Source organism: Crocodylus siamensis, chromosome 4 (genome assembly GCF_052110815.1).
Source record: "Crocodylus siamensis isolate JL-2025a chromosome 4, ASM5211081v1, whole genome shotgun sequence".
NCBI lineage: Eukaryota > Metazoa > Chordata > Crocodylia > Crocodylidae > Crocodylus > Crocodylus siamensis.
In genome coordinates, this window is record NC_143398.1 from 156,764,235 (window position 1) to 156,904,398 (window position 140,164).

Sequence of the window (140,164 nt, forward strand, 5' to 3'; positions counted from 1 at the left end):
TGGATGCCCCTGTGTCTCGCTTGCTTATAGGCCAAAGGAGCAAGCTAGGGAAAATCCCCCATTTCCATAAAATTAAATATGTAGCTGAGATCCTGCCACTGGGAGGGCTATAGTAAGACTCTTGTAGGGGGGCCTGCATGTAGTGCATTGGACAAATCTCCACCCTTAACCGCACAATGCCATTTAAGGTGATCTTAGCCCACAAGAGGCTGAGTATTTCCCCTGCCAGCTCCTATCTGGAGTCTCTGCTCCTCCCCACAAGTTAGTGCAGCCAGGTGTAGATGGGTGACAGGGCATGGTGGAGACACCTCTGGGATATGATGAGGTGAAAGAGACTGGTGGTTTTGTCATAATTAAAAGGAATGAAAACATGTGGGACAGAGAAGCCTTGCACATCTGAAGGGAGGGTGGGGTGGGTTAGCTGTGGCCTGGAACTGGGGGGACGCTGGCAGAGCTGGGTGGGGGAGAGGCCAGGCCTGGGAGTTGGGACAGAGGCACCAGCGAAGCTGGGTTGGTGGGGAGCCGAGGGCTGGGATAATAGGGGCTGCAGCTTGAGCCTGAGATTTACCAAGGTGATTAGTAGCCAGGAAGCCAATAGCTACCAGGCAGGAGCTGGTCAGTCTATGCCTTAAAAAATCCTGTGATCCCTTGGCACACGTGCCAGGCAGCCTGCGAACCCAGCCCCCCAGATGCTGAGCAGGGCTCCCCCTGCGCCCTCTGGTGGCTGATATTTTTTGGGCCCTGATGGTCATGCCTTGGTTCTCCCTGCACCACCTCCACTCCTCTCACCTCTTACACCCGCCAGCTGCCCCACTGTACTAAGAGCGGTGGCAGCCTAGGTCACCCTGTGGTCTCCACAGGGCTGAGCCAGCTCCACACTCAGCCTCAACTGGACACCACCAATGGACATCTTGGGCTGGGCATCCCTAGCCAGGAAAGCTACTCCTTGGGTCTGTAACCCCTTCCTGGGGTTTGGGGATTGACACAGTTTTCTGTGAAAGTAGCCAAGGGTTGTGAAAGCCTTACAGAGACATGGGTGGCCTGGTGTCTCAAGCACGGGGAGTGGGGAACCAGGATTCGGGCTGCATGCCCAATCCTCGATGGACTGTTGTAATGCCTGGTTCTTTCTCCCCAGGTGTGGGACGAAGAGGGGATCCTGCAACTGCTCAGAGCCCCATCACTGCTTCTGGGTGCAGGGGGGCAGGGCTGTACTCCACACATGGCAGCTGGCTCCCCCTTGTAAACGCCAGCCAAACTGGACACCTCGGGACCGTGTGAGGCACTCTTTGGCCAGGGCCCACCTGCCCCCCACCTCCTCCTCAGCCAGGACTTGCCTGCAGCTACCCTGCTTCATGCCAGCCAGGACCCAAGTGGTTCTTCTGTGGGCAGATGCCACGATGCCACCACCATCACCGGTGGGTAGAGCCAGGATGCAGCAGGGGGTGGGGAGAGCCGTGGAGCAAGCCTTGGGGTCGGGGGGCTGTTGGGCTGTTTCAGGAGGCTGGGGAGTTCAGTGTGTGGGGGAGGGACAGGAGGTGCTGGGACCCATGGGACAGGCCTGACCTTAGGACAGGAGGGTTCCCTCTGCATTGTTCCCTTTGTACTGTGGAGAAGGGGCTGGGTCCTCATGCTGCCATCCCAGCCCCCAGGGAGCCAGGCACCTGTCAGCGGGTTAGAAGCAGAATAGCCTGTGTCCTGGCCAGGCTGCTTGGGCTTTGTTTTCCAGCTGCTGTCCTTCTTCCCCATCTCCTTTTTAGCTGGGTTGGTCTAAGGACATAGGCAGACAAGGTTCTTTGGGTAGATATGATATCTTTTATTAGACCAATTAAATAATTGGAAAAAATGTTCGTTGCAGACTTTCGGGCACAAACACCCCTCTTTAGGCATAGGGAGAGTCTGCTGGTGTTTGTGCCCTCCCTGGGTATAATAGAAGCCAATATGAAAAATGCAGGTCTGTGAAAATGCAAATGCCTGGCAATAACGATCTTAGGGAATGGGGGACAAGAGGTGAGAGACATGTTGGCAGGAGGAATGTAGAACTGATGACACAATGTAGCTGGTAAAATGCAGATGGGTTACCTGAGGTTGTCAGATGGCAGGCAGGTTATAATGTGCCCATAAGCGGCATTAGAAGATATTATTTGGGGGGCCTGGGCGGTGCAGCGCGCACCTGCCCGACCTCACCCTTCCCTCCTGCAAGGTCGTTCTGGGGCCAGCGTGTGCCGGTGCTGTGTGTGCAGTGGCAGAGGAGCACACGATGGTGGCACTGGGCACAGCACTGCAGCGGCAGTGGCGCTGGAGCCGCTGTCACTGGCTCAGTTTGTGGGGGGCTAGGCCCCATTAGTTCCGGCCTTCTACCTCTTATGTTCCGTAAATCCAATGTCTATATTAAGTCCATGATTTTTTATATCCAGTAGATTTATGAAGGGAAGTTTGTAGGCTCGTCTATGAAAGGTGTTTTTTAAATTCCCTTTGAGGATTAGAAGTGAGAGATTGGACAGAGCGTGGTTATTTTGAGAGAAGTGTGCACCCACTGATAATTGGGTATTTTTGTCTTTGATAGATTTTCGGTGTGTGTTCATTCTGGTGCGCAGTTGTTGTTTGGTTTCTCTTACATATTTTGCATCAGGGCATTTAGTGCACTGGATGAGATCCTCAAACAATTGCAACCCATACTAGAAGAAGACCCAGTTCTGAGAGATCTTTCCAGAACCACCCATCCTAGCCTTTAAACAAGCACCGAACCTTGCCAGTGTCATCACCAGAAGCAAACTTCCTATGGCTCAAAGCACACTGGATCCAGACCATGCTGGGACAAAAATGTAAAACCTGGCAACACATCTCCACCAGTCCCACAATAACTACACCCCACAACAGAACCATCACCATTCCTGGATCTTACACCTGCACCTCTAGAAATCTAATATAGCTCATTCAGTGCAGTGAATGCCCTGATGGAAAATATGTAGGAGAAACTAGACAATTGCATACCAGAATGAATGCACACCAAAAAGCTATCAAAGACAAGAATACCCAATTACCTGTGGGTGTCCACTTCTCTCAAGGTAGTTACTCTGTCTCCGATCTCTCAGTTCTAATCCTCAAAGGGAATTTACAAAACACCTTTCATAGAAGAGCCTATGAACTTCACTTCATAAATCTACTGGATACAAAAAATCATGGACTAAATATAGACATTGGATTTATGGCACATTATAACCTGCCTGCCATCTGACAACCCCAGGTAACCTGTCCACATCTTACCAGCTACATTGTGTCACCAGTTTTACATTCCTTCTCCCCCATCACACCTGTCTCTCACCTTTTGTCCCTCTTTCCCTCAGATCCTTACTGCCACACATTTGCATTGTCACAGACCTGCATTTTGCATATTGGTTTCTACTCTACCCAGGAGAGCACACAAACACCAACAAATTCTCCTTATGCCTGAAGAAGGGGGTTTGTTCCCCGAAAGCTTACAAAGAACAATTTTTCCAACTATTTAGTTGGTCTAATAAAAGATATCACATCTGCCCAAAGAACCTTGTCTGCCCTTCCCCTTCTTGGCACTTTCTCTACCAGTCTGCCTGTGTCTGGCCAGTAGGTGGCAGCAGGTTTGTTCTTCCTGGAAGAACCAGGGGAGAAAGGATGGGAAGGAGTAGGGGTATGTGCTCCCATGCAGGAAGGGGAAGGGATATGTGCTCAGGGCTCTGTCCCTGGGGTCTCTCATCTCACGTGCACCACAGGGAAGAATGGCAGAAGCTGGACTGACTCACAGATGTGAGAACCTGTTCCCTCGAGGGAGCGCCAGCTGTGATCTAATCCCCATGTGGGGGAACCAGCTGGCCCAGGGGAATGGGGCATGGAAACTTTTAAAGGTGCTGGCTTGGATCTTGCCCCAGGGCAGGGGGCTCACTGGTTCAAGGAGAGAGGGAAATGGGCTCCTCATACTTGGAGCTCTGCTGATACTCCTCCATCTTAACCCAGAGGTCCCTGCTATCCAGGCTCTGAGATGCCCCTAAGATGTATTGATGTCCCTCAAAATCTTGATCCAGAGCCCCCCAAACCCGCAGCCCCCTTCTGTGTTAGCCCTGGACTCTCACCAGGCTCTACTGCCAATATCCTGCCCTGCAGCTCCCTGCCATCCTAGAACCGGGCTTCACCACCACAGCTTTGCTGGTGCCCCTCTGTCCTAACCCAGAACCCCTCAAATGCTGCTCCCCCTCCTATTGCAGCCTTCCCTTTCAGCTCCGTGGCTGCACCCTGATCCCCTCACTGACTTGGGTTCCCCCTTGTGCTTCCAGACCTGTGTAACAGTGGCAATATCCCTGAGGTGGAGATCATCAGCTTGCTGGGGGAGCAGCTGCCCCGCTACACATTGCGGGCAGACACGGTATTCGGCTACGACCACGATGACTGGTTGCACGTACCCCTGGTGCCCCCTGAGGTGCCTGCCCACCTGACGCCCCAGCAGATTGAGGAGACCCTTCAGTACTTCCGTGAGTGCCAATGGGTGAGGGACTTGGGGATCATCAAGAGGATGTGAGGAGGGCTGGGGATAAAGGGTCCTACTGTGGGGTGTAAGGGGCTGTGAGGGAGATGGAGGTTGGGGCTATTTAGCTAGGCTGTGTGGTGGCGGTCGGGTGCCTGGCCCATGCCGTCCTCCCAGCCCACCTGCTGGCCTGTTTCATGGGGCCAGTGTTTTCTGTGTCTGGGATGCATGGGCAGTGGGGGAGCTACTCACAGGTAATGAGCAGCTGGGTGGAGTTCCAGGCCCAGAACATCCCCAGCTAATTCTAAGACAGCTTCTGCTGGGCTGAGCCAGAGCCTCTTAGAGCTGCAGGTTCATCATCCTGGAGGGCCCCCCTGCCCTGGATGTTCCCCTCCCACACACACATATGCACACACACTGCACTTGTGCAGCTCACATGGGCCAGGATCAGGTGCTGCTGAGCCCCAGCCCCGGGGAGGAGAGTGCGGGAAGATGTACGCTGGGAGCTGGGGTTGTGGGGAGTATGTGGTCACTGCATGTGAACTTCTGGGGAACTCTCTGCTCCCTTTGTCCACACCTTGGCTGGGGGCCAGTGTGCTTTCCCTGCAGATTGGGCCACTTCTCACAGTGATCCAAGCAGGATATTCCAGTATGTGCCAGCTGGTGCCAAGTGTGCCTGATAGGGTAGTTGCCCTAGGCAGGGGGAACATGCCAGCCCAGGGCTGCACCTGTCCCAGGTGGGAGATTCCTTCTGCCAGGGGTACTCTCTCCTTCCCTCATGCCTGGTGGAGTCCTCTGCCCCCCAGAAATACAAAAGCGTTTGCAATGATGGATGGGGAAGAATTCATGTATCCGAGACCCTCAGAAGGCCTTGGGCTGTGTTTGAATTGTGAGTCCAAAGGAGTCCTGCCCACTTTCCCAGCCAAACCTGAGCCTGTGCCAGTCAGTGACCTGGATAGGTGCGTGTATCTTCTTCCCATGTGAAAGGCTGTTCCCCTGGGAAGGGTCAAATCCAGCCCAAGGAACATGGTCTCTGATGCCCCACTCCACTCCCCGCCCTGTCAGTGATGGGTGTGATGGGAGCGTGCAGTGGGGATGCTGGGCTTTGCTCCTTGATTGCCTGACCTGGGACTTTAAGCTACCATCAGAAATAGCCCCCTGTGTAATCTGATTATGGAAAGAGGCAGACACCTAAAGCAGGGAGCAAATCCTCTGACCAAGGATTACAGGGAGGCTGCACCTCCTGTCCTGTGGCAAGAAGTGTCAGAGCCTCTGTCCTTGGGCACATGTGCCTGCCTGGAGTCTGCAGTGGGTTGGACTTGGAGGGCTCCCTTGCCCATCAGGCTGGGGCTAACCTGTGTCCTAACCTGTGGGGAAGGACACTGAAATGTTACCACAGGCTGGACACAGCCAAGCCCTGAGATGGTCCAGTGGTTCTGGCAGAGGGACTGGTAGCCAATACTCCTGGGTTCCCCCTTGAGCTCTGGGAACGGGACTTAATAGTTAGAGCAGGCAAGGCTTGGGATGCAGGACTCCTGGGTGCTATACTCAGCTCCGGATTGCAAGTGCAGTGGTTGTCAGGGAGTTGGCACCCTGTCACGGACTCCCCCCATGACAGCAGCCAAGCCACTTCACTTCTTTGTGCCTCAGTTTCCCTTTGGTTTAGTGTTACTTCATGAAATGGAAGGAATTGACCAGTGGCCAAGAAGAAACATTAGTTGGGGGACAGGCAGTGCCGATTCCTGTGCTTTCCCCTCCGGAAGAGAAGGGAGGCCAAGACCCCAGAGGAGGAGGGTACATCTAAGGGAGAATTGAACCTGCTGCATGGTGCAGAGACATCACCTGTGTGCGCCTGTCAGAGTCACCCAGTTGGACTCCTGTTTCCTCCCTGCTGCCCTGCCTCTCCCTCCTCCCATCTCCAAAGGCTTCAACACATGCTGGCGAAAGCTCTTCTATTATTAAAGTCTTGGTATTAATTATTCAGGCCTCCCCCTCCCTTGGGTCCTCCTTGTTACCTCTGCAGAACTGCGTTTATGGAGGACCTGCCAAAAGAGCCAGACTGACTACGGGTACAGCTGCCGGCCAGCCAGGGACCGTAGGACACTGCAGTGTAGGCATGTGGGTCTGTGGTGGGGGAGGTGGGGCATTCGGGCTCTGCATAAGGGTCTGTCTGCGCCTTGCAACACAGCCGATTACCAGCTCCGAAGCAGCCCTTCCATAGCTTGCTAATTCCTTGGTTGCAAGCACCGCCGTGAGCATACAAGCCCTGCAGGACTTGCTCCCTGCCTCTGGTTGTGGCGCCCACTCTACCCATTGCTTTAGGCACATCCGTGCAGCTAAGGGGATTCCTAAATGAGACATTCTCAGGCAGAGCAGGAGGCCCAGGGCTTATTCTCTCAGTTTTGGAGGTTGGGGGGGGGGTTGCCCAAGGGACAGACTGGGGTTTGGGCTGCTTTGTTTTTCAGTGATAAGGACTGAATGGGCAGGGGGTCTGGGAGCAGGTAGCCCCTACCGCCCCTCCTGCCCAGGTAGAGCTCTAATCCCCTTCACCCCACCTCCAGATTCAGGGGCAAGAGACCTGATATCGTCTCCCAGTGTCTTGCTTATGGCCCCTTCTGCATGGCTTGCCCAGTACACCTCATCCTGGGTCCAGCCACCTCTTCCTTCTGCTGGGGACCAGAGGTCTCCCTGCACACCTCTAACCCCATCAAGCAGGGGCTTTCAACCTTTTTTCATTTGCAGCCCCCTAAAAAATGTTGCATGGAGGTGCACACCCCTTTGAATGGCGAGCGTGGGCCTTCCCATGCTTTTGATTGATCACAGTCATCTTTTGCGGACTCCTTAGACCAGTGGTTCCCAAACTTTGCCTCAGCACGACCCCATTTGTGGCCCCGTTTCCTCAGCCCGGCCCCTCACTCCCAGCCCCCATCTGCTGATGTAGGGTGGGGCAGGGAGGGGGCTTGGCAACTGCGGCCTTAGAGATAGTCTGGCTCTGGGAAACCACTGTGGTGGCTGCATACTGGCCTACTTCCCCCACAGCCCCCAACACCCGCCCAGGTGACACTTTAGGCCAGGGGTCGGGTGAGGGCTGGTGGGGCCAGTGGCCGGGGCCAGTTCTTCCATCAGCCCAGCCTAGGAAGCCCTCCGCACGCCGGCGCTGGGCAAGGGCAGCTCCTGTGCCCACATCCTGGTCTCACAGGACCACTGCCTAGGAGCGAGCTCCAGAGCAGGGCTGCGCCCCCCGCCCCGCCAGCCGCGCTCGGGAGCGCACTTCCAGGCCCCCCCGCGGGCGAGGAGCACGGGGAGGCCGGGGCCGGCCAGAGCCGGTCCATTGCGCAGGGGAGGGGGGCGGGCTCCCTCCCCGCAGGCAGAGCCCCTCGCGGAGCTGCGGGCTCCCCCGGCTTGGCCACCCCCGCTCGAATGAGCCCGGCCCAGCCAGGTGCGCCCGCAGCCCCTCCACACCCTATAAATAGCGGCGGCGGCGGCGGCGGCGCTGCGCGGAGCCGGGCATGGAGCTGTGGGGCGGCCGGGCCGCGTACGCGCGGGGCAGGGGCAAGGCGGAGCCGCGCGGAGCCGCCGACATCCTGGCCCGGGAGCTGGAGGAGGGTGAGCGCCCGGGGGGCTGGGGGTGCAGCGGTCCCGCTTGCCCCGGCCCGGAGCAGCCACGGTGGCACTGCAGGGGGGTGACTGTGGCTGTGGCTGTGGCTGGGGGCTCTGCTGCGGCACCCAGGCAAGGCCTGAGGGGTGCCCGCTGCTGGGCACCCTGCTCTCCTCCCCACCCAGGGCTGCCAGCCGCAGCAGGGGAGCCCCTACTTGTGGTGCCAGCTCTCCCGGGAGGATGTGAGGGGGGTGCTAAGTGCTCTGGAGGCTGCGGGGTGCTTGGATGCTGCTGGGCTGGTCTAAGGACAGTAGGAGACCAGGTTCTTTGGGTCCATGTGATTCTCCCGTGCTTGCTCCTGCGGCTGTACAACTGAGGGCAAGCAAAACTCAGGGACATCTGAACCCCGAGTCTCTGGAGTTGGGCCTGCAAGTAGGATGCCTGCTAAAGGTTTTGGAAATATCTGAACACCCAGGTGCAGGTGGAGGATGTTTGCTGGTACTAGGGCCATTTATGGTTCTGGACTCACGGATTTGGAATTGGTTTTGGCTAATTTGGTCTTGTATACAAATAAAAAAAGAAAAGGGGGGAATCTCTTTTATCAGATTGACTAAATAGCTGGAAGAACTTTGCAGGCTTTCGGGTGCAAATGTTCTTTGCAGGCTTTCGGGTGCAAATGCCCCTCTTCAGGCATAGGGAGAGTTTGCTGGTGTAATGTGTGCCCTCCTGGGTAGATTAGGAGCCAATATGCAAAATGCAGGTTTGTGAAAGTGTAAATGTGTGGCAGTGGGAATGTGATGCAGCTTGCAAAGAGCAATTTTCCCAGATATTTAGTCAGTCTAATAAAAGAGAGCACATCTACCCAAAAAACCCTGTCTGGAGGGTGTGGGTTTTTTTGGGGACTTCCTTATACAGGTTGGGGGGGGGAGGTACTTCATTTCTGGGGCCGGTGTGGCAGCTTTTGCAGTGCCAGGGTTGATGGAAGCTGGGGTGATGTGTATGTGTAGGGGGTGCCTGCGATGCCATGCTAGCTGCAAGGGTGGTGGCCTGCCCCAGAATGGGTCAGGTCCATGGGTGCCTCAGCTTGGGGTCTGGCACTGCTTCTTAACAGCTCTGGCTGTTTGTATCTCCTTTTTGAAATACCTGGAAAAGTGGGGAGGGTGGCATTGCTTTCTGAAGTATGCAGGCAAGCTGGCAACATGCAGCCCTGGGGTACAGCATAGGTAAGCAGAGATGGATATCTGGGTAGGGAGTGTGGGGCAAAGCTGGGGACTGGCTGGCAGGATGCTTGTTTACTTGGCTTGGCCACTGATTTCCTCCCCCCCAAATGTTTCCTCTCGCAAGTCAGCCCCTCCTTGTACCTCAGTTTTTCCATCCTGAGAATGGGTCCTCTCCTGAATTCTGAAGTGCTCAGAGACCTTGTGATGCTGTAGCAGGGGGTAGGTTTGGTGGCAGGCTGGGGAGCAGTAGCCCCAGTTCTCACTCTGGCTCATTGTGAAGGCAAGATGCCAAGGTGGGTGATAGGGTCTCTGATGTGCTCTGTGATCTCTGCTGCCCCAGCTTGGTACGGGTGGGACGCAGTGTCCAATCTGGCTGGAGTGTGGGCACTGCCTGATGTAGTATTGGCATCATGTGCCAAATCCAGGTTAAGCAGTGTCAAAGTAGAGCCTCAGCTGCTTCCGTTTCTTGCTCCCTTGGCAGGCAAGGTAAGTAGAGGTGCCATGCTGGCCCCAGGGATGAAGGGGTGCTTCCTTATTGCTTATAGTATCTCTAGGGTAGGATGATACTTTCCCTATTCCCTTGGTATGGCTGGCTGTGTAGTGTGGCACTGTCTCCCCTGCCCTTGGCTGGGAGGGGCTGTGCTGGTTGCCCAGCAGAAAGACATGGGGCTGAGGTAGGCACTGCTGGGTGCCTCTTATGCATCTCCCTTTGGGTGCCACTGCCCCTCCCTTTGAGTGGGGTGTTGGCCAAGAGCTAGAGGAGCAGCCTGGGGATGAAGGATGTTTTATGACTGAAGACAAATACTTCTTACAGTTCTGGGACCAGGATGGGAGAGGCCTGGCAGAGCACAGCAGGGGGTGGGGTCAATCTCTGGAGATTGTCGTGTAAGGTCAGATACTAGTTTGCAGTATGAAGCCCCCTCTCTGCTTTTCCCCAAGGGTTTGGACCTCCCAATGTCCTGGTTTCTGAGACAAGGCTATGGGGCAGATGCCCACCCTTGTGTCCATCCTACTCTGAAGCAAGCAGAAAGGGGGAGGATGCACGTTTTGCAGGCTGCAGACCTCAGCTGGCTCCCAAGGGCCTGTCACTCACTCACGCCTTAACGAAGCTCATGCTCTAATTATTTCCAATTACAGTTCAGCTGCCTGATGAGGTGCTGGTGGGGACCCCTGCAGAGACCGAGCCCCTGTTGGAGGAGGGGGGAGAGGGTTGAGGTCTTGAAGCTGGCCCCGCCTGCCATGTGGACGTGCCAGCTTGCACGCAGTCCTGGCACTGGGAGTGTGGGGTGCATTGTCAGGCAGGGAGGGGGTGGTGGGATTAGCCAGGCTGTTGACAAGACAATGGCTGGGCAGAACCGGACAGGAGGCTAACAAGGCCAGCGGGGCAAGGGCTTTGGGAGGGGGCAGACCCAGGGCTTCCCTATGGCAATGCACCTGCCATGGCTTAACCCCTGGCTGGGCCAATGTAATGGGATTTGTATGATCTCCAAGCTGTTCCTGCTGACCCATTTTACACCCCACTCCATGTCTGCATCAGCCCAGGGAGCACAGAGCCAGGGTACAGGGGTAGCCAGGCTTCACACAGAGGGTAGGACAAAGCAATCCTAATTCTCTGCACCCTTCCTCTACCCTGCCCCACCTTATTCCTGGATGGAGCTCCTCCTTGTATTGCCCAGGGCTGGGAGGGACCTCTTTCATGATCAGAGGTCAGGAAAACAGATTTTATGATGACAGGCTGAGAGCCATGGGACTCTTTAGCCTTGAAAAGCGTAGGCTCAGGGGTGATCTGATGGCCACCTATAAGTGTATCGGGGGTGACCACCAGGATCTGGGGGAACGTTTGTTCACCAGAGCGCCCCAAAGGATGACAAGGTCGAGCAGTCACAAACTCCTGCAAGACCGTTTCAGGCTGGACATAAGGAAGAATTTCTTTACTGTCCGAGCCCCCAAGGTCTGGAACAGTCTGCCAGCGGAGGTGGTTCAAGCACCTACATTGAACACCTTCAAGAGTAAATTGGATGCTTATCTTGCTGGGATCCTATGACCCCAGCTGACTTCCTGCCCTTTGGGCAGGGGGCTGGACTCGATGATCTCCCGAGGTCCTTTCCCGCCCTAATGTCTATGAAATCTGTGAAATCTTATGTTACAGGGTAAAGTCCCTCTCCTATGGCAAGTCCTGCATCATAAAACTCTGGTCTTAACCTGCCTGAGCTCCATCTCTGAATCAGCTTGGTTTCTTGCCTCTGTGTTTCTCCAGTACCCTCATCAGGTGGGAACAAGACATGCCTGTGCTGGTATCCTCTGTAGAGCCAGCGCTTGTGTATCAGAGGCACTCCCCACCTCCTACCCATGTTCTGCCAGTCCCCTTTACTTCCTTTCCCCTTGTGGGGGCGTCTCTCCTGCCGGAGGATCTGGGTCTCTCTGAGTTCAGGGCTTCTGCTGAGGACACAGTGTTTGCAGACCTGTAATGGCAAGCGGCTGCCCGTTGCTTAGGTAACCTTGCCAGGGCTGCCTGTACCCTGGGCAGCTCCAGGGGCTGTGTTGGCCAGCAAGTCTTGCTACTTTGCAGTAACAAGTAGATAGGTGTTGGGTGTTGCGGATGCAGAAGGGTGTGGGGCTTCATGGTCAAGTGTAACAGGCAGCAGGAAATAGATGTGGTTTGCAAAAGGGCAACTTTTTCTTGGAGGGTCCTCCTTTGAGCTGTGAGCTAGCAGGGCTTGGGGGTGGGTGGGGGGAGGGAGGGACAGCTCCCAGCCTCCAACTTGGTGTAATGTAACAGCAGAAGAATGTCAGGTGATTGATTTGTTGCTAGCCACTAGCTGATAGAGCTACAGTCCCCTGGGGTGCAGCACAAGTAAGAAAAGAGATGGGTATGTGGGTAGGGAGTATGGGACAAGCAGAGGACTGTCAGCCAGGACTTGTTTTGCTTGGCTCTGCCACTGATCAGCCTTCTTCTTTTTGCACGTCAGTCCCACCTCTTGTTCCTCAGTTTCCCCATCCTTATCTGGCCCATGGGGAATGGCCCCTTCTGAACTGAGGTGCTCCGAGTCCCTGTAATGCTCTAGCTTAGGTTTAGGTTTGGCTGTGGGCTAGGGAATAGGACAGGAATACCTTTCCCCACTTTGCTATGTTGCATATCTAATGGCAGCAAGCAGACTTCACAGCCTGCTTGTCAGAGTTCCTTTGGACTCTGCTCCAGCTCTCACATGTTCAAGGGGTCCAGTGTCAGGGCCCAGGAAGACCTACTGAGCCCAGCTTGTATTTACAGCTGAGATCCTCCTGAAGGAGGGCGGGTGGGAGTCTTGGCCATGGAAAGTGTGAGGAGCATAACCCAGCAGCAGCTGGGGACACAGTCCTTCATGGGAACCTCGGAAGGTCCTTTTAACTGTTCTTTCCTTCCAGTGCTTAGATTCACATGGCCAGTGGCAATAAGGTCCTGCCCTGTCATAGGCAGCTCTGTGCAAGGTCTGTGCTCCCCAGTAGGTAACACTGGAGGGGATGGCAGCTTTGCTACTAGGGCAGGGACTGCAGGGAAACGATCATGCTGGTGCACAAAGGGATCTGCTAGCTTTCTGTTGCCTCTGCTACAAGCGCTTCTTTTAGTCCTGAGTAGAGAGCAGCATTGGAGCTGAGCTGCAGGACCTCGGCTGGCACCTGCTCAAGTTCATAGCATATCTCGGTCGGATCCCAGTGCTGCTGGGTGGAATCTCCTGGCTGCTCCATCTTGCATTTCCAAGGATAGATGGAGATTAAGTTGATGCCTCCTGAAGGAGAAGAGGCAGGGGGAGTGAGCAGGAGCCTGAAGACAGATTGGCGGTGACGCCAAAGCCGGGCGCCAAGGGCAGTAGAACTGGAGAGGAATAAGTGGAGCTGAGCAGAGCTTTCCAGTCAAGCCCTGTGCTGGAAATGTCACTTTCAATCTCATCACCGTGGCCTGGATTTTTCCATTTCCCCCTCTCGCAGCCTGATTAGCATCTTGCAAGGTAGACCCAACACCCTGTCATGGTCTGGCAGGGATCACTGGTGAATGTGGGGACTGGTAGCTTCTAGGATGGAGGAGCTGAATAAATCTTGTGCAGCCCCACATGGGGAGGGGGATAGGGGAGCAAAGAATGGATTTTTGGGGCCCTTGCTGGGTTTTGCTGGTGCTTACATGGTTTGGTTTAGTTCCTGAGGTGCCCTGTGTGACTGTCTCTTGAGGGATGCCTCCTTGTCCACTTGGTTAACATTTGGCTCATGCCTCAAGAAGACCGTTCATGTCCTACAAGGAATAAGTATATAATACAGCAGTGGGTGTCCTCAATGGCCACACCCACTGCTGAACCCATGTCCCCCCCTTGCTTTTTGCTGCTTTGTAACAGTGTGTTTCCTCAGATGAATTGCGTCCTGTACCAATAAGCAGTCCTTTACTACTTCAGTTAGAGCTGCTGTCTGTTCATCTCAGCTGCTTATCCTTGCATTGTACCAGTGTAGTTCCCCTTTGCTTCCCTTTGTGCAATCAGGAAGTGCTGTTTTGGTGGTGCGGAGCCTGAGGCCCTGAGCCAAATGACTTCCTTGTGGTTGCACAGGGAGTTTGTTGCAGAACTAAGCCAGAGTCTCCTGGGCCAGAACTGAGTGCACCTCTTCCAAGCATGGGCTTCACTGAATGCCCTGGCTATGGGGCTTGCATGGGGGAGTGCCTTGCTCCCAATACAGGTAGTTACTTTTTGCCTCCCCGGATTCTCTTGCCTCTTTCACTTCCTGTCCTAAATCCCATTGTTTTTTGAGACTGGTATGTCTTGCTGGCTTCACCCCTTGGGTGGTGGCATATTGGAGGCAGGTAGAGCAACCCCTGGTGGGTAGAAGTGGTAGGCCCTAACTACACAGAGCGGCTGGGGCAGAATACCAACGCTCCTTCTCTTCCTTGCAGTTCTCTGCTCCGAGCGGGTCAGCAGGATCACAAAAACCTACCATGATATCGATGCAGTGACTAGCCTGCTGGATGAGGTATGTAGAGCTGCTCCCCTCCCTCACTTTCCCCTGCAAGTGAGGGCAGGTGGCACCTGGTTGCCTGGGTTTCTTGGAAATCTGGTGGGAAGCTCCTGGTTTGGAGCTGGGGTGGTCCCTGGCTGTGAGGGTAGTTTGGGGGGGGGGGATGAGGGCAGAGGTCAGGCTGGTGATGATTAGGGGTGGATGGCAGGGAGGGGAAGCAGGCAGGCTGGGTGGCAAGGAAAAGAGGGTAAGGCATAGGTGCTAGTTGGCCTAACCCAGTCAGCTGCAGACTGTGTCCCCTCTACAGAAAGAGCGGGACCTGGAGCTGGCTGCACGGATTGGGCAGTCTCTGCTGAAGCATAACCAGAGCCTGACAGAGCGCAATGAGCTCTTGGAGGAGCAGCTGGATGTGGCCAAAGAGGAGGTAATGGGCAAGCGAGTTACTCTGTCCTTGCTCCTGAGCCCATCCTGTGCTGCAGCCCCCAGCAGAAGGAAAGAGCAGCTGAGCCTGTTCTCCCTGGGCTACCATGCCACTTACCTCTGCAGAGCTCTGTCCCTGGGGCTCATCCCTCCTAGGCTGTTTGGAGGTCTAGGCCCCAGGTAGAACTGCACAAAGATGTACTAAATCCTATGTCCTCCCCTGGCATCCATGGGGTTGAGGTCTGGCTGGGGCCCTGGCCCAGCTGGGGTGGCTTGCATTTCCAGTGTCCCATCCTTTGCCTTGCCCACCTGGTGCCCCATGACCCCCATACCCCTGAGGAGCCCTGTTTTCTCCCAGATTGCTCAGCTGCGGCATGAGGTCTCTATGCGGGATGACCTGCTCCACATCTACACCGATACTACAGATGAGAGTGAGCTTGTCTCAGCTGCATCCATGCCGTGAGTGACTCAGATTGGGGGTGAGGGCAAGGGATGGATACAGGAGGGGTGACTGTTTAGCACACTTGGTGAGGTCTGTTGTGCTTTACACAAAGGAACTTTCAGCTTCTGCCAATGCTGCATCTTATTAAGGCCAGAGCTGGGGAACTCAATTTCCCTATAAGCTCTCTGCCCTGGAGTTCACTTAGCCAGGGTTGATGCCCTTTCATGGGAGATAGCAAATAGGACCAATGTTGTGCTGTCCCCACTAATGACTGCAGGCTGGTGCAGGATGGGGTAGAGGTCTGTTTCACTTCCTTGCCTGGCCTGCTGTCCTGGTCCATCTTTGCCAGCTGTGGCTGTGTGGATGGTGCCTGCTAGGAGCCATGCCTGGCTAGGGGCTCTGGGTTCTAGAGGTGTAGATGTCTCCTCCCTGCCAGAGCCATGGGCTGCCTTGGCACGGGGCTGGACTGGGTGGCTGCTCCCTGTTCCTGTTCCAGTTGCTATATGCTGTGACTGCTCAAAGACTCTCTGTCCCCAACCCAGGCTGCCCCGCACGGAGTCTTCACTGTCCCTGCAGCAGTATTTCCAGTATGACACCCTGCAGCAGAAGCTCAAGGTCTTGGAGGAGGAGAACCAGAAGCTGCGGTTGGAGGTAAGTGGGGTGTGCCTGTGGGGTGGGGTAGGGGCTCCATGCCAAACTCTTGCAACCTACTGCAAGAAAAGCTCAGTGCCCTGGGGTGGAGCTAGTGCCTTAGAACTGGCTACACTCCTAGCCCATCAGGCTGCCCTTGTTTTTACCTTTGGAGTTGTGCAGAAGTGTGTGTCTGAGACCTCTAAGGCTAGACAGGAGCAGGGGGCTTGACTCAGCACTACACTGTTACCCTCCCCTTGCACAGCCCATGCTCACATTCTGCCCTGCTCAATCTTTGTCTCTTCTGTTCTCTCCCAGGCCACCAACATTGCCACAGAAACCTGTCATTATGAGGACCAGGAGCAGCAGCTGATGATCGATTGTGTGGAACAGTTCTGTATGTTGGCTTCCCTTGCCTTGGTCCTGTTGGGACAGGTTGTCTGTAGGGACTTAGGGTGGCTTCCACACAAATGTCCCCAACCCTGGCTAGAAACGGGAGACTGGGCTGTGCATATCCTATGGGGGGAGGGGGGGAGGGGGGGAGCAGAGAGTGGAGCATACCTTTCCATGGGTCTCTGCTGGCCCCTATTTCTGTAGTAGTCACTAACCCCATTCTGTCCTCTTGGCAGCTGAAGCCAGCCAGCAGGTGGCGTTCCTCTCTGAGGAGCTGGCCCGTAAAGTGGAGGACACTGCTCGACAGCAGGAAGAGATCAGCCAGCTCCTGGCTCAGGTGGTAGATCTCCAGCAGAAGTGCCGTGTGGTGAGTGCCAGGACTAGGATGCTCCCTGGACCTGGACCTGGCCTGCTGTGACCCTTCCTGCTTCCCGGATCCCATCCTCTGTGGGTTCTGGAGGTGGCCTCTCAGGCTTCCAGTACTAGGAGTGGGGCGTGGATGTGTAGGAAGGGGTGGTGTTGCAGCTAGTTGCCCAGGGGAAGATGGCTATGGACATGCCTCTGATTAGCCTGTGTTCATTCCCCAGCATGGTACAGAGATGGAGGAGCTGCAGCAGCATCTGGCCACGGCAAAAGAGATTCAGCAGCAGCTCAGTACTGAGGTGAGACCCTGATCAGGGGACGGTAGGGCTGCCGTGGTTCTCCTGCCTTACCTATCCTGTGTTTCATAGATTTCATAGACAGTAGGGCTGGAAGGGACCTCGGAAGATCGAGTCCAGCCCCCTGCCCAAAGGGCAGGAAGTCAGCTGGGGTCATAGGATCCCAGCAAAATAAGCATCCAATTTGCTCTTGAAGGTGTTCAGAGTAGGTGCTTGAACCACCTCCGCTGGCAGACTGTTCCAGACCTTGGGGGCTCGGACAGTAAAGAAATTCTTCCTTATGTCCAGCCTGAAATGGTCTTGCAGTAGTTTATGACCGTTTGACCTCGTCATCCCTTGGGGCGCTCTGGTGAACAAACGTTCCCCCAGATCCTGGTGGTCACCCCTGATAAATTTATAGGTGGCCATCAGATCATCCCTGAGCCTGCGCTTTTCCAGGCTAAAGAGTCCCATGGCTCTCAGCCTGTTGGCGTAAGGTCTGTTTTCCTGACCTCTGATCATGTGCGTGGCTCTCCTCTGGACTCTCTCAAGCTTCTCCACATCCTTTTTGAATTGTGGAGCCCAAAACTGGATGCAGACCTCCAGCTGCGGCCTCACCAAGGCCGAGTACAAGGGAGAATGATGTCCTGGGATTTGCTTGAGAAGCATCTATGGATGCAAGCCAGCATTTTGGTCGCTTTACGAGCTGCAGCATCACATTGCAGGCTCATGTTCATCTTGTGGTCAATGATGACCCCCAAGTCTCTTTTTTCCATAGTGCTAGCCAGCATAGCACTGCCGAGCCTATAAGGATGCTGCAGGTTTTTCTTCCCAAGGTGGAGAACCTTGCATTTTTCAGTGTTCAACACCATCAGGTTCTCGCCTGCCCATTTGCTGAGCCCATCCAGGTCAGTCTGGATCACCCACCTGTCTTCTGGCGTGGATGCTTTGCATCGGCGAACTTGGCCAGTCCACTCCTGACTCCAATGTCCACATCATTAATGAAGATGTTGAACAACATAGGTCCAAGGACAGAGCCTTGAGGGACCCCACTGGTCACAGGACAGCATGATGACTGACTGCCATCAGTTACAACTCTCTGGGTCCGAACACAGAGCCAGTTTCCCAGCCAGCAGATCCTGGTGGACCCAAGGCCACCGTTGGCTTGTTTTGCCAAGAGGTGATCATGGAATATCAGATCAAAGGCATTTTTGAAGTCAAGATATATGACATCAATCTCATCTCCCTTGTCCAGGGGATAGGTCACCTGGTGTTGTCAGGGTTGAGGATAGTCTTATACAGGGTTTAGATCAGGGGTGGGTAAAATTTGGCCCATGGGCCGGATTCGGCCTATGTTGGGTCCCTTGTCCTGCCTGGTCCAGGCACTGTCCTAGCCTATAGTGTGGGCATAGGGTGCCTGGGCATGTGGTAGGCCTGGGACAGCTCTGCAGGTAGACTGTCTTGCTCTGGGCTTGCCTGCCCACCACGGGGAGGGGGTGTTGTGTGGAAAAGTAGCCCTTCTCCTTTGCTGCCAGGCCTTCTTGCTGCAGCTGCCCAGAGCCTGTGGCCGGGCTGCTTTGCAGCTCCTCTGCACTGCCACTACTGCCTTACTGAGTGACCTGGAGGCAGTGGCAACAGCAGCAGAGAGGAGCTGCAGGGCAGCTCAGGCCTGGGCTCCAGGTGGCTGCAGCAACAACGGCTGGCAGCAGTGAGGGGGAGGGAAGGGGACACCATGCACACACGGCTTCAAGCTGTTGCGGGGGTGGGGTGTGTTGACCAACCTGTGGCAGCTCCCTAGGACTGTCTTTTGGCTCGTGGGCCCTTGCCTGCCCCTGGCTTAGATTTATGGTTGTATGGAGTGGTTTGGATCAGGGTGAACCCTGCCTTAGGCAGGGGTTGGACTCTAGATGACCTCTGGAGGTCCCTTCCAGCCCTGCTTCTCTATGAAACGATGGGTTTCTCTTGTGCATGACCCTCACCAGCTACTATTTTTCTTTTAATCCATAAGTCTTTGAACCTTAGCCTTCAGCTCAAGCCATGGCCCATGGATACTGGGAGCCCCTTCTGGGATGCCTGTAGTAATAGGTTGGGGAGGTAGCTGCTATGATGCAGAAAGCAAGTGAAACCCACTTGTGCTCTGCAGTTGCAGGACCTGCAGGAGAAATATATGGAGTGCGGTGGGATGCTGCATGAAGCTCAGGAGGAGATCAAGAGCCTGCGCAACCGCAGCCTGCCCAACAGCACCATCAACCGCTACAGTTCATGCAGCCTGCTGCCCATGGTGAGCCCTGTCAGCTGTGGGAGGGGCAGGTTGGACTCTCTCTGGACATGTCCTGGGGCTGGGGGCTCACACCCGGCATGCTGTTTTCCCAACACCTGTGCATTGAAGCTGCCTATGGGATGCACCTGCTCCTGGCACAGGAAAGTTGCTCTAATGAGGTGGATGTGGTACCATATGCATGGAGGAGTGGCTGAGGCTCTTGTGTTCTTTAGAGTTCACTCCAGGGTGGCACTGGCACAGGCTTGTCCTGCTGCAGGGGATGTACAAGCCCTGGCACAGTGAGTCATGCTTGTCCCAAACTCCAGGGGATGGCACTCATTGGATGCCTTTTTGCCCAGTGGTGTTTATGGTTCTGGGCAGCACCCATGACATCTCCCTCCTGCCATCCCCATGGAAAGGTCATGTCCTCTCTGCCTTCCAGGACTCGCTGGCAGCAGAGATCAAGGGAACGATGAGGAAAGGCAATGACAGTTCATCCTCCTCGGAGTACAAGTGAGTCCTTGCCCCTTTCCTGTAGTACTGGGTCAGTGGTGGTGGCAGTGGGTTCATGCTCTGTTGGGAAACAGCTAATCTCTGGGGCTTCAATAATCATGAGCTGTAGTACTTAGGGGACCTGTAGCCTCTGTGGCAGGGAAGAGGGTCCCAAGCCACATGACCAGGGAGTGCCCAGGTGCTGGGGGGTGGAGGGTGGAACTCTGCCCTGGGTCAGGGTGGGCTCTGTGGGGCAGGGAGGAAAGGTGTGGGGGTTTTTTGTTTTGTTTTTGTGTGTGTGGTGGTGTTGGGGTTTTTTTTTTTCCTCTTGGTGTTTTTGGAGGAGTGGGCAGAGGGGACCCAATGTTAGTTAACCTACTGACCAGCACAGTTCTGACCCTTTCCAGGAGTTACCTGCGGGTGTTTGAGACTGTGAAGGCTGCGAACCAGGTGTTCAAAGCCAAGTCACGCTCTGGGTCCCCTCCGAACCTGTCTGGCTCCAAGCAGTCCTCTGTTGTCCCCTCGATGGGGTGCAGCCGGGTCAGCACCCCTCGCACCAGCTGCTATGGTTCAGACAGTGCCAGCCTGGGGCCAGAGGAGCGGGGCCTGGTGCTGGAGAACATGGAGAGTGGACAGTGAGTGCCTATCCCCTGCCCATGGGAGCTAGGAGGGTGTGGTGCAGGTTGGGGGCAGCTTGCTTCATGGACCAGGGTCATGGAGGTTGGTTAAGGCTTCTGCTAATTAGCCTGAGACAGGGTGGGGACCAGCTTGGGTAAACCCAGCCCTCATGGGCAGGCTTGGGTCCTCTAGTTCTACTTGAGCCTGTGTGGAGAAGTGTTCCTGGGGCTGTTTATTTAGGGCCTCCTTGTTTATCCACAGTGGCTGGGGCCTTAACTCTTGCATAGTATCAGTCACAGGACTGGAGAATGGTGGCCCTGAATACTGGGGTGGTGGCAGGGTTTGGGGTCCAGCCTGTTTGGCTCTGTGGTGCTTCCCAGCCCAGAGGGGTGGTGCAGATGGTCCAAGATCTGACACTTCACTGCAGAGCCAGAATTGGACACGGCGAGGGGCAGTAATCTGGTGTCCCTTTTTAAACTGAACTTTCTGTCCTCTCCTAAGCCAGCTGAGGGTCTTGCACTTATTTGGGGCTTTGGGACCTGGCCCTAGGCAGTTGGACCAGGGTGCCATGAGGAGCTCTTACAGGGCTATGGGACTGAATTTGGGGAACTTGCTGTAACTGAGCATCTGTTTCCCCACGGCAGAGATGAAGGGGGTGAGGAGAAGCGCCGGGGTATGCCAGGCACCCCAGGTAGGCATGACCTGGAGGCAGCCCTGCAGCGCCTGTCAGCACGCCAAGAAAACCACACTTCGGAGTGCTCCTTCTTTGAGATGGAGCGGGAGCGCAAACTGAAGAGGCTGAAAGAAGCGGAGAGTTCCAGTGGCTTCCTCACCCCCAATGAGAGTGTCCTGTCCACTGGCACCAACTACTCGGGCAGCTCAGAGCACACTGGGGGCTCTGGCTTCTCCCTGGGCTCCCTGTCCTATCTGCCTGACAAACTGCAGATAGTTAAGCCCTTGGAAGGTGAGTAAGGAGGAGCTGTGGCACCCAGCAGTCCTCTGGTGCCCTAACTTAAGACACGGTGCCCCCAGGGTATGTGTTGGTGGGTGTTGCACAGATAAGTCCAGAAGCCCTACTAGCACTATGGGGCTAGTAAGAGCAGGTGCTTGTCCCAACAAGTATGAAATCCCAGCAGCCCAAAAGAAATGGTGGCTTCAACACCTGGGTGCCTGAAGGCTTAAGTAGTGTTGGTTGTAGCCATGTTGGTCTAAGGACAAGGCTCTGTGGGTAAATCTGATATCTTTTCTTAGACCAACTGAAATAGCTGGGAAAAATTCTTTACAAGCTTTTGGGTACCAACATCCTTTAGGCAGAGGGGCTTTTTCTGAAGAAGCATGCTTGTACCCAAAAGCTTGCAGAAAATAACTTCCAACCCCCCCCCCCCCAACCATTTTAGTTGGTCTAATCAAAGATACCAGATTTACCTAAAGAGCCTTGGCTGAAGGCTTAAGGTGTCCCTCCCCACACACCCAGCTGCCACCTGTCTGCTGTGTGCTGTGCATGATGCTGCCCTCTGGTGGTCAGATTATGCAGGACTGTATGGGAGCCCTTGAAGCAGTTAGTCAGGGGTGGCTGCAACATTTTTCAGCAGAGTGCAAAAAAAAGACCTGCAGCCTGGGCTTGTAAGATGTTGGCATGGTGGGGGAGTCATGAGGGGCCCTATCCTTGTTGTAGCAGTGCAGCCCTGACCCCTTTCCTGCCATCCATCTCAAGGCGTGCATGCCAAACTGCCTTCGCATGCCACATAGTGGCATGCATGTTAGCGGGTTGCCTACTTCTGAGCTAGTCCCTTGTGCCCTGTACTTGTTCTCTGTCTGTCCATAGGGACCTTGGATGGGGCAGAGCCTGCATCTATTTCTGGTTCTGTGGGACATTTCCCCAGGCAACATGAGAGGGGGGCTCTGGCTCTCGCAGGGTATGTTTGTAGGGCCTGGGAGGCCTGTGCACCTAGCATCTGTCCATCTGAAGGGCTGTTTTATAGTTGCATACAATAGAACAGCAGGGTTGGAAGGGGCCTCAAGTGGCCTGCTCTCACTGAGATCATCCCAGTCTAAACACAAATCCACTGTGTTGGAGAATCTCTATCCTCTCCAAAAGAGCAGGTTAAACCATCTTTTTAGGGGACTTTTGTTCTAGTGTTTAACTGTCCTCAGAGTTGGTTTGTCCTGTTACCCAACTTAAGTCTTGCATTTCAGCAAGGGAAAACTGAATTGCTTGTTATGCCCCGCTGTGGGGACAGAATAATTGAGCCATCCATTTCTTAACCACACTTCAGTTATTCAAAAACTATTCCCTTCACTCCCCGGTCATCTTTTCTCCAGGCAAAATCCCAGTTCTTCCAGCCTTTTGCTGCATATCACTTCTCTAGACCCTATCCCTTCCCAATCGCTTGTGCTGCTCTTTGTTGGATTCTTTCCAATTTCACAGCCTGTCCTGAATTGTGGTACCCAAACCTGAATATCGTGCTCCAGGTGATGCCTTGCCAGTGCCCAGAGTGGAAGAATTGCTTCCTGTGACTCACAGGCAATTGGTTATTTAATATATCTTGGTATGGTATTGGTGCCTTTTGCAATGATACTACACTGACTCATTTAGTGGCTTTTTTCAGTGATCTTCTGTAGCCCCATGTCCTTCTCTGCAGTATGGCAGTAAGGTCAGTTGTTCCCTGGTCTGTATTTATGTACTTGATCATAATGCCCTGAGTGCTGGACTTGGCACTTCTCTTTTAATGAATTGCATCAGATAATTTCTAATCATGCCCCCAGTTTATAGAGGTCACTTTGAATCCAAATTCAGTCTGCTGACATGCCTGCTGCCCCATCCAACGTTGGGCTGTATGTTCCTAGGCTCTGTGACACTGCACCACTGGCAGGAGCTGGCCAAGCCGAATCTGGGTGGGATTCTGGACCCCCGCCCTGGTGTGCTCACCAAACACTTCCGGCAGCTGGATGTAGACCTGGAGGAGGTCTACAACCTCAACGACTTTGAGGAGGATGATGTGGACTTGGGCTCCTTCCAGGCACTTGCTACCTCAACACCTTCTAGAGCCAAGGAACACTCGAGCTGTGAGTACAGGTTGGGGGCTGAGGGCCATGGGCTGGAGATGCGTCCTTGGCCTGTTGGGACCTGAAGCTGGGAGTAGAGCCCTGCCCAGGCTGGTGCCATGCAGCTGACCTCGGTGGGCCAGGTGCTTCCAGATTTGCTTCGTCTTCCCCTCCCCTACTGTGTGTCTGTCCATCTCTTGTCTGTGTCTGTCCTCTTGGTCAACCTGGATATGGGTGTTGTCTGTCTCTGGTTATCCAGCCTCGAGTAGTAGCTGAAACAGGTCTCTCCACAAGTTGTCATCTGCCCCCTGCCAAAAAAAAGGCTTCTCATTACCATCCTACCTTCCTCCTAGCTCCTTTCTGCTCTCCCAGGGCAAATGCCAGCCCCCACTTGACATGATGTGCCAGGAGCATGTACAATCCAATTGACTCTGTCTAGTTTACTCAGACAAAGGATCCTGGCTGCGTGGTGGCCCTAGTCTGTATCCTGCCTCTACATACCTACTCAGAGCTGTCCAGTCTTCTGAGCTCTGGAGATCCAGGTAGCATCTTTCCTGCCTCAGCTAGCAGCTAGGCATAGAATGCACCTTGTTCCTGGGTCATGAAGAGTCTAGCCATGACCTCTGCTCCCAAGTGGACAGGACCTGTCTTCCTGAGGGCACTTCCTTATGGTGCTCAGATCTGACATCCTGTGAGCAGGACCGTGCGAGTCAACTTGCCCCCACCCTCTCTTCCTCCAGTTCTAGTTTCTCCTCCAGTGTTCAGTGAGGCTACCCTGGGCATGTGTCAATCTGTCAGGGTGGCTGTCCTATCCTTCCCATGCATTGACCCCGTGTTTCCTGTCTGTTCCAGTGTTCCACTCTGTTAACAACCTCCCCCAGACCCAGTCTACCTACACCATCACCACCTGCCACATCCTACACCCCAGCAATGAGATCACCACTGTCACGCCCAGGTAAGGCATGTGGTCACATCCAGCACCTGACCCTTCCATCCTCACCTCCATTACAAAGGGACAGTGATCTCATGTCTAACTTATTACCTTTTCTCCTCCCTGTGGTGCCTCTTCCTTTGGCACCTTGATCTAGGCAGAAGCAGTCGTGGTGCAGGTCCCTCCTGCAGCCCCTGACACTCTGAGAGGTGCTTGGTGCTAATGTAAGAGTCCCCAACACTTGCTGGTAGAGCTGGGAGCGGTAACCCCACTGACACTCAGCCTGCCTGGGGAATTGCTCAAGCTGGCTAGGTCCTCCTGCTTTCAGGGGGGATAAGCAGACACCTGTTGTTATGCCCTCAACATCTTAGGACCTTGCTGAGCAGAGGAGGGGTAGCGGCTGGGATGGGGTCGGACACTGTGGGAGACTCCATGCATAACAGCAGTTCTTGGCTAGCTGTCTTTCCCAGCTAGAGTAGCTCTAGGGCATGAGTCCTCACTGTTTTAGTGCATGGAGTATGAGCCTGGGTGGGGGAGTCTAGCTGGCTTTAGGGAGGAAATTGCTCCAGTTTAGTTCTTCCCTATCTCCTGTTCTTGTGGAAAGAAGAACTTTGAAGTAACCTTCCCCCTTCCTCATCAAAAAACAACTGTGGGTGGTCTAATGAGATGCAAGAAGCTCCCATGTTTGCCCTTTTCATGTAGAGGAATCCTGCAGGCTGTGATGTGTGAGTGGGGTTACCTCTACACTAGAAGGCAAAGGCTGGACTAGGCTGTCCTTCTGTTGGTTTGATCAGCTCCAGCCAAGTTGCCTGGTTGCCTCCTTCCTGCTTGAGCCTGGCTTGGGTCCAGACTGTGTTCAGAGGGTGCTGGAGCTGGTAAATGATGTTTTCCAGAATGCCAACTCAGTGTGAGGAACCAATGCTCCTGAACTAATGAGCCAGAGTGACTTTTTATGCTGCTAGGCTAATGAGCCTGTCCCAACCTGAGCATGGCATTGGGGTGAGACTTAAGTTACCCTTTGGCCCCCAAACCAACTGCTATCTGCAGATACCAGATGCTGAATGCTGGCATGAAGGCTTATGAACCAGAGCTCCTCCAGGAGTGACACCTCCAGTATACACTGAAATAGCAGCCCACATCCAGGTTCTGGTCATGTATATCATGCCCCTCTGCCATGTGTATTGGAGGGGAAGGAGCTGGGGTCCAGCCTTTGCCTCTGGAGAGCACCAATTAAACCACTAACTAGGTAGCTGCCTCTGACACTGGTTGTATCATTAACTCACCCCTCCCTTTTCTCTCTAGGCCCAAAGAGACTAATGCTGCTGGTATTGGCTTGCAGGGTTGCTCCTGCCTTGAAGGGGTGGCCCAGACTTGGGTGGTGGACACTTGATGCCTGTCATGTGGAACTGAAGCGGCTTGTTGGGGTTGGGGAAGTGTTTTGCTAAATGGCAGCATTTAACGAAACAAGATCATGGGACCCTGGATTGAGGAATACTTTTAGCCTCTTGTGAGGGAGGGGGTAGTGGGAGGGCATGAATGGAGTGAAGAGACTTCTTGAACAGAGACCAGGCTCTCTGTCACTTTCCCTTGATGCAACAAATGCTGAAAGTGGCTGCCAGGCTAAGGCTGTCCTTCCCTGGCTTTCCCTATTCAAGTCGACACTGGCTGCTTCAGATAAGGGCGGGCTTCAGTGTCTGGTCCTTTAGCACTGCTGACAGTTGGGGTCTGAGGTGCATTCAGTAGCGTGGCCAGGGTCTGTAGCTGTTCTGGGAACTTGTGATGTGCTTAAGTCCCGAGAGCAAATGGATACCAAGTTTTGTGGAGTAGATTCCAGCTCTGGGCTCCTAGGGTCAGCTCAGGTGATTAGGCGGGACGGTGGGGAGCCTTACAAGGGGCAGTGCCTTAGGTTGAAGGTTTCTCTCTCCAGCAAGCTCTTTGACTGGGGCCTATGACCAATGCCTCATGTTGATGGCCTGGACTGACTTGTGCTCTTTCTTTCCCTCCAGTCTTTATAATACAGTGGTATCCTCTTGTGGGCCCATTGAGAGGCTGATTGCTGCCAGCCCTGTTCCCCAGTGCCACCCATTGGAACAGTCTCCCCATGCGCTGGAACGCATCCCCCAGGTGCTGGGTGCCCCCCTTGGACTAGTGACCCTCCTCCTGGAGCATGGCATTTCTGCCACTGTGCAGTCTGGAGAAACCCAGCCAGTCTGCCAGGCACCAGAGACCTCTTCTTGGCTGCCCCCCTCCTTGGCTCCTCTGAGACTGCAACGGGACAGCCTTCACAGCAGATCTCTCCCTGGCTTCGGTTTGGCCCAGACCTTCCTGAGCAACGCTGAGAGGGATGATGGTAGGGCCTCTGAGCTGAGTGGATGCCAAAGCAGGAGCAACATCTTCAGTCTGAACCTGGTGGAGAAGCTGAAGAGGCTCGGGTTGGACAAAGTTGTGGCTAGAGGTGAGGCCTCCTACTGGCAAGGGGCTGAGAGAAAGCAGCCTGCAAAGACTCTGACCACCACAGCCCTGCAGTAGGCTAGTTTGTTGACTTTGCCTCCATCTGCTGCTGCAGGGAGCTTATGAGCTTCAGGGCTGGACATGATCCCATAGGGAGCATTGTGACTTCTGCCTGTCACAGCCACCACTTCCCTTTGGTCTCCTATGACTAGCCAGAACCCTTTGAAAAGCAAATAGGACCTGCACATGTGGTATGTGTAGTGAGATGGGGCATAATGGGGAGGTTAATGTCTTGGCTGGCCTCATGGGAATGGCCTGTCCCACCATTATCCATGTCTCGAGGCAAGCACAGGTCTTGCAGGTAGGCATAAGGCTGTTGCTGCTGCTTTCTTGCACTGCTGACTCAAGTACCTTAAATGCTGCAAGGTTGGTATAATGGGCATCTAAAGGTTTTCCTGGCAGGTGTGTTCCTCCACGGCAAAGGTTCAGGTCTCCTGTGTGTGTTCTCAGAAGATGGGTGATGCTGGAAAAAGTTTCTCTCCTTGTCTGAAGCTAGGCTCTCTGCTCTAGAGCAGAGAGCCAGACCTGGGGCCTTTGAGCCACCCCACCCTCGCTTCTTAGCAGGGGTACTGGTGCCCTCTGCCAACATGAGTAAACACAGCATGCACTCTGCCCATAATTGGGTCCTGGGGATATTGCTGCTGGTGCTACAGTCCCAGCTCAGGGAAAGCAGATCATTGTACCCTTCCTCTGTTACTCCCAGGACCCTTTTGAGGGAGCTGGTGCCCTGTTACCGTGTGGTTGCAGTGCAGTGTGTTCTGGTAGAGTTGACCAGTTTGCTGGGCAGGGAGGGAATAGACGAGCTATAGTATTTGTGCCCTAAAGGAGTAAGCCAAGCCCTTGCTATATTGACACTTACCTCCTCTGAGCACCAAACTCTTAGGAATCCAGGGCTAGATTAGGTGGCCCTTGTGCTGCCCAGCACTAGAGTAAAGCAGACCAGCTCACTTTTGCCACTTGAGGTGCTGGCAGCTCTGCTGGCTGTGCCAACCACATTCTCAACTCATTGAACATAAAGGCCAGATCCTGCTCTTGCCCAAGTCGAGGGAGGCATTGACTACTGAGCAGACTCCCAGCCTGAATGGGAAGTGGACCAGGTATTTTTTCTAGTCATGAACAGTGGCATAACTGCCTGAGAACCTATCCTCATCATCCTCTGTCACTTGCTCAGGCAGCTGGCCCCAGACTGCTGGCCCAGCCTGTTATCTTCAAGTCCCCTTCTCTCCTGCAGTAGGGTGACTTCAAGAATGACTTATCTCCTCACTGTCCCTCCTGTGCTAGTTTGACCAAGTTTTTTAATGATAAGGAAGTCCCTGCCAAAGCACTTCTGCACCATGTCTGTCACCGGCCTCAGGGCAGGCCTCTACTTGAATCTGTGTGGTGTGTAGTTTTTCTTTCCTGCCTCCTCCTGCCTAGCATAGGGCAAGCCTGGGCTGTGCAGATAGACCCTGCTGTCTTTTTAAATGGCATTAAAAAAAAAAAAATCCTTTCCTTCTCTGCCACTCGGTTACAGGACTGAGTGCCCTTCTGGGGTGGGGTGGGGTGCTGCATGCAGCTGGGGGGGCTCAGCTCTAGCACTTGTGTGGGTGTGTCTGAATACTTGTTGCTTGCACAGTTGCAACCAAAGTTGTGCTCCCCTTTTTGGATGAGCATGTGCACCATAGGCCATGTTACTCCCCACCTTCCCTCTTCCTCTGCAGTATCCTCTTCTTGTGGAATAAATATGGTATAATGCAAATTGCCTCCAGTCTGATGCTTTTTTGAGCCGAGGGATGGCTTTACAGGCTGCGGGGCACTGTCAAGGCTACAGGTTTGCTTGGCCTTTTGGGGCTGGTGGGGAAAGAGAACAGCCTGAGCACCTTACCAGTGGGGCTCACTGAACCTCCTGATTGCTGGGTGGCTGTGGTTCCTCCTGGTAAAGGTTGCCCAGATGTTATTGGTGAGGCAGGAATGTAGGAGCCAGCTTGTTCTGCTGCTGTTCATGTTCCAGATAATTCCTTTCATGAGTCAGGAGTACTTTCTCTCGCTTCTGCAAAATGTAGCGAAAGGCCCAGATCAGAATATGTGCTGACCTTAATCTCTAAAAGCCCAGGCTAGAGAGTGGCCTTACCCTACAGACAAAGAGTGGGGGGGGGAAAAAGCTTCAAGTCCAGAGAGAGGTCCTGGGATAAGAGAGGATCAGCCTAGGTCCAGGACACAATCAAGGTTGATAAAGCACTGGCTCTGGGCTCCCTATGGGTAAGCACAGATTGAGGGCTCTGATCTGCCCAAAGGTTGGGCCTGACTAGAAATAGAGATCAGGTATGCTCCTCTACCCTGAGGTATGGATGTCTGCCTACGCTGCAGTTCAGTTTGATGGCGGCTGATGCTGGCTGCTGGGCCTCGGATGAGACTTGATATCAGGGAAAAGTTGTATATTTGTCATGATGCCAGCTTAGACCTTAGCTGATCCTCTTCCCCTTAAGGATGGCGTCTACCTGCACTTGGGACAAATAGCCTATCACATAACCCATAGGCAGTCCATCTACATGAGATGTTTACTGCGGAGCTGCTTAATTAGCTCTCCAGTAAGGTCTCCACAGCTACATGTATGGGCTCTATTAGGCTACAGGAAACTAATTAACTCTGCAGTAGGTTAGTACGTCTAAATACAAGTACTGTCCTGCAGTGGTATTCTTTTAATGCGCATGTAGATGCCGGTAGGGGTGGTTGGGGCACAAGGGTGTTTCTGTGTGGGGACCACTTGCTGGCTAGCCCTGCACTGGAGCACCTTTGTTTTCCCCAGCCAGCCCCCTGCAGCATGTTGAGCTGGGTTGGAGCAGCCCTGGGCTGGCAGGCTTGCTCCTAGGTCCCCTGCCAGCCAGGGCTGTTTCAGTTCAGGTCAATAGGCAGTGGTCCTGGGCTCAGGTGGAGATCAATGCTAGGGAGCAATAAACTTCAGTGCGATAAGAGCTGGTGTTTATTGCTTTGCGTTAATTTAATATAGGGAAGAGCGTATATCTACTGCAAGCCTAGCTTTGACATTTGACTCCCTCTCCCCACAATCTCAGGAAGGTTCTCATCCTGCAGCCATGGCAGATTTGATCTCAACTGCCTGTAGTAGCAGGCTGAAAACATGACTTGAAGATATAAATGACTTTAGAGAATCAAGGAATTACCTACGTAAAAACCATGAGACTCAGTTTTACCTTAGATGATTTCCCCTGCTAGGGAAGACTATCCCTCCAGTGCCCAGGCTGAATCTGACCACAGATGGTACTGGGGAGGCTCTCTCTCTACTAATCCAAACTATGATGCAACTCAGAAGATGCTTTGAAAAGGGGTTTTTATCTACCTTGAAGCTAGACCTTACCAAGGAAGGTCTTCAGCTGTGCTGAACCTAGGGCTGACTTCACGTACCCTTTCCCAAGAGAAGGCAGTACCTTGGCCCTGGGCAAGCTTTGACTTCAGGTGCTCTTTAGGGAAGGTATGCAGGCTGGACAGAGGATAGCTTTGACCACGGATGAACTCAGCAGATGGCAGTGCAGTGGCCTGGGTCTAGATTCCCCCAAGGGAAGCACTCAGCTTGCATTGACCAAAGTAGAGAGCAGCTGACCTTCCCTGCCCCAACCCACCGTGGGTAGAATTGTCCTGAAGGCTGCGTACCTGCCATGGGGCTCCATTTGCCTTCAGGTGCTTCCCCCCTCCCCCGAGTAGGGTATCAGACTGAATAGAAGCTAGATTTGACCTCAGATCACCTATGGAAGGCTCTCGGCTCACGCCAAAGGCAGATTTTACATTAGGGGCTCCTATACGTGTTCAGGGAACCTGCTCTGACATGCTGTAACTCCAGTGTGTTGGAGCAGACTCGATTAATCAAGTCTGCTGGAGCCTGGAAATTAATGTGCTCTTAGCAGTCTCCAGCGTCATGTGTATCAGCATCTCCATGCTGACAAATGGCAGTGGGGCACTTTGAACTAAAACTGGTCAAACAAGCTTTAGTTAAAAATGGCAGCAAGGCACATTAAAGTGGGGGTTGCTGATAGATATGATGTTCCGAGTGTTTTTAATTAGTGTGGCTCTTGGAGGTGTGGTAATTAAAGTGTTCCCCCCCGCCAATCCTCTTGGAGCACATGTATAAACGCCCCAGGTATCCACCCCTGTCTTAGGCCCTAAATCTAAACCTAGATTTGATCTCAAATGCCTTCCCCAGGAAAGGGTCTTAACCCATATGGAGAACACACAGGATCTCAGTTGCTCCCTGGGGATGGTAGTATGCCAGCCAGGGAGTGAGATATGATCTCAGTTGCCCCACAGTGCCTGGCAGTCACGTGGTGCATACGTGCTGTACATCAGGGACGGATACCACAGCAGCTATGGTGACAGGTGATGTTTATTGATCAACACAGAAGTGCATTCATGACAAAGTCGCATGCAAAATACTTAATGTAATCATTAATGGTTAACAGGGTACAGCTGGCTTCTCTTGCTCCATGCCTTCAGGAGGTGTGGGCCAATTGGCACAGGCTCTCCTGGGCACCTGTTCCTTTAAGAGTCCCCCTCCAGGTCCTCAATGCTCCTGCGTCCAAAGTCCATCCATCCAGGGTAGTCACGGTCATGCAGAGCATCATCCTCATGCCAGTAGTCCTCCTGACTGGCCAGCTCTGTTGGGAGGAAGCAGGGAATAAGATTAATCCCTTTCCAAGGCCAGCTAGGTTTTACTCCTCAGCAAGCAATAAGGAGACTTCATGGAAGAACCAGCAGCCGAAGGCAATGCATCTGCCATGGAGCTAGACTTGACCTCAGATGATTCCTCCAGGGGAGGGTCCTACTTGGCAGGGAACCAGCATTGAGGGCTCTGCAGAGGGGGATCAGTTCCTCCTGACTTGGGCTGACTTCATCTCACCTAAACCCAAGGAGGCAGCCTGCTTCCATTCTGCCTCTGAGACCCTCTCCTCCCCCGGCTTTCCTAACACTCACTCAGTTAGATCCAGTTCTTTTATTCTACTTCTCTCTGCCCCAAATAGCAGTAAGTCTTGTGTTACCATCCTCCCCACTGCCCAAATCCCCAGAGAGGAGGATGGAGTGACCCTTGGTAGCTATTTAGCATATGGCATCAGGTAACACTGAGAAAGTGTTGGCTGCAATTTCAAGAGGTGGATTCTGGGTGCCACAGTGAATGTATGGGGCCAGCTCACAAAAGCCAAACAGGGATAGCGCCTACCTCCATAGATGTGAGGCAGGAATTTAGAGACGATGTACTTCTGGTCCTGAGACAGGGATGCCAACCAGTCTCTCCTGACAAGCTTGGCATGTGCTGGGCTGCTCCTATGGGGCATCCCATTGGTGTCTGGTGCGCTTCCCAGCTGGCGGGCATCAGATGTGGCCCTGGAGAGGCAGGCGGTCACCAGGACGGCAAGCAGCAAGCCTGCATACGCCTTCCCCTTCATGGCTGCAAGAGAGGAGGGGAGAGCTGGGAAGAGGCCTGGTTATCCCATACCTCCTGCCCATGGTAGGGGACTGGACTTGATGAGCTTACAGGTCCCTTCCGGTCCTTGTTTCTATGATATGGTGCCATACCCCACTCAGGGCTGGGCTCCAGGATGGGAGAGAGGGTCCAGCAGCTGCCTGAGTGCCCTGGAGCTCAACCAGCCCAGAGCTGGGTTCAGCTGGAGGCTGCCCCAAGAGTAACAGCTATTTTCTTTTCACCAGTGCAGTCAAGTGGTAGCCAGAGCTGAATTCAGGAATGGCTCTTCTTTGTGCTAAAGAGCCCAGGATCTGCTGTGGCAACTGGCAGGGCTTGTCTCCTCTGTGGACTGGCACAGCTGGAGGGCTGTAATGCATGCCCCACCTAAGTCACAGGCTTACAGCAAGAGGTGGCCACCGTGCACAGACCAGCTGATGCTGCCCCTCCTCATTTACAGCATAGGGGTGAAACAAGTGTTTCCCTTACCTGGAATTTGCTCCTCAGCTCACTCTGCGCCCCACTCCCCAACCTGGTCCTGCTGCACCCTGCACCCACCTCCCCTCCCCACAACATGTAATTAAATACTATTATTTGCTGCAGAAATTTAATAAAGGGCAAATGGAATAATTCCCCTTTTAACCTTAGTATGTGATTCTGATGCTGCAAAGAGGATTTTCATTGTTTCACTCCCTGCTAGACCTTGGATATCTTAGGTTCTGGTTTGGAATGGGAATCCTTTGCTGTGACCTTTACACATATGACCACATTTTTAACATGCCTGAATGAATGTGTGTGCAGGTGGGAGAAGACAGAGCCAACATAAAGAGGAAAACTGAAGAAAACTGATGAGATATGATTGCTTCCTTTCCAGTCCAAGTTTCCAGTAGGACCTTCTAAATGATCATCTGTGTTAGCCATTTCTGCAACTGTCCATCATACATGGGTTGCACATACTATTCTAGTATGATAATTATCCTACATCTGGCAATGCTGCACTGCCCTGCCACATGAAAGGCTAGTGTGGAGACAGAAGAGGGATCAGGCAGGGTGGCTTGAATTGAGGAAAAGAGGCTTATTAGGCTGATGGGCAGGGAAGAACCCAACAGGGGATATATTTAGTGAGAGTGGCATCACTTGGGCCATTTCAACCTAGATTGGACTAAGGAGCCCAACTCTGATTCCTAGAGAATGGACTGGCAGACACCCTTGCTAGGCAGGCCCAGATGCCAAACCTGTGACTGCTTGGTGCTGAGGCCAACCCACCTTTAGAAGATATGGAGGGTTTAAACTCCATCTTGCTACACAGAAAAGTCAGAGCTCAGCTTAGCTACTCTCTTTGCCCCATCACACCCCTTTTACTCCTTGCTTGGTCCAGTCAGAAACGTAGGGCAATGTACAGGTAAAGAGAAGCCTACTGAGGCACATGTGTCTCAAAGGGGCCGGTATCCTAAAGGGGCCAGAGCTAAAAGAGAAACTGCCAGCAAAGAAGCAGAAATGCCCAGCTGTCCCCACACTTCACAAGCAAGCACCTCCACCCCATCACTGGCCTCCCATGGCATGCAGCGCTATTCTCACCTGCTGGAGTCCTGCGTCTGCAATCAGCTGAGGGCCTCTGTGTTCAGCTTCTGGGCTGTATTTCCACCTCTGTAGCTGCAGGGGCCAAGACCCCCTATTTTTAAAGGTAGTGCACATGGGTAGGCTCCTCCCCCTGGGAAAAGGCTCTCACCTATCACTCCATCCTGATCTACCAAGCCACGCCTCCAACATTGTACGCCTGGGCTTGTTCAGCTCATTTGTCCTTTCTGAACATCCCTTCTGCTTGTAGCCTGGTCCTTAGGCGGGGTTGTCATTACTTACACCAGAATAGACCTTAGAGGCCCTAAGTCCCCTTGCAGACTGCACTGCGCTGCAGGTAACCCTGCAAGAGAGTCTTGGAACAGGCAAAACTGACAAAGGGCAGTGGGAGGAAAACTGAGACACAGGGGGATGCTTAGGCTCTCAGTGGCAGAGAGAAGAAGAGAACCCAGGTGTAAAGGTTAGTACAAAGGCTCCGCTCTGCTGGTACTGAGCCACACTGTGTCAATGTTAGAGGTAATTAAGTCATCTCTGACAGCACTGAGGGAAAACCATATGGGCTAAATGACAAACGCTGCCTCAGCAGGAGGCTAAAAGCAGGAGACTGGGATGATAGCAGCCTGATTCCTGAAGCCTTGCTTTGGTTACAAAGCATGCACACGAGCCTTGAAACCTGGCTCACTTGCAGTGACCTCCCATTGTCGTCCTAGGTGAGTTGTAACCCAGAATCTGAAAACTCCCTGCAACTTCAGCTGGATTCTTCTTCCATTTCCCCTTGTTTTGCTGTGTGCTGTTAACTTGCCTCAGGCCCTACCCCAAAGGTGGCTATATGTTAGTGTTGCATGCAGAGTCACTCGCAAGCAGGAATCTCACAGGCCACCAATGAAATGCAACCACCTCTGAGGGGGTGAAATACAGAAGCTGGATAGGAACAGGAAGTGATGAAGGCAATGGTGGGGAGCAAACTGGGTCTGTGCCCTGCAGTGAGAGGGGCCCAGCTGTTGCAGAAAGATACTATGGACCTCTCAGACCCACAGTTTCCATTCTTTCATGCTGCTTGTATCTCTGGGGCAGCTGATCTCTAATGGGACACAGCCCTGTGGCCGCCAGAAGAGAAGGAGAAGCCTATGAACAATGATAACAGAAACACAAGGACCCAGAAATGTGGGTTGTAGCAGGGGGAGGGTGGAGTGGGGCTGAAACCAAAGCCAAACCCACTGGTCCCCATCTCTAGGTGGCTGAAGCTGATAAAGCCCTGGCTCTGGCCCTAAGGACAAGTGCAGTGATGGTGGCACAGGGACAGGATGAGCTTGTATACAGCTGCACACAGCAGGAGCCTGAGAGCGGGATTGTGGGTGGGCTGTAGGTTGAGATGCCCTCTCAGACCATGGATGAGTGTTTAGTTTGTGAAGATGAAAATAGCGGGCAGCACATGCAACCTTCTCTTCCCTTCCCTCCCCCAGGAAGCCCTTTGATGTTCCTGTACAGCCCTGCAACCACTGCCAGCATTCCCAGGGGCTCTTCATTACATTCCCCAGGCACAGAGGTGGGGGCATGCTCCCAGAAATAGGGACAGTTATGCAAGGGCAGAGCAAAGTGTGTTCCAGTGCCATGTGGCACTTGTGTGGGGGCATGTTTTCCTGCCAAGAACAGGAATAAAAGAGATGTGAGGGTTCAGAGGGAGTGTTTGGCTGGGGGGGGGGGTGTTGGAAAAAGCATAACCCCATCTCCGTCCCATGTGTTCTCCTGTCTTTGCTGTTCTGTGGCCTGAAGACAACTAATAGGGTTGTGTACCCACATGGCCCGCTCCCTGCCTCACTTCAGGCCTGAGGGCACTGCCTGGGACAGCGGCAGTGAGTTTCAGTGGTGCCTGAGCTCTGGAAAATGCTCAGTGGGAGGTAGGTGTGGTTCAAGTGTCCACCCACTGATCAAATGAGGTGCATTGAGTTGAACTGGAAAAATTTTGCCACTTCTAGGGTCTTTCCAATATGAAAGTATTTTGTGTGCTAAATCCATTGTCTGCAGCTGCTGAGATGGGGGTCTGCCCTGTTGCTAAACCCAGCGGGGGGCTGGGCTTGGGGCTGGCTGTGACACTAAGCCTTTTTCCCTTGCATCTCAGTCTGGGCTTCCTGTCTCTCACCAGGACAGAGTGGAGCATTGGGGGAAAAAGGTCGCATTGGAGGGAAGAGGTTATCCATGTTTTTCCCTTCATAATGAAGCAGAGATTAATGGGAAGAGGGCGGGGTTCAGTATTGCTCACCAACCCCGGTCCTCAAGGGCACTTTGCACTAGATGGCTTTTTAATTCCCCAACAACCTTTTCAAATTGTAGTTTTTTTCTTTTAATGCCTTTCCTTGAGCTGTTGACTTTCCTTGTTGACTCTGACTATCAATGCACAGGGAAGACAGAGAGGCAGGTGCTTATGTCCATGCAAATGCTTGGAGATTCAATGAAGAATGGAGCACCATGGTGTTGTTCCCAAGAGGTCGCTAAGAGCCCACTAACCACAGAGCACCTGCTCTGCAGGGCATAAACATGCTGCCATGGGAGCTGCTGGCCAGAAGCCCATTGCCTTGCCCAGGTCTATGACATCACATCACATGGGCCAGTGTTCCCACCAGCATCCCTCACTGTAGAGTTGGAATGAACCTCAAGGGCATGTTAAAAATCTGGGACCTGGTCACTGCTTAGCTTCACCAGCGAGGCTGCAGGAAACAGGCCAGATGAGGTGTGAGTGACTGTGACATGGATATCTTTCCTATGAGGGGATGGGCAGAGACAGCTACCTCTTACTGCCCATGCAGGCCTTCAGGTAGCTGTCAGATAGGAATGAGCCATCCTCATTGCTGACGTATAGTTGAATCAGGCTAAAGAAGGTGTGAGCCCCATTTCCATCCACTTTGTCCAAGACCCAGTCAGTGTTTTGTGCTGCACAGTGGCCTTCAGGTGCTTCAGTTCCAAGGGTTATGCAATTTGTTCTCAAACAACACAATCGGGGGGTGCAACAGGGTTACAACATCACATAATCTACTTCAACCATGCAGGGTTGCTGCTCCCCCACCACTCATCACACACTGACCCAGGTGAGGAGTATTCTAGGCAGCAGTGTAACTAGCAGGGTGTGATGGGACACCCTCCCTGAGCATCACCTAGGCTTAGCACCTGTGAATAACTCACTGCAGTAGCATAACTAGGGGTGAATAAGGGGGGGCACCAACCCTGGGTGTTTGAATGGCTGCTCCTGGGGAGCTTGCACCACAGCAGTAGCAGCTTGTATCATGGCAGCGGTGGCCAGTGTGTGATGTAAGACTCTTCATCTCCAGCCAACCCCTCCTGCTTCCAACCACACTGCAAAATGGTGATATGCCAAACCCCAGAACACACAGGCTGAGCCAATGAGACATGCAGGGAGAGGAAACTGCAAACCAAACTGAACCTGACAGGGTCTCACCTGACTCTCCTCAGCTACTTCCTTCCTGCATCTCCCCAGCTAGGATAGGTGAAAATTTGTAGCTAACTAGGCATTGAAATAAGTATGTATTCTTGTGCTTTTGGGGTGTGACAATAAAAAGTCAGGCTGGCTCTTGCCTCTTTTTTGACCTGGGTGGTGATAATTAGAAGTCTAATTGGGCTTGTCTATGCATGCAAATGCTGTGGGGTGGGTAGGTTTAATTTAGAGTAAATTACTTTAAAGTAAACTGACCCCGGGGAGGCATCTACAGGTGTGGGGATGTAGGAGCAGATTTCCTGCTTCTGGCAGCAGTCAGCTCCTGCCCCCTCCAGCCCTGCACTGGCCCCCTGCAGCACTCAGGGGAAGCCCTAGGCTGCCCCTGGGTGCTAGCCCAGGGGCTAGAGCCCAGGGCCAGGAGACAGCTGTCTCTTGGCAGGGGCTGGAAGCATGAATGACATATGCCCCCGGAGGCTGGGGTGGGCATGGTGACCACCTGCAGGTGGTGGTGGTGGTGGTGGCTGCAGGGCCATGGTGGCGAGCGGAGAGGTCTCACAGGCAGCCATGGTGGTGTCGGCAGCAGGGGTGGGAGGGAGTGGCGAGTACCTGCAGACGCCACCACCAGTGTTGGCAGTGGCCAGTGGTGATTGCCGGTGGGAGAGGTTAGGGGAGGTGGGGCGGTGGTGGTGGTAAGCAGCGATTGCCCACAGGTGCTGCTGGCAGCATCAGCAGCGCTTCTTTCAGGGGGTGCACTGCCAATCTCAGGGCACCTGCATGTTCCCCACTATGCATCGCCAATGGCTGGGAGATTGCTCCCCACCCCTGGGAGGTGCTTGCAGTTGGGGCAGGCTCTGCCACTGGAGCCTGGCTGGGCATAATGTCCCCATGTCCTGGCAGCAGAAAGCTCCTGGCCCTGGCTCCCAGTTAGGGGCAGGGGCTTGGAAAGAGCTGCAAGGGAGGGGCAGGTCCCAGCCTCCTGCTCTGATCCACCAGTGGGGCAGCTAGCAGCAAGCCCCTGACTGGGTGGGGATTCCCTGCCCAGTCAGGCACTCGCTGCTAGCTGCCCCACTGGCAGATCAGGGCAGGGGGCCAGGACTTGCCCCTCCCCTGCAGCTCTTTCCAAGCCCCATGCCTCAATTACTGGATCAGGGCATCGGGCTGGGTCCTGCCCCTGACCAGGGCAGGTCCTGGCCAGCTCTGGGCTGTGTGGGCAAGTCTGCATGTGCAGCCCGGAGCTGGCTGGGAACTGCCTGAAATGGGACAGTCTCCAGCCACCTTCAGGCTGCATGTGCAGACTTCCCCACACAGCCCGGGGCCGGATGGGACCTGTCTTGTTCCTGGCAGGTCCCAGCCAGCTCCAGGCTGGGTGAGGAACTCTCTCCATGCAGGGAGCTCCCAGCCCCCGCTCAGCAGTGGTGATCACCAAGTTGGTGCTGGGAACAGGCTGGGAGATTGTTTCCAGCCCCAGCTTTGCTGGGGCAGGGGGACATTGTCCCCACCTGGGATCTAGCAGCAGAGCCTGCCACTGCAGCAGGTCTGCTCCCAGTCAGCTGTCTACACATACTGTACCGTGCAGTAACTAATCATGAGTATATCTGTTACTTGTATTACAGGTAGCAAATTTACTTGCCATTAGAGCAAATGATTGTGCAGTAAGCAGCTGCTCATGTAGACGCTGATGCTTACTGTGCAGTAATTTGCGCTAATCTTGAGTAAAGCGTCTCATGTAAATGCACCAACTGTGCCTTAATTTTGTGTCTAAAGGGTAATCGGTAAAAAAACTGTAGCTGTAACCTCATGTTGTGCCTAAGTTTACAAAAGAGGTCCTGATCATTGAGGGGTTGTAGTCTTGTCTCTGTAGCGGGTGAACGAGTTGGTAACAATATGGTTAATAAGTTATATTAGTAGCCCAGGTTATCTGAAAGAAAAGACCATTTCAGATAAAAGCCCCTTTGAAGACTATGGCGGAGGAAAGCTGGGTTCCACCCTCAAAGGGATGCACAAGTGTAGTTTCATTTTGTTTTCCATCACAAGCCTTTGTTCACTCCTGAGTGTCTCAGCCTTCCTTTGTAAAGCAACATCCTTCAGCTCCACTTACAAATCCATAGAGACCAACTTGAGATTCCAGTCGCTGTTGGAGAAGCCATTAAGGAGCCTGTCCTTTGAGGAGCTGCCTGCCTGCCTGCCCGCCCTCACAACAGGATGAGCACAAATGTGGTTGCTTTATTCTGAAACCCTCCATCTGCCTTTCAAGGGAGCCTCTTGTCCGAAACCCACGTACTGTGTTTGTAAGGGACTCCCAACTGCACGTGTTTTCTTAAGTGCTGCTGTTTTGCTGCTCTCTAGAGTACACGTGACAAGGACAATGCTGGACTTTAGATTTTCCTCGTTTGTCCAATCAAGTTAAGTTCATGTTTGAGGATGCCTTTTGGAATGGAAACAAGCAGGGCTGTGATGGGATCCTCGGATGGTCATGAAGATAAGTGGCAGTGATTTGCTGGGCTGCCTGTAGCTGGGTAGCCTCAGTGACCTGCCCACACCAATGCCATGTCTGGGAGTGGGGTTGAGGCCTGTAGCTTCAAACTCAACAAGTCTCAAGATGCTGTGGACCTGGTAGGAAGATCATTCCAATGGTAAAACATCTCTTTTTTGAGAGGGGCCATTTTCCTGTGAGAGAAGGAGGCCAGGCAAAGGCTGTTGGCAGTAGTGAGTTTTTCTTGCTGCCTTGTTCTTGGAATTTGTGACATCCTCCTACTGGCTCCTCACTTGCCCCCAGTCCTGTTTTTCCTGCTGGAGTGACTCCAGCATGCATCAATCACCTCCAGTGGAAGCACCCGAGCCACCCATTCTTGTGCTCTGCTGGATCTCTGCCTCCAGTAGCACCATCCCTCACCCTTGGCACTGGCCACCTCTGGAAGCAGGATGCCAGATAAGCCAACCCACTGGCATGTCCTGCCTTGGAAATCCCTGTGCCAGGGAAAACCAAGTGCATGCTTGGAAAGGAACTGGTTGAACTTGTGTCTTTTGAGAGAGAGGGAGTTAAAGGGGTGAGGGGATTGGCAGGACAATTTCATGGCAAAATCAGGACACTTGTGGCAATATTGCAGTGTTATGATTGTGACCAGATCTCCTCGAAAGCCTGCGATTTTACCTACTGTCAGAGTATTTTCCTTCTTTGAGGGATATTTGTAATGGGATTCACTAAACTGGAATGTTAATGAGCTCATGTAACATAAAGGCTGGATACAGACGTAGCATCCGCACAGGGACTACTCCAGGGTACAGACAATGCCAGATGGTTCAAAAAAAGCTCGGGATAGAAGACAGAGGCTGGAACATCTCCGTTCCCAACCCTTGTTAGGAGGCTCAGTGTTATCCTAAACTTAAAGGCTGCAAGATGAATCATCTTGTCCAGAATCTTGTCATCTCCCTGTTTTGTCTCAGCTCTGAGGCATGAGCGGGGCAGCAGCTGAAGTCAAGCGAAGTCCTCTCTGCTAAGCTAATGAACTCAGGTATCACTAGACAGGAACATAGGGCTGGACGGGCCTTCTTGGGTCACCAAGTCCAGTCCCCGCAAGCAGATGTGTCATGAATCCATTCATAAATGGATTCTGGTTCCAGCTCCAAACTAGCTTGGTTGTTTGCTTCCACTATTACTCCTCCTCCTCCTCCCAGAAGGCTGCTAGGAACACCTCACTGCCCAGATGGTTAGAAACTGCCTTTGTATTTTCAGCCAAATTTTTTCAGCCCCATTTGCTTTTGTGCCAACATTGTCCTTGAGCATCAATTGTTCATCACTCTCTGTGGCATTGACCTCCTGATGAATTTATGAAGGGTGATCATATCCCCTCTGTGATAAGTGCCAACAACACTATCACATACTTTGGCTCATTACAGGAGATTTACAGCTTCCTCCAACTTGAGTGGGCCATGCTTCAGCTAAGCACAGACCAACAGGAGCATTACGTAAATAAAAATCCTTCCTGCCTGGCTTCCAGATCAAATGGGATTTGAATGGCCACAAAGTTATCAAAGTGCCGGGAGCCCTAGTGCTTCATGCTGATCAATCGATTGATCTCCCTGTAGGGAACGTAAACAGATTGCTTTGCAATTACAGGTCTCTAATGCTGTATATCTGGGTTAAATGAGCCTTTCCACAGATCTGGGTCAAAAGCTTGTTGCTGTCATTACTGTTACCAATTTTTGCTTGGAGGTCCCTTGCAGTACTTAGCTGCCACTGAAGAGTGAGCTTTTTACTTCCTCATTCTCAGGACAGAAGTGTCATTCTGGGCCTGTACTGACCCTGTCTGCAAAGTTTGCAGAAATCCATAATCTTGGGAGCTTTCAGTCTGGTCAAAACTAAACGTACTCAACATTGCTAGGACAGTCTCAGTTACAGAGTTTGGAAGGGACACAACAATCAGCTCCAGTATCTTTCAACCTTATTCCACAGCTGAGAAATGCTGGGGAATCCCCTACTGTCTTCTTGCAATAAGAACTGCTGTCCCCTACTCTTCATCCCTCTTTATTCCCCGCATCAGTTCAAAACCTCCTGCTCACAAACCCAGGAGTTACTCTATACCCTACAAATCCCTCACGAAATGTTAGCAGAGTGGTGTGTAAGTGGCTCCCTCTTGTGTTTGCACAGCTGCAATGCAACCCAAAACTGCATTAATTTAAGGCAGCATGGGCCAACCTTTTAGACAAGCAAATCACAAATTAAGCCCTGTGCCCTCTGTGAGTACTACTGCACTCACCTTTCCCTTCCTGATCTGCTGTTCTGCTTTATCCTCTCTGCCCCGTGCTCCTAACACCAATCTGCTGCTTTGCTTTTGCTCCTTCTCCGATCTGCCACATGCCCCACGCACAGGCACTAGGTATCTCATTTGTGGCACTTGTGCCACAAACTGGCCATCCTGATCTAACCAGGGGTCTTGAGCTCACCTCGTGCCCAGGGCTGGGTCCACACCACAGGGTGTGGGCTGGATCCAGTTCAAAGTGTGCAGTGACAGCTCTGGCTCCAGTCAGGGGCAGGTGGCAAGAGCAGCAACTCTACATGGCAGCAGTGGCAGCTCTGGCTCCTGCCATGTGCCTGATCCAGACCTGCCACCACATACCTTGTGCTGTGGCAGCAGCTCCATCCTCTGCAAGGGGCACAGGGCACAGGATGATCCAGTACAGGGCAGCAGACAGGCCAGCGAACAAGGAGGTAGGACTGCATGATGGTGACCAGCAAAGTGGCTAGAGGGTGACTGGGGCCCAAAACACTAAGACCAGTACCTTGGAAACTAGGCAAACAGATTTTGTGAGAACTAAACAAACATGGGTATGCTGAAAATCACTCTCAGACACTTACAGAAAATTAATTTAAAAAACTGCACTGCTTATTTTTAATTATTTTAATTGGGCTGATGTCCTTTGCATATACATGTGTACAGGAGGATGGCCCAGAAATGCTTCTCACAAAAGGATTTCTTTCCTTCTTGCTCCTTCACCTTCAAAACATTAGGGCAACATTAGGGCAAATCTGCTCTCCACCAAGTTTGCTGGGGGCTCTTTTGGATGTCAGAAGGCTATTTATAGTTTCATAGTTTCTAGGGTCAGAAGGGACCTGAGTAGATCATCTAGTCCAACCCCCTGCCATGGCAGGAAAGATTACTGGGGTCAAATGACCCCAGCAAGGTGTTCATCCAGCCTCCTCTTAAACACCCCCAGGGTAGGGGCCAGCACCACATCCCTTGGAAGTTGGTTCCAGATCCTAGCCGCTCTGAAAGTGAAGCAGCGCCTCCTGATATCTAACCTAAATCTACCCTCTGCCAGCTTGTGACCGTTATTCCTGGTCACTCCTGGCAGTGCTCGGGGGAACAGGGACTCCCCCAATGCCTGCTGGTCCCCCCTGACTAGTTTATAACAGGCCACTAGATCCCCTCTCAGCCTTCTCTTGTGGAGGCTGAACAGGTTCAGGTCCCGTAGCCTCTCCTCATAGGGCCTGCCCTGCTGCCCCCGATCATGCGAGTAGCCCTCCTCTGGACCCTCTCCATGTTGTCCACACCCCTCCTGAAGTGCGGTGCCCAGAACTGCAGCGCATAGAGGGGGAGGATCACCTCCTTGGACCTGCTCGAGATGCATCTGTGGATGCATGATAAGGTGCAGTTGGCCTTCCTGACTGCATCCCCACACTGCCGGCCCATGTTCATCTTAGAGTCAATGATGACTCCAAGATCATTTTCTGCCTCTGTGCTGACAAGAGGGGAGTTCCCCAGCCTGTAGGTATGGTGCTGGTTGTTCCTCCCCAGGTGCATCACTTTGCACTTGTCTGCGTTGAATCCCATCCTATTCTCATCTGCCCACCCTTGTAACCTGTCTAGGTCCGATTGTAGTCTGTTACTTCCTTCTAGCATACCCACATCCCCCCACATCTTAGTGTCATCAGCAAATTTGAACAGGGTGCTTTTTACCCCCTCGTCCAAGTCACTGATGAAGATGTTGAACAGTGCGGGCCCGAGGACCAAGCCCTGGGGGACCCCACTTCCAGGTTGAGAAGGACCCATCCACTACCACCCTCTGGGTGTGGCCCTCCAGCCAGTTGGCGACCCATTTGACTGTGTGGGTGTCGACACCGCAGTCCTCCAGTTTCTTGATGAGAACGGGGTGAGAGACAGTGTCGAAGGCCTTTCGGAAGTCCAGGAAGACTATATCAACTGCTACCCCTGCATCTAAGGATTTGGTGATCTGATCGTAAAAGGCCACCAGGTTGGTCTGACAGGACCTGCCACTGATGAACCTGTGTTGGTTGCCCCTAAGCATGCAGTCCCCAGCTGGCCCCTTGTGGATGTGTGCCAGAATAATTTTCTCAAACAGCTTGCCTAGGATTGAGGTAAGACTAACTGGCCTATAATTTCCTGGGTCCTCCTTCCTCCCTTTTTGAAGATGGGAACCACACTGGCCCTCTTCCAGTCCTCTGGCACCACACCAGAGCACCACGAGTGCTCGTAAAGCCGTGCCGGGGTCCTGCAACGGCCTCGGCCAGTTCCTTTAGAACTCTAGGGTGGAGATCGTCCGGATCAGCTGACTTGAATACATCCAACCCCTCCAGAAGCTCCCTAACTAGTTCCTCGCTAACCCGTGGCCCAGGTGTGCCTCCCCCGGGGCCCGAGGGGGGCCCAGCAGGGAGGTGACTGTTCTGGTCTCTACTTAGGAAGACAGAGGCAAAGAAATCGTTAAACGTATTAGCTTTGTCATCTGGTGTGACGACCAAATTTCCCAACGTGTCCTGCAGGGGCCCCACATTACCCGGAACCTTCTTTTTAAGGACTTCTTATTGTCCTTAATCTGGGAAGCTAGCCCTAATTCCATCTCTGCCTTGGCCTTCCTGACTGCCCCCCTACATCCCTGAGCAACTGCAGTATAGTCGTCCCTGGTGATGTCCCCTTCTTTCCATTGGGTGTACGCCACTCTTTTAGCAAGGAGACATTCCCGGATGCCTTTGGTGAGCCATGAGGGCTTGTGTGCTCTCCTGCTCCCTTTGATCCTTGTTGGGATTACCTTCCTTTGTTTGGGCTTGGAGGATCGTCTCCTTAAGGAGCGACCACTCTCCTTGGACACCTGGCTCCCCTCCCCTCCCCTCTGGGACCTCAGCACTTATTCAGAGCTTGCTATTCACTGAAGGGTGTCAAACCCCAAACAACATGTATTTGTTATTCCAGAGGCAAGGATTTCTTATGGTGATATTTATGATATCTTTTATTGGACCAACTGCATATTTAGGATAGAGTTAAACTGTTAGATGCTTTTGAATACAAGATATGATGTCTCACATTTGAAGGCTTGTCTAACACTATCCCAACTGTGTATTGGTCCAATAAAAGATATAATTCTAAGAAATCCTTGCCTCTTACAATTCCTGGGCCATCATGGCTATAACACTATGGACACTTTTACACCTGGTCCAAGGGTAGTGGTGGGGGGTGGCACTTTAATTACAGCAGCTCAGAGAGCTACTCTAATTAAAGTGCTGCCATGTTTCCTGTATCAGTGTCCCCACACCTAAAAATGGTGGTGGGAGTGCTTGAATTAAAGCTTGTTTGATGAACTTTAGTTCAAACACCCCTGCTGCCATTTTTAAGCACTGGAACGCTGATACATGAGACGCAGGAGACTGTTGGAGTGCGACAATTGCTATGCTCAATTAAGTCTGCTTCAACGCACTGTGCAGCCTCCGTGCTCATGTATAGATGCCCTATAACACCACTGTAATTGTGCTATTCCACAAATTCATTAGGTGTTAAAGACTGGCATAATGGTTCTAACAGTAATCGATGGCAAAACTCCCACTGACTTCAGTGAAGCCAGGATTTCACTTAGAACTTTAAAACTCACTTCTCTTCCATCATGCATTTCTATGGTAAAAATAAAGCTGAGAGAAGAGGAAAGCAAGACCTTAATAAAAACCTTCTAGACCAGGGGTTAGCAGTCTTTTAGGAATTACAGATAAGATCAGTCCAGCTTCCTTCAAAGGTAGGGTGCCATTTGTGATCCAGCCACCACTGCTGTCCCCTCCATCTCCACTGAATTGTTGCTGTCACTCTGGCCACTACCTCCCCTGCTGCCAAATTGCCACTGACGTCCCAGCTTCACTGGCTGGATGGAATCACTTGGTGGGTGGGATACAGCCTGCTGACTCTTGTTTCAGACCTCCCTTCACATGTCCAAAAGAGACGCATTAAAATAGATCCCAGCCCAGTTATTTGTCCCCCCGCTTTAGAGATCAGCATTCATGAGTGCTGAACTGATGTGCATGTCACACAATGTTTTGCGAGTACTGTCACAGGCAGTGCAAGTCACATATTTGCTGTAGGGAACATTCCCAGCCCAGCGAGAATTGATTTCACGCACTTGTGGTCATGCTTTCAGTGTGTGGAATGTCCCATTTTCCAGCTCTTTCAAACTAGACACAGGAAAACTGCAAGAGAATTCCCTGGATAATTGCTCCCAGATTTAATTTGTTAGAAAATTGGACATGAACACCAAGCCTTAATAGTCTTGTTGCATAGCTGTCTCCATCCCTAATGAGCAGGGAAACTAAGGGAAAGGGGAAGTAGCTATTAAAAAATGGACCAAGTGCAGAGACAGAGCAGAAGAGAGAATCCAGTAGCACTGGCACTGTGCTTAATATTCCCCCCCACACTCCTAGCTGCAGGATACAATGAGGTGACAACACAATATAGATTCTAAGAAAGGAAAATGCAAGATTTGATTTAAATGTGGCAAAGTTGCCCTAAGCCAGGCTGACAAAGCTTTTAATTTCCTTTTATGTATATATTTATTTGATGTATATGCTACCCTTCCCAAAGGCAGCTTAGGGCAACTTACAAAAGACAGCAGAACAACTTATCAACCAAGCAAACAAGAGAAACCAAAATAGGAGAAACAAAATAATATTCTATTGAGTTTATAAATTAAGATAAACTAATGTAGGGAAGGCCCCTAAACAATATCTCATCTTAACCTTGCCTGGTAGATGCTTGCCCCAACAGAAAAGTCTTACAGCCCGTACTAAAGATGTCCATGCTCAGGTTCTGGGTGGCCTTAAGGGGGAAAGAGTGCCAGAGCTGAATGGGGATTACTAAGAATGACCTCCCATGTGTTTTTGCTTGGTTTATGAATGGTATTTGAAGGGTGCTCTGAGCTGACCTTAGGGATCACAATGTGGTATAAGGGAGAAGGCAATCATAGAGACCAGGGCTGGAAGGACTCTCCAGAGGTCATCTAGTTCAACCCCTTGCCTGAGGCAGAATCATCCCTATCCAAGCCATCCTATACAAATCCATTGTTTAACCTCTTAGCAAAACTATACAATCAATCCTGACGCAACATAGGCCACAATACCCTAATTTGCCACAGGTAAAGCAACTTCCTGCTGCTGTGAAGGTTGTTAATGTACACTCAAGAGATCCCAGGGAAAGGTCCATACCCTCCTGCTACAGAGGAAGGCAAAAACTGCCACAGTCCATACCAATATGACCATGGGGTAAAATTCCTTCCTGACCCTAACCATAGTGATCAGTCTGACCCTAAGTAGACAGGTGAGACCCTTAGACAAGAACTGGATTAAGCCCCAGCAGGAGCACTGGCAGATGCCAGTCAATATCCCTAGCCTTTACGTCCAATGACTGCAGAATGCTTAAAAAAAGCAAAACAACAACCTTGATGAATGTGGCAGCAAGGGTGGGGAATTCAAGGAGGTTGGGGACTTCCCTCCCAGCCTCATGCAGCAATCAGCAAAGCCCAGAAGTGTGGGAAATACTTATAGTGAACATGGGCATAGCCATACGTAGATCACCGCTCCCCACCAGTGGTGGTCCCTTAGGTATCTCAGATCCAAGTCATTTAGAGCCTTTTAGGTCAAAACTAGCACCTTGAATTGTGCTCTGAAAGCTACTGGGAGCCAGTGCAGCTGACTACAGAGCACTGGTAACCCATCCTTTTCAAAAGGCATGTTGCTGTGTTCTGCATCAGCTGCAGCCTCTGGATGGTCTTCAAGGGCAGCCTTAAGTACAGTGCATTGCAGAAGTCCAGCCTCAAGGTTCAAAGATATAGATGATGGTAGCTGGATCTGAATCTGAAAAGAAGGTTCACAGCCTTCTCACCAGATAAGCTAGTGACAAGTACCCCTCACCTCCACCCCCACCTGAAGATCCAGGTGGAGCAGAGGATTCCTGAGCATTTCAAGGCTGTGAACATCAGTGACAAGAAGCTGAACCCCATTGATGGTAGGTATCCCATTCCCTCCTCCAGTCATGTGAACAGCCCACCACCAGCACTTCCTGTTTGATCTGTATTCAGCTTCAGCTGGTTCATTTGCATCCGATCCCTAATTGCAGCTAGGCACCAGGGAAGACAGAGCAAAACGGAGACTGCAGGGCCCAGGATATGAGAGAGAGATCCGGGTGTCTTCAGCATACTTCACTCCAAATCTCTGCATGATTTCACCCAGCAGCCTTATACGCATTTTGAACAGGTTGGGTAACAAGATGGAGCCCTGGGGAACTGCACAGGAGGTCTTGAGAGGATGATGAGGTCTGATCCATAATCACCCCCTGGCTCCTCCCTTCTAGGTAAAAGCAGAACCAATTTAGGCACACAAGGATTTTTGGGTAAGTCCGATATCTTCTATTAGACCAACTCAATTTAGAGTCTTGCAAATCCCTACCACGTCATGTAATCCCTTCATTAGTGCCCCATGGTCAACTGTATTGAAGATCACTTCAAGTTCTAACAAGGGCAATATGGCACAATTTCCCCTGTGATCTCCAAGTGGAAATATGGCTTTAGTTGACAGAGTCGCTGTGCTACACCTAGGACAAAAGCCAGACTGACAAGGGGACAGGATTCTGTGCCTGGAGCAATTGGGCAACCATCCGTTCAATGACTTTCTTAAGAGATGGGGAGATAGCTGGCTAGAGAATTGGCATCAAACAATGGTTTCTTCAGGGGGCTGGACAACTGCAAACTTAAGAATGTCTAATTCCCTGCCCTCCTGAAGGAAGACATTGACAACCCCTGCCAGCAGTGGTCCCAGTCTCCCTCAAATGACTTTTACAGCTTGTTCACAGCTAGTTGCCTGCTTGTTCACAGCTAGTTGCCTGAGCACATCCTCTTGGCCACTGTAGGGGGAGGGAAAACAGATCCATATAAACCAGACAAGATGGATCTCTCCAACTCTGACCCTGAAGCAAATGGTACTCCAAGTTGCATCAAACACCTACCTGGCAGGAAAGAGACCTTGATGATGAATCATAGAATCACAGAATCAATGAGTTGGAGAGACCTAGACAGATCAAGTCCCTTCCCTCCCCCCCCACCATGGGCAGGAAGGAGCACTGGGGGTAGGAGGGGTCATAAGACCCCAGCCAGGTGCCTATCCAGTCTCCTCTTGAAGATTTCCAGGGAAGGTGAGAGCACCACCTCTCTGGGGAGCCTATTCCAGGCTCTGGCCACCCTTACAGTGAAGTAGTTCTTCGTAATATCTAACCTAAACCTATCCTCCCTCAGCTTGTGGCCATTGTTCCTGGTGACTCCAAGGGGGGCCCTGGTGAACAGACTTTCCCCAAGTCCCTGCGGCTGGCCCCTGATAAGGTTGTAGGCAGCCACAAGATCCCCCCGTGGTCTCCTCTTGCAGAGACTGAAGAGATTCAGGTCCCTCAGCCTCTCCTCATAGGACTGGCCACAGAGGCCCTCAACCATGCGAGTGGCCTCCTCTGGACCCTCTCCAGGTTCCCCACGTCCCTCTTGGAGTGCGGCGCCCAGAACTGGACACAGCACTCCAGCTGTGGCCTGACCAGTGCTGCATAGAGGGGGAGCAAGACCTCTCTGCACCTGTTAGTGATGCCCCTGTTGATGCAGGACAGGGTGCGGTTGGCTCTGCCTATTGCTTCGTCGCACTGGCGACCCGTATTCATCCTGGAATCAATCCTGACTCCAAGATCCCTCTCTGCCTCTGTGCTGCCAAGAGGGTCAGCCCCTAACCTCTAACCATAATGCTGGTTCCCTCTCCCCAGGTGCAGCACTCTGCACTTGTCCTTGCTGAACCGCATCCTGTTCAGATCCGCCCACTTTTCCAACCTATCCACGTCTGCCTGGATGCGGTCCCTGCCTGCCAGTGTATTCACTTTACCCCACAGCTTGGTGTCATCAGCGAACTTGAACAGGGTGCTCTCCACATCCTCGTCCAGGTCGCTAATGAAGATGTTGAACAGCACCGGCCCAAGGACCGAGCCCTGGGGGACTCCGCTGCCCACACCCTCCCAGGTCGACATCGACCCATCCACCACCACCCTCTGGGTGTGCCCCTGGAGCCAGTTTGCCACCCATGTGACTGTGCATTCATCAGTGCCGCAGTCCCTCAGCTTGCCCACCAGAATTGGGTGGGACATTGTGTCGAAGGCCTTCTGGAAGTCCAGGAAGACTACATTGACTTCCTCCTTCCCACCTAAGCTCTTTGTTACCTGGTCATAGAAAGAGACCAGGTTAGTCAGGCAGGATCGGCCTGGCACGAACCCGTGTTGGTTACCCCCCAACATCACTTCCCCTGCAGGGCTCTCACAAATGTGGCCCTTGATAATTTCTTCAAGGACCTTCCCCAGGATAGAAGTGAGGCTGACTGGCCTGTAGTTGCCAGGCTCTTCCTTCCTCCCCTTCTTGAAAATAGGGAGCACATTGGCCCTTTTCCAGTCCTCAGGGACTTGGCACGGCTGTTCGAGGACTCCTGGTGCTCGGGCCAAAGGCTCCACAATGACACCAGCCAATTCCCTCAGCACCCGCGGATGAAGGTCATCTGGCCCCGCCGACTTGGACACATCTAAGCCCTCCAGGTAATCCTTAACTAGGTCTGAACTAACAGTCAGGGGACTCGCGTCCTTCCTGGGCCTCTCTACGCTGTCACCGGAGAGCACCCCATTGTCAGCAGACAGGAACAGGGAGGCAAAGAACTTGTTGAAGAGTTCTGCCTTCTCTGGATGGTTTCAGTCCATATAGTTTTACTCACCTGGCAGGGGAGATACCCTTCTCCTTGCTCTTCAATGACTTGGTGTAGTTGAGAGTGGAGACCTGTTCACTGGAGTGCAGGCAGCCTGAGAATCTACTAACACCTCCCAGTGGGAGGATCTCAGATACGCAATGTAATGGTAATGGGGAATTACTTTCGAACTTTCCTTCAAGTTTGCTCCTTCAGCCTTCTGATTAGGGGCAAGTGGGACTAGAGAGCATCTCTGGGCTTGGGGTTTGCATATGGGATGCCTGCCATGGATTTGGGAAGGCTGAGGAATCTGGAAGGGAGGATACTTGCTGGTACAGATTTGAGTGATTGAGCTTGGCTCAGTTTATAGAATTTGAAACTAAATTTGGCTGATCTGGCCCAAGACGCAAAATTTAACACCCCCAAAACAAAACAAAAAACCCCCCTGCATCAAATATAGCCCTTTTTTGACCACACAGTTGTCAAGGATAACAACTCATCAAGGCAAGCCACAGAAGACTCAATTTCAGGATGGCGGCAGCCTGAATTAATCAGGCCACTCACCCCCCAGAAAACTCTTTTGTCCCCCGAGAGCTTGCTAGGCAATCTGTATTTTACAGAGAATCATAAAGAAAGGGCAAGCAAAGCAGCCAGCCCTCAGTCAAATAAGAACAGAGCCTTCCTCTGGCCTCTTCCCCAGAGCACCCTCTATGGGATCATATACACTGCTCAGATTTACCTTAAAGCACATGTCACTGTCATGGCTTCTATCCATGAAAGCAATTTGGTGCAGAGGCAGTTGACTAGAGGGGGTATAGCTCAGTGGTAGAGCATTTGACTGCAGATCAAGTGGTCCCTAGTTCAAATCTAGGTGCCCCCTTTCAAAGCTGGTTTTTAAATGTCAGGCTAGATGATCTGTTCAGGTCCCTCCTGACCCTAGCTACTATGAAATCAGGCATTTAGTCTCCTAGCTCCTCAACCCTCCAGATTTTTAGCAGTATCAGCCCCTGCCCCCATTAGTCCAATAACATGTACAGTCACAGCTCTTTTAGAAACAGAGTCTTTGTGCTGAATCATTTGCTTTTGTAATGCATTTCCAAACTGCTTTAATTGCAGCAAATTATTTCTCTTAGCAAGGTCTCTCAGGAGAGTAAACAGGGGTAGTGTCATAAACCAAAGGCTCCATCAGGACTTGAAAGCGGTCCCCTAGGCCATCAAGTCTCCCTGCTTGCAGGCTACTACTCGTACAAAGCATCCACAGAATCATTCACTCTATCCCTCACCACAGCCACAGAGCACCCTACTTCATGCCACAGGTGAAAAGCAGAAAAGAGGAGGGTACCACCAATGCCTTAGAAGGGAATTTGCTAGAATTGTTTGAGCTCCTTTTATCTGGGAGGACTATGCTTGCACTACTAAAAAAGACAATCTGTCCACTGCCAAGACCACTGCAAAGCAGACCCAAAGGAAAAAAAATTCTGCCTGGACTTCAGATCTGGTGACTGGTTTTCAAACATAAACAAAACCCTCCAGGCATCTGAGGGGCTTTCAAGTAACAGCAGGAGGCACCAGTGCAAGCCAGGCAGACTTCCACTTGATCATCACACCAAAACACAAACAGGTCTGGAGTGTAATTAGATTTTATGAAGCAATCCCTTCAAGGCCAAGCTGCCACTAAAAACTCCCAAATTTCTAGGAGAGCAGCACCTGCTCCTCCCTCCTCACCACCTTAAACTGCAGGTACCCATTCAGCGAAGTCCAGATGATTTTAAAACATGCTGTTACCACATACAAGTAGGTGTAAGTGAGCCCCTATGCAGATCAGTGATGTGTATTGATCAACTATCTATTTTCTAAAGTCACAAAGGTTTTATAGTTGGGTTTTTCATCCACCTGAGGGATAGGAAAAACCAAGTGGGCATAATCACAAACTGGATTGCTAAGCCACTTCAGGTTTGGCACTTCCTTCTCTGAAGTCTACTTTCATTTCAATATACAGAGAAGTTTTACACTGTCAGCAGGAGAAAGCCACCAGCTCATGAGATGTGATCATTGCTCGGAGCAATGTTCTAATCCAGCATAGCAAGTCCTCCTACTTTGGCAGAGCAGAGTCAAATGTCTTGTACTACAACTAACACTCCTCCTTCCCTCTGAACAAAGGCAGGCTGTTGCAGTCAGTGTATCTGTAAGAAGCTTCTCTTCTGACTCAAGCCATTGCAAGTTCTCTACTAGTTAGAAGCCCTGCAACTTCAACAGCTTTGCCAACATGCAGACAGTCTAATATCACAAACTCAGATACCACATTTAAACAGAGGCAGATTGCTAGCTTCAGCTAAAGCATTTTGAGGCCACAAGGCAGTAGGTAGTTTCCACACAGGATTAGCAACTGGGCAAAGCAGGGCTCCACAGCAGGGGTTCAGTAACCTGCTAAAACAACTGCATTAGAAGAGATTGCATAGGAGGGATGTTACCCAGGAAAGACAATGCCTATCTGCTAATGACACCACCTGTCAACCAAGGCCTATAACAGAACACTTTTAACTTTCCTGGACATTCTATTGCTGACTTCAGGATTGTCTTAGGCAGCAAAATTTAAGCAGCTTGAATGGACAATTGTGGAACAAGAAATTGTCCAGACTGGATTAAGAACAATTTCAAAAGGGACTGCTGATTTTTACCCCCTTATCCAGATCAGTTTCTGACAGACCTTTGTTCTCTCTCCCTTGCCATCTTTTGTATTTGAATCACCTACTCCACTCTATAGCCCCCTGCTCTATGCTATTCTTTCACAGCATCTGATGAGTGAGCTTAGGTTCACAAAAGCCTGTTATGTATCTTCATTTAGAGATTCTAAAGGTGCATATACCTACTCTACCTTCTGCCAAACATGAATTGTTTCCATGGCAAAATTTGTTTCACCTACCTGGCAACTGATAAATAGACCAGTTTAAGCATCAGCTGGGCAACTTAAGCAGAAGTGCTAAAAACCAAATACAGTGCCTGTGAAAAAAAGGGAGTGTGGAAATACTTCTAGCAGAGGAATTTGCATATGGCCAAGTGAATACTCATAGCTTTGTTTACTGCTTTCAAGCCCTCAAAAAAAGGGAAGAGGAAACACCATTATGCTAGGCTTGTATTTTACCATCCTGTTCAGCTAGCAGTGTTCATATTATGCAACAGGCTACAGCAAGCAGGGATCTTCTCAGGTCCTTGATTCAGAACTCCATTAGATTAGACGTTGTACTAACACAGTTCCCTTGTGTCTCATCTGTTTATATTGTATTTAGTTAATTATTATAAAGACTATAAAGGTTTAGTTGAGCAAGGGACTTCTATGTAATGTCTATTACTGTGAGACCCTACAACAAAAGTTTTGCTTGGTACTAAGAACACTGTAGGAATGAACAAACACTGCAAGTAAGCTCAATTAAGACAAGCAGTTTGCAGGATCGTTTCCATCCCAAAACACCTTTCAAAGGACTCCACTGTTTTACTTAAGGGGAGGGGGGTGTGTGCGTGCGTCTGTGAATACATGGCAAGACTACTTAAACCCCATGCCTGTGGTAGCTGAAGATCTTCTGACAGCAATATGGAACTGAATCCATGGAGGCCGATGCTTTTGAAAACCATTTTTATTTAAATAAGACTTTAAATACATTACATACAACATTAAAACTGAAACCAAAATTCTGTTACTTCACAGGGCATTGGGCAGCAGTGGCTAGTAACAGGTAAGCTCTGCAGCTATATCTACAATGACATTTGTTAACATTAATTTCAAGATTGATCCCTTGTCAAAAGTTTAATCCAAGGTTGTTTCCATCCAGTACTTTACCCCCTGTATCTTTGGGCTTAACAATATCGATGTCTGGCCAAACCTGAAGTCCAAACATTCCACCCTGGAGCAGTCACTCTAGTTTGCTCCGAAGGCAAATTTCTGCAGTTACTCTTCTTGGTCAGTCAAGATTCCCCAAAGCCATCTACCTCCAGAAGCAAGTACTGCCTACAGGATGCTATCTTCCCATTCAGTGTCACAGCTCACGTTTTGTGCTTTATTCCATTTAGGACCACTGCAGGCACCTTATTAAGTATTAATGTCCATTGAAATGGAAAGGAAGCTGGACTCAGAAGAGATTCAGGCAGTTTCTGGACACACATGTTGAGTCCCTGGACTTATCTGAAAGCATCTGGTTACTTCTAGCTCCAGGCAGGGCACTACCAAATGCCTGATTTACCTCTGTTTAAATGAGGAAATGCAAGACGAGACAGCATGGGCTCTTGTCAGTTTATTACACTGAGTTACACTAGTCCAGACTGAGAGAGAGTGGACCCAAGATTGTTACATTACACAAGCCGGCAGGTTTTAAACTTATGACAAGGGACAGAAGCGAATTTTACTCATTGCAAGGAAATCTTCTTGCATAAAGCTTCAGTAGCCCACAGGCTCTTAAAACCCATGGACCTTCAGCTGGTCGTCTTTAGCCAGTCCAATCTGTGGTGGGGGGGGAAAAAAAAGAAAAAGAAAGAAAGAGAGGGATACACTTTTTACAACGCAAGTAAAAAACAACCATTCACATCCTGGCAAATTATTCCTACTTTCTCATTACTGAAAAGGGCAAGACATCCAAGAACAAGTAAACCAAGCTCTCAAGAACAAGGTTGTATTTGTTTTCTATGGTAGCCATTTCAGCTATATGAAGCATTAGAAACATATAGGCAACTCCTCCCCCAAGTATGTAACCTCGTTCTTTGATATGAAGTAGCATCAGAGCTAACCTTAACTGATGATTAAGCCACAGAAGCAACCTTTTTCCATTCTTTTAGAGATTCTGTACCTCTGCAGCCTCACTGCTTCATTTTAAGAAAGGATGATCAACTTCAGGATCACCTTACCTCAATGAGGAACTGACATATGTTTTTGCGCTGGTCACCTTGCAGCTGAATCACTTCTCCATACTCTGGATGTTCAATCACAGTACCATTGCAGGCAAATTTCTATGAGCAAAGACAGCACCCTTTAGTGTTGGCACCACAAAAGCGCCAGCAAAGCACTGCTCAGGCATTAGCTGGCCAATCCTCCCCCAAGGTAGGGGAGCAGAGACACAAGCAGAATGGAAGTGACCAGAGCAAGTGAAGTCTTTGAACTCAGCCTTGAACACCTGCTTGGACTGGAGACTACAAACACTCACCTTCTTAAAGGCTTTCACCAGTTTCTTTTTATCGTAATCATCCGCAATGCCCTGGACAGTGGTGAGGGTCTTTCTACCGTTCCTCTGCTGGATCCTTATATGGATGTAGTCCTCAGTCCCAGCAGGAAGCAAGTCATCACCCTTACTTGCATCAGCAAAGGGGTCTGCGGGCGACAGCTTGAGCGTTTAGCTGAGGGCCCAGCCAGGAGCAAGGCCCCCCCGCCCCGCCGAATGTGACGCGCCGCCGAGTCGGCTGCCCATTGCACCGCAGCGCGAGGCCCCGCCCCCTGCTGACGCAACGGAGCCCGATAATAGCAACTGCGCCACCACGAAGCCCCGCCCCGCCAGCCCGCGCCCGGCCCCCCTTCCAGAGCCCCGCCGCCATCTTGCCGCCGCGGCGAGCGGGCGGGGCCCAGGCACTCACCAAAGGGTTGGAGGTTCTGGATAGCGGACATACGATACGCTTCCCTTCCCTCGGAGGAGGCAGCGGCGGGAGCGGGCGGCAGAGAGAGCCGGGCAGGGGTGGACGGTGTCGGGGGCGGCTCGAGCGGGTCGAGGAAGAAAAGGCGGATGCTCGCGCTGCGGCTGCTCGAGACGGTGTCAGGGGGGCGTGCCCGGCGCCGCCCGCTTATATAGCCCCTCCTTGTGACGTCAGCACGCACGGCGGGCGACGCCGGCGATTGGCCGCGGGCGGGGACACGTCACGGCGCACGCGGAAGGTGGGGGGAGGGCAGCCTCGCCCTGGCCGCGGGGGAGGGCTCGGAGGCCCCGGGGAGGGTGTTCTCTAGCGGACGCCGTGTTGGAGGGGGCTTACGCGCTATCTGCGCTGGGCCGGGCCAGCCCAGCCCAGCCCAGGGAAGCGGAGCCAAGGGATCCCGGGGCCTATGGGGTCAGATCCCGCCCGGTGCAGTCTTCCCCACGAGCTCCTGGTCTGGGGCGGTCTCTTGCAGTCCCCTGAATGCCTGTCACCACCCCTCTCCCCAGAGCAACCTGCTTTTTTGCCACCCTTTTCTGGCCTGTGTCTGGCCCCCGGGCGCCCTGCCCCACTGGCCTAACCCCGCACCAATGCACTGCCTAGGCTGCCCACCTGCCTAAAGGCTTGTGCCTTGTCCTGGCAGGGGAAGCAGCGTGACAACGTAGGCGAGCTCCCCAGGGTAATTGTCTCTGATATGTCCTCCATAGGAGGTCTATATTGAGCAGATTCTTTTTGGTATTGGGTGGTGGAACTGGAGCATGCTCCATCCACTCCATGCATTGACCTGGTATTGCAGTGCTTCCAGGACTGGTGCAAAAAAACAGGAAAAAAGAAAAAAAAAAAAACCTTGTCCCTCAGACAGCCCATGTCAGAGAGAAAAGCTATGCTACAGAAACACGTCAGCCTCACCACTTGGTGTCCACGTGCCTGGTGGCAGCGTGCTAAATATGCTGACCCAACCAAAGAGGGATTTGTGGGGCCCTGAAGGTCATGGAGGAAAGCAGGCTCGTGCAGGAGGTGCACGTTCATCGTTGGGTGGCTGCCAAACCAGGTGGGCCACTTCCTAATAGGGCTACGCGGTGACATGGTTCCTGGCCCTCAAGGGTGTATAGGTGGGAGCACGACATTTACAGAGGGTTTTTGTCACTAGATTGAAGCAGTTCCAGGTCATCGACACATGAAAAAATTGCTCCGGTCTGCTGTGGTCACGGGAGCACCGTGCAGGGACACCCAAGCTAGCTGGATGCATGACAAGGCATCAGTCGTTTTGAGCAAACTTGTCTTGCTATGGAGGTGGGCAGACGAGAAACACAAAGGGAAAGAACTGTGACTCAAGATTACCAGGGTGTGCCCCTTTCTTCCTGGACCTATTTGTCACATCTGCAATCCCACGTGCAAATCTTGGATCAGCCTCCTCAGCCATCTGCAGACTCACCTATGACTTCCCTATTTACTGGAAGACTGTCATCCTCGTATCAAGGGACTGCCACTGCTGCTGCCACCAAGGAGATGTGAGCTTAGATAGGAGCTCTGAGCCCAGTGTGGCCAATTTACAGTTTCTTCAGTTCTAAATTAGCCTGCGCTAAGCTCCATGCTGCTGTAGCTACACTGCTGTTGGTACTGGAGTGAGCCATCTCGTGTCTCTACAGTGCACTGGAGTTGAAGTAGGGTTGATAAGAGGCTCTGATCCCAGCCATCTCTGGATACAGAAACAGTGCCCAGACCTGAAGTCAGTTAATTATTCAGTGACATCAGTCTCCTTGGTATCCTAGAGCAATAGGAAAGCATGATCTTGCTCCAGGACTCAAATAGTTAAGACTTGGAAAACTTTATAGTGGCCAAAGTCTTTGGCAAAGGTACTGTTGAGCTATATCTGGTGGACTTCAGCTTTCCTCTGCCATATCACAGAAGACTTTTTTTTCCCAGAGCTTTTTTGAAGATGTACAGCAGGGGAAGTGGTGGGATCTTGAAACAGAACAGAAGATTTTTAGGTTGCTGTGTAAACAACTCTTCTTATAGCATCATCCCCAAAGGATTTTACTCAGGCACAGGCAGAATTGTTTACTTGTGAATGTACCTTTGTTACTTAAGTATCACCATGGTGACAGGTATGGTATGAAATCTAACAGATGGATAGCAATTCACAGATGCAAACTCTGTCCCTTATACTTTCTCTTCCAAAGTGACATTTTTAATGATTTTCATTAGCAGAAACACTCCAATTACAATTTAACAGCATAACTAGTGACATTGGCTCATCTGGATTTTTTTCAGAAATGGTTATAGGATATGTAGGCCTTGGTACCGGGCATTAATAGGTCTCTGGATGATTGGGAGATCCTCAGAGTAGGCTAAGGTGCTGCAGGAAGTGGTTTTACTGATCCATTCTGAATCCAGTCCTGCAGAGTGGCCCAGAAGTGCTGTGATGCTGAAGCACTGTTTTCCAGAGTCATAAGCTAAACCTGCCCCAGAAGGGGAGTTTTCTCATTGAGCATCACACCAGCACTGTTGTTGTCTTCACTACATTTCAACTTGGGCAGTTAGGTTTTGCCCAGCTTAAATTTCTCCTGAAATTTCAGCTAAGTCAGGGCCAGATTCAATTCTCCATGCACGTAAATGATGGGCTGGCAGCTGTATAACTGCAGCTTTTGGCATTATGCACAGTTTGGGATTAAGCATTGCCCATGCTAATTTACTGAACATGCTCAATAGGCCTGCCCTGCACCAGGGGTGAAATAAGCCTGCGCCAGTCACTTTTAAGGAGCAAAGAGCCTAATTGGGGGTGGGGAACATAAGTGGGGGATCCTCCCATCTTTTAGGTTAGAAGCATAGTGTTTAGAACACTTTTTCGGAGATGAGGAAATAAAGGTTCTAGGTCTTCACCCAGTGGGGTTTGAAACTACATCTGCTTTTGAGCACAGTGCTTTAATCATCAGGCCACAGATTAGTTAGACGTTAGCCAGGCCCTCTTTTCAGGTCTGTTGTACCTAGTATTTAAAATCATTGGCAAAGTTTCTGCCCCATGGGGAGCTGGAGTTCAGACTACTCTAAGGATCCTCTCCTTTGCACAGCAGCATTCACTTTGGTGGGCCACAGACCCTCTTGTTTTTTCATTTCCTCTTGTGGCTCCCCAGCTTTTTAAGAGGAGGGTTGGAGATTACATGGGGTAGTGCCTAGGCCATAGCCTGCTGGTTTGACCACTTTTCTGGGATGCATATGTAGCTTCAAACCTCTGCAGGCACATTACAACTCAGGTCTCCAGCTCTGTGGGCAAGTGCCCTAACCACTTGACTATGGGAGGGGGGGGTTGCTGTACCCAAGGCAATTCTTTTCCCTAATGTGGATGGGAGGGTTACCATATATGAGGCAATTCTATTCCCCTTTGTGTGCGCCAAATACTAGAGTTATATGGTTACATATATGCCACTTAGGCTTGGGAAGGCTAAATAAGACTGGCCCCTCAGTCACTTCCTGTACTTAACATGAGTAGCATTTCTGGTACAGGTCAGTATCTCCATTCCACTCCGGAGCTAGCTATGCATCAGAGGTGGCTGAAGTGATCACTGTATACCTACTCAGCTGAAATATCACAAAGTAGTCTTCTGAGCACCTTGTCAGTAAAATCACAAGCACCTACGCTATACATCTTCCTCCCTCCCATTGTTTTGTGAGGCTGTGAAGCCAGAAGTTGCTCCTTATAAACAGTAATTACAACCAGCATAAATAGACTCTCCTGCCTTCCAAATTGAAGCCGGCTTCACTGAGGACAGCTTGCTGGGTGAGAATTTTTCTCTGGGTGATCTATTGCTAGTTTGTCTTTGCCAGGCTAAGGCATAGTCAGTTCTCAAACTGACTTATCCAGCACATATGCTGCCCATGGCCCTTCTAATTACTGAAGCCCAGAAGGGCTGTTTGCGTAAATCTGTCTAAAACTGCAGTCTGTCTGTGCTTTTAGGCTGATGAGAATTTCCTGTGGCCAGATCACTTGTCAGCAGGAATTAGTGATCTCAGATATAATCCTTTCCCCACAGCTTTTGTAGATGGATCTGTTGTTGCTGAATGCCATTCAAATATAGAAGTGTCTAAGTCTCTGGATTAAAAGGACTTGCAGGCAGGATAAGAGCCTGAATCTCAGTGTTAGCTTCTGTTTGCTGTTGCAGAAAGAGATTAATAATTTTCCTGGTGTCAGAGAATGTGACCAAAAAGCCATTTCCCAGAGAGGTTGGCAAGTGTCTCCCACTGGTTGAAGTACAATATGGAGATAATTAGATGAGAGTTTATTCCTCCTTGCAAATGAACTTTACATCCTGCTTGTGATGGTTTTCCTATGTTTACTAAAAATACACTAAGAGCTGGGATGCAAAGACTAGGAAATCAGCTACACAATTAATGGAAACAAAAGGACCCACTCAGATCCACAGAAGGTGCACTTCCCATCTGCCATAGGAACTAGTTAACCCTCAATAAAGCAACTGGATATGATGTCCAACAAGATATTTGGGCCTACCGGACTGTATTTGGGCCTACCAGATTGTACTGTAGGTTTGTTTAACACACTGTTCTGTTCCTTAAGCATCTGCTCTGTCAGATTTCATTACATCAATATTTTTATTCTGCATTTCATCTATGAATTGTATTGATTGGCAGAATATTTTTCTATTGGAGTCTTTGCCTGTGCTGCCATGTCTGGGACCTGTGAGCAATGCCATTATGTAGATGTATCATCCTGGGGAGTTCTACTGAAGATAAAAGCTAATCTTTGTTTTACCATAGAGAGAAGTGGTTAGAATCAATAATAATGTTTCTGTATTCCAGCATCTTTCTCTGGTATTTCTAAGGCTTCTGTTGTCTTTGTCTCTGTCAGGTGGCTCAGTTGGAAGTCCCGCTTTGGGGGTTTTTTTTTTGTTAGACTGTGAATATACTGTACCACCATCAGAAGTAAGCTGATGGCTTCTCTGTCCAAGATATGTGCCTGTTCTTTCTGCTCAGACTTTCCCTTCAGCCTGGAATAGGTACCTTGTCTGGCAAGATCCCTTCTGCTGTCTCAAGACAAAGGAGGTATATTGACACCTTTATATAGAATCTTTCAACCAGACACATCCCAAAATACTTCCTGGCATAAACAGATTGCCGTCTTGGCTGCCTGTCTCTATTGTGCCCACAGTGGCAGCTAGATGCCAAGAATGTGAACAAAATCAACCACCCCTTCCCCTTCTCCAGTCTGGTGACTGACAACTTGGACCCGTGCCTTGACCCAGCCTTTGTCAAGTGATCTGGGAAGCTGCTAGCCAGAATATTAATCCAAACTGTTGACAGCACTCAAAATGTGCACAGGATTTGTGGAGGCAGGGGGTGATGGTACAATTTTTTTCTGTTCTGATAAAGGTGATTTGATTAATAAACTGAGGGGGAAGGGAGGAATTCAGGGAGAGAGCTAAGCTTCAATGCTAGCCTTCCAACTGTTTGGACAGTAGAAATGTTGTAACAAAAGTTAGGTTTTTTTTCCCCATTTCCTCAAGACTCATTTCCAACCAGTGGTAATTCACACTCTACTGTGGTGAACATAAGCCACCACACCTTTCTTTCTTTCGTCGTAGATGTTCTTCAGACTTAGGCAGGAGCATGGCAACAGCTCACTGGTGCTGTCACAACCATGAAGGCTAGATGTGTAATGGTTTTCTGCAGAACCAGATGCAGGTGCCCTCCCCATCCATTCTGCAGACAGAGATAGCTTCTCCCTTGCTTGATTCTGCGTTTTGTGCTGCTGACTGAATTCCTCAGCCAGCTAATGTAGACTTTCCTCTTGTCCAAATCGATTTGGATCTCCTCCAGGGAGAGATGCTCACCCTAGGGTCTCCCAAGGGTTGTACTGCAGACCTCCCTTGTTGGGTCATTTCTTCCATCTGAACTCCTGAACAAGACACTTGTGAAATTTAAAGCACTGTACCTTTAAGCCCCAAGCTCAGTTAATAATCACTCCTATTCACATCCAGCCTGAAGTCTAGTTTTGTGTGGTTGAAAAACTCTTTGCTGGGGAACTTGGTAATAGGGAGCCTGACAGCTTTGTTTAAGGTCACCATGCAGTTTAGACATAGCCCACAGCAACTTGTGCACAGTGAGCGCATCTACATGAGGTGCTTAATGCGCAGTAGTTTAATTCTACTGTGCATTAGTGTGTCACAGCAAAAGCCATGCTAATGTGCAGTAGGATTAGTCTACTGCACATTAAGCATCACAAAAAGACCGTGTGTCCTTGCTCCTGTGAAGTGGTGCTGGCTACTGCACATTTAGTTAGTACCTCATATTAGAGATACTAAACTTAATGTGTAGTAACAACAGCACATTAATGCACGTGTAGACATGCCCAGTGACACCAACAAGGGCGCAGCTCTTGAGGTTGTGAACTGAATTGGGGATGTCATCTCCAGACCTGTATTTTTCCAGGTGTGAACGACTCACATGGACAGCAGAGGGCACCAGACAGGAGAGAAATAAACAGCAAGGAAGGAAGATTGATTTTTTTTCCCTGCAGTGTTCCTGCTAGTGAAAGAGCAGAGCAAGACTGAGCTTTCTATACAGCAGGGGTTGTCAGCCAGGGGTATGTGTACCCCTGGGGGTACTTGGGAACTCCGTAGGGGGTATGTGTGGGTGGGTGGGGATGGAGTGCTGCCACCCACCGTCCTACGTCACCACCTCCCAGGAGCAGGGCCAGGGGGTGGGAGGGGAGGGACGAGGGCAGTGGTGCCCCTCTGCAGACTGCACAGGTGCTGCCTGGCCAGCTGGATGGGGGGGGGGCTCTTGCAAGTGATGGCTGCTGCCACCCCCCTCCCCAGTTCACATCTGGCTGGGTGCCACCCCTTCCCCACAGCTCTGCATCTGGCTGCCAGGGGTACACTTATTCAGAAAGTTTGAAAACCCCTGCACAGTGAGGTCTTGAAGATGTCTGGTGAGAAGTTTAGGGCACTGGTACATGTGACAGGGTTTTTATTCCATTTAAAATTTAAATCCAGTTTAAATTGAAATGGTGTTTTAAATTTTTCCATCACTATATACATATGATTGGTCAAAAAAAAAATCCCAAAAAATGCTCATTGTGCTATTCACAGTTAAGCACTGTAGGGGCACAGCATGACAATTGCCTGCTGATCTCCCCTCATACTGCCCTCCTACTAAATTACAGCGGGGGTGCCTACAGCTCACAGCATGCTCCTATGTGCATGTACATCATCACCACCAAAAACTGTGCCGTCTCAGTAATCTACTAAGTGCCCTTTTATTACTTTAATGAATTTCATTTTTTATTTCCAATTTTACTATGTTATCAAGTAAACTTTATTTTGTGTGTAAATAAATCCTCTTTTATATTTTTTAATATCACTCAAACACAGCGCTGTCATTTGCCCAGATGGTAGGAGTGGGGGTAATGTGGGTTGGTGTTTGAGCCAAGTAAACCCATGTGTAGTGGTCACTTGGGATGGCCAGCAGCTGCAAACTCCCTCCCCCCCCCACAAAGTTGCTGGGTTGTCCAGGGCTTGGTCCTTCCCCCAGGACTCAGTCCTAGGGCCGGTGCTGTTCAGTATCTTAATTACTGACCTGGACGAGGATGTGGAGAGCACCCTGTTCAAGTTTGCTGATGACACCAAGCTGTGGGGTAAAGTGAATACACCAGCAGGCAGGGACCGCATCCAGGCAGACGTGGATAGGTTGGAGAAGTGGATGGATCTGAACAGGATGCAGTTCAACAAGGACAAGTGCAGGGTGCTGCACCTGGGGAGAGGGAACCAGCATTATGGTTAGAGGTTAGGGGCTGACCCCCTCAGCAGCACAGAGGCAGAGAGGGATCTTGGAGTCAGGATTGACTCCAGGATGAATATGAGTTGCCAATGTGACGAAGCAATAGGCAGAGCCAACCACACCTTGTCATGCATCAACAGGGGCATCACTAACAGCTGCAGAGAGATCTTGCTCCCCCTCTATGCGGCGCTGGTCAGGCCACAGCTGGAGTGCTGTGTCCAGTTCTGGGCGCCACACTTTAAGAGGGACGTGGGGAACCTGGAGAGGGTCCAGAGGAGGCCACTCGTATGGTTGAGGACCTCCGTGGCCAGCCCTATGAGAGGAGACTGAGGGGATCTTGTGGCTGCCTACAACCTTATCAGGGGCCAGCAGCAGGGACTCAGGGAAAGTCTGTTCACCAGGGCCCCCTTGGAGTCACCAGGAACAATGGCCACAAGCTGAGGGAGGATAGGTTTAGGTTAGATATTACAAAGAACTACTTCACTGTAAAGGTGGCCAGAGCCTGGAATAGGATCCCCAGAGAGGTGGTGCTCCCAGCTTCCCTGGAGATCTTCAAGAGGAGACTGGATAGGCACCTGGCTGGGGTCTTATGACCCCTCCCACCCCCAGCGTCCTCCCTGCCCATGGCAGGGGGTTGGACTCGATGATCTGTGTAGGTCCCTTCCCGCTCATTGAATCTATGAGTCTATGTCCCTGCTGCTGCCCCCACCCCCAACCTGCAGACCCCTAGCCCCAATAGTGCCCCCACTCCTGGGCTATGCAGGAGCCCCTCATTCCCAAGCCACAGGCATCCTTGCTCCTGCCCCTCAGTCTCCAAGCACCCCCTTTATAAAAAAAGGGGTGATCAGCAGAACACTGAAGAGGCAGAACCCCGAATTAAGGGTGGTGGGCAAATGTGGGGTCCCTCAGCTGGAAGTGGGGGGTGCCACTGCCAGAGGGAAGGACTGTGTCCGGCAGGGCTTGGTGTTGTGTACGCACTATCCATAAAGTGACAGCGCTGTAGTTTTGCGATGAGGTTCTCAGAACCGTGCTAGTTGCTTTTACATAAAAGTAGCCAGGGGTTTAATGGGGTTCTGGGGGGGTGAGGGGGTATGGAAGCCACAGCCAGCCAAAAGGTTCTTGGGGTGACCTGGTCAAGGGAAATTCGAGAGTACTAGTTGAAGGAAGCAAAATCAACGTGACGCAGGGTGACCAGTGGAGTCCCTCAGGGCTTGGTACTTGGGCTGGTACTCTTTAACATCTTCATTAATGATCTGGATTCGGGAGTTGGATGTGAACTCGCCAAGTTCGCAGACAATACCAAATTATGGGGGAGGATTGTGGGGATTGGCCCACATTCTCAAGGTGGGCTGATTAAAACCTGATGGTCTTCAATGCAGAGAAGTGTAAGGTGCTGCATTTCAGTAGGAAGAACCCCCCCCCCCAGCACAGTTACAGACTCGGCAGTGTTATGCTTGCTAGCACCACGACCTTGGCACCATGGCCAGTATTAGGCCCCCCACTTCAGGAAGGACGTGGAGAAGCTTGAGAGAGTCCAGAGGAGAGCCACTTGTATGATCCAAGGCCTGGAGGGAAGGCCGTATGAGGTGAGGCTGAGGGAGCTGGGACTCTAGTCTGGAGAAGAGGAGGCTCATGGGGGACTTGGTGGCAGCCTACAATTATAGAAGAGGAATACATCAGGACTTGGGAGAACATCTGTTCACCAAAGCTCCCCAAGGGATAACAAGGTCTTATGGCCACAAACTCCAGGAAAGCCAATTTAGGCTAGATATAAGAAAAAAGTTCTTCATGGTGCATGTGTCCAGGGTCTGGAACAAACTCTCCCCAGAGGTGGTGCAAGCACCTACTCTGGATTCCTTCGAAAAAAATGAGTGGATATATTTCTTGCTGTGGTCACTTGATCCCAGCTGACTTCGCCTGTGGCAGGGCGGGGCTGGACCTGATGATCTTGAGGTCCTTCCCAGCCCCTAACATCTGTGAAATCTATGAGATGCTTGATCCAACATGTCTGATGCTGGGGAGACAAGAGAACAGATAGGTTTGCCTAGGACTAGGGTCACTTGGTCCTATGCAGAAATAAAGAGCATGGTACAGGTGCTAGGGGACCCCGAGGTGGTAACCCAGTTTGTCAACAGCCTGTGTGCAAACTAGCACATATACCTCAATATGTCCAGGAGACTTGCAGAGCGTGGGCACAATGACAGTGGCCCAGCGCAAAGTGAAGACCAAGATTCTGAGGGCATCATTCCAACGTGAAGTTGCAGGAGCTCAGTGGCATAGGGCACCTGCTATGCATGAAGTGTCACACTATCATTACCACTGTCCGCTAATGGGGGTACTTGAACACCATGAGCAGAGGCAATCAGAGGTCTGTGCCATCCTCCGCTCCAGCGCCAGCTTTGACTCATGTGGCCTCAAGCGAGGAAGACAGCGGAAGGACCAGTAATGGCCCATGAGGATTCCTCCGAAGAGGAGAGACTGGGGACCTTGACCTCCACAACTAATATGTGAAGACCTGGGTCAAGCTTTAAGTCAACTGTCACCTGACCTGACACCTGCAATTAGGCTGGACTGTGAGGTGATGTGTGTATGGGGGTGGGTTTGGGTTGGTATAGGGCATTGCTTTAAAGACTTGGCCAGTTACTGGGCAGTGCAGGGTGATGCAGGGCAGTGGGTCCCATGAGGCTGTGATGGGAAAAATGTTTGCAGCAACTCAGGGCCTGCAACCCACCACCTGGTCATGCAAAAATGACCGAGAAGAGCTTGCCAGGCTGCTTCTTATCTGCTCACAAGATTTGCTGAGCCCAGAGCTATCAACAAACTCAATTCTCTGCATTTCTTCTTTTTCAGCTCCACAAGGTATGCCTCTGCCGAAAAGATGCAGACCAGATAGGCAGGCTGTTAACAATGCCTGGACAGATAGGATTGTCAGTGCTACCAATAGCTGCACGGAGTGGCTGAGTGAGATTGCAAGGCACGTACGCTGTGTCTGTGGCTGTGTGTCATCCAGTTAACACAGCAGAAGGCATTCATGGGCGTGGGAGAGAGAGAGAACAGCAGTCCAGCTCAGAAACATAGAAATTAGCATTGCTTATCTAGTGAAAGTTGTTGATTATTGAATTTTGCTTATTTATTGTTTTAAGTGTTGAATGCTTATTGCTTGTTGATATAAAAGCTGTTGTTATAAAACTTGTTCATTATTGATTGTCATTATAAAAGTTCATGATTACTAATTGTTGATTATCATTACCTTGTAAGTGCTGTGTGGTTTGTTAAATCAACGGCGACACGTAGGGGGTGCATGTGTACCCCCTAAGCATGGTGGTGCACCCCCTACAAAACAGCACTGCTGACACTGTTGGTGATGCCCGTGGGCAGCTGCTGCTCACCGTTGACAATGCTGGCGGTGTCTGCGGGCAGTCCGCAATCGCCACTGGCAGCCACCAATGCTGCCAGCAGCGCCTGTGAGTGGTCGCCAGCCCCCTCCCCCCTGCCGCCAACAGCGCTGGTGGCATCTGTGGGAGCTCTGTGTTTACCACTGCCACCCTCCCGCTGCTGCCAGAGCAGCCTTGCCCCCCCAGCTAACAGGGGCACATGTTGTTCATATGTTAAATTATGTCATTTATGCTTAATTCATCAATTTTGGTGAATTCTATAAATATATTTTCCTATTTGCTTGACTTCATATTCCACCTGTGTACTGGGCAAGGGTAGGGAAGTGTGGATATATCAGATAGTAGCGACTGGATATGTTAAAAAAAAAAAGAAGAGACTGCAGTGATGCAGCAACACAAGAACACACAGTTTGAGACGCATGCTAAGCTTTTTTAATAGCAGTCATTTTCCTATCCGTTCCAATATGCATGCAAGGCACAGCTGCCTGCCTTTCCACAAGGAAAGCTGCCATCTAGTAGTCATCACGTGTTAGGATTGCCTGAGTAGGGCTCGTCCTAACACCCTTTTATAGCTGCCTCGGAAAGCAGGTTCATTCTAGCATTCCAACACCTCAAGCTTTTTACAAAGATAAAATACAGGAAGTGATAATCAGGGCATAATTCAGAGACTAAACCTGAAACTGAACAAAGAGCTGAGAAGTGATGCAAAGCAGTGATTCCAGACAACAGGCTCTTTTTCACCAAAGGATGCCCTTTATTCTGTTTGGCAGAACTATCAGGAGAATTAGCAAGCTGGGAACCAATGACCTGATGGTCAAATGCTGAAACGCTCTGGAAAAAAAAAAAAAAGGATAGTCCACATGTACTCACCACTGCTATGACTAATGATAAAAATAAATTGGGTGTCTTAGTTTCTCAGGAGTGATAAGATAGGCAACTGGAGTTATTCATATAGGTTAACATAAAGGCTGCACGAGCAGCAGTGTCAGAGTACAGAAGGGACAAAGTCCCTCAAAATTTCTGTTTGGGACACTGTGTCCTGCTACGTGTGTGTATAGAGCCTTATACAATGGGACCCTGATCCCTGGCCCTCCAGGTCATATCATGTGATAAATAGTAACTGAAATTGAATCAATAAATCCATGTCTTTGAGGGCAAATCCTACAATCCAAGCTTAATACACTTAATGGAAGGAACAGCCAAATGAAAGGAGCAGCCAAAGATCTAGAAAAAGCTAGATACCATAGTAACAGTGCCCACAGGCTGCAGGCACCACAATACATGGTTTTAAAAAGAAATAAAAGTCAGACTGTTCTGCTGGTAACAGGAGCTTGGATGAGATGATGGCAGTTTAACATTGGCTCAAGTCCTTTTTAAAAGTAGGTTTGGAAGCAAAGTCAAGGGTCATGTAGCACAGCTCCCTGGAAAGAGGCAGGGTTTGCTGTTCCTAACCCACCCCAGAGAGGGGTCTGCCTGGCCATTCCTTGGGAGACTCTCAGGAAACAGATACCTTGGTTTTCCTTTTCCTTCCGGGCTAACATCTATTCATTGATGGGATGTGGCCAGCATAGAAAATGCCATTCTGGATATATGGCTGAACCTCCACAGCTTACTTGACTATTGCAATTTAATCACTACTGTGATGTGCAAGCAGGCTCCTAGGAATACCTTGAAAATATCACTAAACATCTGTTGGCAGAACCTGGGAGATCACATCCCAACAGGTAGTCCATGGTCAAAGGAAAAAACACTACAGATGCTGAAGTTTTAGACCATGGTTTTCCAGAAGACTAGTGCTAGGGATATAAGCTAGTTGCTATGATTATGTCGGAGCCCCCTAGAATGATCATACATGAAAGGCTGCCTTGTGATCTCTCCAAATGTGCTTAGAAACACAGTGACCTTTTTACTGACTAACTGGAAACATCTAGCAAAGGTGCACATTGGGCCACAATTACAGAACAGGACTAAACATGATTTTTCTTTGAAAAATCATCATGCCAAGCAGCATTAGCTTCAATTCTTGATTGAGCCAGGCAAAATACAAAATCCTTGCTCAAGCAATTCCACTGATTTAATGACAGAATACCTTTTACACATGAGGAAGCTGAAGCACTGAGAATAAATTGCTGGCACTAGATAAAAAGCAAGCCTGTCACACAAGGAAGGGTTGTGGACACCTTTAAGTGTTAGGTATAAGTTGTTACATTTGCCCAGGAAGGGGAGTAGGGAACTGCAAGGAACAGCAGGCTAAGAGGGCTTTCCCAATAAGCAAGCTTTATTGTTCTGTAAGTTTAACTCCTTGTTTTTTTGAGAACTATACAAGGGTGACTTCAGTCATTGGCGACACACAGGGAGTGCACACAGGTGTCACATGTCCCTCCCCCCACCCCCAAGGAGTCTCTGGCCTGGCATTGCAGCCATTTGCCAGGATCCTATGACCCCAGCTGACTTCCTGCCCTTTGGGCAGGGGGCTGGACTCGATGATCTCCCGAGGTCCCTTCCAGCCCTAATGTCTATGAAATCTATGAAATCTATGATTGTTCCGATTTATGTGTGTTTGCATAGTGTGTATAGCGGGCAGGTGTGGGGTGTGTGTGTGTGTGTGGGATTTGTTAGGGGAGGGGTTTCTGAAGGGGTGTGGGTGGTGTAGGTATGTGGGGTTCTGGGGGTCATGAAGGAATGCGGGTGTGGGAAGCTATGGGGTTTGTGGGGGATTTGGGTGTCGGGGAGTGGGGTTTGTGGGGGGTTGTGGGACTGTGTGTGGGGGTTGGATGTGGGCATGTGTGAGGTTTGTGGGTGGGTGTGGACCCCCCTGCTGCATGCCCTCCCACAGCGCATAGCCCCCACTGCTGCAGCAGCAGCATCAGGCAGCAGGCCCTTGGGACATTTCTGGCCTGTGGCAGGCAGAGCCCCCTGTTGGCACATGGCTTCAGCTGAATCCTGGGAGCTTGGCCTCACCTGCTGACATGTACCATCAAACCACACTAGGCTGGCTCTGTGCCAGCATGTGGGACTCCCCACATTGTAGGCAAGAGTTGCGTCCTCACACGCCAGGCCGGTTCTGTGCCTTCACAAGGACAGCTCAGCCTGAAGAAAGAGAGCTTTGGGAATGTGAAAGACAGGGGGTGGACAGCAATACGGCACAGGTAAGGAACGGGAAGGTTAGAGACAAAAAGCCCTTTAGGACTTGGAGCGAGGGGGTAGCAAAAGCACCAGTCACAGGGCTCAAGTGCCTATATACTAATGCTAGGAGCATGGGGAACAAGCAGGATGAACTAGCGCTCCTGGTTGCACTAAACAACTACGACTTAGTGGGGCTGACGGAAACCTGGTGGGATTCATCCCACGACTGGGCGGTACATATTGAGGGCTATAGATTGTACAGAAAGGACAGAGTGGGGAAAAGAGGGGGAGGGGTTGCGCTCTATGTTAAGGAGCAATATACATCAACCCTCATCAAGACAGAATCAAAGGATGAGGAAGTAGAAGGACTGTGGGTTAGGCTACATGGGGGGCAAGGAGAAAAGGATTTGGTGGTAGGGGTCTGCTACAGACCCCCACATCAAGGGGAAGAAATAGATTTGGGGCTCCTGAGGCAACTCTCGGAGACCATAAAAGCTAAAGAGGCGGTGGTCATGGGGGACCTAAACTACCCGGACATCTGCTGGGAGACACAGACAGCAAAGTCCCACCGCTCACGCAGGTTTCTAACCTGTGTACAGGACCTCCACCTGATGCAGGAGGTACATGGTCCCACTAGGGGGAATGCCTTACTGGATCTGGTATTGGCAACGGGGGATGACATAGTAGGGGACCTACAGATCGGTAGCCATCTGGGGGACAGTGATCACCTAAAAGTACAATTCAACATAAGGCGTCGAGTGGGTAAGGTAACCAGTAGGGTGAACGTGCTGGACTTTAGGAAAGCTGATTTCAGCGAACTCAGGCGATTAGTGAAGGACGCACTGCAGAGTAGTAGTTTTGAAATGATGGGAGCCCAAGAAGGGTGGCTGTGCCTTAAGGAAGCTATCCTTCCGGCACAAAGCGAGACGATCCCCGTGCGAGGTAAAAGAGGGAAAGGGGCCAGGAGGCTTCCCTGGCTGACCAGAGAAATCCAGGGCAGACTAAGGGCCAAAAGGGGAGCACATAAAAAGTGGAAACAGGGAGAGATCACCAAAGAGGAATATACCTCTTCTGCTCGTGCTTGTAGGGAGGCAGTTAGACAGGCCAAAGCTACCATGGAGCTGAGGATGGCAACCCAAGTAAAAGACAATAAGAAATTGTTTTTTAGATATATAGGGAGTAAAAGGAAGGCCCAGGGAGGAATAGGACCCCTGCTAAATGGGCAGAAACAATTGGTGACGGACAGAGGGGACAAGGCTGAACTCCTCAACGAGTTCTTCGCCTCAGTGTTCCTAAGCGAGAGGCATGACAAGTCTCTCACTGGGAGTGTAGGGAGGCAGCAGCAAGGCACCAGACTTCCATGCGTGGACCCTGAGGTGGTGCAGGGTCACTTGGAAGAACTGGATGCCTTTAAGTCGGCAGGCCCGGATGAGCTCCATCCGAGGGTACTGAAGGCACTGGCCGACATCATTGCAGAGCCACTGGCGGGAATATTTGAACGCTCGTGGCGCACGGGTCAAGTCCCGGAGGACTGGAAAAGGGCCAATGTGGTTCCCATTTTCAAGAAGGGGAGGAAGGAGGACCCGGGTAACTATAGGCCAGTCAGTCTCACCTCCATCCTTGGCAAAATCTTTGAGAAAATCATCAAGGCTCACATTTGTGAGAGCCTGGCAGGACAAATTATGCTGAGGGGAAACCAGCACGGGTTCGTGGCAGGTAGATCGTGCCTGACCAATCTAGTCTCTTTTTATGACCAGGTCACAAAACGCCTCGACGCAGGAGGAGGGGTGGATGTCGTATACTTGGACTTCAGGAAGGCCTTTGACACGGTATCCCACCCCATACTGGTGAACAAGTTAAGGGGCTGTGACTTGGATGACTGCACAGTCCGGTGGGTGGAGAATTGGCTGGAGGGTCACACCCAGAGAGTTGTGGTGGATGGGTCGGTTTCGACCTGGAAGAGTGTGGGCAGTGGGGTCCCGCAGGGCTCGGTGCTTGGACCGATACTCTTTAATGTCTTCATCAGCGACTTGGACGAGGGGGTGAAATGTACTCTGTCCAAGTTTGCAGATGACACTAAGCTATGGGGCGAAGTGGACACGCCGGAGGGCAGGGAGCAGCTGCAAGCAGACCTGGACAGGTTAGACAAGTGGGCAGAAAACAACAGAATGCAGTTCAACAAGGAGAAATGCAAAGTGCTGCATCTAGGGAGGAAAAATGTCCAGCACACCTACAGCCTAGGAAATGACCTGCTGGGTGGCACGGAAGTGGAAAGGGATCTTGGAGTCCTAGTGGAATCCAAGATGAACATGAGTCGGCAGTGTGACGAAACCATCAGAAAAGCCAATGGCACTTTATCGTGCATCAGCAGATGCATGACAAATAGGTCCAAGGAGGTGATACTTCCCCTCTATCGGGTGCTGGTCAGACCGCAGCTGGAGTACTGCATGCAATTCTGGGCGCCACACTTCAAGAAGGATGCGGATAACCTGGAGAGGGTCCAGAGAAGGGCCACTCGTATGGTTAAGGGCCTGCAGGCCAGGCCCTACGAGGAGAGATTAGAGAAACTGGACCTTTTCAGCCTCCGCAAGAGAAGGTTGAGAGGCGACCTGGTGGCTGCCTATAAGTTCGTCAGGGGGGCACAGAAGGGAATTGGTGAGTATTTATTCACCAAGGCCCCCCCGGGGGTTACAAGAAATAATGGCCACAAGCTAGAAGAGAGCAGATTTAGATTGGATATTAGGAGGAACTTCTTCACAGTTCGAGTGGCCAAGGTCTGGAACGGGCTCCCAAGGGAGGTGGTGCTCTCCCCTACCCTGGGGGTATTCAAGAGAAGGTTGGATGTGTATCTAGCTGGGGTAATGTAGGCCAGCACTCTTTCCTGCTTATGCAGGGGGTCGGACTCGATGATCTATTGAGGTCCCTTCCGACCCTAGCATCTATGAATCTATGAATCTATGATCTGCGCATGGCAGCACAGAGCCCACCCAGCCCAATGGCAGCTGGACCAGGAGCCACAGGGAGTTAAGCACCATCTGGTGGCAAACATGTGGCTCCCTGCTGGAGTGCTGGAAGCCCCACATGGAGGCCCAGACCTGGCCTGGCCTGGCCCAATGGCATGTGGCTCCTCCTGCTGGAGTGCCAGGAGTGCCACATGCTGACATGGAGTCAGCCTGGTTTGGTTTAAAGGTGTGCACCAGCAAGCTGGGCCAGGTGGGTTCCATGCCACCATGTGCAGCTCCCAGAATTCAACCAGAACTGCATGCTGCCAGGGGGCTATGCCTGCTGCAGGCCAGGAGTGCCCTGAGGACCTGCCATCTCTTGCTGCTGCTGTCACCACCAGCAGGGGCTGTGCACTATGGCAGGGAGGCCCACACCAACTCACAAACCCCACACCTCCCAGCCCTCTTCCTTCATGCAGGAGCTCCTCTCCCCACACACCAGGTGTCCAGTGTGCGCCACTGTGCTTGCTGCCTCCATGTGGGGCTCCGAGATGGAGTGCTGGGAGCCCTGTGGAGGTGGAAGCACAGAGCCCACCCAGTCCAATGGCACAGGAACTCTGAAAGCCCATGCCTTCTGCTGGCTGGCAGTAATGGTTTTTTGGAGAGGCCCACAGGCTGGATAGAATGGCCTGCTAGGCCAGATTTTTCCCACCTCTCCTGTAGTCCCTGCAAGCCTGCCAACTTCTTCTGGGGGATGCAGCCTTCTACAAGCTCTTTACCACCCAGTCTGCTACACCCCAATAGGGCAGAAAGTTTTTAACACTTAGTTAACACAAAACCCATCTGAAAATGTGGTATGAATTCTCTTCACCTTTCTAAGTAGATTAAATAGTGCCAAAGATCTACTTTTCATTGAAGCATTTCTGTACCTCTTCCTCTGGCTCTTTATGTATTTAACAGCATTTAACTACACTCTGGCAACCCCACACCAGAAACCTTCCCACCACTGTGGAACAGAACCATCCACTTGGTCAATGAGAGAGTTGGACACATCTCACTTTCACTTGGCTTAAGGATTTGCCTGTTCCCACCGCAGCTGGTGGTGCCGGTGATGGAGTTCCCCTGGGTGCACTGGAGGGTGGTCGTGGGCCACCTCACTTGTATTGGAGACCCCCTGGACTATGCCAAGCAGGGGTGGGCAGATCCTGCTGCACTGGCCAGGTGCATGGAGCTGCCCACACTGTGTGTACCTTACCATCTACTCCAGGGAGTCAAGGCCTCCCTGATAGACACTGCCCTTGCCTACATAGACCAGGTCCTGTTCGAGGGCAGTCCTTATCCCTTGATATCCTCCAGGGCTCATCTTGGAACCCCTGCCTTGGCAGGCCCCACGGTGCCCCCCACCCCATCATCTTAGCATGCTGGGGGATACCAAACTGGTCTGCTTTCAATCTGCCCACTGCCGCCAGCTCTACATGCTTATGCTCTGCACTGTTCATTATCCCGTCCTCACATCCTGCCCTGACAACAAGTGGTGGAGTACCCTAGGCAAGAGCAGGGGCGATGGTCCCAAGTGGACTAGTCTGTATTCCATCTTGATCCTGAGAGCCACTGGGGAGCTCAGCTAGCAGCTTCTCCATGGAGCCATCACCATGGGCATGTATCTGGCCCAGTTCATGGACACCCCTGCCCCTTTTATAAACAGAGAGAGACCCTGGCGCACAAATACCTGGAGTGTGCCAGGCTGCAGCCCCTGCACTGTCTACTCCAGAACCTCTTGCTGAGGTTCTGGCTATTCTATTCCCCTCACCTGTTCATTTATGCACTCTCTATCCATGGCCCCATTAGTCCAAGGACTTCCTGGTCAGCCTCCTCCTGGCCCTGGCCAAGCTCACTGTAGATCTTCCCAGGAAGGAGGCTATGACTGGGAGGGTTCCTGGGGACTGTAGGGCCACTTTCCTTTCACTTGTGAGATCCCGTCTCCTGGCAGAGTATCTCTGGGCAGTGTCCACTAGGTCCCTGGTTATTGTCTGAGGACCAATGGGCACTGTCCAGTGTGCTCTGCTCGGTATCACACCCCTGGCACACTAATTTTAAACCTTTGACCCTCATTCCTGTCCCTGTTTTGTCTTTCTTTGCCCTAAGCATTCTTTTGTTGCCTATCTAGTGGGCTTCCTTTCTAAGGGAGGCTTATGATGTTTCTTTGTGGGTATTGGCCCAGGTTTCCTTGGCAAAAAAATAGGTCTGCCTGTTTCCACTACACAAATGGCCTTATACTTCAAGCTGGTGGATACCAGCACTTCAGCTTCCTGCAGAAGCCCCAAAACCAGGCCCGAGTCAGAGAAATCTCCCATCCCAAAGCCAAAGCCAAGCTTGAGAGACCCCAAAACCACTCCTTGACCCTTGCCCTGGGCTTCACAGCTGCAGGAACTATTATTAAAGCAGAATGAAGCCTATGCTCTGGCAGCACTATGCCTAAAACCTTTCTAGCATTGAAGGACATAAGAATCTACCTGGCCAATCTAGATCTTGGCTACTTCTCACCTTCACTTGGCTTGGGGACCTGGCTGCTGCCAACACCCAAACAGCCTAATCTTTCCAGCTCCTGAACACCAGCACTTCAGCTTCCTACAGAAGCCCCAAATCCAGCTCTAGGAGGGAGACCTCTCCCCACAGAAAGCCAAAGCCTTGCTTGAGGAACCCTCAAGCACTTCCTAGACCCAAGCTCTATGTTTTCTTGCTGCAGGAAATATTCTTGAGGTAGAATGAAGCCTGCAGTCTGGCAGTCTTATGTCAAAAACCTGCTCAATGCTGTGTTAAGGGAGGGGGATGTTTCAGGGTGTGTTGATGATTGGGGTTGGTTTGGGCTCCCCTCAAGCTAAGTTAAAAAGCACAGGCAGGGCAGACTGAGGACAAGGCTAGGCCAGGTGGATGTTTATGTCTTACAGCTACAAGAAAGATGTTTGGAGGGAAGTATCATGGTTTTATGTCCTCAAGAGTCCTGCCTGCCTGTGCCCTTAACTAAGCTGTTAGAGCTCAGCCTTCCCTCACAGTCAGGACAGCCCAAAATCTTTCCCAGTGCAGCAGGAATAGGGGTGAATGGGCACACCAGGGAGGTGAGGGAACAGGGCAGGACAAAGGTACAAGTCAAGGCAGAAAGATACTTGGTGGGGAAAAAAAATCAACACATGGTAGTAAAAACTCTCTGAATATTTTCAAGTACCTTGAAAAGTTTGAAACTCTTAAAACGTTCATCAGCATGTCATGTGTAACTGACTTTTGGGCATACAGAAAAGAACTTGTGTGCTCAACTACCAGCCTGTTTGGAAGGGTGTGGGATTTACATCTTCATAGTTGTGCTTTCCTCTGGAATTTTGTGATGGGAACAAGAAAGTGACAGAAGGGAGTCCAAGATAAAGAACTGTACATTGCAGAAATGCAATGCTTGTTTGGCTGGCAGAATTAAAAGAAAGTTCAGTTACTTAAAAAAAGATAATTTTACATATAGAAGAAACATTTGGTGCTGATAGCAGCTCTCTTAAATTACTGCTTAAGACTTTTTAAAAATACAGTAAAAGTTCTGTTAACCGGCATCTTACAAGCCGGCATGCTCTACTAACTGGCATGCAGGCTTGTAAGATAAAGTGAAACCGGAAGTGCCCACTGCGGCACTTCTGGTTTCTCCAAGCTCCACGGCCCTGGGGCATAACAGGCTGTGTGGGGCCCTCCTCCCTGTCCCACAGGGTCCGCAGGGCCCACGGGTGTGGCGGCGATGCAGTGGGAGGGGCAAAGGGGCACCCTAGTAGTGGGAGAAGCGGTGGGAGGGGCCACTCAATTAACTGGCATATTTTGTTATCCAGCATCCCCCATTCCCAGGGGATGCCGAATAACAGAGCTTTTACTGTAAAAGTATATTATCTGGCTTTACATTAGGAATGGTAGAAAGCAAATCAACTTGAATTTGCCTATAGGCAACTCCTGGTTCCATATCAAGTCCAATGTTCAAAGCTTCATTTCACTTAAACATCTAAACCTAGGAATGGTTACATGAAGTGGCATCCGGGACTTCTTAGCTGTATAAGTATTGCCCAGTTAGAAGTTTGTGACCACAGAGTTCTCATACCTATTGATGTTCAGTACTTTACACCCAGTACTTTAAATCCATTACACCTTTGTGTAGTCTTCCTCGGCACTGGAGATAAGTGGGGATTTGCACCTGCTACACCAGCCATAGGGAAAGGAAAGAGATCACTCCCTACAGTGAGAAGGAAACTGAATTTTTTTTCTGAGCTACAACTTCATAAAGATTTGCACCAAAGATTGTAATGAAAGAAAATGATTGCCGTCATGGCAAAGCATAGGTGATGCATAGGGAAGGCACGGGGTGGGGCACGTGCCTCCTCCGAGATTGGCCACTGCTGAAGCCACTGCTGGCTTCTGTGGGAGGTTGCTGCCCACCCCCATGCCCATCTCACTCCTGACACAGTGGAGGCAACTGTGGGTGATCCCCACTCGCTACTGTCAGTGGTGGCTGCGGGCAGTCTCTGCTCACCACTTGATGCCATGGTGCCTCCCCAGTCTCGGGAAGCACCAGTTGTTCATGTGGCAAAGACTTGTGTAGGTGTGCACATTGATGTTCCAGAGCCCAACAAGTGTGTGGGACATGAACAGGATCCCCTGGCCAGCTAAAAGATGCTAAAGTCTTCAAGCAAAGTCACTGCCAATGCAGGTTACTGGTAGATCCCACTATCTCAGAGGTGCTGTGCTCTCCACACATTCATGACTCCCTTTGGCAGATTGTAGCAGGATCTGTTGCTAGCAGTGGGAGTAGCACCTCTTTGTGGCCACTCTAACCCCATTCCTATCACTCTGGTCTCACTCCAGCTACCACCCTGTCCTCTCCTGCCACACCTTTAGTTGCTCTTATAAATTTGGGAGGTTGTCTCCAGAGAACCAGAATATGGTCCTGGGTACCCTATCCTGCACCATTTCCCAGGCTTGACAGTCTGGTTGCAGTTCACTGGACTTCTGGCAGCCACCAACTCACCCACCTGAGAGCTCCTTCACCTGGCACAGCCAGGGTCAGGTTCCAATTCCCCCACACCACTTTTCTCTGCTTCCAGCATTGAGCCCTCTCCTCCAGCTCTTCCTATACCAGACTCCCTCCCTGCCTCAGGTGCAAGGATTAAATAGTTCCTGGCTCCTCCTTCCTCTGAGCTGAGGGCACCTCAGCAAGCTACTATATAAGGAGCTGCCAGTAGTTCATTATCTAGGGCTGGGAAGCTTTCTACTTCTATGGCCCAGCCCTGCTCTCAGTCCCAGGGCTTGGTCACTGTCACAGAGACACAGACTCAAGTGCTTCCCTTTGGGAATATTCCCATGTGCTCAGTGGCCCTCCAGGCCTCAGCCTTGCTTCAGCCCCTGAGCCCAGCACCGTGCCCCTGCCTACTCCATTGTGCATCTGGACTCCCTGGCTATTGCCCTTTGGCCTGACCATGAGCACGGATATCATCTGGGATTAGACACTTGACTCTGACTGCCTGGTTTGGGCCCCTTTGGCACAGTCTCAGGTGCGGATCTGGAGCCCCTGCAGGCTCAGGTACCCGGTGAACCCCACACTCCACAAGACTGCTTACAACCCTCTCCTTGCAAAGCATCCCATAGAATGCAGCCACCCTGCTACTGGGGACCATGTGCTGAGGTCTAGGAACCCAGAGCAGAGTTGGGAGGTGGCGGGGGGGGGGGGGGGTGTCTCAGTGGAGTTGGAATACAGCTGTGTCTTCTCTCCTGCCCTCCTGCTGCCTCTCCTCTGGAGGAGGTTGCCCAGGCCCTCTAGACCTGACAGGGGCCGTGGTCTGTGGGAGCCAAGCAGGCCTGAGTTCAAAGGGGCTGTGACTTGGGATGCTCTGGGGTGTGAATGAGGCTGTGGGAGAGCCAGGAGGGCACTGGGGGCAGGTCCCTGCAGGACCATGAGGGGGTGAGGTCTGTTACCCACAATCCTCTTTGGCACCAGAGGTCCTTGGGTCAGAAATTAGGGCAGGCACCAGTCTGCTGCTGAGGCGGAAGCACTGGAGATGCTGGGCTGGGTGCGAGAAGTGGGAGACACAGGCAGGGCAGGTGCCGTTGCAGGGACAGAGAGACCCACCCATGCAGAGGAGGTGGAAATCCCATTGATAGCAACTCAAGCAACTAGGGCAAAGTACCAGATGCAGGAGCCCAGAGAGTGGCCAGAAGAAATGAGGCAAAGTCTGGGAGGAAAAACGGGGAACACTGGGGTTTTAGCAACATGGAAGCCAAAGATTATCCTTTGGAGACGGTCTCTCAAACCGGAGCTGTTGTGAGGCTGAGAACTGGGTTCCAGGTAAAGCTGCTCTCCCTGACCATCACTGTGAGGCTGTTTCTTCCTGACTGTATATGGCTGTCCTGATCCCACAGGAAGGGTCTGTGGTGTTGGAAATGCTGAGTGAAGGAACAGCTGTCATCACACTGTTGTTCAGTCTTGTACTGTGAGCAACTAGGGAGGAAAAGAAAGGCCCATCCATGCACAGCAGCGCAGGGCACTGCAGATTTGACTCAGGAGGCACCAGTCATCCCTGCTTTCTGGGTCGCCTTGGTGAGAACTGGAGGCTCAGATCCTCCTGATCCCTGTGCAGGGCGGCACGGGGTGACACTTGGCCCTGCCCCAGCTGAATCTCATTATTCCTCTCAAGGGGGAGGCACCAGGGCTTCCCCCAGGTGCAGTGTCAGGTCTGGAGAAGCCTTTGGCATTGAAGAGCTTTGAAATGAAACATGAGAAATCAGATCCAATGGAGGTGAGTGCTTGATTATTTTTCTTTCTTTTTTTCTTTTATATCCTCCTCATCCCTATTCCTGTGGAAACCTGAACACTTTCAGGTAAAGCTGAGTTTTTAGGCGGTTCACAGCTCCAAATAACAGTCCTGACTGCCATGAAAATCTCTTGGCTGACAGCAGATGCACTGAGAAAAGCTGGGGGCATTGAATTACTGGGCAGTGGCTTAAAATAGTTTTCCTGTTGTTTTTACTGGAGTTGTCCCCAGCTGCCTCTCCACAAAGGGTTAACAGATTCCCTAGTAATCCGAGGGCTGGATCTTTACTCCTGGGCTCCTGGCCAGGTCAGCAGACAACGGCGTCATTTCCCAGGAAGGAAACGCCCCAGTGTGAGCCCAGCTCTGAGCACAGGGAAGCAAAACTAGCCCTGAACTCTTCCTGATCATCACAGCTATGGCCACTGCCAGCTCTGTAGAAATTCTCCGGGATGAAGCCACCTGCTCTGTCTGCCTGGAGTTCTTCAAGGATCCAGTGATGGTTGTGGACTGTGGACACAATTTCTGCCGAGCCTGCATCACCCAGTGCTGGGAGAGGTCGGAGACAGATGTCACCTGCCCTCAGTGCAGACAGACTTTTCTCCAGAGGAACCTCTGTCCAAACAGGCTGCTTGTGAATATTGTAGAACTAGTCAAGGGCCTGAGCGTGCAGTCAGCTGCAGGAGTCGAAGGGAAGATGATGTGTGAGGAGCATGGGGAGGCTCTGAAGCTCTTCTGTGAGACAGACCAAATACTGATGTGCTTGATCTGCCGAGAGTCCCGGGCACACCGAGCTCACGCCACGGCTCCCATCCAGGAGGCTGCCCAGCAGTGCAAGGTACGGGGCATAGGCCTGGTCCAGCTGTGCAGCTGAGTGTGACTTACACTTTCCTTTAGAAGGCTCAGGACAAGCATAGCCACTTCTTAACATGGGAGGGGAAATAACTTATATCTGTGTCCAAGAAGGCAGTTTTCCTGAACCATTTTGCAGGAGAACTGCTCTTCTGGCATGATTCAGTACCCGCTGAGGTGCAGCAGCTTTAAGCCCAGTTTATGGAAATGGCGGTCTCCTCCCTTGCTTGCTCTGAAGGCCTTATGGCTGAGGGCAAGCAAAACTCGGGGGCATCCAAACCCCGAGCCTCCAGGCTTGGGTGTGCAAGTAGGATGCCCGCCAAAGGTTTTGGAAATGTCTGAAGTCACAGGTGCAGGTGGAGGATGTTTGCCAGTAGTAGGGCCACTTACGGTTCTGGGCTCTCGGATTTGGAATTAGTTTGGGCTGATTTGGCCTCGGATACAAATTAAAAAAAAAATTAGCCCTGGATCCCTCTCTCCCAGGGCCACTGTGGCAACTGCATCCCTGCACGTGGAGGGCTGCTTGGTGGAAGCCTCTGTGCAAACAATCTTACTAGGCCGAGACGAGAAGGACGGAGATGTCTTTGTCATCAGATCCTTGTTTCAAACCAGATGAAGCAGGGAAGCTGCTCCCCTGGCTCTGGACACACAGAACAGCTGAAACTTCTCCAATATCACTGCAGCAAAAATGACCCACAGTTGTATGTGAAGGGATGTAGCTTGAAACTAGGGGGTGTCAGGCACCAGTTTCCCTTAATTTGTTACAACCCTCCCTGGTAGCTGCCTGGAGACTCCTTTGGGGACAGGGAGGTATTGTCATGCTTTGATAGACTATTTCCTCTGCTACAGAGCCCCATGTGGCATACTCTGGAAGGCAGGCCCTGCTTACTGCATCTGCCACTGGCCGTGACTTACTTCCCAGGCCAGGAGCTGATGCTCACACAGTGCGGAAGTCTCAATAACACGAGGCACTCTGGTGCTCTCAGGGATGACTTCAGGGGCTAATGATGGGTCCAGAGATGAAGTGGTGGAACCGCTCCAGTCCAGAGAGCACGACTAGGAGCTCCTTTTGTAGCTGAGCACCTCCTTTTCCTGTCTCTGTCCAAGCCTGGCTAGTAAGTGCTGTGCTGTGCTGGTTCTGCATTAATACTGCTCTTTTTGAGGCATCCAAAAGTAGCTGTAGCTGTAGCTGTATGGCTGGGCTGTAATACTTCAGGACTGGCTCCTCACTTCTGAGTCTCTTCTTTTCTGTTCACAGAGACCAGAGTTGTGGCTTCGTCCTGCTTAGCTGCCTAAGACTGGCTGGCACTCTAGTGCCGACCACGGTGGATTCCAGGCCGTAGCGTTTGCTGTTCAGTCAGTGCATTTCACTGACAGTTTGCACTTCCCCGCTGGTTATAGTGTTGCTTTGTGGCACACCCCCAGGACCTGCTCTAGTTCTTCAATCTGCTCTTCCGGCTGGGCAGGAGCTGGAAGCTGGAGGCTGGCTGCTCCATCTGTATCAAGTACACACTATATTCAGTGCTGCTGCTTCCTGGAAAGGGCTGCACTGTACTGGTCCAGCCTGAGCACGTTTCCTGGTCCTGTCTTTGCCATCACAGTGCACCCTCAGGCAGCCCTCTCAGCTATGGTGTGGGGGAAAGACTCTACCTTCCCACACAAAGGAAAACTGACCCATGGATTTTTCCTTCCCTCAGGAACAAATTCAGACTCAGCTTCAGTTTCTAAGGGGAGAGAGGAAGAGACTTGAGGAACTGAAAGGGAGTGAAAGTCAGAAACACCAGGAATATCAGGTGGGTGCTGCTGGGGCCAGGCTGACATGGGGGAGGAAGGCCTGGTTGTCGCCTGCTCTGCATGTTTGGTGAAACAGTGACCGTGTCATTTTGTGAGTGTGTGTTGCAGTGTGGTGGCAGGGGCATGCAGGGGCATGCAGCAAACCCACTCGTCAGTGATAAGCAGGGATCTGGATTTCCCGTTTGCAGTAGAAAAACGTGGATTTTCTCCTTTAAAGGAGAAAAACTGGGGAACCGGTGGGTTTCTCCTTGCAGGCTGGCAGAGTTCCAGCCTGCAAGGGGCTACTTGGGGCTGGGGGGAGCGGGAGGAGGGTGATCAGAGGCAGGGGGCACCATGGGCATGGGCACACATGCACTTGGCAGCCAGACAATGTGGTGGAGCAGCTGCTGCACCTCTCTGGAAGTAAGTCTATGGGGGGGCATAGGCAACACGGGGAGGGGGATGCAAGGGGAGATTGAGGTGGCGGCTGCAGCTCTCATGGAGTCTCCAGAAGGAGGGAGGGAGCGGGGCAGGTTGGCGGCTGGGAGTGCTGCCCCGCTGTGGTGGTGCATGGCACCTGGGGCCGGGGCAGTAATGTTGCCAGCACAAGGTGCCCGAGGGAGGCAACAATTGGGTTCGTTGCCCGGTGTGCGTCGTGCCAATAAACACACTGGGGGGAGAAGCAGACAGAGTTTATTTGAGCTCAAGTAAAAGGCGCAGGGAGACTGTATGGTCTCAAATCCTGCGCCCCTAGCCCTGCAACAGTGTATTTTTATACCCCGGCCACTTCCAGCAGTAATTTTCCACTAGTTGGCTTGCATTCCACAGATAACAGTTTTAGGGAGTTTCAGCTTGCCTGCTACTCATCCTGTTTTTCCAGTATTACAGGAGGTTACAAAAAGTTCAGGAAAGGGTTACAAAGGTTCAGGAAAGGGGGGAGGGGCCCGGCTCGCTTGGGGCTAGACCAGAGGGGCTTCATCGACACTCGTGGTCTTCCATCCCTCTGAGTTACCTAGGGTTATGCCCAGTGACACCAACAGTAATGTGAGACCGTGGGGCCCAGCCAGGCATGGAGCCACGGGCGGCTTGGCAGGATGGTGCAGGGGCTAGCAGGGGAGCTGGCTCCCCGCTGTTGCATGCACTCCTGGGGAGGGGCTGGGCACCAGAGGCGAGGCGTTGGCGGGGCCTGGGGGTGCACATGCCCTTCCAGATTTCTGTGCTCACAGTGGGGCACGGGACTGCAGCTGGCTAGATCGGCTTGGGCAAGAGCCATTTTCATGGCCCAGCAGGCTGGACCCCGTGTGGGAGGGTGGAGCGGAGCAGCGAGACTCACTGCTGCTGCCGCCCCTGCCCCAGCACCAGCTGTGCTGTTGCAAGGAGTAACAGACCTGGGGAGGGGGCATGCTGTCCTCACCTCCTCCTGCCCCAGCCACTCGCATACCGGGCCACGGCTCTACCCCGCTGCCATGGCCTGGCTGCCACTGTTGCTCCTCTCAGGCTACCCACACTGCTTCCCACTCCACCTCCCCTCCAAGGTAAAGCTGTGGCCCTCACAGTGGGAGGAGGGGAGGGCAGTGTGGCCTGCCCCCACTCTGTTATTCCTCATGCTGCTAGTAGCATGGATGTGGTGGCGGGGACACTGGATCTCACTGTCCCATTCTGCCTTCCCATGCTAGACCCTGTCTTGTAGGCCAGGGAGGTGGTTCCTGCTCATGCCAGTCTGGCCAGGTTGCAGCCCTATGCCCTGCTGTGGGTCACACCAATCTGGGGGGGCATGTGCCTCCCATTTGCCCTTTGATGCTTATGGTGACACCTGTGGTTGGGCACCCTTCTGCCCCACACTCCCTCCACCCTGCCACACCCCCCCCACCCTGCCCACATAACAACCTCCTTCCCCACACACTGGGGGACTGGGGTCTGGAGAGCAGTGTGTCAGGACTGAGGGGCACCAGCAGGGCTGAGAGGGGTGCAGGCTGCAGGTCAGGAGTAAAGAGCACCAGCAGGGATGGGGGGCTGTAGGTTCAGAGTGAGGAACAACACTGGGGACAGGGGGTTGCAGGTCGAGAGTGAGGGGCACCAGCAGAGCCAGGGGGCTGTGCGTCAGGACTGAGGGCTACTGGCAGTGCTGGGGGGCAGGGTGGTCTGTGGCTTGGGAACGAGGAGCACCAGCACACCAGGGCTGCTCAGCACTGCAAAAAAGCCAGGGGCGTAGCTGCAGCTGGACCTGCATCCTGGTGAGCAAAGCAGGCAAGGGGAGCTCCAATTTTCTAGGATAAAATAACCAACAAAATCCAATGCCAAAATAGATAGGTATTTAGAATTTATTTTATTATAATGATTGAGGCACTGGTAGGCTTCCAAATGGCTTTAAAATTGTAAATATATCAATAAAATATTGTGCTCAATTGACACCTATATATATAGCGGCATTTCACTTTAGTTGTGGAAAATGTGGATTTTTGGGGTTTCTATCAGAGATTTTGGGATTTTTAAACAGAGAAAATCAGGATCCCTGATCATACAAGGAAAGCTTTCTTTGCTGAGATCCATGGACTTCTCCCCTCCATATGGTCCTAGCCCTCAGGGAAGCAGAGAAAAGCTTTGTAAAATGAACAGAGTGCAGAGATCCCAGGCAGGGCCCAAGACCTGAGCAACCCCCAACTCTGTTCCAGGCTGTGGGAGGTCCGGGGTCCTGGCTGTGCGGACAATGAGGCCCACGGGGCCTTATGAGCCATTCCCTGACTCTCCCCAAAGGGGCTGCCCTCCCTGACATGGTTTCTCTCTGTTCATGGCAGCAAAAGGCAGCAGCCGAGAAGCAGAAGATTGTGGCTGAATTTGAGCAACTGCGCCAATTTCTGGTGGAACAAGAACAACTCCTGCTGGCCGAGCTGGGAGAGCTGGAGAGGGGGATTGAGGAGAGTCAGAAGGAGACTGTCACCCAGCTCTCTGAGGAGACTTCCCGTCTCGACAGCTTGATCAGGGAACTGGAGGGGAAGTGCCAGCAGCCAGCAAGTGACCTCCTGCAAGTGAGGCACATCAAATGCCTCCAGTCCAAGCGTAAAGGAGGGAAAGACCTAAATCTTGGGTCTGCCGGGACCAGTAGCGTAACTGAGGAGGGGCAAGAAGGGTGATGGCAAGAACAGGCAGATGCTGGTGGCAGCGATGGGAGATGCAGAATATCTGCCCCAGCTGCTGCTGCCCTGTGCACTTCCACTGCCCAGGGTGTGCAGCTGCCCTATTACGCCCCTTGGGTGGGGGGTGCCACTAAATTGGGACTTGTGAAGGGGCTGAGCTTGTCCCAGATCCTTCTGTGTGCAACACTCAGAGTCTGAGGAAGAAGCATGCCCCCTCCGGCAGTGGTCCCTGGGGTGCATGGCACTGAGCTCACTCTTCCATCTTTTTCTCCCCCTTTAGGACATCAAAAGCACGCTGACCAGGTATGTAGCTCTGCCTCTCTCCCCATACAAGGAGGGTCTTGGAGACAATGCAACGGTCACATTTCTGCAGGGCACCACAGCCCAGCAAGTGTTGGGACTGTCCCTGGGGTGGGAAGGATGGACCTCCCCCTCTTCTCTTCAGGGAAGTGGCAGCCTTGGGCACTGGCAGCCTGTGCTGGGGAAGAGTCCTGGCCACCAGAGCTTGAGCCAACTAGTTATGAAGTCTCAGCTCCTTTCTGATCCTAGGATATATTCTGGACATTTCCAAGCTGAAGAACACTTACTGGTCCCTGCTGGGGGAGCTGCCACTGCCATTGTTTCATAGTTTCTAGGGTCGGAAGGGACCTGAGTAGATCATCTAGTCCGACCCCCTGCCATGGCAGGAAATAATACTGGGGTCAAACAACCCCAGCAAGATGTTCATCCAACCTCCTCTTAAAAACCCCCAGGGTAGGAGCCTGCACCACTTCTCTTGGAAGTTGGTTCCAGATCCTAGCCCCCCTGACTGTGAAGTAGCGCTTCCTGATATCTAGCCTGAATCTACCCTCTGCCAGCTTGTGACCGTTGTTCCTGGTCACTCCTGGCAGTGCTCGGGGGAACAGGGACTCCCCCAATGCCTGCTGGTCCCCCCTGACTAGTTTGTAACAGGCCACTAGATCCCCCCTCAGCCTTCTCTTGTGGAGGCTGAACAGGTTCACGTCCCGCAGCCTGTCCTCATAGGGCCTGCCCTGCTGCCCCCTGATCACGCGAGTGGCCCTCCTCTGGGCCCTCTCCATGTTGTCCACATCCCTCCTGAAGTGCGGCACCCAGAACTGGACGCAGTACTCCAGCTGCGGCCTGACCAGTGCCGCATAGAGGGGGGGATCACCTCCTTGGACCCGCTCGAGATGCATCTGTGGATGCATGACAAGGTACAGTTGGCCTTCCTGACTGCCTCCTCACAATGCCAGCCCATGTTCATCTTGGAGTCAATGATGACCCCCAGATCCTTTTCCGCCTCTGTGCTGACAAGAGGGGAGTTCCCCAACCGGTAGGGGTTCCGCTGCCCCTGCTCCTGAGGCTGACATACGTGGACAGAGTCAGTCTCCAGGTCCCTCCATCTACCCAATGCTGTTACCATGAAGCTGAGTTCCAAAAAGAAAATCAATAATGTGGACCATTTTTTCCCCAGGTGCAAGACAGAGCAGTTCCAGCTGCCAGAGGGGATTTGCCCAGAGCTGGAAAGGCTCATCATCTTCTCTGGAAAAAGTCTAGCTCTACAGGAGACACTGAAGACGTTTAAAGGTACTGAGAAAGGGGCCATGAAAGGGAGTAGGGAAATGTCCTTGCAGAGGGGGAGGAGGCAAGCAGCTGGTTTGAATTTGGAGCCTGCATTTTTTTTAATTGGGAGAGAAACTGAATGTGCTGAACTGATATTGCAGATCACAGGAATGAAGCCATGAGGCAAGGGCCTCTCTATGCCTTTGGGAAAATCACTGGTGAACCTGGGCTCCTCATGGGGCCTCTCTGTCTAAGCTGCAGAGGTGCAAGGCCCAGCACTGCTCAGTATTGGCACTTGCAGCCAGGGTGGTGGGAGCTGCAGGGCTCTGCCCCCCACACATCCAGGCCCTAGTGCCTCATGTCAGGCCTCCAAAGTTAAACAGGAGTCAGGTTTTCAAGTTTGGAGCCTTCTGGCTTGGCTGGGGGTGGGAGGGAGGGAAGGGGGAGAGGGGTGCAGGAGGGGCAGGCGGTCCGGGGAGGAGGTATAGGCAGGGAGGGCTCCTGAGGGGCCAGGAGAGGAGCTGGGCGGAAGCAGAACAGGAAGTGGGCTATGGCCTGGGTGAAGCTGCACCTCTGGTATCCTGCACCCCCACAGGCATTGGCAATGTGTAGGGGTGCATGTGCGCCCCCTGGGATTGGCCTTGTCCCCCCTGAGCTTGGCTGCTGCTGATGTTGCTAGTGGCATCTGTGGGCGGTCGCTGATCACCTCTTGGTGCTTGCTACCTTTGCCTCTGCGCTCCCTCCACTGGCCAAGACCTGCGGGTGGTCCATGCCTGGCCTGCCCTTGTTGCCAACATTACTGTGGCCGCCTGCTGGTGGATCCTGGTCACTGCCATCCCTCTCTACACTCTTCTTCCTAAACCTGCAGCTCCCTCCTCCTTCCCTATCCTGGGAGAGGAGGCTCAGTTGCAGGGGAGCAGGAAGATGTCGAGGCAGCTTCTGCAGCCACAGTCCCAGCAGCAAGGGGAGAAGCTGTCCCCATATCTCTGTTCAGTCTTAGGGGCTCAGGGCTGAGGCAGGTCCCAGCCCATAGCATGAACCAGACACCAGAGGTCTAATACCTTTGCTCCTTTCCCCTGCAGAGGCTCTGCCATCCAAACTGGAGAAGCCAGCATACACAAAGGGTAAGTGCTGGGGGAGCCGGTCCTGGCATTAACAGAATGATCCCACAGAACCCACACCCTCAAAGCAGAGTCAAACCCTCTCCCAGCCCAGCACTGAAACCCCCTGTGCTGGGGCCTGGGTTGTTGGGTTGGGATTTTCCTGTTCTTGCCTATAGATTTGCTGCCACCTTCTCCCTTTTATCAGGGTAGGAGCTCTCCCCCATGCCAGGGTGAGGAACCGTGGGGCTATATCTGCTCAGCCTCCAGGGCCAAGGGCAGAGGCAGCTCCTGGGGCCCAGGAAGGACGGGGCTCCTGGGGAGGGTGAGGAACAGCCCCTCCTGACCCAGGGCTGAGCTCTGCCCTGACGCTGCAATTCTCTCTCCCAGCGATGGTGACTCTGGATCCAGACACGGCTCATCCTGAACTCGTCCTGTCTGCAGACTGGAGATGTGTGACACTGGCAGGCACACAGCAGGATCTGCCAGACAATCCTGAGAGATTTGATTCTCTGTACTGTGTGCTGGGCTGTGAGGGATTCACCTCGGGGAGACACTGCTGGGAGGTGGAGGTGGCGAGGGGGTTTTGGGCCATGGGCATCGCCAGAGAGTCTGTGAGGAGGAAGGGAATGATCAGAATTAGCCCTGAGGAGGGAATCTGGGCTGTGCAACGAAGGTCAGTGGTGCACCGAGGGCTCAGTCACTTTGAGGCTCTCACTTCCCTTGGTCCCACCCCCCTGCCCCTGTGCCAGGCGCCGAGCAGGGTCCGGGTGTGTCTGGACTATTCATGGGGTCAGGTGTCATTTCTTGATGCTGGTACTGAGTCCCCGATCTTCACCTTCCCACTGGCCTCATTTGCTGGGGACAAAATCCGGCCCTGGCTCTTGCTGTGCAGGACTGGGTCCAAGCTCAGACTGTGCCGGTGAGCTGGGTGAGGAGGGGGGCAGCCGGGGAATGGAACATCCCACATGGGGAAATGGGCCACTCCGGCTTTCCATTCTCTGTGACCCCGGAGGACCCCCTTCTACCAGCCCCTGTCCCCTTTTCTTATGCCCCTGGGAGCTGCCAAGGTGAAAGGTGCAGTCTGCACAGAGAAGTCTGTCCCATTGCAGCAGGTGGCACCAGGCCTGTCTGTGCCCACACTCGATGGCTCTGCAGGACTTGAGCAAGGCTGCCAGAATGGACCCTTGGGGAAGCCACCAGCTTTGGGGCCGCCAACCCTTTCAGTCCCAGGAGCCCAGGGCTGGGGCTCAGGGCAAAGTGTCTCTTGGTGTCCTTTGCCCACAGAGCCCTGCTGGGGGGTCTGGGGGTGGGAGGCCACCAGGGCTTGGAGCCTGAGCTCTGCCAGGTGCTGCCTGTGGGAAGCTGCTGGGTTGCTTTGTGCTTGAGCTGGTTTTTCATGTGCAGCAAAGGCCCCTGGGCTGGGGGTTTCTCAGAGCTGGAAGAGTTTCACTCAGGGCAGGTGCCTCCCTGCCTCAGGCTCCTCTGACACTAACAATTCCCTTGTATTGCCTGGCCCTGGGCCCCAGCAGCTTCACATTCATAGAAATCTCAATAAACGTATAAACTGGGGTTTTGTAATGGCTTTGTCTCTTAGGCCTTCACTCCCCCTTTTCTCTCCTTACATCTTCCCTGCACGGGCTTCTGTTCCCTTGCTCTGGCTCACATGGCAGGATGCCCCCTGTGGGATGGACACTGCTTTTCCTTGGCCTGGTCTTGGACCTTGGCCTTCTTTACCAAGAGACAACTCAAGCTGGGCCAAGCTCTTATTCACCCACAAGGCTCCTCGCTCTATTGTGATGAAACCAGAGAGCAGGACATCACAGAGGAAAGGACATACAGCAAGACCTAGGACTCTGGGGAGTTGGCGGAGTCTCTGAATGAAGACTGAATAATGTGGTGCGTGAAAGGTCATATTACGTGGTCTCTGTAATATGTTCTAGGTCTCCTTGGTGAAAGCTGGAGGCTCAGATCCCACTGATTCCTGTGCAGGACTTGGTGGGGATGCTGGCTGTATCCCAGCTCAAGAGGAGCCTCCTCCATCTCAGCCCCAGCAGCAGGTCTGAAGTATTTGCCATTTCAGAGGTTGGAACGTTAACTGGGATTGGTGGTAAATCAAAACTAAAGCATATGCTGCTTTTATTTTCTCCAAACCAGTTTTTAAGCAATTCTTAGCCCAACAGGACAGTTTTGTGCTGAAAATATTTTGGGTTGCAGCAGGCTCACCTTAAAGTGCTTTGTTATTATTATCAATTATTGGTAGTCGATTAACAAGCTTCCTATTTTTTTCCATTACATTTGTCCTCACTACCTCCGCACCAAGGGTTAACAGGCAATTTTACCAGGAATCTAAGTGCTGCACCCAGAGACTCCTGACAGGCCAGCAGACAATCAGAGCCATTTAGAGAAAGGAAACACCCAGCTGTCTCAAGTCAAGTCAAGCTATCTCTGAACTCAGGAAAATGAGACAAACTTTGTTTTTTCTCCTCTCAGAGCCATGGCCACTGATAGCTCTGTGGAAAACTTCTGAGATGAAGTGACCTACTCCACCTGACCCCAGTTATCTTTCCTATCTAGTGCAGGGGGCTAGACCCAATGATCTTGCGAGGTCCCTTCCAGCCCCTAGCATCTATGAATCTGCCTGGAGTTCTTCAGGGATCTGTTGATGATCATGGGCTATGGGCACAACTTCTGCTGAGCCTGCATCACCCAGTGCTGGAATGGGGTTGGGAGACAAGTTACTGCCCTCAGTGCAGACAGACCTTTCCCCAGAGGAACCTCAGCCCAAGCAGGCAGCTGGAGAACGTGGCCAGGGGAAATACCATGACTAAGGTAATGCAATTAAAATGGCACTGTGTAGTAGAGGGTGCACCCTTGTCTGCTTGTGGACAGGACTCCCTACAAAAGCCTCATAGTTAACTTCCCACTGGCCAGCTTCCAGCGGGAGGATCTCGGCTACATGCTGACTTTATGGAAATGGGAGAGTCCTCCCTAGCTTGCTCCTGCTGATGGTTGCTCTGTATGGCTGAGGGCAAGCAAAACCTGTGGGCATGCAAACCCCAAGCCTCTGGGCTTGGGTCTGCATGTAGGATGACTGTCAAAAGATTTGAAAGTATTTGAAGCCACAGGCTGAAAAGTTTGGGGTGGAGGATGTGGCAAGCCAGTAGGGGGTGCCCCTGCATTGAGCCACCCACCTCCCTGCGCCCGACCACCTTCCCGGCTCTGAGTGCCTCCCTAGGGGGGCCTTGTGTCCAGCTGACCCCCTTCTTGGAGTACGCTCGGCAGGTGGGAGCTTCAGGGTGGGCTGAACACCTGCTTGAAATAAACAAGCCTGCAGTAGCTGACATATAAACATAGTTGGTCCAGAACTGATGCACATTATGCTTTCTCAAACTGCTGCAAGTTTTAGCAATGGTACTCCATAAACACACTTCTAAGCAGCACTTCTGCACTTTTTAAAAAAATGCCATAAGTAAGGGTCTTGGGCCAAATCAGTTCCAAAGTCTACTGACTGAGCACAGTTTAATCATTCAAGTTGTGTAGTGCTACCACCAGCAAGCATCCCTCCCCCCCAGACTCTGGGTCAATTCACTTAACAAGGGCTGCAGGGTAGGAACCTGCCTGGGCCTTACAGAGCTGACCCAGCCTGCAGCACAGGAGTCCTACACTAACCCCTTCCACTGCTAAAAAAACAGGCCCTGGGGCTTCTAGATGCCCTGGTTTATTAGGGTGAGCCTGATCGACACTTTTCAGAAAAGTCTGGCACATGGACATTACTTGCTGGTACCAGGAGCCTTCCTTCAGGCCTTAACCCTCCTAGTCCAATAGAGAGTACAATTTCCCCCAATCATCCTGGAGTCTAGAATCTGGTGAACCAAAACCTACCCTTGCCCTTGGACCTACATGAGAGGTGGAAGGTTGGTGCTTGACCTGGAAAGGGGTTCTCCTTAGGAGTTTTCAGCAGAAAGGCATGAGAGACCAGGTGTATTTTCATGGTCCTGGGGAGCCTTAATCTATAAGTGACTGGGTTGATCTTTGCATTGATTGGGAAGTAGTGGTAGTTCAGTCTGGTAGACAGATGTGCAAACAACAGGTGGGTAGCCAAACCTTATCTCCCTCTGAGAAGGCTTGTGCCTCTTGATGATCCTTATCTGAAAATATCTTGTAAGTCTCCTTGGCAGCTTCCAGATGTTCCTTTAGGTCTTTGGTGGATCTGGTGGATGATTGACCAGATTGGCTGCACCTGGTGTGCAAGAGGACTGGGAGGGCAAGAGATGATGAATGTAGGGGTGGAAGCCATCGTTCAAAATTAAGGAGACTGGCTGGTGGAGGCATGTTGGGAGTTACCATATGGGAATACTGCAAGCAGGAGTAGGGAGACCCAACTGTCCTGATGATAATTCAAAAAGCATCAGAGAGATTGTTTGAGTGTCTGACTGATCCATTCCATTTGTTTGTCAGTTTCTGGGAAATGGGCAGATGCAGCAATGGGTTTGATTTCTAACCATTTTAAGAGTTATTTCCAGAAGTCAGAAATGAATTGAGGGCCATGGTCCCAGATGATGCCCTGGGAAGACCATGCAGCTGGAAGACATTTCCTAAGAAGAGTTGGGCTGTCTCTGGGGGTGTGGTGGTCTGAGGCCAGGGGATGAAATGGGCCATCTTGGTGAGGAGATCCACTACTACCAGGATGCTTGAGTGCCCTAGGGCAAGAGGCAGATCAGTAATCAAGTCAACAAACATCTTGCATTAAAGCTGTCTTGGTGTCAGTAGTGGTTGGAGGAGGCCTAGTGGCTTGGTACATGGGATCTTGGTGCAAGCACAAACCTCACAGGAGCCTACATATTTCTGAATGCTCTGACAAAGGGAGTGTAGCATAAAAGAGGGGGGAGGGGCAACCGACAAAGCTCAGAAGCATAGGAAATATGATCAGTAGAACATAGGCATAGCTGCGCCTAGATCTTCCACAATCAGTGGCTGTCTTCTTGAACACCTCCAGTGATGGAGAGTCCACAGCTTCCCTAGGCAGGCTATTCCACTGCCTCATTCTAACAGTAAGGAGGTTTTTCCTGGTAACCAACCTAGATCTACTTTACAATGTCAAGCCACTGGTCTGTGTCCTCCACTCTGCAGCAGGAGAGGAAATGTGCTTTCCCTTCTGACTATGGCAGGCTTTCAAATATTTGACAACTGCCATCATATCCCCTGTTAACCGCCCTTTCCACAAGCTGAATGTGCCTAGCTCCTTCAGCCTCTCATATGACTTGTTTTCTAAGATTCTTTGTCATCACTCTCACCCACCCTCTGGATCCTGTCTAACTTCTCTATGTCCTTTTGGTAAGTGTGGAGCACAAAATGCACATGCTCTACATGAAGCCTAACCAGCGGTGAGTAGAGACACAATCATCTTCCCGAATCACGCACCTAATACTGCTATTGATGCATCCCAAAACCACATTTGCCTTTTTTGCAGCTGCACCCCACTGCAGACTTGTATCAAGTCTGTGATCTACCAAGGCCACCAGATCCTTCTCTGTAGTGCTGCCAGCCTTCATCAAGTCATTGGTTCCCAGCTTGCTAATTGTCCTGATAGTAGTGGTTGGGTTCAGTGCCACACATGTGCCTGGCCAGAGTGCCAACCTGTTCCATCCTCCTCCTGGCTTCTGATATTTCTTTTTGTACCTGTAGCAGGGCACTGAGGTGCCTGCTACCTATGGAGCAGTAAGGAAGGAGCCCAGCTGCGGGTTGCCAGGGCAACGAGTGGAAGTCAGCTGACAGGAAGGGGCAAGGCCTGGCCCCTATATAATTCCCAGGCAGAGGCCATGCAGGCAGTTCCCTGCCAGTAGCCCTAGAGGAAGGAGCTCTGCTGGACTGAACAAAGAGGAGAGGCTAGACTGCAGGTATAGCTTTGAGACTGGAGGAAGGACAGAGTACCCTGGATATGGCGGGACTAATGTTATAGCCAAGCAGCTTGAATTTATGTTGTAGCCAAGAGGCTTGAGTTTCTGTTTACTGTACCACCAGTAAGTTTACCACCAGTGAGTTTACCACTCACCAGTGGTTTGGGTGAGGCTATTAGGGGTTGGAGGAGGCCTCATAGGGGCTCCACGGTAGTGTGGGGACCCCGGTGCCAGAGAGGGTACAGTATTCGGGGGTGAACTGACCTCGGCCCCGAGAAGGGGAGTGGAGAATTGGAGGCCAGGTAAGGCTGAGGCCGCCTGAGCCCTGTAGGAGGTTCAAGACCCTGAGGAGGAGATTTGGGGCCAGGCATGGCTACAGCCACCTGAGCCCCAAGGCAGCGGGAAGCCCCAGAGCAAAAGGCGGGCAGCGGGAAGCCCCAGACCAAAAGGACGGCAGCGGGAAGCCCCAGAGCAAACAACATCCAGTACATCAGCGAGGCCTGGGGCGTGGTACAGGGGTGGTTGGAGCCATGCCCATAAGGCTGGGGTGCACAGAAACCCCATTGTAAGAACAAGACGAGTGCCAGCAGGAGAAAACCGTGTTCAAGAGGATGAAAGGTATCCTCCCTTTAATATTTAAGATCAAGATGTGGCGGGTGAGATTTTGAGGATTCTTGAAATAAACTTGGCATGGTAGGGGGCGCTAGGGGAGATCATGGCCGCTCCTAGGACCCCGCTCTGTGAAAGCCCCCCTCCCCAAAGTCGATCTCCAATTTTAACAGATTTATAGTTTTAAAAGTTTAACAAACCTTTCAATGGGTGCCTCTGCCAACTCTGACACCTACACAGTCAAATGGGTCACTAACTGGCTGGAGGGCCGCACCCAGAGAGTGGTAGTGGACGGGTCATTTTTGACCTGGAGGGATGTGGGCAGTGGGGTCCCCCAGGGCTTGGTCCTTGGGCCTACAGTGTTCAATACCTTCATCAGCAACTTGGACGAGGGGGTAAAAAGCACCTTGTTTAAATCTGCTGATGACACTAAGATGTGGGGGGATGTGGGCACGCTAGAAGGGAGGAATAGGCTGCAATCAGACCTAGACAGGTTACAGGGGTGGGCGGATGAGAACAGGATGGTTTTCAACACTGACAAGTGCATGGTGTTGCACCTGGGGAGGAAGAACCAGCAGCATTCCTACAGGCTGGGGAACTCCCTTCTTGTCAGCGCATGGGCAGAAAAGGATCTTGGAGTCATCATTGATGCCAAGATGAACATGGGCCGGCAGTGTGGGGACGTGGTCAGGATGGCCAACCATACCTTGTCATGCATCCACAGATGCATATCAAGCAGGTCTAAGGAGGTGATCCTCCCCCTCTATGCAACACTGGTCAGGCCACAGTTGGAGTACTGCGTCCAGTTCTGGGCGCTGCACTTCAGGAGGGATGTGGACAACATGGAGAGGGTCCAGAGGAGGGTCACTCACATGATCAGGGGGCAGCAGGGCAGGCCCTACAAGGAGAAGCTATGGGACCTGAACCTGTTCAGCCTCCATAAGAGAAGGTTGAGGGGGGATCTAGTGGCCGTTTACAAGCTAGTCGGGGGGACGAGCAGGCATTGCGGGAGTCCCTGTTCCCCTGAGCACTACCAGGAGTGACAAGAAATAACAGTCACAAGCTGGCAGAGGGTAGATTCAGACTAGACATCAGGAGGTGCCACTTCACAGTCAGGGCGGCTAGGATCTGGAACCAGTTTCCAAGAAGTGGTGCTGGCTCCTACCCTGGGGATCTTTAAGAGGAGGCTAGATGAACACCTTGCCGGGGTCGTTTGACCCCAGTACTTTTTCCTGCCATGGCAGGGGGTTGGACTTGATGATCTGCTGAGGTCCCTTCTGACCCTACCAACTATGAAACCAACTATGAAACTATGCTATTGGTTTTGCAAATGAGGAGAACAAAGCCAGGAAGCCTGGCTTGAGTATGTGATAATAGTCCGCACTGAAAAATAAAGTGGCTGGATAATAACCCTCATTGAAAAAGAAACTGCTTGCCCATCAAGGTTTGCAAATCTTTCCCTTTGGCCAGAATACACATGGAACCTGAAGTCAGGCACACAGAAACTTTGAGTTTTATATTTAAATATAATGTTTATATTAAGCATGTGACCATGAGATGTTTGCAATCCTGAGCTGGACTCTCCCCCATGTACAGATGTTAGTTTTGCAGAACCAAGAGATGGAAGCCTTTTGTAAAACTCTGCAACATTTCATAGGTCAGATGCTCTGCACCAAGTGCTGTCGACTGCCTTTCCTCAGATTGGGGCTTGGCTGTGCACAGGGATGCCCAGTGAGAATGGTAAGTCAACTGATCAGGCCCAGCAGCCAGAAGGCCACCAGATGACCCCCCCCCCCACCACCTCCCAGCTTGGTCCACTGCGGCCAGCATCTTGCTGGGTGATGGCCACAGGTAACTGCTGTCACCATTCCAAACCCTTTTCCCCACCCCCTCATCTGCCCATGCAGGACAACTGCTCTTCTCTGCTGCTGCACATCTATAGGTGCCCGGGCTCAGGATGCATGGGGCTGCAGGTGCTATTCAGCCACCATCCCTCTGGGGGCCTCTCTGGGAAGGTGCCCTGGGGACAGTCACCCCCTGCGACACCAATGTGCCCAGAGCATGCCACTGCTGTGTGTACCTCTGGGCCATGTGTGATAACCTCTCTGTGCAGCTGAAGTTTGCCCAAACCACTATGATCTGCTGCTGCTAATTCTGCTGGTGCCCTGGGCACAACTGCACTCCTGGGTCAGGACACTTAGTTATGATGGTGTGTGAGGCAAGCCTGGCCTTCCACGCAACCTCTGCCAATGGTTGGATGGATACCTGTTGCAGTCCTACATGACCCTGACCCCCGATAGTGAGGACAACACTCCTGCACTAATCAGCACCTTTCTCATTGTGTGAGCAGCATGGTCAGTCCTGCCCAGCTCTGAGGAAAGGAAAGGGGATGATAAATACAGTTGTAAACCTTGTTATGCCTGTTCATTTGCTGCCATTTGAAGCGACATCTGGTGGACAAAGGGGCTCATTACATGTCACTGAGTGAATTTCAATTCACTCATAATAGATCCATGGATGCATTGGTTTAATTCGTGGCTATCCAAAGTAAAATACATTGGGATGTATTTTATTTTTAATTGCAAAAAGGACATTTAAATTGCCAAAAAAACCCATACATGTAAACTGTAACACAGTTAAATCACAAAAAGGGGCAATTTTCACCACTTGTACAATCACCCATAGGAACCAAACCCATGTGCACAGGCATACACTTGCAAAAATCCCTGCACCAACACGCTAGCATTCATGTATCAGCCCTCATGTGCAACCCTGAAATAATGATGCCACGCTGCCTAGTAAGCATTTGAAAACAGTTCTGCAATTGTTGAGCTCTGACTGCTGCTTATCCTGCTGATCATAACAGGCCTGCACTTCCTTTTTGCTCTCTGCTCTGTCTGTTTTACCTATCTCCTGTCTCTCATCAGTGTCATCACACCCCTAGGTTGTGAGCTCTTTGGGGCAGAAGCAAGGTAGTTTGTTAGTTGTGTGTACAGTAACTAGCACATTGGGGCAAATGAGACTTCTGGGAGTTACAACAACACTGATAAACTAGCTCAGCATGCATAAATAACCCTACAGGAACAAAGCAGCCTGCATAATGGAGGAGAAAGTAGCTAATGAAATGCACTTCACTTGCAAGCCTCTTAATACTCTTCAGCATATTTTAGGGTGAGTGTTGGGGAGGGTGTTTTAGCTGTGTCTCTAGGTTCACTAGCCTTGGGCTTGTGCAATGGAGTCTGACGATATTTGCAGATGTAGGCCATTATTGCTGATAATACCCCAAGAAGGTCTTTTCTGTTTGGCAGTCAGAGCTGCAGTCAACCCTCATGGCCCTCTTCGCTTTGTTGTCTTTGTTGCAGAAACTGTTTCAGCCATTGTCCTTTTGGGAGCTTTGCTGTCTCTGGTTGTAAATGACTGAAGCAATGATAATGGGCTTGGGCTGTTCCCATTGCTTGCGTGTGTTGAGCAATGGAAGTGGATGCAGGTGTGTAGTAGGCAGTTTGACAATAGTACACACCAGAAGTGTTCCAAAAGTCAGTGGTCAGGTAGTGTGCTGCCTTTCTTGCCCCATGCAGAGTCAGAACTGGAAAATACTGGCATTGACCCAACACTTGTTTTGCACGGAGCTGAGAATATAAACAGTACCCCCAGCACCACAGCAACTGGCTTGTCTCTCACTGGATCCCCATTACCACATCCATTCCTCCCTGAGGAATGCAGTACAGGTGCTACAGGCCAGCAGCCAGATTAACCCTTTCTGTGCTGGGTCTCTACCATACCAGCTGTTGGACCTGCCATCCAGTGGAGTGGTAGGGCATAACCGAAACGTGCAGTAGTGGAATAGTTCTGTTCTATACAAACATATCCAATCCTTTTAGCATTGCAGCTGGTGTTTTCAGCCTGGAATAAACCTGGAATATTTCTCAGAAGTCAAGTAGTTAAACCAGCTTTTTGCCTTCTGTGTTTTTTCCTCCTCAGCTCAGATATGGCCTGTAGGCTAGAGCATTTGCACTAACCAGATTTTCTTCTCTAACATTCTTTTCTTGACCTCATTTTTGCTGGCCTTGCTGCAGGACTTAGCTAGATTTTTTGACATACAGCATTTATTACCATTAATTAGCAAAGGGAATTCTGACAGAAGTGCATCATGTTACTTAATATGCTACCAGATACTGCAGTGAGGGGCACAGCATGAGAACTGATGAAAGAACCAAATAGATGCTGGGTTTTAAATAAAGCAAGTGCAGCTGATGCTAAGAAATTGTGCTAAGGACAATGAATGGACTTTTTCACTGGAATGGCCAACTCCCAAAAACCAGATGGTGCAAGGTGTTCATTTCAAATGTCTGATACACTTATCACATTCCCCCAGATAGAGATTCACAAACAAGCAAGCTGAAGGCTGTCAGTTATAAGATGGAGTAAGGAATTCCTGGCAAACCAACTCTGTCCTTGGAAGGACACCAAAAGCGGTCAAAGAAATATGTGAATGCAAGCTGGGTGCCAGTTTGGCATCTGTTTGATGTTCCTTGGATAGGTTTTGCTGGATGCCCTATGGCATTTTCTCTTCATTGTAGGATACAGTTGCAAATGGATTTTGCATGGTGCACTGGCAAAATGTGCCAATGCAGCTCTTGCTCCTATGTAAACAAACACAAGCTTTGGGAATGACAGACAGGTACACTGGTGCCATGCTCAGGCATAACCCTGTTGATGCATTCACAGTAACGAGAGCGCAGATTAAAGGAACCATGCGTGCCATCCTTCTGCTCTCCTCCTTTTCAGCCACAGAGGTGCCAAAATGTCAGTTGCTGAAGGCTGTTCCAGTGGACAAAGAATCTGCTCCTATGGGCCTGAGATGCCTTTCCATTAGCAGAGATGCTAAGCTGCATCTGAGGTGCTCTCACCTCTGGAACAACACCCGGGAGGTGCTAGGCCAGGTTTCTTTAGCAGGCAGACCTTCCCTTTGTGTAGCCTGGTGATGGGTGTTAGGCATGCTGTGGCAGAGCAGTTGGGCACAGTACTCCCTGCACTGCTCTCTTGACTACTTGCTATGGTGCCTTTCCTGGCCTGCCAGGAACACTTGCCCCCCCAAACCTTTTCAGATGCCTCCAGGATTTTAAATCCCACTGCTCTTAGAACCCATGTATGCCCTGAAGCATGCAGAGTAAATACACAGGGGGCAGGATCACACCAAGTGTGCAGCTGGGGCTGACAAAGATCAAAGCCAGTCTGCAGACCAGTTTGGCTGACAAAACTAGAAAAAGCAACTCAACAGGAGTTTTTCTGTGGCAACTGCAAACATCCGTTCAGAAAACAACATGGATAGTACTCAGGCAATAGGGGAAAAGTGAGCTCCCCTAGCCCAGCCTCTCCCTTCCTCTATATAAGGGAGCTGTCCAAGGGGTTGCCCTGCACTGTCATCCCTTTGCTTTCCAGGGGGAGGATATAAGCCTTGTTGCATCTTGAGCACTGATATCCTAAGCATGGCTAGTTCCTTAAGTCGCAATTTATTCTGCTCTGGCGTTCCTCAAGGACCCAGACTAAACTGGATCAGTGCAGCAGGGTTGCAACCAGGGCTGCTCAGTATCCATGGAGGAGCAGGGAGCATTGGCAGTTGCCTTTCCTCTGCCAGTGCTGCACTTGTGAAGTCTGTGCCAGGAGGTAGTTATGAACTAGGCATTGGATCTGGTGCTAGTGGAATAGGCCTCCTTGGTATGAATGAAAAGGACACCATGCAGAACTTGAATGACCGCCTGGCTGCCTACCTGGAGAGGGTGAGTGACTTTCAGAGCTGAGATTTGGGGTCTGGAGTTCAGTCTCTTGCAGAGAGACATAACCATGGCCTCTCACTCTGAGGCATCTGACATGATGCATGATTGCACATGGATGTATATGAGAGAAGATAAAAGCCATTGGGCAGCAAAGCTCTAGTTAAGGGAACAGCATTAGTGCTGGTGGGCAATAATAATAACAGCTACTATTACTACTACATAAGTATAGTGTAACATAGTAATACTGGTATGATAACATAACTAACAACAATTACGGTCGTCACTGTTGTCATTATGGCAGTGCCTAGGATCCAACCAGGAACGGTATCATGCAAACATAGTAGCAGGTGTGCACAATGACTGGTGTATTGTACAAATGCCACTTACAAGCATGGAGCTGAAGTTTGGAATGTGCCAGAGTAAGTTTATCCAAAAAAAAAAAAAAAAGAAAAGAGAGGATGGTTCATTTTCCAGACTGCCCATCATCACAGCATTTTGGCTTCTAGATCTTTGGTTGGAGGCTGGGCTGTGGCCATTTTGAAGCCCAGCCCCCAAGTGTACAAATAGCTCTTTGGCAAACCATATAATTGCACAGCTTCCCCAGGAGCTGCATTTCTCTGGTAGCAGATCCCCATTTTTGCCCTGAATGAGTCAATGATGCTGCCTTGGTTTTGTTATCAGAATCTGTAGCAGACACTGTAGCACTGCCTCCCCCAAATCTCTTGCTCCCCACCCAGTTTTTTTTCTTGGCCTTCCTTGCTGTTGCTAGGTGTGTTCTCTTGAAGAAGCCAACGGGCAGCTGGAGCAGCAGATTCAGGAGCTCCAGGTGAAAAAAGCCCTCGCCAGACACTATGATCCAAGTAGCTGCTTCAGCACCATTGCAGAACTCAGATCACAGGTACTGAGATTCCCTGACCCTTCTACTGTGGGCGCATGGGGAGAAGGTCCTGGCTTTGACTTATGGCTCCATTTCTACCCTTGGCTTGTGTGTGGACAGGGGGAGACAATCCCTGCTGTTTCTTATTGCTAGGACTGAATATCAGGTGCTGCCTTGGGGTGCCTTGGTAAGGTAAGCTGGTGCCCACTTTGGAGGCTACTCCTACATCTCAGCTTCCATTTAAAGACCCTTCATTCTGCACCACTGTGAAGGTAACCTGCCACCTGGGATGCTTGTTTGCTGCCTCATACGGTCACTCTAAGATGTATGAACTGCCTCTGTGTCCCAGTAAGTCATTACAGACAAAGTCTTACACCATCTCCTTGAGTATCAAAAGAATTTCTTTTATCTCTGATGAAATGAGGTCTGACTTCCAATGTCAAAAATGAATGCAGCTTGTCATGGGAAGTAGTAGCTTGCAGATGGTCTGTATCCTCCTTTACAGATCTGGTGGGTGCTGTGCTGGGAGAGGTTAAATGTCCATCCTACTGATATTGGTCATATGTATTTCCTTTTCAATGGCAATGTGATTTAAAGAGTCACTATTCCAAGTTTGCCCTGTGCTGTGAGGTTCATGCATCTGAAAGCACAGCTCTGGCCCAGGTAGCAAAAGAGATGGCTAAGTGTTCCCCAGCAGACCTCCTTGGTTTCCAAGAAAGCAGTAGAAGGGCTCAGCTACCTCCCCTTTTCTCCTTCTGCAGATCCAGGATGAGTCAATGCACAACTCCCGGCTGATCCTCCAGATTGATAATGCCAAGTTAGCTGCCAATGACTTCAGAATGAAGTAAGAGATCTCTACCAGACCCCCTTCCTCATCCTCTTTCCCCTCCTTCACCCCATGCTCCCTTTAAAGGCCAACTTTTCAAAGCAACCTCTGCAATCACATCTGGAAAAAATACAAATGCAGCCTGTGCAAGCACAGAAATAGACATTTGTTCACACAAAGGAAATGCTCTTGCAGATGCTACTTATTTATTATGATTTGTTTTGTGGTGGCATTGGGAAGCTACCACTGTGGACTGGGGCTTCATTGTGCCGGGTGCTGCACATTTGTATAACAATGAGGTGGGTCTGCATCAAAGAAGTTGTAGTTGTTAGTGATACTTTAAAGCCCAACGGAACATCTTCCTGCCTTCAGGAGTGCAGTAATTTGCTCCACCTAAGGTGGTCATTGAGGCATCCCCAGAAGTTGGTGAGTGGTGGGACCACTCCCCCTCTCCTTGGCCAATCAGTAGCGAGGGGTGGGGCTGCCATTTCCTGGCCAATCAGCAGCAAGGGGTGGGGCCACCACAAAAAAGGCCACTTCTCTCCCTCCCTCCCTGGCTGGCTCAGAAGCCTGCTCCTCCTGGCTGTGCACCACCCTACCTCTAGATACAGCCAATAGACTCTCAAAGACAAATGATTGATATGTCTTTCCACCAATGAACTGAAAAACAGGACTTTTTGCAGTCTGTTTCTTGTTCAGAAACAGACAGGGGACAAATGATTTAAAAACAGGATGGTCCTGTATAAAACAGGACCGATGGCCACCCTAGCTTAGCCCCAGGGCAGCAGACTTAGCTGATGAACTCTGGTCTTGTATCAGCAGTCAGAGAACCCCAGGAGACTATTAGTTTTCTTGGGATAACCCTGGCCTAGATTCTCATGCTCACATGACCCCTCTCAGCTGTGCGCAGCAGGACACTTTCTTTTCATAGCTGCCCATGACTCACTCAGCTGTGTCTGGGTCAGCAGGATGCAGACTCTTGTGCTCGTTCCATATAGGTTTGAGGCCGAGCTGGCTACCCGGCTGGGTGTGGAGAGTGACATCAGGGGTTTACGCAAGGTCCTTGATGGGCTGACAGAGGCCAGAGCCAGTCTGCAGGTGCAGATTGAAAGCCTGAAGGAGGAACTGACTTATCTCCAGCAGAACCATGGAGAGGTGAGGTTGCTGCAGAACCCCACTGGGATCCAAGAGGATCACTATAATTGATGTTTTCAGTGAACAAATCTGAGTTTTAATGTTCACAGAAGGGAAAGACATGATGACAGGTGTGGGATTCAGGAATGGTTCCCTTGGCTTTCTCAATACACAGTACTTCTCAGTCCTGAGTCACAGCCCTCTGCTCCCCCAAGGCACAGATCTGCTGGGCACTCCCAACCCACATCTCTGCCCTGGGCCTCTCACCTGCATACCACATGGAGAGTTGCTTGTATAATGAGCTGGACAAACTTCCTCTGGGGACTAACCTCAAATCCTCTTTTCCTCCCCTGAGCTAAACCACGGCTTAAGACTGGATCCCAATGACAAAAAGCCAGTGCATGAATCTTCTATGCTGCCAGTCCCCCATCCCTTCCCTTGTCTCACCTCCTGCTCTTTCTGACTTATGATGACTTCCTTTACTTTTCAAAGGAAGTGGCTGCTCTCCGAGGTCACTTGGGAGGCTCTGTCAGTGTGGAGGTGGATGCCAGTCCAGGCATCAATCTGGTGAGAACCCTTGCAAAGATCCGGGGCCAATACGAGGATATAATTGAGAAGAACCAGAGAGAGGCTGAAGCCTGGCACAAGCAGCAGGTAAGGGAGGCTCAGCAACTAGCCACAAACTCATGCTATAACCTTCTCTCAGTGACATCTGTTCACGTTACATCTCAATGTGGGAGGTTTGGTGGAAGACGCATCTGGCCTGAGACCACTTATTTCCCATCCATATTGTTACCATCTACTAATAGAGAGGATGCAAAATGTCCCCCTGGTGAGTGGGGGCATCATGTGACTAAGGCATTGCTGATAGCACCCCTGCCACCTTGCCAGGTACATGGCTTGAGCTCCTTTGCTTCTGTGCAGTGCGAGACATTCACTCAAGAGGTCGCCACCAGCAATGAAGCCCTCCAGGCTGCCAGGACAAAGGCAACAGAACTCAAGCGCATTGTGCAGAGCCTCGAGATTGAGTTGCAGACACTGCAGAGCATGGTGGGTACCACAACTCCTTCTTCATAATTGTAAGGTACTAAGAGGAGTGTTGTCAGAAAGGTCATGAAACTGTGGTTATGCAGGGATCCAGGAAAAAACAAGAAAGCAAAGGTCATGTGACAGTCTTCTTGCCAAGGGTAATGGCACTAGGATTTGGAACAGGCTATTGCAGCCTTCAGCATAAAACGTTTCCCTTGAAACACAAGTACTGGTTTCTCTGGTGAAAAAACTTCTGAAGGTCTACCCCAGCCCCAGGCATCACCTGGGGTCAGTAGGCCACAGGCCTCACCATCTTGGCCCACAGGAAATATTAATCCTCAGAATCCAAGCTCTGGTGGGCCTTGTCTCTTGTGGGACTTGAGGCTCCAAACTGGAGTCTGCTGTTTCTCTTAGGATGGCCTTTGCATTCTCTCACCCCTTGTGGGCTCCTTGGCTTCTTCCTGCAGGGACACCCTAAATCCCTGGTCAGGAAGTTGCCAGATGGCATTACCCAAGACACCCAGCAGCCTTGGTGTGACAATACCCCTCCCTTCACTGCTCTGGAAAAGCCTTAAATGAGAGGGCTGGGTTTTCCCCTACCCATGTGGAGCTGGAATAGAGTCCATACAGTTTGGCACATCTTTCTTTTGCTTTTAGAAAGAAGCTCTGGAGGGCACATTGGCTGAGACAGAGTCTCACTATGGGGTGGAAGTGGCACAGCTGCAGAACCTGGTTGCTGGGAAAGAAGCAGAGCTGTCACAACTGAGAACTGACACCCAGCGTCAAGCTAATGAGTACCAGCACCTGCTGGACCTCAAGACCAGGCTGGAGGTGGAAATTGCCACTTATCAGCATCTCCTTGAGGGTCAAGAGGTCAGGTAGGAGATGTACAGTTCTGAGCTCCTGAAGCCATAGGCTGGGGAGGGCTGGGAAAGGTGTGAGGAAGAAGAGGGAGAGAACCCAATGTAGTCCAGAGAGTCATCATGGTCAGTATGACTCTTCTGCTAGGAGCGGCTGGCAGTGAAAAGGGCCAAGTTCAATTATCTAGGGGCTCTGTCTAAAACTATTTAAATGCTAGTTCAATTCCCCAGCTAGAAACCAGGGAAACTATGCTTTATCATCTGAGTGACCTCAATGAAGAATATTTTTTCTTTCACATACAGGAAGCTTAAGGGTTTAAAAACAAACAGAACAACATGGGATGGGGAAATAGGGAGCATGCATACACTTGGAACAGGGACCCAGAATGATAAGGAAATGCTAACAGGTGGGTGGCCTGTCCCTAGGATGTCTTGTCAAATTACTTAAATCCCGATCCTTTCTCACACACAAGTGGTTAATAAAGCATTTGACATAGCGCCCCCCCAGCTCCATCATACCCTACTCATAGTTAGCTGTTTGAGAAGTCTCAATTTTGGCCAGACCCAGCCCATTCTCCAAAGGAACCGTCTAGTAAATGGCTCTACCACCTCTCTTAGCTGAAGTGCATGCAGCTTTGGTGCAGGATAGGGAAGTTTCTCTGGATTAACTTAGCAAAGCTGCTGCTCCTAGCATTAGCTCAGGTAGGCTGAGCTCTGCCAATCACCTTGAAGCTGCCACTTGCCATCTCAACTCTGCTGGCCACCACAACAATGTCTCTGTACTTCTGCAGCTCCCTTCACTGCTTTGTAACCATCTCTGTGTCCTCACATCTTTTTAGATACCAGCTCTAGGCCACCAGAAACAGAGTCCCTGCCCGCCCACCCATGATCATGTGTATTTCTCTTGTCATTATAAAATCTGGGGCTCCTTTACCCCACTATTACAAGGTGACTTCTCACTTCAGACACATGCAACAGTTCTCTTCTCCATTCATTATCCAAAAGGGATAACAGCCTTTCAGCAACCCCACCATCAAAACTCTGTCTTGCCCCAAACTGCCACAGAACTGACAGCCAAATGAGAGCTTGGTTTAGTAGGCCTTTTCCTGAGATCACCAGCGGGTGGCACCAGCACTCATTCCCCATGGAGTGAAATGGCATCCTGAGGAGCTGGTGGAGGGAAGGAACTGGGAAGCTCCCGTGAGGGGGTAAGGTCCAGGTTTCTAGGGTCTGCAGATTGAGCACAGCACATGGCAAAGACCCTCCACTCCCTTCCACAACCCCTTCCACTCTTCATCGTGGGATGCTGGTGCCTTCTCTGCACCAGCTACTGTCATGAGCAGCAAAAGGGGAGCTGACATGTAGCTCTGGGGGGAGATTGCAGAGCTCGGGTCCAGGTCTCTGATTGTTTTGGGAAAATCCCAGCCTCCCTGGAGATTTGGGGCTGGATAAGAGGGTGTAGGTGGAACAGCCAGCGCTTCCAAGGAGATGGGGGAAGGTGGCCCTTCTGGTCATCTTTATCAAGTGAGGCATCCTTTCTTTTCACTACAGGTCAGAGGCCAAGTCACCTAAGCAAGAAATCTCACCAGGTGAGTGGGGTGGTGGAGAAGCTTCCACTTGCTGGGGGAATGGTCCCCTTTAAGCTGAGCCTCCCTCCTGTTACCTCTCTCTGTTTATTTCTATGGATAAATACTGAAGTTGGTGCTGGTGAGCAGGGCAGGGCCTTGGGGAATGGAGCAGGTGCTGCTGGCCCCCAGCATCTCCTTTCTGCCATGCACTGTGACCCATTTAATCTCAGCCTTGCTGCAGCTGCTGTCAACAAGGGGCCAGTTGTAGTGCTGGCTCCAGTGCCAGGGAGACCTGCCCACTGGAGTCACTGGCTCATGGCAGAAAGTTGCTGGGAATGGCATTGTTCAGTCACACCAATTTGGGCCAAGCAAGAACTGGTCAGAGATATATGTTCTGTGCTGAACAGGCCTCCTTCCTTGAAGGCTGATCACTCCTAGGAGGTCCAGGGGATGAAGAATGGCACACACCTACCCTGCTGGTGGCCAGGAAGGCTGTCTGGCCTGCTGCTGCTGGTCCTCCTTGGGGTGGCTGGGCTCCTGGTGCATGTGGAGATGCTCTGATGGCTCGCCGCCCCGTTCCTTCCCACACTGAGCCCCACTGTACAGTTAACTCCCGCGGCCCCACTCTCTTGTTTTCCTTCTCACAGAGGCTGCTAGCAAGGCCCCCACCACCAGGAGGATAAAGACTCTGATCGAAGAGCTGGTGGATGGTGAGGTGGTCTCCTCCCGCATCGAGGAGGTGGAGCATCCTCTGTGAGGGGTGGCTGGGAAAGGGCAAGAAAAGGGGAAACCCTCCCACCCTCTACAGCTTCTGCATATCCAACACCTGCTGTTCATCCATCCTGCTGAATTCCCACCTGTTCTTTTGTGCCTCTGGTTTTCAATAAAGCAAATGGTAGGGTGAGTGGTCAGAGTGAAACTGTGGCATGGGGCTTTCTGCAGTGGGGCAGAGGGAGACCTAGGTAGTTCGTGGCATGTGTGGGCCATGCCAAGATTCCAGTCCCAGGCAAGAACATTGAGCAAATGGTCCATCAGTCCTACCCTGGCCCCACGCCCTGCACCTCATTCTCTCCTCTGAGTGTCCCAAGACAAACCCAGAGATTTCCAATAGGAAACCACAATGTCACAAACATTTGACTTATTGTGGGCTTTCCGAGTTCTTTGTAACAGAAGAACTGCTCTTACTGTTTCTCCATAGTCAACAAATGTGTGAAAGCAGAGAGCTGGCATTTTTTGAGGGGGGCTTAGAGCCTAATGAGGTTGAGAACCAGTGGCTTACCTTCCCAGGTGAATTGATTCCCAGCTTTCACCACAGCACTGAGAGCAGAATGTGGCCTGTGCCTTCATCAGGAAGGCTTCTTTGGAGCCGCTATTTGTAACAGCCTTGTGGATGCTGCACAGACCAAAGGTGCTTCCCCCACTGGTGCTGTCTCGGTTTTTTGCTCAGCTTGGAATCATGCAACTACCTTAGGCAGCACCCGGGTAGTCTAGCCAGTGTTGTGCTGGACCAAGAAGATGTGAGTTATATTCCCAGCTCTGTCGCTGGCCTTCTGGGTGACCTGGGCATGTCTCTTCCCCTTCCATGCCATGGCAGCCCCAGCCATTATGAGACTTCCTTCAGGCCTGAGGATGGGGATGTGCAGGCTGGGTGCAGCAATGGGAAGCTACCACTGTGATGGGAAACTGCTGGAGGAACTAGGCCAACTTTGGTGGTCACACAAAGATTAGGGCTGAGCCCCTGCCATTGTATATTGTCTCACTCCATTCCTGCCTTTAGAACCACTCCAGCTGCTCCAAACAGCCTCTGCAACACAAGGCCTGTGAATATCAGGGATGGGAGAGAGAGAATGGGCCTCCTACTAGAACCCCCATGTAACAAAGACATGGGACTACCTCACAAAGCCAAAAGGGAGCAGCCCAGTCCATCTGACAGAGGGGTTTAAGGGGGAGAGAAAAACAGAGGAAGTACACCTCTCGTAAAGGCACTTTCCCCTGTTCTGACGGGAGATGAATTGAGCCCCTGTCTCTAGTTGCAAGGCTTTGAAGTCAGTGCAGCCAAAAACTGTGGCACAAGCTGGAGCAAACGTCCCTGCTGAAAATGAGCGTGAGAAGAGGGGGGCAGGTGTTTCCCAGGACAGGGAGCACTGGCAGGGTCCCTCTGCTTGCTTAGCCCAAGTCTCTGAGATGAGGGCAGGGTGATGTGTCCTACCAACCAATGGCAGGGGCTCAGCCCCAATCTTTGTGTGACCACCAAAGTTGGCCTAGTTCCTCCTGTTATAAGGAGACCACCTTGTGCAGGACCCAGTGCTGCTGCTGACCCAGCGTCTCAAGCCCCTGGGATCTGCAGGGAGCCTTCTAGCCTGTTCCTGCTCTCTGCTGCATACTAGATCCTAGGGGGATCCTTCCTATGGTAGAAATAGTAGTAATAGGCACCTGTCTGTCTCACGAGACAACAGAATTACGCTGAGTGAGATACCAGTTTTCTGAAAGTAATCCTTGCTTGAGAGATAAAGTGAATTTGGATTGGCCTCTCCAGGGAACAAAAGCCTGGGCAGTGTATAGGGAGACACTGAGCTGCCCACACACTATTATCCTCCTTTCAGCCTTGCTGGTTTAATCCAGAGGAAAGGCAGATGCTAGTACATTTGGAATTAGCTTGGCCACAGGAGCTGCTGGAGCAAAGGAGATCATCCATTTATCTGTCTATCAGGGCTCCACTTCTAGATTGGGTGCTGACCAGGGTTAAAGAGCCCAGTTTACCCTGTCATGGAGGAGACTTCAGTTCCACAAGTTTTTGGTGGCATTTCCTCTGCTGGAAGTGAGACTAGTACCCCACTCTGAGGCGCTCTTCTGCAGAAAATCATCAGCACCCTAGAGGTTGCCAGGCAATTTAACCACTGTCCAGCACTCAGCAATAACAGCTGCAGGTAGTTTTGTCTTCTGTAAGTTAGGGTAGCAGGCTAACCTGACCAGGCCTGCATTAGTACCTTTGGACTACGTGGGGAAATTACCAGCAGGGCCAACCTGTAGCCACTAGGGGGCAGCAGTGACCTAGCTCATCTTTTACAGGGTGCAAGGCAAGAAGCTGGCTACTTCCACTTGTGTTTCGGGCACAGGAGAGGGGGGAGGGCACTACCAGCTCCCACTCCAGACCCAGGCTGCCCTACCCCATTGGAAATATGTGGAGCTGCATGGTCCCCCAAATTCTCTCTGAGATGTGGTCAGGGCAAATTTAGAGCAACGGCAGAGTGGGGAGATAGGGTATGACCTGTGACAGCGGCAAGGGGGATTTCACCCCTTGGCATGGGCAGATCCTGGGGAAGAATGTACAGCCAGTGGAGAAGGGGTCAGGCCCATCCTGCCACCTCAGCTTGCCCTCAGGGTGTATCTTCATGCAGAGGGGAACGTACCAGAGTATAAGACCCATCTCTGCAATGCTCATTATTTCTTCAGGCTAGTCATTCCAGGCCTGAGGATGCAGACTACAGGGAACTTCCCTGCAGTGGTAGGAGATTTACCATGGTGATGATGCCCATTTATGTCTTCCCCCCCGCATAGCACCCTCATTGCACAAGTCTGTGCCACTATGTGCATGCACATATGTGTGTGTGGTGGTAGGAGACACATGCTTTTGACCCAACAGACAAACCCCAAACCTGACTAAGCGGGGGTTGATTCATATCTTTCTTGCCTGCATTTTCATTCAGAAGACCAGGAATTTTTGGGCTTAGTGGTTCCCAAACCTTTTGGACCAATGGACCCATCAGGTCTTGACATTTCTTGCAAAGTTACCCTCACAGGTTGGAAACTGCTACCCCATGCCATATATACAATGGCTTGATGTCCCAGGCATGGCCAGCAGGTGTCAGCATGGACCAAACCTTGAATCCAGCAACATAACATAGGATGCATCCGACACACAACTCCAAGCACACTTACATCCCAAGGTGCTGGGGAAGGGATGGTGGAGAAGACAGTCCTTCACCCTTCCTCTGCTCTCCCTGCCTAGATCCTGCTTTTCTCATCTCTCTCGCTGTTGATTGGGCAGCATAGGAGGACTCAGAGCCTGTTGGTTCAGATACACTGCCAAATTAACTAATGTACAGAATGCAGGAAATGAATTTGGCTGTTTGGATTGGGCTCCCTGGGGGGTATCCCATAGCCCACTGGCTGTGGCAGAGCAGAGCTGCCAAGTAATATCCCCACTCCACAGAAGGCCCTTTCTCTGAAGGTTGGTGCCAAGTGACAATGTCTGCATATGGCTGGGGAAACACAGGAGTCCTTTGGGAGGAAATATTCTCTGTGCACTTGAAAAAACATCCAACATAGGACTCCAGAGATGCTACCCCCAATAGAGTTATCATGGGATTACTTTTATTTTCCTGTCTTTAACACTACTGAATTCACTATATCAAGAACTAGAATAGGTTCAGAAGACAATTTCTTTATCTAGAACAGCGGTCTCCAAAGTGGTGTGCGCACAAGACGATCCATTGGGGTGCAAGAAGAAAATATTAGAACTTCTATTTATATTTGTTTTTTATCTCATCCTTTTTTAATTTCTACTTTATGTTTTATAATGTACATAATATATTAGTACAGTAGTACATGTATATCATTTATAAATAAATAGATATACATATATTGGGGGTGCATGCTCAAAAATTTTTTACTGGTAGGAGTGCGTGATCAAAAAAGTTTGGAGACCGCTGATCTAGAAGATCAGAGCATGCTGAACTGGCATCAGGGTGGTTTCCCTTGCAGAGTCCCATGAGACAGACTATGTAGGAAGGAGCAGCCCCATGGTCTCTGAATAGATGAACACCCTTTTATTTCAGGATGTCCAAGGAGGTACTGGTTTCCTCGCCTTGCCTTGCCTTTCTGCCAGAGAGCCTAGCTCTTCAGTCATTTTCCAGAGACTCTCATGGCCTGAAGGGTGTTACCCCGTTTTATCCACAAGATGTCAGTGTAAGTGTTCTAATGGAGCAGGGCTGAAGTTCGTCCTTCTCCACACTTAAGTCACAGCAGACAGCTCTCCTAAGCATATGGTTAATTGTTACAATAGCTGAATTTCTGGGACTTAATGAACTTAGGGAGAAGGTGCATGAACTAGGACACTGGACTCTATGCCTGGGTTCTAGGGCGGATCACTTTCTCACCTAGCCTTTGGCTATTCAGACTGTGTTTTATCTATGCCTGTGCAATGCCCCATCTCAGGTGGGTCTCCCAGTATAAATACTGGTAATAACCAGGGTAATTGCATTATTCCCTCTTGTATTTACTGCTCATCTGCAGATATGCCTTTTACTGTTTCTAGTTTGCAGCTCTCCTTCTCAGAATAAGGATTGTTTTGTGATCTCTGATGCAGTTAGGGTCTGCTAGGACACCAGCAGGTGCTGGCATATCTCAGTAACCCCACCAAAAATGCAGGTTTGAGCCTCTGCCCGAAAAGAGGATTGGAGACCTCAAAGGAGCAACTGGGTGTTGAAAGGATTACCAGGGATGACTCAGCAGGTGGAGCTTGGTTGCTGAAGCCCCGGTGTGCTAGGAGGGGCGCTGCAATGCTGGGGAGGTCTGAGTCCTTAATCATTTCTGGTCATTAAAGACCGCACAGTGTTTTCACAAAATGAAGGGTGTGAATCCTGGTGCCTTAACCAAGACAACTACACTCTGCCTTCCAAAATGCCCCTTGCAATTTAAAATGGATACAGAATTTGTCTCATCTTGTCCCATGAAGTCATGAGTGGTTTAGCAGAGGCAGTTACACTTTATACCTGAGTGATCAACACTATGTGCAAGAGCTGGTATCTGTCAAGCCCTTGGGATGGAGGTAAATGAACATGCCTTATGCCATGACCATGCCTGCCACATGTGTGTGTGTTCCCATTGGTGTCCCAGTACAGTAGTCCATGAGAGAAATCAGAGAAAACCAGGATCCCTGCTCGTTATGGTCTCCCTGATCCCTCCTAAATCCCTGATCCCATCTGACAGGTTTTAACGACCCTGTCTTCTTTTAATGGTCTTGATGTTCCACCAGTCAAGCTATCCTTTGTTCTGCAATTCTGCTGTCTGTTAGCTGTTCCTGGTAATGAAGCTCCTATTTGAAAGTTATGTAGACTGTTTTTAACTTATTCCAATGAAATTATATTTGTTTTTTGGTTCAATCTTATACTGAATAATATAGCCCTAGGCCCCTAGCACAGTAGTAAAGCCTCTAGTTTAATTTTAACTGGAGAAAGATATGTTTTCTTGCTATATGTGAGGATGCACCACACGATCTGCATTCTGTTTCCAAATCTCTAGATCTGCCCATGCAAATAACAGCGAGATGAGACTGAAGGCAGAGAATATCTGTAGAGGGCCAGACCTTTCTGCTAAGAGGCTGTACTGCCAGTGCTGAGCTCCTGTCATTGGGACTCCATTGCCATGTGTCCCCTGTCTCCAGAGCCTGTGAGCTGGCAATGAAATGGCTGGTGCCCAAGCCATAGCACAAAGCTGCCCAAAGCTGTGTCAACAAATGGTAGCCCTGCCTCTCTCTTGAAAGACTCAGTGAGTTACTGCAGATGGCGCTGCTGCTATTGCAGTTCACCAGCTCAGCCTTATTCTACTTGAAATGAGGGGTGGCCGTGTGAGTGGTGGTAGCAGCCCCTGGCAGACACCTCCAGTGTGCTGGTGTACGTTCCCTGAATATACAAGGCCTTCAGGGGCTTCCTCTCCAAGCTCCTCCTTCAGCTCTACTGCAAAGCAGTCACTGGGGTTTCTGTGGTGCAGCACAGATATAGGAGCCACATGTGCAGGGGTGCACCTTACAGTACAGGAGAAGTCCTGACTGCAGTCCCCAAGCACTGGGGCATAAGGCATACTGCACTTGGTACTTCCTGTACCAGACAGTCAACCACCCACACAAGCAAGTAAAATGTAAAGCGTAAACAGCTGAGCCCTATGGGACATAATCTGTCTCCAGCATCCAGGTTACACAATGGGAGAAGAGAGGGATGCATACTATTGCTATCCTTGCCTGGCCCTGTTTATCTAGGATTTTAGCAGGTGGTCATAGACTCTGATGAGAATCCTGGCCCAAGAACCGAAGCACCTGGGAACAAAGGTGGTCCTAGAATTTTTTTAAAAATGGGCATATTTGAATTTGGGGCCATCTCTAGCAGTTGCCACCCTTAAGACTGAGTGCACCAGTTTCTGACAGGTGCACCAGAGTCCTAGAGATAGGGATGGCCTTGCTATTACCAGTTCTGCATTGCAGGAGATTAGCCACAGCTATCTACCGGGAAAGCTGCCCTGCCTTAGTTACAGATCCCTTTGGCAGAGTGCTAGCAAAACAAGGTGGTTTGCTCCCAAAAAGCAGGGTTGACGATGGCACATTATGGCGTTTGTGGAGCTGCACACCACCCCAGAGCTCACAGCCTCATAGCCACCTCTATTTTGGAGATCTTGATTGCCTCTTCTTATTTTGGGCTTGTCTGCAGAACTGAAGGCTCAGAGAGGTTGGGGCATTTGGCGTGCAGGAGCAGAAGGCATTCAGCATCCAGTTGAAGTTAAGATCAGACCGGCTTAAATGCCTGTTGCAAGGACATGACTGTCCCCTGAGCCTAGCAGAGTTGTAAGCAGAGTTTTTAGGTCCCTATCTCATCTTGTAGACAGGCAGCGCTTGTGGCTCTGCCCAACATGCCTTCCCTACAGTTCTGACCTACAGCCGTGCCCATCCACTGCACGGGATAGCTGACCTCCTTCCCCAGCCTTGCCTTCTGGGCAGGGGGAGCTACACAAAGAGCCTCCTGCAAATAACACCTGGCCCCCATCCATCTGCAAAAAGGCCTCTGCATCTAGCAGTGTCTTCTCCAGGTTCTGCAGCAGAGTTGGCTTGGGGTTGGGGCGTGTCTTTTGAGATGCGCTTTTTGGTGAAGTGCTCAGTTTTTGTGTGGTTTTCTGTGCTCCAGAGGAGCCCCGTGAAAAAGGTGAGGAGAATTTCAGAAACTCTTAGAGGAAGGAAGAAAATTGAAAACAATCTGGTTAGAGTCATGGTGGGATTTTTTTGTTTGTTTTTGGGGAGTTTTTTTGCATTTTGCTTTTAGTGTAAAATGGCTGCGGAGATCCAGCAAAATCACTATTTGGCCAAACTTTTAATTACTCTTCTGAGCTCTTGAGTCAGAGGTTTGTTACTGAGCCTTGCCCAGGGGAGGCCCAGATTGCATTGACTGAAACTCACCTGGCAAAGGCCAGCTGTTGACTTCCACAGCATAGTCCGTTTCCACAGGCCACTGAGTCCATTGTTACTTGGCTTGCCCTACCTTGCTAGAATGATTCACAGCTAGGATCACACTATTCTGGACTGGTGCCAGGTTCAGCAACAAGTAGGTGGCTTAGGGGAAGGGGGAACATCTCCTCAAAGCCCATTCATTTTTAAATAACTGAGGCTGGGGGGAGTTGATTTTAGTGTTCAGAGAAACAGCTTGTGTTTCGAAGATACCCTCACAGCCTGGCCTGTGCATCTCGGCCACTCCTGAGAGCAGGGAAGCGGAGTCAGAAACTTCCCTTGGGTGAAAGTACCTCTGTTGGGCAGCTTGCCTGGCTGGCATGGAGGGCACTGGGATGCTGTTAGGCTGTTTGGAAAGATTGCATGTGGGTTTGGCACTCTTGCACTTGAGAGTGCCAGGAAAAGCTGGGCACAGATAAGGCAGGGCTACAAGGCAGGCAACTTAGGGCTCAGTGTAGCAGCCTTTGCATTTCCAGGCCTATCACCCAGCAACATATTGTCATCCTGACTTGCAGTAGTCCTAGGCCCACACTTGATTCTGCCAATGCACAGCAGCCTTGGACCTGCCTCACCTGCCTTGTACCCACAGTTTATATTGACAAGATACCACAGTGCAGCCCTGAGCTGATATACCTCTCTGCCAGTCCACACCATCCTGGCCTGCAGTACCTTGTCCTACCCCAGCCTGGAGTCTCTTTGAGGCAGAACATCTTGGTTTAGTAGTTGAGGGTAGTGGTTCTGGTTCAGTGACAGACTGGGGAGAGGGAGGATGAGGCCCAGCAAACTCATGGTGACTCTAGGCAGGACTGCGTAAAGGCTGGAAGGTCAAGTGCATGGGCCACAGGGGGTGCTTGCTTTATAGGACCCTTCACACATGAGGTCTGGGTCCAGCTGGGGCATGAGACAGTTCATATCAGTGCTTTGCTGTTTGTGATGGTTTTCAGATATGAGACCCTTTGATTAGGCCATCCCCATCCCTCTGGGCTAATTATTGTTGGGTGTTGAAGATACTTGCATTCACATATGTGATTTACTTTTCCTGGGGACCTTGAGATTTCTTTGCTGCTTGGAAGTGACAGGAAGCACTTGACTAGATAGTCACTTCTTTTCCCAGCTGACATTGCAGTGCCTACAGTATCTACCCTGATGGTGCTTGCTCATCACACAGCAGCATTGGGAATGAAGGGAAGGAGTCTTTATGCTAGACCCATGGCAAGGAAGCTAAAGTAAAAGCCATTTTGTGTCCTCTGACTCTATCTGCCTGTGGGATGTGAGCTGCACAGCTCCCCTGGACATTTCCACTGGCTCCCTGCTCCTCTCAGGATCCAAGTCAAAATAGCCCTGCAAGGCCCTGTCCATACTGGGACCCTATTCACCCAGCACTGACCTCCAACATGGGCCTCCATCCCAGGCCCTCTGCAGCTCCTACTCATGGAAGCAGCTTCCCTGCTGCTTTCCGTGTTAGTGATTCTCCCTTTCTTTGCAGGGCCAATGTCAAACACTCCCGTCTCTAAACTTCTGCTTTTCTATTTGAAGACAGTAGTAGGGTGGGAGGGGTGCATCAGTTTTGCTCGGTGGGGCAGGGCAAGTTGTGGGGGCTCAGGCACACAGAAGTAGAGAGCTGCACTGCAGGGTCGCCTACACACAATACTTTCCTTGTGTCTGCAGGGACTCTGGAATTGCTTGGGAGACCCAAGTGCGAGCAGCGCTAAGGAAACACAGGCTTGGCTCTCCCCTCCCTAGTGTACATTAGGAGTCATTCTGCTCAAGTCAATGGAATAATCACAGTTCAAGGAAGAAGTGAATCAGACACATGCAGTGTATTCTGGTTGCTGCTGCAGATGAGACCCCTGCTCTGCTCCTGGGTCACTTCTAGGCCCTGTCTCAGCTGGTCTCTTCCCTGCTCTTGTGTCAGATGCCCCTAACCAGGCAGAACCTCCCTGAAGAGCGTGCGTGTCCCAATCTGCAGCTCACCCCCTGCTTCAGCTCAGCTCCTGCCTTCTCCCAGCCCCGCAGCCCTGCTCCACACCCACACACACAGCAACCGCCTCAGGGCCAAACGCTGGCCATGTGCCAGCAGCTCCTTATTGTTGGGCCTGGCAACAACTCCCTGTGCAGCACCAGCCTCGCCCAGCCCTGCCCTGGAAAGGGACAACTCCCAGCATATTAGAAGCGATTTGTATCCCCAGAGCAGGTCTTGGCAAGCACAGGCTTTGCCTTCTAATCTAGATCAGAGGTGGGAGGATGCTATTTTTCTGACACAAGGACTCTGGGGTTGTTCCATTGAATCCAATGATTTGACTAGATTTAGCCCAGGGAGTTTGCTATGCTCAGGTTGGGCCTCTGAATGAACAGAAACAGCAGGTTGAAAGGGGCCTTCCAGGCCATCAAGTCCAGACCCTGCGTTCACAGGCAACCATTTGTCCCTAGGGTCTACTCCAACTCATCTTGCACACCTCAGCCACAACAGCTCCCTCCATGCAACGTACCACAAGCAAAGAGTAAGGGCACTCAGTGCCTTGGTCCTGCCAAAGCTGTCCAGACTGCATGGGCTGCATGTAAATGCAGCTGGCCCTACAGGTGTTCAGCACAGAAAGGCTACCAAGGCATTTTCTCCTTGTGGAGAAGGAAAATCCGGTTTTTTGGTGTTGTGAGTTGCTGGTGGGTCCCAGCAGGCTAGGTATTGCTGGTGGCCCACTGCCATGGGATCCTGGCACTGGGGCTGGGGGGAAGCCTCTGTAGAGCTGTAACACTGAAAGGGCAATGTGAACATTTGGAAAATATGCCACCATCAACCTGATTCTAGGTTGTATTAGGTGACCTCTTCAGGGCCTTTTCAGTCCTATTACTCAGTGATTCTGTCATAGGATTATAGGAAAGAAGGGCTGGAAGGGGCCTCACAAGGTCATCTAGTCCAGCCCCCGGCTCAAGACAGGATCACCCCTTACTAAGCCATCTCAGCCCAGTGTTTTTCTAACCTGCTCTTGAAAATCTCCAGGGATGGACATTTCACAATTTCTCTAAGTAGCCTGTTCCAATACCTGACCACTGTCCTAGTCAGAAAATTCCTCCTAATCTTCAACCTAAGTTCCCCCTGCAGCAGTTTGAAGCCATTTGCTTCTAGTACTGTCTCCTTTGGCCACAGACACTAGTCTCTTCATCCCTGTTATAATGTCCCTTCAGGTATTCGAAGGCTGTCAGTTCCTCACCCAATCCTCTCTTCTCCAGACTAAGTAACCATAGTCCTTTCAGCATTTCCTCACAAGTCATATTTCTCAGGCCTCTAATCGTTTGTTGCTCTCCACTGGACTCTTTCCAATCTATTCACATTCTTCTTGAATTGTGGGGACCAAAACTGGACACAATACTCCAAGTGAGGCCTCCCCAATACTGAACAGAGTGGCAGAATTGCTTCCCTTGGTTTACAATTGATGAATACAACCCAGTAAAGCAGTTTGCTTTTTTGCAACAAGAGCACACTGTTGGTTCATATTCAGCTTATGCAGCCTAGCCAGTCATTCCCCAGTCTGTGCATGCAATTGTTTTGTCCTAAGTGAAGGGCTTTGCATTGTTCTTGTGAAGTGTCATCTGATTGATTGTGGGCCGTATCTCCACTCTACCCAAGTCATTCTGGACCATAGCCCTGCCCTCCAGCCTTACCCCCAAGCAAATGCAGGCTGGAAGCCCTTCAGAGTCTCGGCTTCTAAGAGCAGCTGGATGTGCCGTGAACCTCAGGAGTGTGCCAGCTGGGGCAGGGAGTATTGCTGGCATAATGTTGGGGAACCATTCTACCAGACTGCCATAGCTGGCCTGTTCTCAGCTTCTCCAGGCTATTCTTTGCCCACTCATGACTGACTTGGGCATTTCCTGCTGTTCTGTAAGGAGTGTACCACTCCAAGTGCACTGGACACTAGCATGCAGATACCAGAGACTACCTTCAGCTTTGTATCTCTACAGACAATTCAGCTTGGGCACTGTCACAGGCATATACTATGAGCCATGACAGCAGAAGTGCAGGGAAGCCTTTGCCACCTTTGCCTTCAGGATTAAACTAGGCTGGAGTTGAAACAGCTGCCCCTTCAGCTAATTAATGGAAAAAAAGAAAGAGCAGCACATACCCACTCTTGAACTTGTGACCAGCAAGGCTTCCTTGCAGCCAGAAACTGAGTCTTGCCCTTACACCCAGCCAGCAGCTTTAGTAGCATGGCAACAGCTTTGCAAGCTTACTGTTCAACCCACCAGGACTACAAAACCCTGTGCATGTCCTTTCACAGCATCTGATGAAGTGAAGTGTTCAAGCTCACAAAAGCTTATGTTTCCAAATCAGTTAGTCTATAGGCGCAATTCTATCCTGCTTTCTACAAAGCTCAACAACTTTGCCAGCAAGCAAAGCCTCAATGCATTACCCCGGAAGTCCTCCTTCAAGCCATTCTCCCAGGTTCAAATGCCCAAGCAGAGAGCTGGCCTGCAGGCAGCTAACTCTAACAAAAGACTACAAACTCCTATCTATTAGGCAGTAGGAACTTCTAAAGGCCCCATTTAATATCATCCCTGCCCCAGGCAATGGGACTGAGAGCTGGTCATTGCCAATGACCCCTGGAATAGTTGCACCTGCTGAGAGATCCCAGCTCTCAGCTGCAAAACATTAGGGCAAGAGCTGCTCTGCCTTGCTGAGGTTGGTTCAGGCAGACACAGAGGGCCACTGAGAAGCTGGCCCGTATGCACTGCTCACCTTTGCAATTGTTACACCCGTTAGGGTAACACGTAGACGCTGTGATCAAGGTTAGGAGCCCTTTGTTGATCCTGCACAAATATTGCAATGAGAGTTAGGCTTTGCCTTAACAGTTTGCAATCTAAACAGAAAAGGGGGAGGGGAGGGGATGAGAAGACAGAAGTGACTGGCAGAAGGAAACAGACCCCAGATCTCCAGCCTCCCAGGTCAGTATATTCCCTACTGCATTGCTCTATTTCCCATTACAGGCTGCTTTCCTCTAGCACAAACACTGCTATGGCAGCACTGTTTTGTCAGCCACCTGCAAATGTATTGATTGTCTTGACATGTTGGTGGACATGCTGTGGTGCTAGTCCTATGGGTCAGTGGGACTGGCCTGCCTTTTGTGCACCAAGTGTCTAGACCCAAATATCTTCAGTTTGCCACCCCTCTCCCTTGGTCTGGTTCCCAAAGGGTGCATTTGACCATCAGGACAGACTGCTGCCTTTCCTCTGTCACTCCAAGCATTTAAGGCTCCACTTGGCACTGTGTTAGTTTGGAGATGCAGGGAAGCAAATGCTATGCTGAGGCCTGAAAAAACCCGGTGATTTGAAGGGCTGAGTTTGCTGGCTCATTAAGACTGATCCTAAACCTTCATTCCTAACTCAAAGTGAAACCCCACAGAGGTTTAGAAAAGCTTGGCTGATGTTCTCTGAGCTCTTTGCTGTCAGGGTCCCAGGCAGGTTGGGCTCAGGTAGGAAGCAGAAGCCCTGCAATTTTAGGAGAAAGGCTCTTCCTGTGAGATTTCCAGCCTGGATTGGAGGGACAGCAACACATCTGGATGTCTCCTCCCTCCTCCATGATGTGCTAGCTCATGAATGCTCAGTGCTCCTCAAATGACACATGATGAGACTCAGGCTTTGTCTGTGCTCACTTTAGTCTGCTGCAAGAAGCTCTGACTCTGTGGGGCTTCCCTCAGGAGCTGTGCTGCCAGGGCAGGAAGCCCACCAGCTGCTGAGGGCACTGACAGGAACCTTCCTGTGCTAGGCAGAGAGGTCTTACCTCTGCTGCCAGAAAGGAGGTCTCTGCTCAAGCAGGGGCACTTTGGAGATGCTGCAGGACAGCAGAAGAGATTGAGCCTCTCTCTGCAGAGCCTGCTTCTGCCCTGATGGAGGCCTGTGACTGAGACAAGTGCCATTTCAATGTCCTCATGCTTCACAGCAGAAATGGTGGCCATCCCAATTTCACATCTATCATTGCCCCAGGTGTGCTTCATTTGTAGAAGCAAAACTACTTCAGGAACCTCTTGCTGCCCTTCTTCCTTGTCTGTCCTATTTCTGGTGCACAGCTGCCTTGCATTGAAGATTTTCCGAGCGAGGATCCAGCCCTTCCTGTTATGCTTGCTGACCCCCTAGGATCTGAGCCCTCGGCTGCTCTCCCCTGCCCCTGGTTTATGCCTGTGAAGAGCAGCTTCCTCCAAGAGAGAGCGATGGGTAAAGTGTTGACAGTGCAGGTTCCACATGCAGCAGGGAGACACGTTTTAGCTGACATGCCTGTTTCCCTGGGTTCTTGCTGCTGTCCACCTAATCACATCTTGGAGTTAGGCAGTGATTAATGGGGAGGAGGCGCTGCCAGCATCAGGAGACCTTTCCGATGTCAGCACTTGTTTTGCCTAGGGCTAGACGGCTCTTTCAAGCTTTGCCAAGCTAGGTGTGCCTGCATAGCTTGCATTGCTGTACCTGGCTTTTGCTGCCGCCGCCCACAGCCATGCTGAGTCTTTTGCCCTATTAGGAAACAAATCATTCCTGGCTGCTTTCAAAACAGCCTGGACTTGGAACACGCTAACACAGCCTGCTTGCCCCAGCTTGCTGCAGATGTGTGTGTGTGGGGGGGGAGCCCAATGGCCTGGCACCAGATCCTCCTCACCCCTGCCAACAAAGACTGAGGATGTAATGAAGCAACTGTGGGGTGCAAACTGAGTCTTAATCAGAATACTTTTTGGCCCCCCTTGACATTGGTATGTGACCTGAGCCTGTGTCCAGCCCTCCTGCGTGATGGCATGGAAAGGTGCAGTGCAGATAAAGGACATGGCAAGAGGGAGAGGAAGCTAATGAATGACCTGGGCTGCAAGACCCCCCACTCCCACCTTCCTTCCCTCATGCTACTTTGTCAGGCAGAGGTGGCTCAGTGGTGCCAAGCAGCCCCCTGCTAGCAGTGCAACTGGTTGTGGCTCTGCAGTGATGGTACATACAAGGAGGCTAGTTGGTCTAAAATGGTGGCATATTGCCTTCATGCCAGGCCTGCCCTGCTCCCCCGCTGACTCCTGCCCTTTACAGAGGCACGTTTCTCAAAGCACTCTGGCAAACCATTGCTTTGATCAAACTCAGCATCTTTGCAAGCTTCCAAGGGCCCTTTAGAGGACCTGAAATTAATAAAGGCCCATGGAAAGTCAGGATAAAGGAGAGGGATAGAAGCCTGACCTCCCTTCTGACCCAGGGAAACAGGTGGCCCAACTAAAATGTCTCCCTGATGCATGTAAAATATACACTGTCAACACTGTAACCACTGCCCTCTCTTTGGGGAAGCTGTTCCTTGCAGTCACAAACCAGTTCACTCAAAGTGATGACTGATGTCAGCTGATGTTCTTACAGCTCTTCACTGTTGCGCTCATGGGCAGAATTGGGCCAGGTAGGAAGTAGAAGCCCAGCAACCTAAGGAGAAAGGCTCTTCCTGTGTGATTTCCAGCTTGGATTGGAGAGACAGTAACACATCTGGATGCTTCCTCTGACAAAACCCCCTCCCCCATGATGTCCCAGTTCCCTGGGCCAGCAACTAGTCAGGAGGAAGCCGGGAAGGTTTGTTAAGGCCCTGTTTGTACCTAGCAGCACTTGAGCCCCAGAGCTCACTGCTTTCCGGGACAGGCTACCTAGGGACAGAGTTGGCCTTAGGGAAAATGGTGCCTTTGGCACCAAAACTTGTATTTTGGTGTCCTGTTCTGCTCCAAGTCAGCAGTGCTGCTGCAGGCAGATGCAGGAAGAGAGGCAGGGGTGCACGGTGCAGTCTGGCAGGGAGGCCAGAGCTGCTCACACTACCTGGCATGGCTCCTTCTGAGCAGTGGCTTGGGCAGAGATCAGCTGGGGCAGGGTGGGGGGTGGAGGTGGAGAGTGTTGCTGTGCATGTGTGGCACCCCCTGACCATGGCACCCTGGGGCAGTCACCCACATTGCCCACCTCTAAGGCTGGCTCTGTCTAGGGATTTCGATCTGCTTCAAGTGCAAGGTGGTTTTCAGCAAGGCTCAGGAAGGCATGTCGGATGGAATTTCAGAACTGGGGGTATTATATGGAGCAGCTGGGAAGGGGTTTTAATGCCTTTTGGGCTGCTGCGGGAGGCCAGCTGTCTTAATAGCTGGTCCATTGCTCTTTCCCAGTCTGCAGAATCCACCCAAAGTTGAATGTATCCCTGGATGTGTTGACCCAGGCAGGGCTCAGGCTTTGTGAGTACACAGGAAATTTGTTGCAACAATCCCTTTATGCCCAGGTGACTGGGACAGCTTAGAGTGTTGGAAGGCCCATGTCCAGTGTGCATGTGGGGCCTGGCAGCTAAGGCCATGCACAGGGTGTGTGGGGCTCTGCAGCAAGTGTCCAGGAAGCAGTCACCATCCCCAGATGGGTGTTTTGCAAAGCTGGCTCAGAGGGAGCAGCTCCCTGGGGACTCAGGTGCTTTGTGCAGGGCCATGAAATGCAGCAGAATCCACCTCCCTGCAGGATCAGGAAGGGAATGTAAGACTTTCCATCATGGATCATCAGTTAGGGTCCAGTCAAGTCTGGGAGGCCATGCCCTAGCCATGACTGAGGCCATATGGTGGATGGTGTGAAATGAGATGGTGGGTTCTATGCAGTCCCTGCTGCATATATCCATGGAGCACACCTGCTGTGCACTGGTGCCCTTTCCTGGCAGGCTTTTGGGGCCACAGGAGAACTGAATGGCTCCTTCTTCCCTGGACCTTCTAAGTCAGCAGTTAGGCCTGGGGAGGATCTGCTCTTGGGTAAGCCAAGGCTCTGGATCTCCAGGCTAATTGCATAGTATAATGTCCTTCCTCAGCATTTAACATGCTGAAAAATTAGATTAAGTCAAGCAAAGATCCAGTGCCCTAGATTTGCCTCTCCCATCTCCAGGCTCCCACGAAGACAGCTACCTATTGCAAGCTGAGCTTGCTAGGGCATTGATGTGTAATGGCTTGGGTGTCCCCTGGCCCGGCTGATAGGAGTGTCTGCCTGAGCTGTGTGGCCCAGGTGCATGCCCCTGCATGAATCTCACTGTGTTGCTCCACACCCTTGGAAATAATGCAAGGCAGTGATTTTACTGGGGTGGCTGCCAAATTCCCAGGCTCAGGACATGAGTCATCAAGAAGCTATTACAAACAGAGCTCTGGTTCAGCAGAGGGCTGCTTGGGGGACCTCCAGATGGGAAAGGACCCTGGCTGAGCAGCTGGGGGTCATTAACTGAATGTACTTGATGAATCACAAATCACTTCATTGCTCCTAGAGGGACTCCTGTGTGCCCCAAATTAGACTACTTTAGGAGGACCCAAAGAGGGAAGTTTAAAAGGAGTCCAAGGCCTTGGATATCCAAAGGCATCTAGGAGCCTAGATTTCATGGGCTGCAATGGGAATTGATCAGCTGGAATTAAATACCTTGGAGGATCTGGGCCCAAGTGACTGAGGAACAATGTCCAATTGGAAGTGAGTGATACTTGTGCTCCTACATCATTGTGGAAAATCCCAAACAAAAGATCATTTTTAGGCACCTAAATAAGTGGCCTGAGTTCCAGAACTTGCATGTGTCCAACTGAATGCTGATAGCTTCTGAGTGCTCTGGAAATCCAGCTACTAGTTGTGGGGCCTGACTATAGACCATGGGCCAGTTGTGGCCGGCCCACAGGGCCCCTAAAAATTGAGAAAATTAATATTTATCTGCCCCTGGCTGCCTGTCATGTGGCCCTCGACAGCTTGCCAAAACTCAGCAAGTGTCCCTCTGCCCGAAATAATTGCCTGCCCCTACTATAGACAAAGCCATTATAGATCCCTGTTTAGACTTTCTTGGAACATAATTGCTTCCCTGGCAGTAACACATGATGATGTCAAAGGCAAATGCTATGATATCACTGTGGGGTTGACGGGCAAGGGGAGCAGGGTGGTGAGATGGCAGCTCTGATTAGGGACAAATAGGTCAGGTCTGATCTCAGTTACGCCAGTGTCAATCCAGAGCCACCCAGCAGACTCCCATAAAGGACATTGGATTTCCATCTTTGTTAGCATTTGACAAGTAGGTTGTTGCCTACAAAACCTCATGTTTCTCTGAACTAGTTAGTCTATAAGGTGCCACTCTGCCATGCCTTTTGTCATCTTTGCAAGAGAGGGCAATCCTGCCTTGACTGCTGCCTATCCCCAAAGAACAGGTGAATGCAGAATTAAAGAATAAGGTCACAGTGGTGGGTAACTTGCTTTTCCCTTTTCAGGAGTGGTGTAAGGGAAGAGCCATTTTTGAAAGCACTGGAGAGCCCCTTGCATCAACAGAAGCAGAGCGGAAGAGACTGCTATCCAGTGTAACCTGCTCTCAAGGAAGGGGTGTAAAAAAGCTTGCTAGAGGCAACGGTAAGGATGAACTTTGAAGAGCCATTGGGAGTCTCTGGCAGTTCTTCAGAGGCCTGTATGCATGGGTGGGTTTCAGTGCAGCTCCCAGGGGGCAAAATGTGGGGGACAAAACACCACCACAGTACCGAGGGGCAATCTTTTGGTTAGAAGATGCTAGGGAAACTGTACTCCCCTTTTCTCCCAGTGAGACTCCTTTAAGCCCTGGTCTGAAGCACATTATCAAGGGAGGCACTGCTGCTTTCTGAGATGTACCCAGACTTTTAGGGGGTTGATCTGAAGGGAGACTGGTTTGTCATTGAAACAGACTCTAGCGCTGGCAGAACCGCAAGAGAGTGAGGGGCCTGTGAACATTGTTAACTACAGCCAGGCCACGGCAGTGTTTGGAGAAAGTTCTTCCTTAGGCGTGGTGCATAGAGGAGGAATGTAAAACCTTTGAAATTCTAACCCAGTTTGCAATTACCTTCTCACAAGTCTCGGCATGGAGACTGGAGGCCACCCCAGCTCCCAGCCAGAGAGAGTCTTGAGATAAACAGCAGCTGAAAGGCACATGCCCACTCCTGCCTCAGGAATGTGCCCATGCCATGATTCATACGGGGAGTTACACCTTGCCTTGCCTGTGCTGCATTTTTGGAATGGCTGCCTTTGACATTCTGGGTCTGGGGTTTGCAAAATGCAGTCCAGAGGGGCCGAGGTCACCACTATGGTGGGAGCTGCTTTTATCACAGAAGATGGTATGGTTAGGGGTTTACAGGACAAGCTCTATGAGGAGAGACTGAGGGACCTGGACCTCTTCAGCCTCCGCAAGAGAAGGCCGAGAAGTGATCTTGTAGCCGCCTACAAATTCACTAGGGGGATGCAGAAAGGGAACGGAGATGCTCTGTCCGCCAGGGCGCCTCTTGGGGTAACAAGGAACAATGGTCACAAACTGACAGAGAGCAGATTTAGGCTAGATATCAGGAAAACCTTCTTCATGGTAAAGGTGGCCAAAATTTGGAATGGGCTCCCAAGGGAGGTGGTGCTCTTCTCTACCTTGGGGGTCTTCAAGAGAAGGCTGGATAGGCATCTGGCTGGGGTCATCTGGCCCCAGCACTCTTTCCTGCCTAGGCAGGGGGTCAGACTTGATGATCTGTTGAGGTCCCTTCTGACCCTAGCATCTATGAATCTATGGATCTATGGCAGCCAACACATGACAAGCCTGGCAGGTAGGGTGGCCATCATAGAGGACAGTTTGGTTGTCCTCTACTGATACGAAACCAGACACCTTTATGTCCTCTATTTTTCTCTAAAATAGAGGACATGAAGGCATCCGGTTTTGTAGAGGACAGAATAGCAGAAAACTGGAAGGTCCTCTATGATGGCCACCCTACTGGCAGCGTTCTTGGGGTGGAGCCTCTCATGCTCTCATTCACTGAGCTTTTGGAGTGAATTTAGTAATGGTAGAGGACACTGAGTGTTAGATTTTGAGCCAGAATATCCATCTCTAGACTAGGAGCAGCCCCACTCCAATTGCCCCTTGCTCAATTCCCCCAGCCCTCCCTGCTGGGCTGGATGAGCTTCACTGACTTGCTACTGTTTCTCCACTGTCATCTCAAACCGGAGCCTTTCACCATTGCCAGTGCTTGTTAATATCTTAGTTTTACTCCCAACAGCCTTAGCCACAAATCGTTTTAGCCATCTCTGGGGTAAATCCTACCCGAACCTGAATCCCACTGAGTTCAATGGTGCTGAGAGTGTCTAAGTGAAGAGTACCTAGTTCCAGATCTGGGTGCCCCACTGGACACTCAGACACAAGGTCTCATGCCTGCTAAAAGGTATCTAGGCCTGCAAAATCAACCATGGACTTGTCACTCCCCTAACTGACTTGACCCTTCCCATGCAGGCAGGTGACCATGCATGTCAGGGCTTTGTTATACTGGGCAGTTTCTCCTTCTTGTACATTTGTCTGGGTTGGCAAAGGCCAAAGAGCCATGGGGTGTACCCATCTTAGTGTGTGTGTGTGTGTGTATGTGGGGGGGGCACGAGGATAGTTCTTCCTTAAGGCTCTGGGGCCACCAGGGATAAGTGAAGACCTTCCAGTGCTGCAAAAGGTGACAGAGGGTGGGAAGTTGGGGAGGTGGTTCAGGTGGGCAGAAAAGCATTTGCTGAGTTCTGTTTCACTGGGGGCTTATGCAAAGCATGAAGAGGCCACACACATCTGGAGTGTGAGAGTAACGCTGATATGGGCCATCTCTGAACTCTCCCGCTGGAGGACCAGAGAGACAGAGCATAGGCTCTTTGCAGCCACCCCTTCCCTGCACAGTGGGTGAAATGCCCTGGGAGGCACTTAAAGGCTAGAAGCTCTTTTGTGTGTGTGCAGCCCACAGTATAAGGAGTCCCTGGCCCCCTGGTGACACTGCAGTACAAACAGTGACTCATATGAATAACAAACTATTTGGTGCAGGGGGTACACTGGAGGGACAGGCCTGTCTGAGTCAAACAGTAGCTCAAGGGTCAGGCCAGCCTTGCAAGTGATTTTGCAAGGGTGAGGACATGCCAGGGGCGTGACAGAGAGTTGTGGAATTCCTTTATGGATGCAAAAGAACCAGTGAATGGAGCCAAGCAATGGGGCTGAAGCCTGGGAAAGTTCCCAGGGCTCTCAGTGACAGCAACTCTGTCTTCTTTTGCACCTCATTCCTTCGATATGGTCTGGAAAGCCCTGAGGCTGGAGCCTAAGTGGAGGGCAAGGCCAGGGCTCACTGTTATCCTACTGCCACACCCAGCTTTCCCTCTCCCACCCAGCTTTGACCCTGCACTACTGTGCCCACTTGATAGCTACAAGAGACACCTTCCCCTGCAATCTGCTACCCCCTACGATGCACGATGCAGAAGCATCAGCCCCCAAAAGGGTCACACACGTATGTAAAGAGGGAAGGGGCCCATTTGTTGGCAATTTTGCCTGCCAAGAGAACCACCAGCAGGCATCAGGGTGTTCGGCATCTTGCAATGGCCGTGACAAGGAGGCCACTGAAGTGCTTTCATAGGAAGCCTTGGGGATGGATGAGCAGCAGCTTGGTGCCACCTATGGAAATGAATCAGTACTACGTGCTGCTGCACACACCTGTATGCACACAGACCTGTGTGCATGGACTAGAGGCACAAGTCAGGGAAGCAGGGGCAGGCTCTGAGCAACTTGTGGGCCAGGAGCCAAAACCCAGTAATGTCATTTCCCTGAAGTGTTCATAGGAGGCGCAGCCTTGCCTAGTGACACTCCCTGCACACCTGTCAATTAGACACCACTTACACAGTTTCTACTAGACTGACTAAGAAGACAAAGTGCCTGCTTTTGCAATGGGCCTGTTGTGACGGTTGCCAGGTGAGCCGCCGCTGGCAGCCCCAAACTTTCCAGCTACTGAAAGCACTTGGAACTGCTGCATGCCCCCCCTTCCCCCCCACATTTTGCCTTTCTTCCTTCTTTAATCCACACTCAGAACTTCCCCTGACACTAGGAGGAAGCCTGTACTAAAACTGAAAGGCCTATCAAATCCTATCATATTGACATCCTGTTAAGTGACACATCCCACAGGATGCCTGCTTTCACTGTGGGGCAGCTCACATGCAAGTACCCACTTGATTGAGTGTGATCTCTGCATAGATGCCGCTCAAAAATCTCTTGCAAAGAGAAATCCTGGGCAGATGTATCCCTATGTAGTATAAGAATCCTGTAACTTGGTTGGATTAACTTGTGTAAGAGTCACTGCAATCAGTGGCTATGGTATGGCCTGCAAGACAGCCTCACCTCCCAATACCACCCCTGCCCCCCAAAATACAATGCCCCAGTTTCTCCCTTTTAAATACATTTCATTTCTTCAAGGGGCAAACACTGGTACGTACAGCTGCACCATTATTTTGAATACCAGAGTGCACTGAACGCTAGAAAATAAGTATGTGTTCATTTCCCCAAAACTATGCAGTGCTGGGCATGATTATGTTTGTTCAGAGCCTGTGCCAGCTGCTTCACACGGTGGTTCCAAGAACCTTCACATCCAGGGCACTGACCTGCAATACCAATAGGCACCAGGTGAGAGCACCCGTGCTAAACGTTTGAAACCCAGTGCTTCATTTCCCCAGCACATTTCACTTCCCTAGTCCATGGGGTGCCTGGCGTTTCCCAGTTCTTAGGCTCCTAGGTTACCTTCAAATACAGTCAGTTACACTTGTGAATGGGGATCAATGCACACATTTTCATGCTCCTAACCAAAAGCACTTAGAACCCATCCTTTGCTATTCTTGGTGGGAAATCACCTAGAAACTTATAACAGCAACAAATGTATGATAACAATAATAAACCAGTGAGGCTTCGGAGTGAAGTCCCACTCAGGACTTGAGCTGACAATCCCATCTGATCTTTTGACTTTGAGAAAGGGGGAAATTCTCCTTTCTGCCTTCTCTGTGGACTTAAAATCCTGCCTATGGTTTGAGCACTGACAATTGGTTTTCAGTAGCTTTGACTGTGGACCTGTCTCTCTGAATCCATCACATTTATTGACATCCAGACATTTGTGGTTCCTCCCTAGGAGTGCCAGGCAAGCAGAGAGCGGCCGTGTGAGTGGATGGGAGAAGCATTCCCATGTGGCTCACTCTTACTGAAGAGGAAGGCACCACCCTGCTTGCCAGGAACTGTCCATAACAGAAAAGGTTGCGTGGACAGTTATGCCACAATTGTGACATCAGCTTTCCTTTACCAGCCCTGTGAACCAAATATTCCCTGCCAGCAAAATGACTCTTTTTGCACCATTGTGCCCAGGCTGGGACTTTAGCTGGGGCAGCGTAGGGAGCTGACTTTCACCCTCTGAGTTAACATAGATTTGAAGTGCCCACCAGGCCTTGCTCTGTACCAGCCTCGCTGGGCCCAGTGCTAAGCCTTCCTTCTTCCATGAGGTTTTAAATGTAGCATGAGCAGCTCAGCCCTTTCTTTACTCTCAAGGCAGGTCTCTCCTGAACTCAGGACTCCTATAGCAAAAGCCATCAGGTTGGCATAACCTGTACAATTCTATACACAATGCAATTCTTATCTCTCCCACCCAGAACTGTCCCCTCTGCCTGTGCATGTAACAGTGACAAGTTACTTATTAGCCTGAGGTCCCTTCCCACAGTGATGAGCCTCAGTGATTCTCAACCAGAATGGTGTGGCATACTGGAGTGCCTTGAGATCCTTTCAAGGGTCCCACCGGGTGCCGTGCAATGTTAGCACCATTAGGTGTGCAAACATGATCCAACATCCACACGATACACCTCTGTTCCAAATAGAAATGCAGAGTGTTAAAAACATCTGGACCTGCTGTGGTCTTTCTGAGTTCTTTGCGGCAGCAGAATTGCTCTGGTGTTCTCCTGTAATCAAAAAACAAGTGAAAGCTAAAAGCTGGCATTTTCCAAGAGGTGCCTTGATTTTAAGGAGGGTGCCTTGAGTCTAAAAAGATTGGGAACCACTGGTATGGATAGAAGTAGCTGCTGTATCAGGGATACTGTTACAATACAATTGCTACTTCTGCACAATTTCACAGTAATACAAGCACAATAAAACCATTGCAGCTTTAACCCTGTTTCACTCAGGACTAAAGTTGCAGGGATTTTGCTCCATTGCATTGCCACAGGATCAGTCAGAGGTAACAGATCATAGTAGCTGATGAGAGTTCCCACTGGTAGGACCCCTCCCCCCCGCCTCCAAAACAGTTAACAGGTAGACTTATATGTGCCCATGTGCCCTTTCTTTGACAAGCAGAAGTTGGGTTCTAACCACACCTGAGGTTTCAGACAAACTGCAGAGAGCTGTCAGCTTGCTCATGGGCCTAGTCTGAAAGAAGGAAGAACTTGGCTTGTCTCTCTTGGAGGCGTTGTAGTTATTTGAGCATGAGACTCAAAGAACAATGGATAGGGTGATGCCACACTGGAAACCCCTGCAAAGGGACACTCCCAAGAGTCCAAACCAAGACTGCACAGCAGTCAGGGAGACAGATGCAGAGAGGGAGGGAGGAGGTCAGGAATAACCAGAAAGAGGATGAGACAATAGCCAGAACTGGCACAGCAATAGGGAACACCACCTGAACATGCCCAAGCACAGGACGATTGTAATGGGACTCATTGCAACCATACCTAGAGAGACAATACATCCATGTGGATAACTGGGCTTCTTGCCAGCTGACCTGTACATCCAATGCACCCATGTGCCATGACACACCATTTTGCTCACGCAGCAATCCTATTTCTTGTACTAGTTCTGTAAACATACAAGTCACTTAGTTCTACTTGGCTGATAGCCTGGTGGCATACCATTCCTTCTAACTAAAATGCTGCCAAAGAAACCCTGACTTGATGCCTGAAGATTCACATTAGAAATGAATCCCATGGTGCTTCCAGCTCTGTTTTCTTCTCCTTTGCTTTTCATCCCCCCCTACCCCCCACTCTGAATTCTTGTCTCACCTATTAAAGTTTGCCTAGGGCATCTTGTGAGGAAGCCTGCTCCCCAGAGGGTTGTATGTCCAGTATGGGCTAGGAAAAGAAAGCATCCCCCATTGGGCACCAGTAACATCCTCTGTAGTGTAGTGCCTTCTACCATCATACCAGGATATTTCATCAGTCTTGCCCGAGGGGGAAGTTGACCATCTCTAACTCAGCAGCACCAGTGTGCCATGGAGATGCATCTTCTCTCTGACCCTTGAAGCCAGCGCCCCAGTGACTGTGATATCCAGGATTGATGGCAGAGGAATATGGGGAGCCAGATTACCTCAGGTGTAGTTTCCTGGAATTCAGGTGCAGCCCACATTCCCCAGATAGCTGCAGAAATGCTGGAAACAGGCCCCAACAAGAACAACTAGTGAAGACACATGCAGAAGGCAACTAGATTGACTTCCCAGGAACAGTGCGCACATGATCTGACTGAAGTGACTTGAGTTTGCCAGTCCTCAGCATGTTTTTGGATCTCTTTAAGGATATTTTGCAGGAGGGAGGGAAAGGAGGCAGTGAGAATCAGCCTTTCTCCCAGACTCTCCAGGGAACTTAATATTCTTGGAGATCATTGTGCCTCTGAGATAGAAACAGAGCTTGTCTAGGTTTTTGGTAGTGACATGATTGCCCAGCCTGCCAGGATCCACACGTGTTTCTCCATGCAGCTCCCTTTAGCAGATGAGGGAGGACGGAGGGCTTGGTTACCTGCTTTGCGGGGACTAAATGGGACCCCACTAGTCACCTAAGGCCCTGCAAGATTTATAGGCAGTACTTATTCTCTGGAGTACTTACTGGAGGAAAGTAAGTGGAGGGTTGAAAGGCATGATGTTTCTCATCCCTTGGGGCGCCTCATGTCTGAGAACCTGGCATGGGAGCCTGCGGTGTGAGAGCAGGATGGGGCTGTGGTGTACATGGAGGATGTGTTTCAGTGTGCTGGAGGATGTGTTTCAATGTGCTGCCTTGTACAGTGACTTGCATCTCAGCCAGACGTGACAGACAGCTTCAGGTGGGGCAGTGTATGCCATGCCTCTGGCAACCAGACACCAGATTATTCTTTAATTGCAGCTGATCCTGATTCTTATCAGTCTGAATTTCCTCCATGTGCATCCCTTTAGCTGAAAACACCCTGCTGCAGCATCTCTCTCTCTCCTCTTTCCCTGGTTTGTGGTGGTAGTCAGGAGGACAATATGCTTTCTGTCCCTGGAGCCTGCAGACTAACTCTGCCTGTTACCTTCCATCCTCCCAGATGGACTGAGTTCTTACCCCAGCCCCTCAAGTATCTAAACTTAGGCACCAAAATCTCTTTTTAGGTGCCTTAAGGCTAGGCTCCAAACCAAGTAATATACTGGTGAAGATGTCCTGGGGTATCGCTCTATATGTTCTGAGCATTGGTGACACATAGGGGGTGCATGCGGGTGCACATGCATACCCTAAGCATGGCAGTGAACCTCCTCTTGGTGGCCTTGCCACCCCCTCCCTTGCTGTTGACACTGTCGGTGGTGTCTGCAGGCAGTCAGCAGTTGCTGCTGGCTGCTGCTGACACTGCCAGCGGCACCTGTGGGTGGTCACCAACCTCTGGTTGATGCTCACCACCCCTTCCTCCTCCCTGCCACTGACAGTGCTGGCGGCATCTGTGGAAGCTCCCCACTTACTGCCACCACCGCCAGCGCCGTCGTGCTCCCCCAGCTGCTGGGGGCATGCGTCATTCATGGTTCTGAGGGTGCTGAGGGATGTATGTTGACTCCCACATATATTCTGAGAATGAAGAAAGGCTTGAAAAGCCTGTCCCACCAAATTTAAACACTCACAAATGTAAACATAGGTAAATGTTAATAACAAATTTAATAATGAAATACAGATAAGATGTAAATGATCAAATAGCACAGATAAGGCATATCAAGCAAATGATTACAATGTGTAAAATGTGCATTCTTCTAAAGAAATAATCTTATTAATATTTGAGAGAGTTTAGTGTTAATTTCATTAGGCCCTAGAATCTTAAAAAGCCCCTAAGAGGTGGCCAGCCTGTTAGGGGAAAGGACTTCTTACTTAGGTTTCAAATGAAGTTTTAAAAGGACATGTTGCCTTACAGCGATGTACTGATGTGATATGTTGCTGTAGGGCATGCTACAGTGATGTAGCGATCACGTGGGTCTACATGTGCTTGCCAGGTACATCGCCGTCGTGGTGCATTTCCCCAGTATAGCGTGCTACTATGGTGGCATAGTGGTGAAATCTAACCATGTACCGCATGCATGATGCAGTAACCACCCGTAGTGTGCCATGCTTTAGTACTTCCGTGTGACTAAGTAAATCATTAGTATGCATTGGCATAGCAGACAGCAAGGACTGCTGGATTCTTCAGATCCAGGAGGATGTGTTTTACTGGGCCAGACAAGCCACTTCCCTGCTCAATACAGCACCAGCATAAGAGACTGAGGTTCTTCCAATGAAAGCACTTTTTCCCTACTGTAGTGATAAACCCAGGCCTAATTATCTTGTTAGAAGAAGAAATGATTCCAGAGATGCTGATGACAAAATACAATTCTAATTACGTATGGCATATCAAAATGATCAGCTGCGCTGCGGGCAGAAGCTATGAGCTGAGCCAAAAGACTGTGCCAGGCCCCGCAGGGTAATTGCACCTATACATATGCACAAACAAAGGGTGTTGCCTTTGAAGGATCAGAAAAAAACAATTAAGTCTCCAAGGTGCGGTTGGAAACTGTAGCCAGGAGCCCTGCAGGGCACTGTGAGGTGCAAGAGTGGGGAAGAGGGAGCTCCACCCCATGGGGTAAAGCTGCAGTGGGGCTTAGTGAAACAAGGGCCTCTCAGGATCCTTTTCGTTGCGTGGGTGCACGGAAGGGGAACAACTGTTGGACCTGGGAAAGAAAGCTGTCATCTTGCAGAGAGAGAGAGAAACTACAATGGGCAGGAGCGCCAGTGGGAACTCGTCTCTCCTGGGAGGTTCACACTATTCCAGCCTTAGTTCATGGTGTCATAAAGCTGGCTGCCAACTGTAGATTAATGGGAAGTGTACTAGTGTACTAATGAAAAGAAGCCCAGGTACAAGAATTCCTTTGGCTGCAGCAGTGTGGGTCTGACTCAGTGATGCAAAGGAGAGGGGCTGATGGGGGCAGTGGGAAGGGGCTCAGAGAAGGGAGAAGCTCACAGAGGGTATGGGAAACTTCTTATTTCTGTGCCTTTTCAGGTCATCAGGTGTTAAGCAGTATATTTATTCCCTGCAGGCATTTATCACTACCATCTTACCTTGTGTCCTCTTCCCCCCCATTATCCTGAAGAGCTCATTGCTATTAGATATCACTGAGGCCAAGAGCTTAGCAGGACCCTGAATGGTGGGTCATTTATATGGCTAGCAAAAGGATTCAGAGCTATAATGACAGGGGCTTGAACATACATACCCTGAATTGTGGAAGGTATGGGTGGATCTAGAATTTTGAAAAGTGGGGTGCAGATGGTGTGGTGCAGCATGAAACCAACCATTTTTCCACAGTTAAACATAAACTAGAAGCTTTACTAATATGCTAGGGGCCTAGGGCTGCATCGAAGCAAAAACAAATATTATAACTTTATTGGAATGAATAAAAACAGTCTGTAGGGCTGTGAAATAGGACCTTCATTACCAGGAGCAGCTAACAGACAGTGTAATTGCAGAACAGAGGATAGCTTGATGGGTGGAACATCAGGACCATTAAAAAGAAGAGATGTTCATTAACACCTGTGGGATGAATTTAGAAGGGATTGTAGACTATAATGAGCCATGAAGACAACTGACTGTCTCAGCGCTGCTGGGCTAGAAATGCTGCTGCCACTGCCAGGCAGTTGATTTTAAGCTTTGGGTGGACCAGGAATCTAAGTGGGGTGCCCCCTGGATCTGCTCTTGGTGGAAACAATATAAACCTACCAGTTTCAGACATAATTCTACCTCTTTCTGATGGGAGTTTGGAATGAACTTTCTCTCGGGGCAGGTTATTTCATAACTAGCTAGTACATGCAACTAGCTAGGACTGCCCGCTGTGGAAAATTGGGTCTGAAGTTCCCACTGTCCTGAAGGGCCTGCCTCTGTAGAAGCAGAGCAATTTTTACTCAGGTTAAATCAGAAGTGAGTAAGATTGTCCTTTCCAGAGAGGCAGCCTGTACTCTACTCCTGCCCAGGGCACCAAACAGATTTGGAAAGACAGACTGCATGGAATAACCTAGCCAACTGTTCAAATACCAGGATATTGCAATCCCTGCCATGAGCAAAGATTCATGACAAGAGGGCATGTCTTCACTCTTGCTCTAATGGTGCTGAAGTTCTGTTTCAGATATGGTGGCTTTGGGGGGCAAATGCCAGGAGTGAGAGCTGTCTGCCAGTGTGGTTGGCACAGGACAGGAAGGGGCTTGTCTCTAACACCTTACTGTTTTGTTACATCCAGGTTCTTGCATCTTTCCTGAAATGGGAATATAAGCAACTCATAGTCAGAGGGAGCTTGCACTGTTCGTACTGCACACCCATGAGAATTAATCCTACAGTGCTTCTGGCAACTGTAGCCATCCTGTAGACAGTAAGTAACAAGACATTTCTGCCTCTGTTGCTATCAGGGGATTCAGGAGCCAAGATGAAGCTAGTGAGAAAAAGAGAGCATTTATTGTTGGCTGGGTTTCAGTCTGAGAGGACATCTTGAGGAGGCTGCCATAAGGACCTTTTCTGGGTCTGATGCCCTGCAGTATTTCCATGCATGTTCTGGAAGCAGCAACATTGTACAATTTATGAATGCAACCAAGAACTTTAGAGGACAGGATTCAAATTCAAAATGAATTTGAAACATTAGAGAAATTACCTGAAACCAAATAAGATGAGCTTCAGCAAAGATAATTAAGGTCTTGACTTGGGAAGCAGAAATCAAACAGAAAATACTAATCAGAAATCTGTGGGTTACAGTGAGTCCAAAGTGTACTGGCTATCAACAGTGTGAAACTCCTTCAATGAAAAAAGCGAATGTTGTTCTTGAATGTTGTATGGGAGACCTGGAAGGAAATGATTCCATTCAGCTCAGTACTGGTGAGGCTTCAGGTGAAATACTGTGCCCTGTTTGGCACTAACATTTTAAAAAAGATGTAGGAAAATTGTAGAGCATCCAGAGGGGAGTGACAGGAATGATGTGAGCTTTAGAAAGCATAACCCAGGAGGCTGAAAGAATGGAATGTGTTTTGTCTAGAAAAGAGAATTCTAAGCAGCGGCATGATAACAAAATCTCCAGTATATAAAATATTGTTATAAAGGGAATGACCACTGTACTCCATGTCCATTGTTTACAGCAAGGGAGATGTGGGTTAGCTTTAGGAAACACTGTAACTGTAAGGGAAATGGTCTTGATACCTATACAGTTAGATGGGTCTCTAATTGACTGGAGGGCTAAACCCAAGAGTCGTGGTGCATAGGTCGTTTTTAACCTGGAGGGATGTGGGCAGTGGGGTCCCCCAGGGCTTGGTCCTCAGGTCCGCACTGTTCAACATCTTCATCAGCAACTTGGATGAGGGGGCGAAAAGCACCTTGTTCAAATTCACACATGATACTAAGATGTGTGGAGAAGTGGGCATGCTAGAAGGGAGGGACAGGCTACAACTAGATCTGGACAGGTTACAGGGGTGGATGGATGAGAATAGGATGGGATTCAGTACTGACAAGTGCAAGACGATGCACCTGGGGAGGAAGAACCGGCACCATACCTACAGGCTGGGGAACTCCCTTCTTGTCAGTGCAGAGGCAGAAAAGGATCTTGGAGTCATCTTTGATGCCAAGATGAACATAGGCTGGCAGTGTGGGGATGCGGTCAGGGAGGCTAACCGCACCTTGACATGCATCCACAGATGCATCACAAGCAGGTCCAATGAGGTGATCCTCCCCCTCTACGCGGCACTGGTTAGGCCGCAGCTGGAGTACTGCGTCCAGTTCTCCATCAGGAGGCACGACTTCACAGTCACAGCAGCTAGGATCCGGTACCAACTTCCAAGGGAAGTGGTGCTGGCTTCTACCCTGGGGGGCTTCAAAAGGAGGCTAGACAATCACCTAGCTGGGGTCGTTGGACCCCAGTACTCTTTCCTGCCTATGGCAGGGGGTCGGACTTGATGATCTGCTCAGGTCCCTTCCGACTCTACCAACTATGAAACTATGAAGCCTTGGAACAAGCTATTTTGGGAGGAGGCAGAAACTGCATTATTAGAAGTTTGTAAGGACAGGTTAGAGAAACACCTGTCATGGGTGGTGTAGGTACATTTTATCCAGCCTCAGGGCAGGGGGTTTGGATTAGATGACCTCCTGAGTTTCCGTGTAGCCTTATGAGACTATGATCCTTAGATTGCAAATCACTTAAACTTTACATAGGTAGGTGGTGACTGTAGAACCTCTCATTTTTTCACAATACTCCTCCCCCAACTCCTGGGGGGGTGGGGTAGCTGAGTAGCAGCAGATGCTGCAGGTCAGGACTGAGGGATAAAGACAAGTCCTACTATGTGTACAGCACCTGGGTACCAGTATGCAGCTTTATCACTTAACTTTTCTTTGGGGAACAAGGTATACAGCTGCCTTTCTTCTCTGGAGTATTCAGACAAAGTGAGAAAAGGAACCTAATTGAGAAATGCAAAATCTCAAGAACAGAGGTATAGGTTGTAGCAGTGTTGTTCTAAGGACATAGGCAGACCAACTAAAAAAGTTGGAAAAATTCTTCTTTGAAAGCTTTTGAGTACAAACACCTTTTCAGGCACCCTTTTGGGTAGCCAAAAGCTTTCAAAGAAAAATTTTTCCAACTTTTTTAGTTGGTCTGCCTGTGTCCTTAGAACAACACTGCTACAACCTATGCCTCTGTTCTTGAGGTTTTGCATTTCAGAACTATTTTAGTTGGTCTAATAAAAGATATCAGATTTATCCAAGGGACCTTGTCAAACCTCAAGAACTACATGTCATCTGGAAGGCAGGCTCTGCAGAAAGACGTGGGACATTTCAGACCCAAGATGCATTCTTTCTTCAAAGAGTTTATGGTATGAACAGCACATGACAGCAATTATATGGCTGCAAAGGTAAATGACCTGCAGCACCTGAATAGGACAAGGGCCGTGCAAGGCTTTGGACCATGCTTTGGATCCGGAGACGCTTCGGAGACTTCGGTGTCCAAAGCAGCATGTCCGGATTGAAGCACTGGCCTTGCTAGGCTTTCTGAAGTGGTTTGGAAAAGCTTTGGAGCCGCTTCAGAGATCAGGTCATAGGGTATAATGGGGAATCAATGAAATATCAAAAACTTTGTTTTTTGTCTGATTTGGATGAAATTTGCTGCAGACAGGCAGAACTCGTGACATGGGTGACACTGTGTGTGTTAAGGCGCAGCAGGGTGAAAGCTGCAGGGATGGTAACCCCTGATGTGGCCACGGAGCCTGCCAGCTGTCGAGGAGATCGGTGCAGGGGGGTTCTGGGGCCCTGCACCTCTGGCTGCTGACAGGCAAAACTCATGACATGGGTGCTTGTGCAACTGTGTCTGACTTGGGCTGGGGGTGGGGAAGGAGAGGGGGGGAACTATTGCAGGCCTGGCTGCTAAGCTACTGTGTTACCAGTTACCAATCAATCATGCTTTACTCAGGGAGACCCACTCAATACATAGTT

The 140,164-nt window shown here is 51.0% G+C and overlaps 5 protein-coding genes, 1 non-coding gene and 1 pseudogene across 6 annotated transcripts; 5 read left to right on the top strand and 2 right to left on the bottom strand.

Moving 5' to 3' along the window:
- The first annotated feature begins 1,100 nt into the window (after window positions 1–1,100).
- Window positions 1,101–28,399, top strand: HAP1 (huntingtin associated protein 1). Its single transcript, XM_090041663.1, has 17 exons — window positions 1,101–1,110; window positions 1,251–1,415; window positions 4,305–4,499; window positions 14,220–14,296; window positions 14,589–14,705; window positions 15,060–15,160; window positions 15,686–15,794; window positions 16,092–16,170; window positions 16,403–16,533; window positions 16,754–16,828; window positions 18,948–19,085; window positions 19,507–19,577; window positions 19,964–20,191; window positions 20,819–21,138; window positions 23,022–23,240; window positions 24,072–24,174; window positions 26,157–28,399. The coding sequence occupies exons 1-17, from the start codon at window positions 1,101–1,103 to the stop codon at window positions 26,677–26,679; spliced, it is 2,661 nt and encodes an 886-aa protein (XP_089897789.1). The 3' UTR covers window positions 26,680–28,399.
- A 2,105-nt stretch (window positions 28,400–30,504) lies between these two features.
- LOC149866893 (gastrin/cholecystokinin-like peptide) lies at window positions 30,505–50,777 on the bottom strand. Its single transcript, XM_090041184.1, has 3 exons — window positions 50,677–50,777; window positions 31,865–32,092; window positions 30,505–31,304 (listed from the first exon to the last, which is right to left on the bottom strand). Exons 2-3 carry the CDS (start codon window positions 32,088–32,090, stop codon window positions 31,189–31,191), a joined length of 342 nt encoding a protein of 113 aa, XP_089897310.1. The 5' UTR covers window positions 32,091–32,092; window positions 50,677–50,777; the 3' UTR covers window positions 30,505–31,188.
- Window positions 50,778–51,454: 677 nt separating this feature from the next.
- On the top strand, window positions 51,455–51,526 carry TRNAC-GCA (transfer RNA cysteine (anticodon GCA)). The gene has a single exon. It is a non-coding gene; the product is annotated as a tRNA-Cys (tRNA).
- A 2,734-nt stretch (window positions 51,527–54,260) lies between these two features.
- On the bottom strand, window positions 54,261–56,451 carry EIF1 (eukaryotic translation initiation factor 1). The gene is made up of 4 exons (XM_090044433.1): window positions 56,260–56,451; window positions 55,836–55,999; window positions 55,540–55,641; window positions 54,261–55,138 (listed from the first exon to the last, which is right to left on the bottom strand). The coding sequence occupies exons 1-4, from the start codon at window positions 56,288–56,290 to the stop codon at window positions 55,094–55,096; spliced, it is 342 nt and encodes a 113-aa protein (XP_089900559.1). The 5' UTR covers window positions 56,291–56,451; the 3' UTR covers window positions 54,261–55,093.
- Window positions 56,452–56,976: 525 nt separating this feature from the next.
- LOC149866896 (U2 spliceosomal RNA) lies at window positions 56,977–57,131 on the top strand (annotated as a pseudogene).
- A 23,570-nt stretch (window positions 57,132–80,701) lies between these two features.
- LOC149866897 (zinc finger protein RFP-like) lies at window positions 80,702–90,385 on the top strand. The gene is made up of 7 exons (XM_090044434.1): window positions 80,702–81,229; window positions 82,941–83,036; window positions 85,812–86,042; window positions 86,431–86,453; window positions 87,625–87,737; window positions 88,796–88,837; window positions 89,204–90,385. Exons 1-7 carry the CDS (start codon window positions 80,810–80,812, stop codon window positions 89,737–89,739), a joined length of 1,461 nt encoding a protein of 486 aa, XP_089900560.1. The 5' UTR covers window positions 80,702–80,809; the 3' UTR covers window positions 89,740–90,385.
- A 10,373-nt stretch (window positions 90,386–100,758) lies between these two features.
- LOC149866898 (keratin, type I cytoskeletal 19-like) lies at window positions 100,759–108,244 on the top strand. The gene is made up of 9 exons (XM_090041185.1): window positions 100,759–101,102; window positions 101,869–101,997; window positions 102,738–102,820; window positions 103,801–103,957; window positions 104,429–104,590; window positions 104,861–104,986; window positions 105,623–105,843; window positions 107,377–107,414; window positions 108,041–108,244. The coding sequence occupies exons 1-9, from the start codon at window positions 100,812–100,814 to the stop codon at window positions 108,148–108,150; spliced, it is 1,317 nt and encodes a 438-aa protein (XP_089897311.1). The 5' UTR covers window positions 100,759–100,811; the 3' UTR covers window positions 108,151–108,244.
- Window positions 108,245–140,164: the final 31,920 nt, after the last annotated feature.

Excerpts from the sequence above, each read along its gene's own strand:
- EIF1 (XM_090044433.1), bottom strand. The coding sequence starts at position 56,290 with ATGTCCGCTATCCAGAACCTCCAACCCTTTG. Across the intron at positions 56,000-56,259 it reads CCAGAACCTCCAACCCTTTG|ACCCCTTTGCTGATGCAAGT; the intron begins GTGAGTGCCTGG and ends TGTCGCCCGCAG. Across the intron at positions 55,139-55,539 it reads TATGTCAGTTCCTCATTGAG|ATTGGACTGGCTAAAGACGA; the intron begins GTAAGGTGATCC and ends CCCCCACCACAG.
- LOC149866898 (XM_090041185.1), top strand. The coding sequence starts at position 100,812 with ATGGCTAGTTCCTTAAGTCGCAATTTATTCTGCTCTGGCGTTCCTCAA. Across the intron at positions 101,998-102,737 it reads TTGCAGAACTCAGATCACAG|ATCCAGGATGAGTCAATGCA; the intron begins GTACTGAGATTC and ends CTCCTTCTGCAG. Across the intron at positions 103,958-104,428 it reads TCCAGCAGAACCATGGAGAG|GAAGTGGCTGCTCTCCGAGG; the intron begins GTGAGGTTGCTG and ends TACTTTTCAAAG.
- LOC149866893 (XM_090041184.1), bottom strand. The coding sequence starts at position 32,090 with ATGAAGGGGAAGGCGTATGCAGGCTTGCTGCTTGCCGTCCTGGTGACC. Across the intron at positions 31,305-31,864 it reads CCTGCCTCACATCTATGGAG|AGCTGGCCAGTCAGGAGGAC; the intron begins GTAGGCGCTATC and ends TCCTCCCAACAG.
- LOC149866897 (XM_090044434.1), top strand. The coding sequence starts at position 80,810 with ATGGCCACTGCCAGCTCTGTAGAAATTCTCCGGGATGAAGCCACCTGC. Across the intron at positions 83,037-85,811 it reads AGAAACACCAGGAATATCAG|CAAAAGGCAGCAGCCGAGAA; the intron begins GTGGGTGCTGCT and ends TGTTCATGGCAG. Across the intron at positions 87,738-88,795 it reads GACACTGAAGACGTTTAAAG|AGGCTCTGCCATCCAAACTG; the intron begins GTACTGAGAAAG and ends TTTCCCCTGCAG.
- HAP1 (XM_090041663.1), top strand. Across the intron at positions 4,500-14,219 it reads GGAGACCCTTCAGTACTTCC|TTCTCTGCTCCGAGCGGGTC; the intron begins GTGAGTGCCAAT and ends TCTTCCTTGCAG. Across the intron at positions 19,086-19,506 it reads CATGCAGCCTGCTGCCCATG|GACTCGCTGGCAGCAGAGAT; the intron begins GTGAGCCCTGTC and ends TCTGCCTTCCAG.